General features: G+C 43.3%; 1 protein-coding gene across 1 annotated transcript; it reads left to right on the top strand.

The window, feature by feature from the left end:
* Positions 1 to 75,649: 75,649 nt before the first annotated feature.
* LOC124595806 lies at positions 75,650 to 135,716 on the top strand. The gene is made up of 8 exons (XM_047134701.1): positions 75,650 to 75,786; positions 87,841 to 87,966; positions 93,078 to 93,216; positions 105,143 to 105,267; positions 116,076 to 116,204; positions 124,244 to 124,375; positions 124,619 to 124,672; positions 135,435 to 135,716. The coding sequence occupies exons 1-8, from the start codon at positions 75,705 to 75,707 to the stop codon at positions 135,584 to 135,586; spliced, it is 939 nt and encodes a 312-aa protein (XP_046990657.1). The 5' UTR covers positions 75,650 to 75,704; the 3' UTR covers positions 135,587 to 135,716.
* The last annotated feature ends 8,463 nt before the right edge of the window (positions 135,717 to 144,179 follow it).

The raw sequence follows: 144,179 nt of genomic DNA, 5'->3' as shown, positions 1-144,179 counted from the left end.
CATACTCTGAAAGGAATTTGACTAGTGCACAATCTGGAACGGAGGCCTTATCTTTATTAAGTGATTTAAGCTTCTTCACTACGCCGAGGACATCTGCTTCTAAATTACTCATGTTGGCCGTTGTTTTATATTCTGGTTCTGGAATATTTACTTCGTCTTCGTCAGCGAAGGAGTTTCGTAAAAAACGTGTTTAGTAACTCTGCTTTAGTGGCAGTGCCACCAGTGATATCACCATTGTTATTGCGCAGTGAGGGTACTGATTGCATCTTTTCGCTGCATTTCCTACCAGATTTAGAGACAGATTTTCATTGTGGAAAGTATTAAAAGGATCTCCCATTGGAATTCGTACTACATTTCGAGCTAATGTAAAACTTCGCCAGTCTTGCGTTCTTTTAAATTTGCCATGCTTTTTTCGTTGCTTCTGGAACAGTTTTCTGACCTGTTTTGTGTACAATGGGAATCAGAACTATCTCTTATTATTTGGTGTATGTCTCTCAACGCAACGCGTAGTGGCCACGAGCTTAGAGGCACCATGTCACGGAATGTGCGGCCCCTCCCGCCGGAGGTTCGAGTCCTCCCTCGGGCATGGGTGTGTGTGTTGTCCTTAGCGTAAGTTAGTTTAAGTAGTGTGTAAGTGCAGGGACCGATGACCTCTGCAGTTTGGTCCCTTAGGAATTCACACACATTTGAACATTTGTCTCTGTATACGTCGATACCATTCCTTTGAATTTAAACCACATCTGGTCTTCGCTTGCATATTTATGTTGGAAGGAGTGGAGACTGTCTCTGAGGAAAGCTCCAAACGAATTTTTGTCTGCTTTTTTAAATAGATGTACTTTGCGTTTATTTTTGGTGTATTTGGATATTACGGTATTCAGTCTCGCTACAACAGCCTTGTGGTCACTAATACCTGTATCCGTCATGATGCTCCCTATTTTCTCAGGATAATTTGTTGCTGAAAGGTCAAGCGTATTTCGCAACCATTTACACTTGTGGTTGGTTCCTGAACTAAGTGTCCAAACTAACTTTCTGAGAAAGCATTCAGTACAATTACGGACACTATCTTATGCCTACCACCTGCTTTAAACACGTACCAAGGGCCATTTCTATGTCGGCCGGTGCACGTGGTTATCTGTAGGGGTCTTCTTGGTGGCGATGGCTCACGCGTGGTCTAGAGGACAGTACGACTTTAGCAGAGCGGACATGCTGTGTGCTTGCGCCAGCAATAGGGGCCCGTTCACCTTGCTTACATCTTTAGGGGCTTAGTCCTACTAGATCATGGTGAATCAATACCGAAAATCAACTCTGAGATTCGCTTTTAGAAACGACTTTTCTAGACCAAAAGCACACGACGTCGAACCAAGATCTCGGCTGCCGACATCGTCAGGATCCACTTTTCGATCGCAAGTAACACGCTGTATGTGAAACATACTAGCGGCACTACATGCGACAGAGTTCTTCGAGACATGAAACAACGACGACGCTTCTCCCGCGCGAACGGAAATGTCGGCAATGTCGTGGTTGCTCATGCTGGACTGGAGCTGCGGACTGTTCGGATATTCGAACTACTCTTCGAACGTCCCGCGGCAGATGTCATGGCGGGACTCCGCCCCCACGTGCGACCAGATTTAAGATGTATCCAGTCCTCAACTGAGTACGCCAGGTGCGCATTGAACTCCGATGGCACATACTATCATACCGTCAAATAGGGGGCCTCCTGTCAACAGTTATTTACGACAGCCAACCTAAACCGTGTTTGGGATGCGGCAAGGTAGGTCACTTCCGTTCCGAGTGCCTCCAACCTCAGATCACACAACTTCCACCGCTGGACGTGATACTTCCTCCAGCGCAGACAATGCTGCCAGTAACCTGTACGCGGCGGCGCTCACGCCATCTCTGTCCGTCCAGAAGCAACAGGCCGACGCTGCAGTACCGGAGCCGCCCTCCGCAGAAGGACACCGGGCCAATTAGTCGGACTGGCCAGTGGCAGAACTCCGTCCACCGGACACTGCAGGCACCGCCGACAGCAGGATGGCAATCGATGCACTTACCGCACCAACGGAAGCCTTTGTGCCAACAGGTGTGAGACAATGCCATCGTCCGACACGGATGGCCACACACGAAAACAACGTTCTCTGAAATGCCTGAAATGCCAAATTGACCCGTACGAACACGTCGGATCACTGCAGCTCCTACTCGCAGAAGAACTGATCCTGCAGGATGCCGACCGTGAGGCTGACACAATTGCCACTTAGTCCACACTTGCAGAATGGACGGCGGGGCAGCCGGAGTCCGTCCGCCAGTCCTCTGCGGCGAACAGTGGTCATCCGAAAGCTACTAATGCAGGCTGCGATCTCTCCCTATCAACCACCACCGCCTTCTGTAACACGAACAGACTTCCGCCCCCACATCGCAAGACCTCGATCTGGGGCCCACTGAGATCTGAACAACACCGGAAGGGCCGTGTTCGGCCGGGTGTGACGTCACTAGCGACGTCAGATAATCTCCACAAATACACTGGATAACTGTCCAATCACCTTACCGCCTGTCCAAGATGAATATCAACATGATTAGCTGTCCTAACAAGATCCAACTTCTGAGAGAAACAATACGAGCAACAGGAGTCGGCTTTGCATTCCTGCAAGAAGTGCGAACGACCGCATTCCCGAACTTTAATGGCTACGCAATGTATGTGACGCCTGGTGCTCCCACAGACACCGGCGAGGGGATTTTAGTGCGTGCCAGTATCGAAGTCACCGACATCACTTATCTCCCCGTTACACGAGGAATAGCCGGCACAGCACTAAACACACGATTCATTAATTGAAATAAATAGTTTTAATTGAATCAACTGTGGATTCTTGGTGAAACATTGTAAATTAACTAAACAAGCACTATTTTCGGCCTTGTTTCTCAATTAAATAATAAAATTGTGAAACATGGGCAAAACCAGTGTTTGTTTAGTTGAAATAAATGGTTGTAACTCTATCATAAGTTGAATTAAGAAGCATCTGTTTTATTTGTTGATGGTGATTAGTTTCGGACACCTAAGTTCCTTTTCTAACCATCCGTGCTGTAAATGTGATAAATAAAGGCGATAGCCCATGTACGAAACTGTCCCAGTAGTTATCAAAGCGGTATATGGCCGAATTATCAACAACAAAACACAGCACACAGAACGAACATGTTAATGGCTGTGCACCGTCGGCCGCCACCAAACGTCGTGACCGGCCCACGTTCTACTCCGCTGACACTGCCCCCCTTTTCCTAGGGCGGTACCGACACTACGTTTTCGCTGGCGACATTAATTGGACCTTAATCCCAAGAATCAAATCGCCCATTACACACTTTGTCCGGTACTAGGTACGGTGATTCATGATCTTCAGTTGTGCGACACATCGGGAAAAATACACGGCAACAACTCTGGACAAGCGCATCTTATCAGTCATTCGGCGAGCCGACTGGATCAGATATATCTGTCACAAGGTCTTACACAGGGAGTGGTGGCCGCCGGACGATGGCATCTCGCATTTTTTGACCACAGTGGCTACATCTTCACACTGCATCTCAGCAAGTCTAGCACAGTAACAACCTTTGGAAGACGAATGTAATACCTCCTGGACCAGCACTGCCATCGGCAAGTCGCCGCAACATGGGCCAAATATGAACGACGTCACTGCCGATACCACTCGACTTTTCTGTGGTGGCTCTTCTGCGCCATAGTGGCAATTCGAAAGACACTACGCAGTTTGGTAACGACTCGGGTGCGTGGTTTCTAGGGACCTTGGAATTTTACTGTGCGACGCTCAGGGACCTCTACGCTCTACCCCGTCGCCGGGCAGAGAACGATACCGACTCACTTATTATAGTTGACGAAGCTCCGCTTAGAATGCGGCGTAATCCCCTCGCGACGACACGACCGAACACCAGGAGAGATCCTAACCACGCACCACATTTTGGCGGACATGAGTCGGCACCGCCAACAGATGATCACACGCGTTACGACACAAGAAGGTCGTTTCTGTGCGACCCAAGCAACCATAGTGAAAGCTGCGGAGGATCATTTTCGTCATCTTTAAAGGGAAAGGGCCGTAGACAACGACGACACTGCGGAAGCGTTACAGCAGGGAACACGCACTATCGACAGGGCGCACTATCGACGGCATTAATGGAGGAAATCTCATCTCATAAGGTGGGGGATACCTTTGATAAAGGTGTCATAAATACGTCTCGCCGGTGCGGTGGATCACGAGTTTTATCGGACCTTCCGTGACGTCATGATGCCCCGCAGGGTTATAATGTTCCGGAAACTCATGTCCCCGGACTTCGTAGAAGGACTTCTCATACCAGTACACAAGCCAGCAGGAGGGCAATCGGTCAATGACGACCACTTACAATGTTGAAAGCTGATTACAAGATCTTTGCCAAGCTTTTCGCAGGCCGCATTAAGAAGACTTTGCCAGAAATTGCCGCCCCAGAACAGACGTTGCAGGGTGTTATGCCGGAACCAAGGTAGCCCCTGAGGGCCGGCAACCCATATTACACCACAGAGGACGAGGTTGTCTATATCCAAGGCGTACCAAAACCACCATGGTAAACACCGGCTATTTACATACAAGATAATGGAAACAGACATTCCGAGCACTACTTCCTGCAATGGGAGCTCGAGCCACGGCCTGCAGGAAGTACCACTACACCAAAACCTGAATGGCTGGAGACAGCTATTTAGGAGCTAGAATCAGGCCGGAAGTTCAGTTCACTCCGGATGCCGACCTCGTGTACTTCGACCGCTGGAGATTTCGTCTTCGTCTCTGAACTGGACTTTTACTAATGTGTGTGTGTGTGTGTTGCCAGGAACCTTTGTGGAAAGTTATATGTGAACTTTTGTTTGCCTCAATTAGGAGACTTTTACTGGCATCGTTATTATTACCTTTCGTTCAAATGGTTCAAATGGCTCTGAGCACTATGGGACTTAACATCTATGGTCATCAGTCCCCTAGAACTTAGAACTACTTAAACCTAACTAACCTAAGGACAGCACACAACACCCAGCCGTCACGAGGCAGAGAAAATCCCTGACCCCGCCGGGAATCGAACCCGGGAACCCGGGCGTGGGAAGCTAGAACGCTACCGCACGACCACGAGATGCGGGCTACCTTTCGTTCGTTGTGCAGTCATCAACCTTGCGAATTTCCATCATTAAAAGTTGTGTTTGTGAAAAACTGCGAATTGTCAGTCACAGCACGAGAGGGAGGGGGGGGGGGGGGGGGGACGTCAACATGCTGAAGGGCACCGCGAGTGCAGCGACTAATTGTGGTCTCCTCAACATAGCGCCTGAGACCATCATCGATTTCAATCCTCCTGTACTTGACGGACTGTACAGAATTTCCTCTCAGGCTTATCGATACCCTGTGGCGCACTTTATGCAATCGTGTTGGAGCCATTCCTTGGGTGTCTCATCGAGAGGCTATCTGCCATCACACAGAGTTACGTCACGTTCTGCTATAGGGCGTACGCCAACGACCTGCAACTGCAGGTTCGTTCCACCGATGAAGCGCACAGTGTATTAAACTGAATGGAGCACTATAGACAGGCTGCAGGCAGTCTTCTGAACGTCAGCAAATGGGCGGCTCTGGATATCGGGCGCGGTATCGAGCCGGAGCTGTCGTCCCCCTCTCGTCAGTTACTGAAGTGAGATATTTAGGAGTCATGTTTACGAAAGATGTGCGCGGGACGGCCGCGGCGAGCTACTGACGCTGACTGCAGATTGTACGCGTAATGGTGCGCCAGAACCTTGCACGAGGACTTGAACCCGAACCTCTACGTGACATTAAAACTCAATCACGTGTCATGGGTCCTCCCCCTGCAAGCTGGTATATACCTCATACCATCATGCGGCCTTCGGTTATTTCCTGTCTACAGAACACGGATTTAAAGTACATGATGACACTGTTATCCTCCTCCTAAGCGGTGGAGTGCTAGGAATGTTAAAATCCGAGCCCAGGCAGGTCCTTCAAATCAGCAGTACGTGGAAATGGTGGACCAGTCAACACGCCTCCCTGATGGGTCGTCTATTGGAGATCATGACGCCAGTTTCTCACGTCCTGTCAGCATCGGTGGCGCACGTCGCGACGCATCTCTCTCATGCATCGACGTTCATTCTGGAATACAGCCATGTGGCCTAGGTTCTCCCCAAAATGCGCCCGCCGAAGGGGAAAGATTTTTACACCACCCTTCTGCGATCAGTTGCGTCAAAGTGGTGGAAACTAAGTACCCAGCTGTCAACTGGCCACGATTGTGGAAAACGAAACACCACCGTTTTCTGCTAACAACTTTATAACGGATGTGGTATTAAGTAGCCAAAAAAAATAAATAAATAAATAAATAAATGAGACGAGACAGTGGCTCCATACTATCGGATTTTAAGACTTTTCCCCCACTGTCGCCTCCTGAATACCGACGAATATCGCTTCACGTGCTTGTCGTCGTCCAGCATTTGGAGACTGACGCAAAAGATCTTAGCGTGTTACCTCAGTGTCACACATGACGTGACTGATTCTCGCTCCCTTCTATGTCCGGATGACCTATACTGTCTACTCCAAATATCATGCGCTTGCATGGGTCAAGGGAATGACAAACCAGCACATCTGCGAATGGAAGAAAGTGGACCTAGATTACTGGTGGTACCTGCGAAACTCTCACAACGCTGTAGAAAGCTCACCGAGGTAAAGTACGCTCTTTGAAAACTATTTATGCAGTGTTTTCGTAATCCCCCTCTCCGCATGTTGGGGAGTGGCAGGCTCAGTGTAATGTACCGGGCAGCATCACATTGAAGACAGAATGACTTGAATTGCAAGCAGTGCGGAAGGAAAGCCACTGGAGTGCTCCATTCATTGAGGCATTAGCAACCCAGCATCAGTACTTTGTAGATATTTTGGACAAAATTATTGGAAACAGAAAACTCCAGTGGCAGTAGACAAGAAATCTCCAGTTCCACCATATCTTATAGAAAGATTCTTTTAGCTGAAATAGCGCAAGCAGTATACAAAGCTATTTTAGTTCATACTTGGAATAACATTTTTATTGTAACATTCTGTTTTATAGCACTTTCATTGGTACCCCTCTATTAATTATAATCGTGTAACTAAAGAATAAATAAAAGTATTTTTAAAAAATTACACAGCCGTGGAGCCTGTGCCTTCGGAGAATTTTTGGGAATAGCTAGGGCCAACACCTGAAGAGGGGTACCTCATTCTTTATTATGGTAGGGTTAAAAGGCAGTTCCAAGTAGGAGTAGATTTCATTTTCGTTTCTTTTATTTTTGGAGATACGTCCACGAACCTTCAAAAAGAAAGAAAAAAGGGGGGGGGGGGTTCTCGTTTCGGGTGCGAGAGGTCCCAAGTTCAAATCCTCGACGAGCCCAAATGCTTTTGTTACTTTTCAATGATTGATACACTCCGTGAGATAGAAAAATGAAGAGGTAGCGTCTTTGCTTCGTAATCAAAATGTCCTCCGTGCCGGATTCGAACCCCGCCACTGTTTAAATTTTGAATAAAAATCGTCAGCAATTGTGGCCGAAGATTTCCGCCATAAGAAGTCACCCAACGGCATTGTCAAAGAGGGTAGAGGAGCGGACAGTGCTTCAGACACACTCTTGTCGTTGTGGTGGGCAACCGCCCCTAAAACGTTGAGGATCAGCAACAAACAAAGGCATGAGAATGCATACACATAATTTGTATAATTACATACACAGAATTTGTATCCACAGGATGTCCGACCTGTAATTGAAAAATATGATTATCTTTCAATCGGCAAAGGGTTCCGGAATCGTTCCCCATTAGGATCTCCGGTCGGAGATTGCCAGAGGGAGGTCACCATGAGAAAAAGACTGAACAATCAACAAAAGGATAACGTTCTACGAGTCGAGGCGTGGAATGTAAGGAATCTGAAAGTGCTGGAAACCTAGAAAATCTGAAAACCGAAATACAAATGCTCAGCCTAGATGTATTGAAGATCAGTGAAGTGAAATGGAAAGAAGAGAAGGATTTCGGGTCAGATGAGTATAGGGTAATAGCAACAACAGCAGACAATGGTATAACGGGAGTAGGATTCGTTATGAAAAGGAAGGCAGGGCAGAGTGCAAGCTACTGCTAACAGTTTAGTGACAAGGTTGACCTCATCAGAATCGGCAGCAAACAACACCGACAACAACAATTCAGGCATACAGGGTGAACATTAATTAAAACGACAAACTGCAATGACGGATTCCTGACGAGAAATGGAGGAAAAATGGTCCTATAAACATGTCCAGAAATGGACAGTCTGTGTATAAAGACTACAAGTCGTCCCAGAACACAGTACAGAGCTGCATCGCATTCAACGTGACCTCCATGGGATTGCAAGTGACAGGGTAGTAGCAGTTGCCAAGCAGCATTCACGCAATCGTAGTTTGGCTTACACAATGTTGGAGGGTCATTTTCCTGGTTCGTCTCAATATCCTGTAGGACCATGTCCTCCAAACTGTTGTACGCACAGTCCACAGCCCACCTGTCCATTCGTCTTCTTGAAAGTATTCATGATCACACTGAGAAGTGTGGGGCTCGCGTTCTTGCCGGTCATAACTTGGCGTCTTGCAATAGCGTTAGTGAGGTCTCGCTTTCTTCTTGTGTTAATTGCGCCACTGAATTTGCTAGTTTTGTTTGTCCGCGAGTGGCAGCAGCAGCGGTTATCGATAGCCAGTACTGTGGTACTATCTTTGGTGCTATGGCTAGTATTTCCGGGTCGTTGTGTTACGCAGGCCGGCTTCGGACGGATCAGCGAGGTGGTCTGCAACTCGAAGCAGGCTGGGACAGCTGGCGGCTGGGAGGCACTGTCGGATCGAGGGCTGCAGCCAACGACCGAACCCAGGACGTTTGAAGTTGAGTGAACCCTATCCAGTAGTGAAACCTCCACTGTTTGATATCTCGCTGTTGTTTGCGTGTTGCTGCTCCCAGGGTCGGTGAGACCAACCGCAACTGGTGGAGTCTGTCAGGTTGTCGGAAGCTCTTAGCCGCCTTCTACTTCGTGATGTTAGTCTGGATTTAGTGTTATTATCGCTGAAGTGCAACCAGCGGTATCTTACTGCCTAGTGGCCGCTAACGCCCCCGTTACCTGCCGTGGAGGTTAGTGTATTTTGCAGCAGTGTACTTTTCCTGCTGTCCGCTTGGAGTGTAATTTGACAGCTTCCTTGATTGGGGAATGGATAATTGTTTTCTTGTCTACCTGGGTTATAATGATTCCTTCTGCCTTTTGGTGATTTAAACACCGGATTCTGGAGATGCAGTGCTGTCTGTCACCACTTCGCTCTCGCCTGAATTATTCCATCGTTGTACTGGCTATCTGGCGTTAGGTGTATTTCCTAAGAAGGTTGGTCGGCGTTTAAACCGTCTCTAGTTTGAGTTGCCTTCCTTAGGTGAACATTACTCTTGGCTGCCTGTCTCACCACTTACACAGCTGTAGTTACCTTTCTTAGGTCGATCCAGGGAGCACTGTCTGTGGATCACTCCGTCTTACTTGGACAAGTTGTCATAATTGTTTAAAATTTACCCTAATGTTATAAAGTGTAATTGCCTTCCCCACTTGTAATTAAGGCCTTCAGCCATTAATTGTGGCTTTCAGCAAACAAATAATTTTCAATTCTGTCTCAATAAGGTTTTAGTATTTTAACGTGTAATTGCCGTCCTCACTTGTAATTCAGGCCTTTAGCCATTGAGTATTCTGAAATTGCTTGTGGCCTTTCAGGTGACGAATAATTTTGAATTTCTTTTTTAATCAGGCCTTCAGCCGTTGATTGTTTGTAACATTGCTTGTGGCCTCCAGTCGACAATAATTTGCAATTATTTCTTAATGAGGCCTTCAACTGTTACTATAGCTTGTTACAAAAAAAAAAAAGTTCAAATGGCTCTGAGCGCTTTGGGACTTAACTTCTGAGGTCATCAGTCCCCTAGAACTTAGAACTACTTAACCTAACTAACCTAAGGACACCACACACATCCGTGGCCGAGGCAGGATTCGAACCTGCGACCGTAGAGGTCGCTCGCTTCCAGACTGTAGCGCCTAGAACCGCTCGGACACTCCGGCCGGCTAGCTTGTTACAGTTCTTGATTGTTTAAGAAGAAAATGGCTTAGTATTTGTTAATGTGTAACTGCCTTCCTCACTTGTAATTCAGGCCTTCAGCTGTTGAGTATTCTGAAGTTGCTTGTGGCCGTCAGCCGAAAGAAAAAAAAATCTTTCTTAGTAAGACCTTCAACCGTTAGTGTAGTAAAATCTTTTAAAATGGTTGTTGAGAGTTATTTCTTCAAATAAAGTGTATGTTTTTACTGTAGCCAATGGTAGCTAATTACGGCCCCATCCTCAATCGTTACCTTATCCTGCCTCTCCCTGACTACCAGATTACACATACAAACTTCCAAAATGGGCTTGAAAAGTTATGTGATGTGGTGGGTGTCCGTATGTGTTTCAGTATAGCAGTACGGCCACTCGTCATTCGTCAGAGCCATCTACCGCGACATCGATGGTTTTTCGACAGAAGATCGTAGGACCTTTTTTCCTCAATTTCCAGCCAGGAATCCGTTCCTCCAGTGTGTCGGTTTTATTAATGTCCACCCTGTACATGGCGACGTCACAATCAGGAGACGAACACACAGAGAAAGTATATGAAGAAACTGTACGGGTATTGGAATAAATCCAGCAAATAATTGAGGACGTAGGATGCAAGTGTTACTCTGACATGAAGAGACTGGCAGAGGAGCGGAATCTGTGTTGGACTGCATGAAACCAGTCAGAAGACTGATGACTCAAGCTATTAATAGCGAACACTCTGTTAAAGAATCACAAGAGGAGAAGGCATACTTGCAAAGGGCTAGGGCACAAGGGAAGATTTCAAATAGATTACGTCAAGATCAGGCTGAGATTCGGAAATCATGGACTCCGCAAGGCATACCAAGGCAGATATAGACTCAGATCGCAATTTAGTGGTGGTGAGGAGTAGGCTGAAGTTCAAGATACCAGTCAGGAAATATCGATGTGCAAAGAGGTGGGATACCCGAAGCATTAAGGAATGAAGAGAGACGCTTGAACTTCTCTGAGGCTATACACGCTGCGATAATGGTAGCTCAGTAGGCAGTTCAGGTGAACAGGATTAGGCAGTTCTAAAAAGGGCAGTCACAGAATTTGTAGAGAAAAACATGGGTACAAAGAAGGTAACTGCAAAGAAAGAAGAACGAAATACAAAAATACTCAGGGAAATTCAAGTATAAACAAATTCAAGGTACTTAGAAGTGAAACATATGTGCAGGGAAGCTAAGGCGAAGCAGTTGAATTAAAAATGCGAAGATATCAAGAAAGAAATGATTGTTGGAAGGACTGACTCAGCATATAGAAAAGTCCAAACAACATTCGGTGAAATTAAAAGCAAGGGCGTTAATATTGAGAGTGCAATGTGAATTCCACTGTTTAATGCAGAGGAAGCGCAAATAGGTTGAAGGAGTACATGGAAGGGCTCTGTGATAGCGAGGACTTGTCTGAAGGTGTGATAGAAGAACAAACAGGAGTCGATCGAGAAGAGATAGAGGACCCAGTATTCGAATCAGAATGTAGAAGAGCTTTGGAAGACTTAAGGTCATATAAGGCATGAAGGATGGATAGTATTGCATCGGAATTTCTAAAATCATTGGAGGAAGTGGCAGCGAAACGACCATTCACGTTGGTGTGTAGAATGGATGAATCAGGCGACATACCATCTGACTTTCGTAAAAACATCATCCATACAGTCCTGAAGATTGCAAGAGCCGACAAGAATGAGAATTACCGCACAATCTGCTTAACAGCTCGGACATCCAAGTTGCTGACAAAAATAATATACAGAGGAATGCAAATGAAAATTTACGATGCGTTAGATATCGATCAGTTTGCCTTTAGGAAATTCAAAGACGCCAGATAGGCAATTCTGACTTTGCGGTTGATAATGGTAGCAAGACTAAGGAAAAATCAAGAACGTTCATAGGATTTGACGGCCAGGAAAAAAGTTTGTAAAATGTGGCATGATGTTCGAAATTCTGAGAAAAATAGGGGTAAGCTATAGGGAAAGACTTGTAATACACAATACGGACAAGAACTAAGAGTGAGTAATAAGAGTGGAAGACCAAGTTTGCATTAAAAAGGACGTAAAACAAAGATGTAGTCTTTCGCTGCTACTGTTCAGTCTATACATCCAAGAAGTAATGACGGAAGTAAAAGAAAGGTTCAAGAGTGGGATTACAATTCAAGGCGAAAGGGTATGAATGACAAGATTCATTGCTTTCCTCAATGAAAGTGGGGAAGAATTTCAGAATCTGTTGAATGGAACAAAATATCGAATGACAGTAAATCGAAGAAAGATGAAAGTGAGGAGTAGCAGAAATGGAAACAGCGAGAAACTTAACATCAGAATTGATGATCACGAAGTAGATGACATTAAGGAATTCTGCTACCTAGGCAGCGAAATAACCCGAGTTAGATGGAGAAAAGAGGACATAAAAACCAGACCAGAACCGGCAAAAGGACATTCCTGACCAAGAGAAGTCTGCTGGTATCAAACATAGGCCTTAATTTGAGGAAGAAATTTCTAAGAATGTACGTTTGGAGCACAGCATCGTGTAGTAGTGAAACGTGGTCTGTGAGAAAACCGTAACGGAAGAGAATCGAAGCTTAGGGGATGTGGAGCTACAGAAGAATGTTGAAACTTAGGTGAACTGATCAGATAAGGAATGAGGAGGTTCTCCGCGGAATTGGAGAGGAAAGGAATATATGGAAAATACTGACAAGAAGCTGTGACAGAATGATAGGACATGTGTTAAGACGTCACAGAATAACTTTCTTGATAATAGAGTGAGCTGTAGAGGGTAAAAACTGTAGAGGAAGGCAGGACAGAACCATCCAGCAGATAATTGAGGACGTAGGTTGCAAGTGGAGAGGAATTTGAGACGGACCGCTTCAAAACCGTCAGAAGACTGATGACAAAAAAAAATATAAATATAAAATATAAACACAATGAAATCGCTCGTTCTTTTTCCAGTTCGGAGGGAAAGAACTCAGCAACAAAGGGCGTTTTCCGCTCTTTGTTTCTACAGGTGCAATTCAGTTAGAAGTGTGCGTCGTGATTTTTGTGAAGAGTATGGCACTGTTTCAGTTGCAGCGCAAAGTATTCGACAATGTCACCAGCTGTTTTGAGACACTGGTCGTCTACGTAAAAGGGATAAAAAAAGAGGTGATGTGCAGAGGCGTCTTTCGGAACTGGCCGCACGACCGGACCATCTCATTATGCCTGTCTATAAAAAGATGCTTAGTTTTGAAGGTGCATGGAATCAGATTAATGTTCCTAAGGTCCATCACTGTTTTATTGACATTTGGTACTGTATAGATTAAACGTACATAAATCTGTACAGTGGAATTAGAAGCTGTATTCATGTGATGTTTATTAATAATCTTAACGTAATTATTTAGTACCATTATTTCTTCGTATTATAATGTGGAAAAATATTGAAGAACGTTACTTTAGTGTAAAAGTGTTTAACTCCACAACAACGAACCCAGTTCGCACTTCCAAACATAATGGATTTTACTAACAGTGTTCCCACCATTTACAACCTCTGATGCTTAATTTCACAAACGCTTATTAAAATTAATGACCTAATTTTTCAAGAAAGCCGTTTCCTGGAATTCCTTATTTTACGGCTATAAGTCACTTTGGAAATAAACTCTATCATTGATACCACAGGAGACTTCTCCTACAATATAAAGCATCTCGTCTCAAAAGAGTGGAAAGCACTGAACATTTGTTTTCGTCTACATTTTCACAATTTATTGATAAAAGTGGTTACGTACATTTGCGTTATGAAAGCCCTGGGAGCACTATATCGCAAAAAACACCTCAAATACCTTCATAGGAGGACTGTCGGTAGCTGTTCTTCCGTTTTATTGCATGAAATAAACTTGATCTCTTCATTGTTCTATCCTTGTATAGATGTTATTTGCATTGTCGATATGCTTACCGTACTTTATTGTTTCGTGAAAGAAGGTCGTAAAAATAATTCGTGGAGTACTAACTGCACACCAGGTGCTCCTGTTTTCATATTGTGCAGAAGCTGTCGATGTAACGGATGCTGTCGTCGTTGGGTTGTAACACCGAAAATGCAGTATGCATAGCATCTACTACCAATAGATAACTTTTTTTCATTGTATGTAAATATTTGTAATTTAAATGCTTTCTTTTAATAAGTAAGGACATTGCTTCATTGTATGTGTACATTTAGGTAGAAGTCTGTTGACGTTTCATTGTATTTATCTGTGTTTTACTGTGAAATTTATAAGCTCTGGGAAAACGCCAAAAGGAATTGTTATTTCCATCGACTAGCAACGATAATAGCAGTGCTTGTTCGTTGCAAGATCTTTGGGTAGGGAGTTGTTGTGCAGAGCGCGCGCAGAGAGGGGAGCCGTGTTCCAGCGCTTGTAGTGTGCGGAAGTGTGGTGTTAACGCTCTCGCAGTAGATGGTACCATTTTCGGCGGCATCACGTACGCGCGCTGGCCAGATGTCTACAGCAAGAGTACGGACAGTGGACGGACTCAAGAGGCTATATTAATTACGTTTGCCCGTTCCTATATTTAGCCATGGATCCACAATGTGCTGCCGGCCGGTGTGGCCGAGCGGTTCTAGGCGCGTCAGTCTGGAGCCGCGAGGCCGCTACGGTCACAGGTTCGAATCCTGCCTCGGGCATGGATGTGTGTGATGTCCTTAGGTTAGTTAGGTTTAAGTAGTTCTAAGTTCTAGGGGACTTACGACCACAGCAGTTGAGTCCCATAGTGCTCAGAACCATTTGAACCACAATGTGCTACCGTCTTCAACAACAACAGCAGTTCCAGAAACACAGTTTCGTCGTCGGCTCCGAGTTTCGTCGTATGCACAGCACTGAAGTAAGACTGTTCATTGGTAGACAGTATTAACGAATAACCCAGCAGCACAACTGAATGTGATTTGATTGATAAGATTTATTTAAATAATAACCAGTTAAACTCAGGGCGATTGTGTCCTCATTGCCCCCAGACGTTGTTACCAAGCAGGATCCTTGTTCCTTTTTTTCCTAATATGCTAACTGAGTGTCATAAGAAACAAATTGGAAATTTACAGCCAGTTTATTAATAAATAATTTCTCTTTTAAGAATTTTAGCCTCAGTCTACTTTCAATTAACTGTTGTATATCAGAGGCTTCAGTATATGACTAAAGTGAAGCAATTTCATTTTTCCAGTTTGAGAATCAATCACTGAAAAAAATCTAAATCTAAAGAAATGCACAAATTAAGAGTGTGGAAGCATTATTTATTTTACATATATTTTGGAGCACATGGCTGTTTGGTTTGGTACGTATTCTAGTATTTAATTCTGTTCAAATCAGTAAAAAAGGATTAGTTGTTCAGACAATAATATGAAATCCAATTTGCAAAATAAGTAAAAAGTGCTTGCTTTTTTTCTGAATGTCTTTGATGACGTTATGCTGAGGTCACTGAAAGTCATTGTTCACGTAACAAAGTTCAGTACTAACATACAGTTTAATTGCATATTTTCAAATCATTACTCGATTGCCTTTTTCAAAATGTGGTGTCAAATATTACATAAGAGTGAGTTCTCAGTTTTCTTTATCATTACATACTCACTTGAAAATTATTGTCAAAAAAAAAAAAAAAACGTGGGAACCTTTAGTTGCGACGTCAGTGTTTAATAATACATTTTTTTCTTTCCCGTCATCTTGTACAGGATTTCGGATGTAAATTTCCGTAGTGGGCTGGCGACCGTTAATTACTTCCTTTTCGTTCATTAGTTTAACTTTTGGATTCATGATCAGTGGTACCCCTTTCTGTCCAGTGTTATCCGTGAGTTAATGCACAAAATAACTTTCATTTCCCAAATTATAGCCTTGTTCGGTTTAATAACTTTTATTTTTAGTAAACTTCCCATCAGAAGGGTCGGTTGTACACTTTCCTCCCACTTCTCGGTATCACGTCTTCGGGAAAGATAGCCTTTTACAATTAGAAAAAATCCATTAGGCATACACGCGATCCACGCTCATATTTTATATCGCAAGCAGGATAGGCCAATTAGTAATAGGGAGGTTACAGGGTGACTGTAGGAAGATACAAGATGACTTAGACAAAATTTCTAGTAGGTGTGATGAATGGCAGCTACCTTTAAATGTAGGGAAATGTGAGTTAATGCGGATGAGTAGGAAAAACAATGTTGGGAGACAGCATTACTAGTGTGCTGCTTGACACAGCCATATCGTTTAAATATCTGAGCGTTAAGTTGCAGATCAGTATGAAATGGAAAGTGGATGTTAGGATTTTAAGGGGGGGGGGGGGGGGGGCGGGGACCAATGGTCGAGTCCGGTATTGGGAGAATTTTAGGAAAATGTAGTTCATCTGTGAAGGAGACCGCATATACAAAGCTAATGAGATCTATTTTTGAGTGCTGCTCGAATGTTTGGCATCATCACCATGTCGGATTAAAGGAAGACATCAGACTAATTCAGAGGCGGGCTGGTAAACTTGTTACCGGTACGTTCGAACAACACACAAGTAATACGTAGATGCTTCGGGAATTCAAACGGGAATCCTTGTAGGGAAGAAGCCGTTCTTTTCGAGGAACGATGCCGAGAAAATAAAGAGGACTGGCGCTGCTGACCGCAGAACGATTCTGTTGCCGCCAACGTACATTTCGAGTAAGATTCACGAAATCAGGTATGAGAAATTAGGGCTCATACGGATTCATACAGACAGTCGTTTTTGCCGTGCTCCATCTGCGAGTGGAGGAGGAAGGGAAATGTAAATATCGTGTGACTATGGCCTCCCGTCGGGTAGACCGTTCGCTGGGTGCAAGTCTTTCGATTTGACGCCACTTCGGTGACTTGCGCGTCGATGAAGATGAAGTGGTGATTAGGACAACACAACACCCAGTCCCCGAGCGGAGAAAATCTGCGACCCTGCTGGGATTCGAACCCGGGGCCTTAGGATTGACATTCTGTTGTGCTGCCACTCAGCTACCGGGGGCGGGCAGGAAGAGAAATGACAAGTAGCGAAGTACGGTGGATTCCGGGGTATGTATGTTCCTGTAGGCGTAGAATATAGTTTGCAGAATGTAAATTTAGATATAGAAGCAGAAGTAGCTTATCCAAATATATGGCGTGTAATCTATAACTGTCTTTTTAATCAAATAGACGATGTAATTTAACCAGTTCTTTTGCCATAGGCGGACATTTCTGCGTGGCATGGTCGTTCGTTACTGTGAAATGTAGTTGCGAAATACCATTTAAAGTAACGAGTAATACCTAACCTACGTTAAACATAATGAAATATTTTTTGAACAAGTATTTCAGCTACGAAGAACAATTTGAAAACTCGTGCGTAGTCTGTGAAACAAAAGAGCAACAAAGGGCGCAGAGGACGTCAGGAACCGAACTCGGATATACGAGCGGCGCGAGACCAGCAACAGTTCACAGTCTGGTGTCAGTCCAAGAACCGAGCACAGGTAACACCAAAACTCGCAGCACTTGAAGAAGTCAGCTGGGTGGGTCGTCGAAACATAGCGCAAGAAATTGAAACAACTACTCGGCTGAACAACTGCCAGCTCACATCAATCAACCACGCCGAGAAAACCTGACAGATCGCAACTCCCATTATGTTGTGGTGGGTGTTGACGAGAAAAAGTTCCGAAACGCTTTGAAATTATGTGTAAAATTTGATGGAAGTTACAAAGTGCTCTCATTATAAAATACCGGATGCACGCCGTGTGTAACATTGCCTCAACAGATATACATAATTTCCTACTTTAACACTTGACTTACTGTGTTAAAGCAATAACGTGAGATTGTACCTCTTAATCGGTAAATGATGATAGCTTTTTAAATTGTTGAATTCGCTCAATACCTATATGAAATACGGAAAATCAAACTTTTGTCGCCCCTGGAAGCCGTCAAATAGGCAACCTGCAACGCAGAGTGAGTAACGATGTAACCATTTTAGCTGTTTAGTAATATGGATGGACATTTTTGCCCAACAGCTCCAGACTGGAGAAAATACGGCAAGACAGCTTAATGCTCTCACATATCGTTGGGATACAGACCATAGGAAAATACATTTACTTATTCATAACAGTGGCATTAAAAGGGTCAAGATGTTCGCTGACAGTGCTAGATGTGTCGTCCACTCGCTTCAGACAGTTGTAGCTCAGACATTGAACGTCCAGCCTGAAGTAGCAGGAACGATCGCTATTGGAAGACGACGATTCAAAAGCTGTTGAATATATCGGAATACCAATTGGTGCAAGACATCAGCACGAGATGGAGTTTCATCTTTCATACGGTAGAGTTATTTGCTGTACGTAGCTGAAGACTATGCGCTTATTAATTTGACGTCTCATCAGTGGTGTTTGATAGAGCGTTGCGTTAAGCTTTTCGAAGCTCTTTGATGCAATGACAAAAGCAAGTTGATCTCTCGTGCATATCGTAAGTAATACCACATAATGCGGGATTTAAGCATTTAGATGAGGATAAGACACCTCAAAGAACGTCTCGCTTGCCACACATGAAAGCCTCTTTGAAAACTGAATACTAGACGTCCTTTCAGATTCTTAAATGATACAAATTACTTGATTCACTCTTTCTAGGCGCAAAATTCAAGACAGGCTGAAGCTGAAAGAGCTCGACAAGGATCCCAGTGCAACATGGCAAAGTTTCTTCTCCCAGCAGCAGTTCATCTCCAATGCCTACTGAAGGGTGTGCGGGAAACAAAACTGAATAACTGAATAAACTACGTTTCCCGAAGATCTCCACACGTTTCAGTATAGCTTTCACTAGGGTGCAAATGAAAATATTAATTGTCAGTGTGACGGTCAAGAAGCAAACGCGACTGCAAGTGAGACCGACTTACATTTTTAGACAGTTTGAAACTAATCCGACGCAGTACCAGAATTTGACAAAGGTTGCCATAATTTATCTATCAGCGCCTTGCAGCAATGCATCACGAAACATTTTTTTCTAAAGCCGGCATTAGTTACGAAGTCAAGGCAAATCGCTTGTTACCTCTTAATGCAGACGAATTGGGACTCATTTACCATAATTTTCCCCTATTTAAGAACGAATACAAATTTACTTATTTCCTGTTAAAATGAATAATAAACGGTGTATTGATTTAATGATGTTGAGGTTTTATTTGTGTTTAGTGAATCTTACATGCAATTAAGTAACGATGACTTTGTGATAGTGTGTTGAAAATGCGGTATATAATGGACATGGACTTACGACCCGTTTCATTACTAGCTTGTACCTGATGGAAGGGTAATCCGATGGACTCGAATAACTGGATTTTTTCGTGAGTACTACAACTTTCCTGGCTACCAATCGGAAGGAACCGATATTCCATTGAGTAAACAACAACAGCAGCAGCCACACACAACACACACACACGCACACACGCACACACACACACACACACACACACACACACACACACACACACACACACACATGCGCGCGCGCGGTTGGGCGAGACAGTTTAAGAGGAGGGAGGAGTGAAGAGAGAAAGAGGTGAAGCAGAGGAATTCATATGATACGGAAACCAAATTCCATAACAAAATGAGCAGACGCTTCGCATTATATTGCAGACATTTTTCCTCGGAGGCATTTCTCTGACACAATATTTTGCGTCTTCTGGGAAGCCATAACGGTTGATACTCGTTCTAAATGCAAAACGAGAAAAAATAATTTGCGTCCGCTTTAGGGATCCGCCAGTTTGTAGCACCTCTTCAGTCCATGGGTACACATATGTGTACTTTGAGAATTCAAGCTGTAAAATTACTAAAAAGTTACAACCAAGACCTGTCACACGTTTGTATAAGTTGTGTAGTTTCAGTTTCTGCTGCTATATCAGACCACACACTGCTTGTAATGCCACGTGCGATGTACTGAATATGTGATTCAGCCGAACGACCAAGAATGCCTCTAACTGCAGCTATGAAAACATGCACAACAACCATGTGCGAGAAGTGAGGTGTATATTTATGTGTGCTTAAAAAGTTACTGGTTAAAATTTCATGAACAAAAATCTTAATATGCGTTATAAAATATCGCTTGTTGTACTGGTAATGATTTGAAGAACGCGTATGTATCCTTTTAATACTAAAGAAAATGAGACTGAAACAATGTAATTTAGATTGTAACTATGTACAGGGTAAAAGTATTTAAACCTACAAACTCTGGGAGGTTGTAGGGGACATCAAAACAAATATTTTTCCCTAATGTCATTTTTTCCTATGAGGAGTATTTAAACCAGTAGAGGAAAATTTCTCTGGCGGCAAATCAATTAAACCAAACAAACACTTTTCCCTTTTTTTTATGACCAAGAGACAACAGATTAACTCAACCCAATTTTAATTACAGTAGATTTTCAAAAATGTCTCCATTGACACGTAAACGAAGGTTACATCTTGGGTCATGTTCTGTCTGACACGGGCAAAAACTCCAGGAGTATCCTGAATTGTTCCTGCTGCTGCTACTATCCGGGCAAACAGATCCTCTTCTGATGCAACAGGAGTTGCAGAAACAAGGTTGCGCATCTCTCCCCACACAAAAAAGTTCAGAGGGGACGTATCTGGGGTTCGAGCAGGCCATGGTACAGGACCACCTCTGCCAATCCAAGTTTCTGGGAACCGTCGGTCCAGGAATCGACGCACACGACGACTGAAATGGGCCGGCGCGCCGTCAAGTTGGAACCAAATGAGTTGTCTTGTAGGGAGCGGGACGTCTTCCAGAAATTCTGGCAATGCTCTGGCGAGAAAATTGTATTACTGCCTGCCATTTAATGGCCTAGGTAGCAGATACGGCCCAATTTAACAGTCCCCAGCAACACCGACCCACACGTTAACGAAGAACCGCACTTGATGAGCGCTAGTACCTGTGGCATGTCGGTTATCTCCACTCAAAACATACGAATTGTGCATGTTGAAGACTCCATCACGCCCGAACGTTGCTTCGTCGGTAAACAACACAGAGGATGGAAATGTAGGATGCATTTCGCACTGTTTCCGATACCACTGCGAAAACTGTGCTCTGGTTGGATAATCAACTGGTTCCAGGTTGTGGGCACGCTGTAAGGAAATGGACGTAACAAGTGCTCTCCAAGGACTGTTCTCACATTCGTCTCATTCGTCCCCATGTTACGTGTAATTGCACGAGTGCTGACTGAAGGATCCCGCTCCACATGTTGCAAGGCAGCTTCCTTAAATTGCAGCGTTCTTACCGTGCAACGGCGTATCTGTCCAGGTAATCTGCTAAATGACCCGGTCTCACGCAGACGTTGGTACACAGCAGCAAAGGTCGTATGATGCGGGATACGGCGATTAGGATATTGCTGTTGATAAAACCGCTGTGCAGCTCGTACGTTGTGGTGCGCTACGTAGTAAGCACCAACCATATCAGTGTACTCACTCCAGGTGTATCGCTCCACTAGTAAACAGAGACAATGCACTACTACACTGGTGGACAGCAGTTGCCTACAACTGAAGAGCGTAATGCGCCGTGCTAAGAAGGGCATGCAACAGAATATGTGGCACAGTTCAAGAATAGAATAAGTACTTATTCTGTACCACTTTTGCCAGCATCTGCTACGCCCATTTTTGAGTTAATCAAACACTCAGTTCCCTGATCCTTAGCTCATTGCTCGATTCATACTGTTCTGTAACAGCTCAGTCCATAGTGTGTATAGTAATGACTTTCATATGTCGACATTTAAAGGACATTTAAACATTACCAAACAACAGAGGGGGCTAAGTTTCATAACAATAGTGCACATAGAACTACGAAAAAAAAATCACGGCATATTATTAATATAGAGGAATCAAAATTCCGGATTAAATTTATCTGGGTAACATATTTAAATGATTAATGTTGCAAGAGCACAGATTAATGTAAGCACAAAGCGGGCATTATATCAAAATGTTAGAAGTAGTCACAATCATGCTACAGTAGCCCATTAGAAACAGTACTGTAAGGTGCTTAAAAATGTTATCAGGAAGGCAAAGAGTATGTGGTATGCAAATAGAATAGCTAATTCACATGATAAAATTAAAACCATATGGTCTGTTGTGAAGGAAGTGTCTGGTCAGCAGCACAAGGTCGACGACATAAAGTCAATTCGCACTAAAAATATTTCTGTTACTGATATATCAGGTATACGTACAGTATTTAACAATCATTTTCTGAGCACTGCTGGTGAATTAAATAAAAATTTAGTTTCTGTAGGAAATCATATAACTTTCTTGGCAAATGCCTTTCCTACATCTACATCTACATTTATACTCCGCAAGCCACCCAACGGTGTGTGGCGGAGGGCACTTTACGTGCCACTGTCATTACCTCCCTTTTCTGTTCCAGTCGCGTATGGTTCGCGGGAAGAACGACTGTCTGAAACCCTCCGTGCGCGCTCGAATCTCTCTAATTTTCCATTCGTGATCTCCTCGGGAGGTATAAGTAGGGGGAAGCAATATATTCGATACCTCATCCAGAAACGCACCCTCTCGAAACCTGGCGAGCAACCTACACCGCGATGCAGAGCGCCTCTCTTGCAGAGTCTGCCACTTGAGTTTATTAAACATCTCCGTAACGCTATCACGGTTACCAAATGACCCTGTGACGAAACGCCCCGCCCTTCTTTGGATCTTCTCTATCTCCTCCGTCAACCGGATCTGGTACGGATCCCACACTGATGAGCAATACTCAAGTATAGGTCGAACGAGTGTCGTGTAAGCCACCTCCTTTGTTGATGGACTACATTTTCTAAGGACTCTCCCAATGAATCTCAACCGGGTAAGCGCCTTATCAACAATTAATTTTATATGATCATTCCACTTCAAATCGTTCCGCACGCATACTCCCAGATATTTTACAGAAGTAACTGCTACCAGTGTTTGTTCCGCTATCATACTAAAATCATACAATGAAGGATCTTTCTTTCTATGTATTCGCAATACATTACATTTGTCTACGTTAAGGGTCAGTTGCCACTCCCTGCATCAAGTGCCTATCCGCTGCAGATCTTCCTGCATTTCGCTACAATTTTCTAATGCTGCAACTTCTCTGTATACTACAGCATCATCCGCGAAAAGCCGCATGGAACTTCCGACACTATCTACTAGGTCATTTATATATATTGTGAAAAGCAATGGTCCCATAACACTCCCCTGTGGCACGCCAGAGGTTACTTTAATGTCTGTAGACGTCTCTCCATTGAGAACAACATGCTGTGTTCTGTTTGCTAGAAACTCTTCAATCCAGCCACACAGCTGGTCTGATATTCCGTAGGCACTTCCTTTGTTTATCAGGCGACAGTGCGGAACTGTATCGAACGCCTTCCGGAAGTCAAGAAAAATAGCATCTACCTGGGAGCCTGTATCTAATATTTTCTGGGTCTCATGAACAAATAAAGCGAGTTGGGTCTCACACGATCGCTGTTTCCGGAATCCATGTTGATTCCTACATAGTAGATTCTGGGTTTCCAAAAACGACATGATACTCGAGCAAAAAACCTAAAATTCTACAACAGATCGACGTCAGAGATATAGGTCTGTAGTTTTGCGCATCTGCTCGACGACCCTTCTTGAAGACTGGGACTACCTGTGCTCTTTTCCAATCATTTGGAACCTTCCGTTCCTCTAGAGACTTGCGGTACACGGCTTTTAGAAGGGCGGTAAGTTCTTTCGCGTACTCTGTGTAGAATCGAATTGGTATCCCGTCAGGTCCAATGGACTTTCCTCTGTTGAGTGATTCCAGTTGCTTTTCTATTCCTTGGACACTTATTTCGATGTCAGACATTTTTCGTTTGTGCGAGGATTTAGAGAAGGAACTGCAGTGCGGTCTTCCTCAGTGAAACAGCTTTGGAAAAAGGTGTTTAGTATTTCAGCTTTACGCGTGTCATCCCCTGTTTCAATGCCATCATCATCCCGAAGTGTCTGGATACGCTGTTTCGAGCCACTTACTGATTTAACGTAAGACCAGAACTTCCTAGGATTTTCTGTCAAGTCGGTGCATAGAATTTTACTTTCGAATTCTCTGAACGCTTCACGCATAGCCCTCCTTACGCTAACTTTGACATCGTTTAGCTTCTGTTTGTCTGAGAGGTTTTGGCTGCGTTTAAACTTAGAGTGAAGCTCTCTTTGCTTTCGCAGTAGTTTCCTAACTTTGTTGTTGTACCACGGTGGGTTTTTCCCGTCCCTCACAGTTTTACTCGGCACGTACCTGTCTAAAACGCATTTTACGATTGCCTTGAACTTTTTCCATAAACACTCAACATTGTCAGTGTCGGAACAGAAATTTTCGTTTTGATCTGTTAGGTAGTCTGAAATCTGCCTTCTATTACTCTTGCTAAACAGATAAACCTTCCTCCCTTTTTTTATATTCCTACTAACTTCCATATTCAGGGATGCTGCAACGGCCTTATGATCACTGATTCCCTGTTCTGTACATACAGAGTCGAAAAGTTCGGGTCTGTTTGTTATCAGTAGGTCCAAGAATTGCTCGAGGTAATTTTCGGATAGTGCACTCAGTATAATGTCACTCGATGCTCTGTCCCTACCACCCGTCCTAAACATCTGAGTGTCCCAGTCTATATCTGGTAAACTGAAATCTCCACCTAAGACTATAACATGCTGAGAAAATTTATGTGAAATGTATTCCAAATTTTCTCTCAGTTGTTCTGCCACTAATGCTGCTGAGTCGGGAGGTCGGTAAAAGGAGCCAATTATTAACCTAGCTCGGTTGTTGAGTGTAACCTCCACCCATAATAATTCACAGGAACTATACACTTCTATTTCACTACAGGATAAACTACTACTAACAGCGACGAACACTCCACCACCGGTTGCATGCAATCTATCCTCTCTAAACACCGTCTGTACCTTTGTAAAAATTTCGGCAGAATTTATCTCTGGCTTCAACCAGCTTTCTGTACCTATAACGATTTCGATTTCGGTGCTTTCTATCAGCGCTTGAAGTTCCGGTACTTTACCAATGCAGCTTCGACAGTTTACAATTACAATATCGATTGCTGCTTGGTCCCCGCATGTCCTGCCTTTGCCCTGCACCCGTTGAGGCTGTTGCCCTTTCTGTACTTGCCGAAGGCCATCTAACCTAAAAAACCGCCCAGCCCACGCCACACAACCCCTACTACCCGTGTAGCCGCTTGTTGCGTGTAGTGGACTCCTGACCTATCCAGCGGAACCCAAAACCCCCCACCCTAAGGCGCAAGTCGAAGAATCTGCAGCCCACACGGTCGCAGAACCGTCTCAGCCTCTGATTCAGACCCTCTACTCGGCTCTGTAACAAAGGTCCGCAGTCAGTCCTGTCGACGATGCTGCAGATGGTGAGCTCTGCTTTCATCCCGCTAGCGAGACTGGCAGTCTTCACCAAATCAGATAGCCGCCGGAAGCCAGAGAGGATTTCCTCGGATCCATAGCGACACACATCATTGGTGCCGACATGAGCGACCACCTGCAGATGGGTACACCCTGTACCCTTCATGGCATCCGGAAGGACCCTTTCCACATCTGGAATGACCCCCCGGTATGCACACGGAGTGCACATTGGTTTTCTTCCCCTCTCTTGCTGCCATATCCCTAAGGGGCCCCATTACGCGCCTGACGTTGGAGCTCCCAACTACCAGTAAGCCCACCCTCTGCGACCGCCCGGATCTTGCAGACTGAGGGGCAACCTCTGGAACAGAACAAGCAGCCATGTCAGGCCGAAGATCAGTATCAGCCTGAGACAGAGCCTGAAACCGGTTCGTCAGACAAACTGGAGAGGCCTTCCGTTCAGCCCTCTGGAATGTCTTTCGCCCCCTGCCACATCTTGAGACGACCTCCCACTCTACCACAGGTGAGGGATCAGCCTCAATGCGGGCAGTATCCCGGGCAACCACAGTCGTAGTCCGATCGGGGGATGCGTGGGACGAGCTGGCCGTCCCCGACAAACCCCCATCCGCAACCCCACAGTGATGCCCATTGGCAACAGCCTCAAGCTGTGTGACCGAAGCCAACACTGCCTGAAGCCGGGAGCGAAGGGATGCCAACTCAGCCTGCATCCGAACACAGCAGTTGCAGTCCCTATCCATGCTAAAAACTGTTGTGCAAAGAACGTCTGAAATAATCTACAAAGAGCGCAGACAAATCGACACAAAATTTAAACGGTTATTAAAATACAAGATTGCCTAGTAAATGCAGTAATGCTGCTACTTGCGCACTGCTGACACACTGCTCGGCGGCGGAAGGAGACTACGCGATTTTACACTATTCAGGTACTAAAACGCGATGCTACAACTCTCAAATACTATAATACGCCAGAAATGTATGAATTAAACAATGCAAGTACCAAAAACACGCAAAGAAATTAAGAATTAAACTATGTAACAAATGGGTGAGCTAGGAGTATACGACTTGCTGCTGCAGCTGCAGCTGCTTATCCAACGGCGGCAGGGAGCACACTGACTGACCAACCGACACTGGCCGTTCAAAACAAGAACAGAAGACAAACGACTACGCGAATTTACACTAGTCAGGTACTAAAACGCGATGCTACAACTCTCAAATACTATAATACGCCAGAAATTTATGAATTAAACAATGCAAGTACCAAAAACACGCAAAGAAATTAAGAACTAAACTATGTAGCAAATGAGTGAGCTAGGAGTGTACGACTTGCTGATGCAGCTGCTTATCCAACGACGGCAGGGAGAGATTGATGTCTGAAATACTCCTCTGTGATATAGACAAGAGGGAGATCGAGTCAATAATTCAATCACTGAAGACTAAGGACTCTCATGGTTATGATGGAGTGTCTAGTAGAATATTAAAGTACTGTGCTGCACATGTTAGCCCTGTATTTAGCCATATTTGTAATTTTTCCTTTAGGAATGGTCAGTTTCCTGAGCGATTAAAGTACTCAGTAGTAGAGCCGCTTTATAAAAAGGGAGGAAGGGATAATGTAGATACTTTTAGACCTATTTCTATGCCATCAGTGTTTGCAAAAGTTATTGAAAAGGCTAGGTATGTAAAGTTAATTGATCATTTTATATCACACGATTTGCTATCAAATGTACAGTTCGGCTTTAGAATGTCGTTTAACAACTGAAGATGCTATGTTCTCTTTTCTCCGTGAGGTACATGATGAGTTAAACAAAAGGTTTCGAGCGCTTGGCATATTTTTGGATTTAACTAAGGCATTTGATTGTGTTGATCACAAAATATTGCTCCAGAAGTTGGACCATTACGGAATACAGGGAGTAGCTCACAATTGGTTCACCTCTTAGTTTAGCAACAGGCGGTAAAAGGGCATTATTCACAATGTTGATAACGTCTGTGATGTGTGGTCTGAGTGGGGTAATGTCAAGTGGGGGGTGCCCCAGGGATCAGTGTTGGGGCCACTCCTGTTCCTTATTTATATAAATGATGTGCCCTCTAGTATTACTGGTAACTATACAACATTTCTGTTTGCTGATGACACTAGCTTGGTAGTGAAGGATGTTGTGTGCAACATTAGCTCAGTTTCAAATAGTGCAGTACATAACCTCAGTCCAGGGCTTGTAGAAAATAAACTAACGCTAAATCACAGTAAGACTCAGTTTTTACAGTTTCTAACACACAGTTCAACAAAACCTGACATTTTTATTTCACAGAATGGGCATATGATTAGTGAAACTCAACAGTTCAAATTTCAGATTGCAAGCTGTCGTGGAAAGCCACGTTCAGGATCTTGATCAGAGACTTAATGCTGCCATTTTTGCTATTCGAACGGTATCAGAAGTGAGTGATCGTTGGACACGAAAATTAGTCTACTTTGCTTATTTTAATTCGCTACTGTCGTATGGTATTACATTTTGGGTAACTCTTCCCATTCCAAAAGGATATTTTTGGCTCAGAAACGGGCGGTTTGGGCAATAAGCGGTGTTAGTTCACGAACCTCTTGTCGACCTCTGTTCACGAGTCTGGGTATTTTGACAGTGGCCTCTCAATACGTACATTCCTTATTGTCGTTTCTTGTTACCAATATTAGTTTATTCCCAAGAATAAGCAACTTTCACTCGGTTAATACTAGGCAGAAATCAAACCTGCATTTGGATCGGATTTCCTTAAATCTTGTGAAAAAAGGTGTGCGGTATACTCCTGCATCCATTTTCAATAAGCTGCCACTCGAATTCAAAAATCTTTGCAGTAATCCACGCGCGTTCAAATCGAAAACGAAGAGTTTCCTCATGGGTCACTCCTATTCTGTCGAGGAGTTCCTTGAAAAATTAAGCTGATTTTTATTGTATTGCTGATAGCGTTTACTTAAACTTATGGACTGACTTTTTTTAGGTTCATGAACATTTATTTTTATCTGTTATTACGTTTATGTTGTAATTTCATGTAATGACACGTTCCATGACCTTGGAGATTTGCTCCTCAATTTGGTCCTACGGAGCTTGGCGAGTAAATAAAAATAAAATAAATAAAGGTAATCCGTTGCAAATGTGAAATTCTGAACATTAATAACCGGTGTAAACTGCCAGTATGTTGAATGCAAGTATGCAAACGTGCATGCATTGCGTTGTACAGGTGCCGAATGTCAGTTTGTGGGACGGACTTCCGTGTCTGTTGCCCTTGGTCAGTCAATACAGAGATGGTTAGTGCTGTTTTTGGATGACACTGGAGATGTCGTCCTATGGGGTCCCATAACTGCTCGACAGGAGACAGATCTCGTGAGCGAGCAGGCCGAGGCACCATGTTGATACTCTGTGGAGCATGATAGGTTCCAACAGTGGTATGCAGACGAGCGTTATCCAGTTGGAAAACACCATCTGGAATGATAGCACGACAGGTCGAATCTACAGACTGACGTAAAATCTGCAGTGAGTGAGTGTGGGATGAACAGGAGAGTGTGTCTGGCACGCATACAGATTGGTTGCAGGCCCTCAGCTGGCCTCCCTCTAACAAATTCACGGTCATGACTGGCACCGAGGCAGAACTTGCTTTCATCAGAAAACACAACAGACCTCCAACCTAACCTTCTGTGAGCTCTCGCTTGACGCTACTAAAGTCGCAAATGGCGGAGATTTTGGGTCAGTGGAGTGCCCGCTGCAGGGCGTCTGGCTCGGAGCTGTCTTTGAAGTAAACGATTTATAAAACTTCTGTGTGTCTCTGTTGCCATCAGCTACTCAAACTGCTGCTGCAGATACAGTACTATGCTCCAGAGCCCCACTCGAACACGATGGTCGTCTTTCACGTTAATGCCACGTAGCTGTCCGAAGCCTGGCCTTCTTGCGACCGTACGTTCTCGTGACCACCGGTGACAACAGTCATGTACAGTGGCAACATTCCTGCCGAGTCTTTCTGCAGTATCGAAAATTGAACATCTGGATTCTCGTAGCCCTATTACACGACTCACTCAAGCTCAGTATTGTGTTGATAATTGCGTCTTTGTCCCCTTAAAGGCACCTCACTACGTCCAGTGTCGAAGGTAACCAATGCTCACGACAATTGCAGAATTTATTTAAAGGTAACCTTACTTGCATCCTCCTCGTAGAAGAGCTACTAGCGTCAGTCTTACGCAATTGACACGAAATGTTAATGGATATCACCTTTCAGGTGCAGAAACACGCCTATCAACTTTCGTTTATGTCTCACAACTCCTGCTTGCTGTTGCAATTTGTTCCGTAAATGTATTTTTTCTATTCTACACATGCTACTCTACACATACTACCACTCGATATTTACAAATTCGTCTATAGAATAGAACTATTAGCCCAGAAGTGAAGTTTCCTAATTACATTACAAATTTAATTTTCTACCCTACACACACATATGTCTTCGTGCCAACCATTTACCGATTTGCAATTATCTGATTATTTCTATTCAAGAGTTCCTACATGGTATAGAAGGAACTCTTAGGGAGAAACAACTTCAGTCTACATTTGAATAATAATATCTCTATTTTCCTTAAACTGCAACGGATAGTTGGCAATAAACGTCCTGCGTGAATCTATGCTCTGCGAGGCTGGGGGTAATGTTCCCAGTTGTTTAAATACAGGCTTGCGAGATATATGCTTGTCAGCTTCACACATATAATAGTAAACACTTTCTGATATGCAATAAATACTTCTTACCTAAGTGAAGACTTAGCCTAGAATATTATATCTTAAGGTATCGGTGAATCAAAATGTCCAAAATATATTAACTTAGCGAATTCTTTGTCCTCAAAGTAGCAAATATTCTCGCAGAAAAGTGAGATATCTTAAACGTATCAGCAAGTCTATTATACAGTTTCTCCTCTTTGATGTTTTTATCAGTTTGCACACCCAGTTACATAGAACTCTATACTGTCTTCATTATTTTTCTTTGGAAACTCACAGCAGGTGAAGTATATTTGAAAGTATAATACTGGTTGAATTATGTTTCTTCAAAGTTTAAATCTATTCGATTTGTGAAAAACCAGTTAATAACTTCATTTACTATTTTCCCTGGAGATTCCCCTTTGATTGACTTGACAATAATGCTTGTATATTCAGCAAAAAGGACTGATTTTCCGTTCTGATACAAATAACACGATAGATAGAATAACAGCAGTAAGGACCCATTATCGAACCCTCTGGAATACCTATTGTGATTCCTACCCAGGAATATAATACGACATTGTTGTTTGAACTACACAAATATCCCAGTGTAACTTTCTGCATCCCGTGTCTCAAATAGGAACTAAACGACCTGTGTACTCAAGCATGCCACGGAAGATTACAGGTAATGATCCTTTGTCATTAAAATATTTTATGAGTTCAGTGAAATTATAAACAACATCTTGAGTAAAGTAGCCACTTTTTTAAATACAAAATGGGATTGACTGCTTCATTATTACACAGGTGAATGACAACCTTCGAGTACAGTACCTTCACAGAAATTTTGAAAAATGGTGTAAGAAATGTGACTGGGTGGTAGCTAGTGATATTTGTAGAATAACCTTTACTATAAAGAGGCCTAAAAGTAGGATATTTTCATCTGTTTGGGATATATTCTGAAATAATTATGTGTTTCACATGCGACTGAAAATTATAGGGCCACGATATTAAAGTTTCTTATTGGGGATTTCATCATCTCAATATGAACGTTTACTTTTGAGTTCCATATTAATCTTCCCTTGACGACGAAAACACTATGATATAGTTTATAGTTGCTGTAATATAGCTTTAAATGTAGGCCCTTCTGTGAGTAAGGCTTTAGCTGTCAATATGTCTGGGTTTTCGTCAGTGATGCCTAGAATATCAATGTTAATAACATGCTGGAAGACACGTAAGGTGTCGATGGTGAAGGACAGATTCTATACGAAACCGAAAGTAGTGGCTGAAGTCATTCCGAACAGAAGCTGTAAAGGTGTACTCGGCGATAAGAATGGAAGGTGGGAAGAGAAGATCTATTCAACATCTGCAGGACACAGTTTGCATCAACTCAGCAACGACAAAAGCATCAGATTCATCGCCTTTGCATCATAGAAAGAGACGATGTAGCAGATATTTCTAATCGAAATACTTCTAAACGAACTTCGGAATTAATTAATGAAATAGAGTAAAGAACGAGGTGGTGCTTGCAGAGACAGTACTGGGTGCATAGTGCTAGAGTGGCCATTTGATAGTAAAAAGCTGTCTAGAAGAATAACCCGAAGCCAAAGGCAGAAACAATGTTAAGTAACTAGTGCGTTACCCCGCCGATACCCCCTATGTCACCACAAGAAAAGACGATTATCAGCTTCATCTCAGCAACAACTTTTTAATTCTGCAGGAAAACGATGCACAAAAGAAAGCAGAAGACGTGTGGAAAGAGGAAAATGAGGTGGCAATGCTGTCACTAAAAAGGAGACCACGGACAAGAAGATCTGATCTGCGGACGATTGTGTTATGGCCCTAGCCAAGTGAAGAGAAGCCAAGGAGAGCTGGCTGCGAGGCTTTGCACAACGCAAAGTACAATTCGCAGAAGTGCAGAGTACTACACAAGTAACCCTGAGGAGAACATAGAGAATATACGTCGAAGAAATGATAGAGGAGACTCGACAAGATGAGGCTTGAAAGATTTATCGTAAACTTTTTTCGCCGAAAGCTCTTCAAGCGTAATAATGAGACCATACACACCAACGGGTTAAACAGCGCTGTGAGATGCATACTATACTTCATGGAGCTCCCCAACTGATATTTACCTAAAAATCTGTTAGAATTCCAATATCCTGCCACTTAAGATTTAGACTATCAACCATCTATACTGGAGGATCACATAATGTATCTGAAGAAGGACGGAAGTCCAGGACATAATGCAATACGGGTGCAAGTTATTGAAGCTGAAGGTGAGAGACATTAGAAGAAAATCCACCAAATATTAATGATGATCTGGATTACAGAGAGTGGATCCCAAAAGACTGCACATGATACAGTATGAAGTACCGGGCTAGTGAAAGACCGGTGGCAGATATACGTAGCACGCTAGTCTACCGACTTCTAAGTTCATTGCACTGCGAGCTGAGCAGAAGATTCAGTCATGTGGAAGGATTTTAAAACCACGCTCCTCACGACCACATCAGACTGACTTGTGGGTTTCTGTGCATCGTCTTTGCACGCTTGACCTGGGCGCCTTTTATTTAATTTGCCAAGCTTCATTCGTTCTCCAATCGTCTTTGCAGTGCTATTTAGCTCTGGTTATGTTTTCCATTACAATAGTTATAGCTCTCCTAGTAGAATGTTAAAATGTTTATGTGTAAATTGTGACGTATTATGAGGATTACGTGTACAAGTTTTCATAACCTGTGTTCTGTTTTTTTTTTTTTTTTTTTTTTTTTACTGGCGTTGGTTTTACGAAGCGTTTTATATATACCGATAAACTGTATGTGTATACTAGCTAGATAATGCGCTGTTCTGTTTCTATTATGGTATCAACATTAATAGCTATAAAGGGCTGTTCAGTTATACTTAATGTAAAGTTATTCCCTGTTGTAACTACAGTCTTCACCTTGCATGTCCTTATTTAACATTATTAAATTCATGCATCTACAACTCTTCATTTAAAAATCTGAATGGTTTTCTTGTATGGCTAAGTTACGGTAAGTTATATTAAGGATGGTCATGTGTTATCCCGAAATTACCTGTTTTCGTGTTTTTATTACGAATGTTTTATCAGTTTCAATGCTTTGAAAAGTTTTTCAAATGTTTTAGTTAAATTCCCTGGAAAAACTGCAAAACTGCATCATTTTACCAGGGGATGTGCACGTCAAGACTGTTGGTGACAGTAGGTTGTTGCTTACTGTAAATACGCAGATTAATGGACGCTTTATAAATTCTTTTGATGCTTATCGAGTACGTGATGCTAATTCTTATGTACTTCTGTTAATCCTAACTGTAATAAACGTGAGTAAATTTTGTTGTTTTTTCGTAAGGAGCTGCATTGACTGAGACTTTTTGGGTAGATGGGTTTCTACTGGCACTTTCCACTACTAGCTCCTTTCGTTCTACCTTTCCAACCTTCAAGTACTCCTCATACATTTGAAGAAGGAATATGACTGCATTCATTGGGAGAGCCTGATGAAATGATTAATCGAGTTTGGAGTATTTAAGAAACTACTCAGACTATTTAGAATTTCTCTCACTGATTCGAAAGGGAAAGTGAGGCTCAGGAGCTAAGCTACGGAAGCTTTAACAGAGTCAGTAAGCTGAGACAAGGAGACGGCGTGCAGCCGCTATTTTTCATGCTGCCTCTCGAAAATCTGATGAGGGAAGCCTTCCACCAGCATTTTGATGTGATCGAGGCCGTAGGTGGAAAAATGGCACATCTTATATGATGATCGACAACGTGAAGGTCACAGCGAGTAAGATCTGTCGCCTGGTGAGTGAATCGAAGATAGGGTATGTGTTGATGAGCGGGACGCATGCTCATGCAAGGCACCCACTGTGTCAAACCAGATCCTATAAAAAGGTTCATCACATTCAATACCTGGTAGTAGCTTTTACAGAGGATTCATCATGTGAGGCAGACATCATAACGATAATCCTAACGGGAACTGATCGTACTTCAGGCTCGCAGCTTGTGAAGACATTTCAGACTCCAGCTGTACAAAGTTCGCGCCAATCACGAGGTCTGCATGGTTCCATAGTTGTGCAACATTGAGTGCCTGGAAAAAGGAGTTAAATTGTTTCGTTTCCCAGTGGAAAGTCTTAAGGAAGATCTGGGTCGCGGTGCAAGACTAGATCAATGGAGAATAGAGGATGCGGCATAATTCTGAGCTGGATGAGATCTTCGATACCACAAATATTTTAGGTGTAATCGGAGCCAAACGACTAGTATGGACACGTAATTTCCCTTTGGTGGGTGAACACTGAAGGCATTTGAAAGCTGTGGACGTAAGTCACTGCGAAAGAAGAGCACTAGGTAGACCAAAGAAAAGGTGGATAGGCGGAATCTATGAAGAACTCTCAATCATATTTCGATAATAATCTTAATATAAGGCCAGAACATTCCAGTATGAACTAATAGTTCCATTATGCCATGTTACTATGTAACTGCTATATACGGTATGTTATGGAATCTTTGTATTGCAGTTAGATTAGAAAATTTTGTAAGCTTTGTAGCGCAGAATTATAACCCTACTTTAATTTATTTTGCTACTTAACAGATCTGAAGCGAGGTGCCATTGCCAGCAACCAGTAATTTTGAAATAAGAAACAGGGATTGATTGACGGAAAATGAACCTATTCTCAGAACATTCTTCTTCACGACACTTTCAAATACAGATATCGTCAAGTCAGAATTGATTCCCTAAAATGTCATTCCACAGGTCCTAAGAAGAAAGAACAAACGTATCAAACAGAACTGAACGACACCCTGTTAGAGAAATTACTCCTTTCAGTTTAATTAAAGGGTTATGTATGTGTAAAAGAAAACTGTAATGTAAGAGCTCGAACTCTAAAAACGCAAACTGGAGTATTTGGCGAAACGAACTACCATGGAGGAAAAATCTAATCTAGTGCTGGAACAAGAGCAGACCATTGCAGATGTGCCATTAATGCTTACAAATTACTTCAAACACAATACATAGAAATAATAGGTTTACGACTGGGAGGGATATACCATATCAGCATTTACTGTAAATACTAATGGAAAGTGGTCTTATGTTGGAGCAGTCACAGAAAATGATGGATCCAAGTACCTTTATTATATAAGAGGATACACAAAAGGGTCTGTTTATAATCTTTTATCGCCGAGGGGGTCACTATAATGTTTGCCTGACTTCTAAAATTAGTCGAAAGTGGATAGCTCTGTGTGGATCCTTGTCCAAAGACCTTACTGCTCCGGAAGCTCGTGGCAGCACAATAAGCGTTTTAAACCTAATGAGCAAGCGCCATCTTCACTTAAATGCTGACAAAGCTAGCCTGTCGTATTTAGAGATTTTAGTGGTTACACTTGCGTGTTACGAAAGTATGCAGTTTAATTGATACATTAAGACTTTAGCATGATTTGTTGTGCTAAACTGTCCAAAAATGTGACATCGTATGCTAAACATGCTATAGATCTTGGTATTATTTAATAATTGACTATAATAACGAAATGAGATACAGTCTGTAAACATTTTTGACATCGATGGTACCACAACTACGACCGGTAAATGTCACCTCCTTCTCGTCTCTGTAACACCCATGTAACGCAAACTCAGTTTGACTTGTTTGAAAGTAATAAAAAGAGCTTTATTAGCCTGGCAATAACATCAGCGAAACATGATGTATTTTCTTCTTCCCCTCTAAAATGGTGCTAGATAAGGCGAAGCATTACCGGAAAACTTTATTGAAACTAAAAGCGGATGCAGAAACCGACCAACAGATGGCGCTAAAAGCGCAAGGTGCTACTTTTCAAACTGTCAGCGTATCGGAAGTGAGGTAACCATCATCCTTATCAAGGATGATGAATACCTGCTAGAAGGTACGACTTTTACGCAATATGGGACTCCACCCCATACTGCTACACATGAGAAAGATCTCTTACGCACATCGTTTGGTCAGGATCGCATGCTGAGTCGCCACTTCCGTCATGCCTGGCCTCCCAGGCCCCCAGACCTCAAGCCGTGTGATTACTGATTGTGGGGTTACCTGAAGTCCCAAGTCTACCGTGACCATCCGACCTACTTAGGCATGCTAAAAGACAACACCCGGTGACAATTTCTCACCTTATCTTCTGATATGCTGTACAGTGCTGTTCACGACATTGTCCCTCGACTACAAGTATTGTTGATGAACGACGGCTGACATATTGAACATACGTTACAAAGAACAAGTTCTTTGCTAAAAATCAATTCTGATTATAATTATTGCTTTTTTATCATATGAAGTGCCATCTGTTGGTCAATTTTTTTTTCAATAAGACAACATGTCATTTCAATCACGTGTGTCAATTTTTACCTCTCTCACAACATTATTCGATGCAATATTAAATTTTCAAATGTTAAAGGCCATTTTGGTCACTATATAGTTCATCTAGCGCGGAACCTGATTCTCTACTTGTGCATAATCCACATTATTGAAGTTGTATGGGCGAACCCTACTCGCACATGGCCAGTTTTTGTAGTACCAGGGTAATCTCCAAGCCCCATGATTGTCTTTGTGTTGCGACGCAATAAACCAGAGCCGCCCAGTGGCATAAATGCTTACATTATCTGAAATTCATACAGTTAAATCAATAGATTACTTACATCTACACTGAGAATCTTTTTGGTTTCATACCGCAGTTAATTTTGTGGTCGTACAGTCACCTGTCTGTCTTCTTATGGTGCAAAAATTTTTGCTTCGTTACCATAGAGTTATGGTAGAGATATTGCGAAACGCTTTATAAAGGTGAAATATGATAAAGATAGTTGCCCATGAATGCAAGACATTTATTTACTGCAGCTGATACGAGAATATTCGTCGTTCACGGATGGTTACCAATTTTGCTCTCGTAATTTCACTGGTCCATCCTCATTTATTTATGTTAGGGAGATATCCAGTGACCTTCTGGCCAAAGCAGGATTTGAGAAGCAGGAAGACAAGCAGTAGAAACTGTCGTCGCGTATAGGCGGGCGTTATCATGCTGAACTGTAAGCCCAGGATAGCTTGCCAGGAATGGCAACGAAACGGGGGGTACAATATCCCACCGCTATCTGGGGCATCTTCAGACAAGTCTTCACCCTGGAATCTCATTGACTGGAGTAGAACTGTCTCCAGCAATGAGTCCTGCTTGGAACTGTGCCCCGATGCCCATCGAAAACGTGTCTGGAGAAGACTGAGACAGCGATTGGATACCAACCCGACAGTTACTCCCCACAGGCCAGACTACCGGGGGTAGTGGTCTGCGGTGCCATTTCATTTCACAGCATTAACCCTTTGGTTGTTACACGCAGCGCCCTTACAACACAGCGGTACGTCGACGACATTCTGGGTTCTATATTGTTGCCAGTCATGGTCGGCCATCCTGGGCTTGCATTTCAGCAAGATAATGCCCGACGCACACGGCGAGAGTTTCAACTGGTTGTCTTCGTGCTAACCAAACCCTACTTCGACCAGCAAGGTCGCCGGATATCTCCAAAACTGAGTACGTTTGGAGCGATATGGGTAGAGCCCTCCAATCAACTCGGGGTTTTGACTATCTCACGCGCAAGTTGGGCAACATTTGGCAAAATATTTTATGAGGATATCCAACAACGCTGTCAACCAATGCCAAACCGAATAATCGCTTGCTTGAAGGCCAGCGGTGGACCAACGCGTTACTGACTTGCTCAATTTGCGAAGCTCTTTCTCCTGAATAAACCATCCAATTTTAAGAAACTGTGTGTACATTACGTCTACCGATTTCTGTCCCATTCAGATAATTGTTAAAAATGATTGAACAGCCGAGATCGCATAATTTTTTTTTTTTTTATTTAAGATAATCGGTTTCAACAGATTTTCCTGTCATCTTCAGGTCTTAAAAATCTTTTAATAAAACGTGTTCATTTTACGCTGAAATTCAAGCACAAAATGTCAATTGGATAAAAATATGTATATGGACATGGCATTTGGCACAAGGTACTTTATATTTTTCAAAATTTTAGCGACGAAAAACCTTTTATAATGTGCTGACTTTTATTCACTTGACGTCTTTTGCGTGATGTTCAGGGTAAAATCAGCAAGTTTTATATAAAGCTATTTCATACTTGAAGATGACAGCTAAGTCTGTTGGAACCCGTTGTCTTGGCTGTTGAATTTGTTTTTAACAGTTAGGTCGCCCTTCAGTACTCTCACAATGGGAAAATTCAATTTAGTAATTCCTTCGCGGCAGGTCTTTCTTTCGTCTTAGAACGTAGTTTAAAATGGTCGACTTCAATTTCGGTTTGAGCACTTTGAGAGAATAGTAACTGTTGGCCCAGCCTGTTTATCAGAATTGCAGTCGAATTCTGATAGCCGAGCGAGGCGACGAGGTGATTGAGGAAGTGGGGAATTATTTGGATCGTCAATTCTGGGCCAAGCTTTGCAGCTTTTCCACCAAGTTTTCCTCACAACTTCACGCGAATCGAGAACACCGTCGATTTATTTCGTCACCCTACTCCAACTGCGTCAGTAATTGCGACCCTGTCTGAGCGGTGATAAGCTCTTACCCTTCCAAAGAACTTGTACTTCACAATTGACGTCTCGTGCGCAAAGTGAGCCTCATACATCCTGTTTCCGCAATACGCTTCCACCCGGAGAGCACGAGTGCAACATCCGCGACCGAGTCCCTATCTGCATACGTAGATCAGCAACAGCGTAATACGGTGCTCAGACCACAATAATGAGAAAATACTGGAATACGTACTTGACAGAGATGGTCTTCTCCGGCAAAACATCGTGTAAGTCGTTATGACTACGGAATTAGAGAATCAGGTAAAATTTGTAGGACTGCAGGAAAGTGCAGTGAATACACAAAGGAAATCACGTACAAGACGCTAGTGTAATCAGTACTAGAGTGTTGTTGGAGAGCTTCGAGTCTTTACCGTGTAGGCTTCACAACAGACAGTGAATCAGTTCAAAGACGCGCTGCTAGGATAGTAACAAGTCGGTGTAACTCATACGAAGATGTGAAGCGACGCTCTGGCATATGAAATGGAATGTGTGAATGGCGACCGTCGTTCTCGTGAAATTTAGATAACCTGTATTCGACGAATCCTGTGCGACTATTCTGTTGTCAGGATGATGCGGAATGTATCACAATTAATGGCGCAAACGCACACAGTTCAAAGTACGCGATTCTAGAACTGAAGAAGTCCCATTTAATGTGCGCTCTAAAACGAACGCCTTAACAGCTAAGAGCACCACTTCCTCTTCGCTACAGTGAAACACACTTCTTCTACTGAAGAAGTGCTCACAGCTCTTAAGGTAGGCGTTTTAGAGGCCATGTTTACTGCGAAATTTTCGTCTCTAGAATCGCGTACTTACAACTGTGTGCGTTTACACAGTTAATTATGACACACCTAGTACATCCTTGCGTAGCGAACATGAGAAAAAGTGAGAATAACGCACCTACAGAGGAATTCCCACAGTCACTTTTCCTTTCAATTGGCTTGGGCACAGAGTCTTTAATATTGGTCACCCACCGTCCCATCCATCCGTCCATCCACATTCACATGACTACTGTGCAATATAAACAATTAAGTGCTTGGCATGGGTATCAGAGAATCACTTTCAAACTCTTTCTCTACCGCCACTTTCTCGAATAGTACGTAGGAAAAGAGAACACCTAAATCTATCCGTATGGGCTCTCATTTCTCTCATTTTATCGTGGTGGTTATTTGTCCATAAGTATGGGGAAGCTAAAAAATTTTGCATTCGGAGCAGTAACTTCGTTATCGAAGTTTCGTGAAAATATGTCGCCGTGACGAAAAAAGACTTTGTTTTAATGACTGACACACCAAATCGTGTATCATACGCGTGGCATTTTCTCCCGTGTTATGCGACAATGCAAAACAAGCTACCCTGCTTTGAACTTTTTCGCTGCCCTCAGAGTCGGCACGGTAACTCAGCATGTTCGGTCAGAAGGTTAGCTGCCTTCGGTAATAAAAAAAACTGAGTTAACGAAATCAACGATGAACTTCTATGGGTGTTGTGGGACGTCCGCCCCGAACAAATGCAACGAAAGATTAAAAAAAAAAGCAGAAAGAGAAAAAGGGGTAGAGTCTTTGATTAGTAATCAGAACGTCATCGGTTCCGATTTCGAAACCCGCCGCCGCTTAAATTTTGGTATGGAATCAGCATTGACGGCCGAAGACTTCCCGCTTAAGAAGTCGCTCTCATTATGCCAACGACCTTGTCAAAGAGGACGGAGGAGCAGACAGAAGTTCAGGGCACTCTCTTGGCTTGGGGTGGGAAACGGCGTGAGGATGCTGCAGGCACCGCTGGATTAAAGACATATGACGTGTATCCGCAAGACTTGTGGCCTGTAATTGAAAAAGTGTCATGATGATCTCTCCATTGGCAAAAGATTCCGGAAAGGTCCTCCATTTGGATCTCCGGGAGGCGACTGCCAAGGGGGAGGTGACCATAGACCATGAGAAAAAGACTGAATAATCAACGAAAGGATAACGTTATTCGAGTCGGGGCGTGGAATGTCAGAAGCTTGAATGTGGTAGGGTTGTCAGCCAAAATATCGTGGCAAGAAGTCGACGTAATCCGGCGGCAATCACGAAATTTCATAGAGTAGTATGCTGATTTACACAGACAAGTTGCTTAAATTTCTATGTGTAACGTTTTAAGCGCTTCAGGCTGACGCCAGACTGTCTTTCCTCCTCATTATCATTAATTAATTCTCGTTCATGTGATAGATTTTTCCTTTTTTGATTAATTCGAGTTTTTACATTAAAATAAGATCCCAATTTCTAGATTTCCAGAAAGCATTCGACGAGGAGCCACACTGCAGACTGTTTCAAGAGAGCGAGCCGTCCTCTTGTAAAGTAAACCTGATTAAGTCTGAGTATTTCGTTTGCATGTAGTACAGGGCTGGGGAATTTGGCAATCTTAGGGCCTTCCGACTAGGGACAGCTTGCTAGCCATGAGCTGAAAGGGTGCCTCAAAGGGACAAGGTAATCTGAGATCTCAAGACTTTCACAACGCGGTGCAGGACGATCGCCCCTGAACAACCGGCGGCCCTCAGGGTATTGTGTAAAAGGCGTCGTGTAGCAGACAGGCATCTTGCGGACGGATGTCACCGAATGGATCTTAGGAATGAGCGCTGAAGAGAAAGATGGGACTGTGTGGGACTTGTGCGTTTCTTTACGTGTTGCTCATTCAGTTAAAATGGTCTCACACGGTTCATACGGTTCATTCTGGCCGCAGGCCAAACACTGGTCGCAAAAGAATATTGCAAAGGTTTCTGGTAAGTTATATAAGATCTCATTCCGCTCGTGAGATTACAAATCTCGTGTTTTGGAATGGAATGTCGGCCGCATCTTGTAAATAGTCGGGGTTCCGATATCCTGTTGCCAGGCAAAGGAGTTCGTTGACCTGAGCAATACAGAAAGTAGTGATAGGATTTATGATTGGACAGTATCTAAGATAAAGGAGCTGGAGTGGTGGATCGCACACTATTTTTCGAGAAAAGCAAGCACTGGTGCTGTTCGCATTGGTTAGTGCAGGAACTTCCCTCAGGAATGGGAGATGGATGTTAAATTGTTAAAATGTTGCCAATGTGGAAAAATAAGGGACTGGCTAGCATTGAAAGAAATTTTGTAGGACATAGTAGCAAAGTTCTGCTGCGAGATTTCCCATTGGGAGAACAACTGAGAAACTTTTTGACCAGCAGATGAGTGTGTTTTTGTGAGTGTTCCATGAAAAATTGGGAGCAGCGTGAATTTTGCGGACACCTACGGCACACTTAGAAACTGGAGAGGGGCTCAAAACTTGGTGGCATTCAGAAGGTCGACAGAGTCACACACTCGGAAACTGCAAGCCTCAGCCGGCCGGAGTGGCCGAGCGGTTCTAGGCGCTATAGTCTGGAACCGCGCGACAGCTACGGTCGCAGGTTCGAATCCTGCCTCGGGCATGAATGTGTGTGATGTCTTTAGGTTAGTTAGGTTTAAGTAGTTCTAAGTTCTAGGGGACTGATGACCACAGCAGTTAAGTCCCATAGTGCTCAGAGCCACCTGCAAGCCTCAGATGGTGTTCACATCCAGCACCTGGCACCAACCGTGGACGGCAAGACGTCGCGTGCAGTACATATTGCAGCGGACAGAAGTTATTGTAAGATATTTCTGCCAAGGCGAAAGCTAGATGAGGACTGTTAGAATATAGACACATTTCTAGACTGAACCTGGTGTCTGCATGCATATTCAAATACAGAGATACGTAAACAGGCAGAATAAAGCGCTGCGGTCGGCAACGCCTATTTAAGACAACAAGCGTCTGGCGCAGTTGTTACACCGCTTACTGGTGCTACAATGGAAGGTAATCAAGATTTAATTGTGTTTGAACATGGTGTTATAATCGGCGCACGACCGATGAGACACAGCATCTGTGCCGTAGCGACGAAATGGGGATTTTTTCTGTATGACTATTTCACAAGAGTACCATGAGTATCAGGAATCCGGTAAAACATCAAATCTCCGACATCGCTGCGGCCGGAAAAAGAGCTTGCAAGGACGGGACCAACGACGACTGAGTAGAATGTTTCAACGTGACATAAGTACAACATTTCTGCAATTGCTACAGATTTTAATGCTGCGTCATCAACAAGTTTCAGCGTGCGAACCATTCAACGAAACATCATCGATATTGGCTTTCGGAACCGAAGGCCCACTCGTGTACCCTTAATGACTGCACGACACAAAGCTTTACTCCTCGCCTGGGCTCGTCGACACCGATGTTGCACTGTTGATGACTGAAAACATGTTGCCTGGTCAGACGAGTCTCGTTTCAAATTTTATCGAGCGGATGGACGTGCACGAGCAAATAGAAAACCTCATGAATCCATGGACAGTGTTCAGGCTAGTGGCCGTCTGTAATGGTGCGAGGCGTGTGCAGTTGGAGTGCTATGGGACCCCTGATACGTCTAGATACGACTCTGAGAGGTGACACGTACAGAAGCATCCTGTCTGATCACCCGCATCCATTCATGTCTATTGTGCATTCCGATGTACGTGGGCAATTCCAGCAGGAGAATGCGAAACCCCACACTTCCAGAATTACTACAGAGTGGCTGGAGGAGCACTATTCTGAGTTTAAACACTTGCCCTGGCTACCAAACTCCCTAGACAAGAACATTATTGAACATATCTGGGATAGCTTGCAACGTGCTGTTCAGAAGAGATCTCAACACCCTCGTACTTTTACTGATTTATGGACAACCCTGCAGGATTCATGGTGTCATTTCCTTCCAGCACTACTTCAGACGTTAGTCGAATCCATGCCAGATGCTGTTGCGGCACTTACCCGAACTCGCTGGGGGCTCTACAAGATATTACGCGGGTGTACCAGTTTCTTTGGCTCTTTAGTGTATAACTTCATGGGATCTTGTTTCACAATTTTACTAAGAAATTGGTGCCTCGCTAAAGATTCAAGGACATTGGAGTTTTCACTTAAAACTTCCTAGCTTGTAGGCGTGGTCGATGTATAAAACTATCAGCCCGGAAGTTTTAAGTGAAGACAATACCGGCCTTGAAAGCCTACATTGTGTGACTGGAGTTTTGTCTGTAATATCTTCACCCAACGTGAGACTGAAGGAGTCGCCATATCCTCAGCGGAATGGTATATATGCATTTTTATAAGTTACGAATTGTTAATTTGATCTTTTTCTTTACCACAACCATTCGGGATTTGTCGTACTGCAGTCGTGTTTAACTAGAAATGTCTAAAGATTTTACGTTTTACTGTGCTATTATCGAATCATGTTTCTTCTTCCTTCCACTTGTGAATACAATATATGTGGATCAGCCTGGATTACTCTTTAATCTTAGTAGATAGACGAACCCTCCATTACTGTTGCTTGTAATAACTCACTTGCTAGGCCCATTAATTTTTTAACATTTCAATTGCGCGACAGCCTTTGATTTCACATCTGAGTCTGTGGAGGGACATCTGCAACTCGATAGGCTTCAGTCGATGCACATCCGGGTGTCAGCTGCTATTATGTCACAAGCTTGGTGCGAATCTTATACATTGCAAGGCGATATGAAATGAAATGAACACGCAAGGAGGTAGAAGCGAAGGCGAATGGTCGATTTCTGTTTATTGGCAGAATTTCAGGAATCTGTGATTTATCTGTAAAGGAGACCATGTGTAGAACACTAGCGCGATCCATTTTTGAGTATTGCTCGAGTGTTTCTGATTCAGACAACGTTAGACTGGAGAAAGATATCCAAGCAACTCAGAGACATGCCGCTAGATTTGTTATCGGTAGGTTCGGTTCGATCAACAAGCAAGTATTACAGAGATGCTTTATGAATTGAAATTTAAATCCCTGGAGAGAAGGAAACATTCTTTTCGCGAAACGCTGTTGAGAAAGTTTAAAGAACCGGCATTTGTAGCTGACTGTAGAGCGACACTGCTGGAAACTTACATTTCGCGTAAGATCACGAAGATAAGAGAAATTAGGGCTCTTACGGAGGCGTAGAGATGATTGTTTTTCTCTCGCGCTCTTTCCTATTGGACCATACAAGGAAATGACTATTAGCAGTACAAGATACCCTTAGCCATTGGACATACAATGATGGTGTGGTACGTAATTAGATGTAGAAATTTGTGTGATTTACGTGTAACAGAGATATAACGGATTATTTTTGGTACTTATTTGGAGGACGTCACACTTTTTATTATTGAGTCACTTGCACTTTTCACACCATAAAGATACCTTGTCTAAAGCATTTTGCAATTCTTTTTGACTTTACTGTTTGATAAACGACAATATCGTTCGAAAACAATCTAACAATTTTGCTCAGATTGTCTCCTAAATCATTTATATAGATTATTAACAGCAGAGGGCCTACAACACTTCTCTGGGAAACGCCAGACATTAGTTCTCTTTCACTCCATGACTTTCCGTCAATTACTACGAACTGATTGCGTATTACGAATCTAGTCACACAACTGCTACTATACTTAGAAGCCACTTGTGAAGACCGGTGTCAAAAGCCTTCCAGAAGTTCCGAAACAGGGAATCAATTTGAGATATCTTGTCGATAGCACTCATGCACTGAGGTGACAAAAGTCGTGGGATATCTCCTAATAACGTCTCGGATGTCCTGTTGCCCGGCGTGGTGCAGCAAGTCCACATGGCATGGACTCAACAAGAGACGTTGGATGTCCCCTGCAGAAATATTGAGCTCCATGCTGCTTCTGCAGCCGTCCATAATTGCAAAAGTGTTGCCAGTGCAGGATTTTCTGCAAGACCTGACCTGTCGATAATGTCCCATAAATGTTAGATGGATTCAGGTCAGGTCCTCCAACTGTCCAGAACGTTCTTCAAACAAATCGCAAACAATTGTGGTCGAGCGACATGGTGCATTGTCATCCATAAAAATTCCATCTTGGGCAACATGATGTCCGTCAGTGGCTGCAGATACTCTCCAGGCAGCCAAACAACAATTTCCAGTCTACGATCGGTTGAGCTGGACGAGAGAACCTAATCCACTCCGTGTAAACACAGCCCACCAGCTTGCACAGCACCTTATTGACAACTGGGATCAATAGCTTCGTGGAGTCTGTGCCACACTCGAACTCTGTCATCAGCTCTCACCAATTGAAACTGGAACTTATCTGACGAGGCTACGGTTTTCCATCGTCTAGGGTCCAATCGATATGATCTCGAGCCCAGGAGAGGCACTGCGGCGATGTCGAGATGTTAGCAAAGGCACTTGCGTCAGTCGTCTGCGGCCATAGACCATTAACGTCAAATTTCGCATCGTTGTCCTAAAGGATACGATCGTCGTACGTCCCACAATGTTTCCTATGGTTATTTCACGCAGAGCTGTTTGTCTGTTAGGAATGGCAATTCTATCACCGCTGCTCTCGCTCGTTAACCAAAGTCCGTAAGCCACTGGCTTTTCCGTGGTTGAAGGTAACGCCTGAAATTTGGTTTTCACGGCACACTGTTGACACTGTGGATCTGGGTATATTGCATTCTCTAACGATTTATGAAATGGAATGTCCCGTGCGTCTAGCTCCATCTACCACAACGCGTTCAGAATTTGTTGATTACCGTGCGAAAAGTGACAAATGGCTCTAAATAAGTGTGAAGTCATCCACACGAGTACCCAGAAGGAATCACCTGAATTCCGGTTAACACTTAGAAAATGAAACAGATCTGCTAATGAGATTGTCTACACTAAGCTTCTACGTCCTATTCTAGAATACCGCTCTGTGGTATGGGATCTATACAAAATAAGATTGATGGAGGACATCGAAAGAATTAGAGGAAGGGCAGCTCGTTTTGTATAGTCATGAAATAGGAGAGAATACCACGGCTATGGTAGGCGACTTGGGGTAGCGATCATTAAAACGAAGGCTATTTCGTTGCTACAGGAACTCTTAACTACTTTTCAATCACTAACATTCTCCTCTGAATGTGGAACTATTTTTCGGCTTCCACTTACATGGTGAGTAATGATCATCGTAATAAACCAAGCGAAATCAGAGCTCGTCCGGCAAGATTTAGGTTTCGTTTTCCCCGCGCATTGTTCGAGAGTAGAATGATAAAGAAATAGCTTGAAATGTTTATTTGACACTACAAACGGTAGCCAAGACACAGTCACTAAAACAATAAAACTTTTAAAAGGTTACATAACTGGTTTCGACGCACTGAGTCGTCATTTTCAGATGTAATCACAAACGGGAAAAATGCATTAATAATTGCAACCCCACTTCTTTCAAATATTACGAAAAATACACCAAAACCATTAAACTGAGGTAAAGGCAGTAGAAACGGGTCACAAGGCTTCATGACAATTTTTGGTTGATCAGTCATTTCATTCCTTAACGCAGTGTGTAAGTAGGCTGTTTAGGTTTCTACACTCCTGGAAATGGAAAAAAGAACACATTGACACCGGTGTGTCAGACCCACCATACTTGCTCCGGACACTGCGAGAGGGCTGTACAAGCAATGATCACACGCACGGCACAGCGGACACACCAGGAACCGCGGTGTTGGCCGTCGAATGGCGCTAGCTGCTCAGCATTTGTGCACCGTCGCCGTCGGTGTCAGCCAGTTTGCCGTGGCATACGGAGCTCCATCGCAGTCTTTAACACTGGTAGCATGCCGCGACAGCGTGGACGTGAACCGTATGTGCAGTTGACGGACTTTGAGCGAGGGCGTATAGTGGGCATGCGGGAGGCCGGGTGGACGTACCGCCGAATTGCTGAACACGTGGGGCGTGAGGTCTCCACAGTACATCGATGTTGTCGCCAGTGGTCGGCCGAAGGTGCACGTGCCCGTCGACCTGGGACCGGACCGCAGCGACGCACGGATGCACGCGATCCTACGCAGTGCCGTAGGGGACTGCACCGCCACTTCCCAGCAAATTAGGGACACTGTTGCTCCTGGGGTATCGGCGAGGACCATTCGCAACCGTCTCCATGAAGCTGGGCTACGGTCCCGCACACCGTTAGGCCGTCTTCCGCTCACGCCCCAACATCGTGCAGCCCGCCTCCAGTGGTGTCGCGACAGGCGTGAATGGAGGGACGAATGGAGACGTGTCGTCTTCAGCGATGAGAGTCGCTTCTGCCTTGGTGCCAATGATGGTCGTATGCGTGTTTGGCGCCGTGCAGGTGAGCGCCACAATCAGGACTGCGTACGACCGAGGCACACAGGGCCAACACCCGGCATCATGGTGTGGGGAGCGATCTCCTACACTGGCCGTACACCACTGGTGATCGTCGAGGGCACACTGAATAGTGCACGGTACATCCAAACCGTCATCGAACCCATCGTTCTACCATTCCTAGACCGGCAAGGGAACTTGCTGTTCCAACAGGACAATGCACGTCCGCATGTATCCCGTGCCACCCAACGTGCTCTAGAAGGTGTAAGTCAACTACCCTGGCCAGCAAGATCTCCGGATCTGTCCCCCATTGAGCATGTTTGGGACTGGATGAAGCGTCGTCTCACGCGGTCTGCACGTCCAGCACGAACGCTGGTCCGACTGAGGCGCCAGGTGGAAATGGCATGGCAAGCCGTTCCACAGGACTACATCCAGCATCTCTACGATCGTCTCCATGGGAGAATAGCAGCCTGCATTGCTGCGAAAGGTGGATATACACTGTACTAGTGCCGACATTGTGCATGCTCTGTTGCCTGTGTCTATGTGGCTGTGGTTCTGTCAGTGTGATCATGTAATGTATCTGACCCCAGGAATGTGTCAATAAAGTTTCCCCTTCCTGGGACAATGAATTCACGGTGTTCTTATTTCAATTTCCAGGAGTGTATGTTGGTAACGCCACATAGCGCTCTATATGAAAATCACTGACTGTGCTGTGTGAAGGCTGTGGTTGGATTGCATTATTGGAGTATATGCTATTGTAGTGTTGAGCAGTTGGGTGTTAACAGCGCATAGCATTGCGCAGTTGGAGGTGAGCCGCCAGCAGTGGTGGATGTGGGGAGAGAAATGGCGGAATTTTGAGAGCGGATTATCTGGACGTGTGTCCATCAGAGACAGTAAATTTGTAAGACTGGATGTCATGAACTGATATATACATTATGACTTTTGAACACTATTAAGGTAAATAAATTTTTTGTTCTTTATCAAAATCTTTCATTAGCTAACTACGCCTATCAGTAGTTAGTGCCTTCAGTAGTTTGAATCTTTTATTTAGCTGGCAGTAGTGGCGCTCGCTGTATTGCAGTAGTTTGAGTAACGAAGATTTTTGTGAGGTAAGTGATTCATGAAAGGTATGGGTTATTGTTAGTCAGGGCCATTCTTATGTAGGGATTATTGAAAGTCAGATTGCGTTGCGCTAAAAGTACTGTGTGTCAGTTTAAGCACAGTCATGTATAATTTTTCTAAGGGGATGTTTCATATGTCGACCCTTAGCCGAGGATACCTCACTGGAATCTTCTGATTTTTTCTTGTAGTTTGTGTAATTAGTGTAACTATTGTTTATTGCTAGCACGTAATTGTAGAGAGAATCTTCTTTGTAGTTGTAGCTTTTCATTGTTGTACAGTAAAACAGTTGTGGCATCAATGCAGATTTGCACCAAATAACACGCAGCTGCGCTTGCAATTAACTAGATATAATTTTCAGTGCTATGCTAATGTGTTTTCATATTTTGCTCTTCAAATTGTGCTTTTCTGTGTTATCGTGTGAAATATTGTGACAATAATGGCGTGTGAAAAACGTAACACTAGGCTCCAAAGTAATCTAAGAAATGACAGTAAAGACGAAAGCAGTGTGTTAGCGCCACCGTCTAATGAATTAAATAATGTTCAAAGTAGTAATTTGGTAATTTTGCATAGGGAAATGTAGTGGACTTCAAATCATGGCGTAGACAGTGAAACAATTAGTGAACAGGGAAGCATTATCGATCGATCGGTCGGCAACAGCTCGCCTCAGGAATCCGAAATTACAGGACACAATCTTGCAAATACTGTAGATTCAGGTTTTGCGTCCTCACCGTTTTCTCAAATAAGCCGACACACATTTTCTGCTTTTCAAAATGCGAATATTGCCGGTGCAAATTCACTTCCGAAAAGCACTGAGGAACATGTTTAAGACACCAGTGCATTGTTATTACAGTTAATGCAACAAATGGGACAAAGGCTACAAAAGTTAGACACAACGCTTGAACAAAATCGGAAACAAATGGGACAAAATCTTCAAAAGTTAGACACAATGGAACAAAATCAGAGACTAACACAGTAAAAGTTAGACACGATGGAACAAAATCAGAGACAAACACAGCAACAACTTCAAAAGTTAGACTCAATGAAACAAACGCTTGAACAAACACGTGAAGGTTTAACTGATGAGTTACTTAAAATCGAATCGAAATGTCAGAAAGTCTGTAATGACGTAAAAACAAAAATTTGTGAGCATTTTCTACCTATTTTTTCGCGTCATGAAAATGCGTTACAGAATCACGAAGCAGTCATAAAAGAACTGCAAACTATTGTTCATGAAAATCACGACACCTTGGAAGTTAAAACTGACTCAGTTGCATCTACCGATTCGGTTACGCAACTTGCAAAAACTCAGGAAAACTTAAAGGACACAGTAGATACGATTTCAACACAAATGGACACTCTGAAACTTGGTTCAGAAAAACACACTGAGGAAATCTGTTCACTATCGGAGACAGTAGCCGAACTTTCGGATCAGTTCACTAGCTTATCTACAAAGGTAGTTGACGATCTGAATGACACAAGACCCGTAGCCTTCACTGACACAGAAGAGTATGAACAAGTTAGAAAATTCAAACAAAATCAAAATCAAATCAGTACACAGTACAAAAGAGAAATCCGGGAAGTACAAGATCAGTTGCCGCAGGTAATACAAGAAAATACAATACAAAGGTAATACACCGAATTTTGAGATGGAACCGCCGAAACGAAGTAACAATGACCGGTATGCGACTTGCCGACATGATGATTTTGACTATAAGCTGTTTATTACTACACGTAAATTCAAAACTTTTAAGAATTCCGGCAACGACATTCATCCACAAGCGTGGCTTCATCAATTCTCTCATTGTTGTCCTCCCAACTGGTCATTAGAGCACAGATTAGAATTTAGCTGTGGCTATTTAGAGAATGAACCAGCTGTAAGAATGCGATCGGTCATTCACGATTGTCACAGTGAAGGAGAATTTTATCATGCCTTCCTCTCAGCATATTGGTCTCAAGCTACACAAGACCCAGTAGAACATAGCATCATAATGACGAAACATTTCGAACAATCTGAATTTCCCAGTCTTGTCAGATATTTTGAAGACATGTTGCACAAGAATCAGTATCTTTCAAACCCTTACAGCCCCTCAGAACTCATCCGCATATGCTTAATCAAATTGCCCGAACATTTACGACATATTTTTTGGCAGGACGTTGCAAAGACGACATTGAAGCTTTTCAGGGACCGTTACAAGAATTGGAAATTGACACTGACAATCACGAAACGCCAAAACAGGAGCACATCAATTACAGGTCACATCCGTCACAATTCCGCGATCAAAGAAATAATAACTGGACACGACAAGGCTATTCTTACAACGTAAATCGTGACCAAAACAGACACCACCCATATGACAACCGTTGGCAGAGTAGTAATAATTACGGGGAAAGATCACATCTCCGCGGTATCGACTATCACAGAGACAATCAGAGAAACAGACAATATGGGAACCAAAAAAATTATTATCATAGGAGACAGAATAACTTCAGACACAACGGTCCTCCGCGCAGTTACTACTCAGGGGGAAGTTCTCCACCACGTGACCGACAAGAAATTAATTACAGAAATTACCGACATGACGACAGACGATATAATCATAACGACAGACCTGAATTTCATCAGAACTGGCGAGATTCAAACAGGGCAGGGCCCCCTCGACGAGGTGAATTTGTAGATGTTAGATCTCCAAATCCTAATAACGACGCGCGCCAACAAAGAGAAAGACAATGACTCGCACCGCAGGCAGCCGCGTGCGCCGGCTGGGTCAGAGAAAAATAACATAGACGCTAACCTTGAGAAAAATTCCAGTATTCTTTAGCGACGTATACCGCATGATAATTGCGTTCAAGTTGAAACTCTGAGTACCATGAAGAGTAAAGGATTGCACCACATTTCACATGCAAAACCGTTTATTGAAAGATAATCTGCTTTTGAACTTAGTCTTTGCCATAACATTTTTCACTTCACGCTACTAGTACAATTTGTCACACTGAGAAACTGTTAACATGCAACAATGTTTTGAAGTTAACTATCCAGTCTAGAACCTAGGGAACATAGTTAGACAGTATTTATGAATGAATTGTTATAGTGAACAGACGACACAGTGTTATTGTGTGTGTGCATTCTTGTTTGTTAGTTGCACGATTACTTAACGACTATAAGGCTCACATACTTAGAACATATACCGGTACTGCTAATGAGATTTTAATGCAACATTTTGGTTTACTTGAAAATACATTCTGGATTTAAAGTACTTTCTGAGAGATACCAGATGATGCAGTGGTTTTTATTTGACAGCTACACGATTATATCACGACACTACTAATGTGTGACACAATTTACATTGTTGCTTTTGCGGTGTATCTGTTTTATCTCTGCACAGTTTTTCTGAATTCTTCTGGAAAGGAAAACATGTTTTAGTAGTGACTTTTGTGGAATAGCTACAATGAGACCGCCTCTTCCGTAGCACAACAATACATTACATTACAGTACTTTCTTGATAACGGTACTGTACGTAATAACTATGATATCTATACGCATAGCATTTCGCTTTTGTTTATTACGAGGTAAGTACATTGACTTCCACAGAACTTTGCTTACAGACGACGGTAATTACGACACTTGGCACATTTTTTTTTCCCTCAAGTAATGACAGAGATTATGTTACAACAAGACGCACAATTTAGCGCTATAGTACACGTATTTTATTGATTGATTTTGTACTTAAAACATTTACGTTCAAAGATTTTTGAATTAAAATGATACAAAGATTTTCCGTGATACATTTCATTCCATTTCTGTAATCTGTAACACCTGAGGGTATAATTACATTAATCCTCAAGGGGATACACGCTTACTCTGTGTACCATGTGTTTGGCAAGCACAAGGAGCCCCAGCTAATATGGTATTTGCTTATACAACTTTACACATCGGTACCATATTTCTGTAAGACAGAATTACGCAGCTATCTGATCATTTAACTGAGAGAAACAAACATTTTTTTTACTACGTCAGTGACACATGTTTACGCAATTACACAGTTGGATAACTTCACACTAATAAAATTATATTTTGTCTGTACTTTGTGAACTGTTCATATTTTTTCGGAACCATCGTGATACTATGAGAGCTTTGAATGATGTATTTGTTATGGGATCATGATTTTTAAAGTATGTTTGAGGTAGATAACACTATTGAAATGAGCAGAGAATCTTTTTTTAGGTTTTGAAATTATTGCAGAAAGCTATGACGTTTTTGAGATTTGGCTGAGTTTTTATGATGTTATTATTACGATGACAATGTGTATTATGCTGTTGAGGTATGTTTATGCTCAATAAGCTGATGCTATATGAGGAATCTGATTATGCTACGTATTTATTATGATGACCTATTGAAGTGTCGACGCAAGATTGACGTGTCGACAAATATGTATATGTGTAATAAGGTAAGGAATAATGAGTAGTGGTTAGGGACTCTGATTTGTGAAAAAGGATGTTGGACACCAAGGATCGTACTTTAAGAGTTATGAAATATGTGTAAATGCATTAATGTATCACAATGCCGACGAATATTTTTTGGACACTGTTATATTTATAGGATTTTGTTTCAACACATTTGTAACGCAAATTTTCGACCTGTGAAAATTTTTATATGAGACTGTCACTGTAGTGTAAGGTGCTGTCGTGAATATTTTGGTAAGAAAGATAAGTGACCTTGACATAATGCTGCACCAGCCACCTGGAGAAAAAGCCATTAGGTGGAGAGGCGATTAACTTCGCTATTGACATTCCTTTGTAGAAAGCATTGCAAAATCCGACACGCTCATTACTTGGAAACCTATGATTATACTGTGGAGCTCGTACTTGGTGCTACTTAGTGAAATGCTTCTGAATTGATGGGACACATTCTTACATCTGCACACCTGATTATGACAAGTGTCTTTCTACAAGAGTTGAGAGAACTTCTACTGACTTATGAAATGCCACATCGCTATTGAATGATGTTTTTTTGCTTTACTTTACATAGTTACTTATTTCATTTGATATCTGGTTTCCAGCTGTGTTGCAGCATTGGTTTTATAAAATAAAATTAAATGCATTTGCTAATGTGAACACTTTCTGTCAACAGATCTGGTAAATATTAATTTTATGATCCACATTATTCGAAAAAGGAGCACTTGGAAAGGAAAGAACAATAAGAAGGGATTAATAACAGTAACTGCATACATAATTTTCTTTTCAAGTTCTTGGTAACTTTTGTGGTAGAATAACTTGTGGTGCACCACTTTATTTACATAGACATTAAGATGTGACATAGGTATTAGACATGGCCATCTTTACTGTAATATTTTTTCTGCTTGAGCTTTGTCATGTTTAGATATAAGATATAGTATTTGCTGCTGCTGTTTGCCAGCCATAGTTCTACTGAATTTTACATTGTATTAAGGCCAGTTTTACTACTGATTAATTTTCTTGTTGCTGCACATTGGCTCATACTAGTTGTAATGTTGCATTTGCTCGGCTAATTTAGATATACTGCTGCTTTCTTTGGCAATTTGCATTTTTTTGTCGTTGCTGTTTGTGTTAATTTGCTGTGTGTTGCTGCATTGCCCCGTCCCTTAGTATATATATCTGAGCTCAGTAGATGTAAGTTAGCTTAAAAGGGGGAAGACTATATAAGAAACTAACTATGGAGAATAGGAATACAGAAAGCATGCTTGGATAGGATTCTTTTGCGGGACCAAATGTTAAAATAAGAGGAAGATCTATGGAATGAAGTTTTGGGTTGGACTGCAGTAGCAAAAGTCACACTGAAAACAAACCCTGTCCTGTCCTTTTGTGTTATTCCGCTATGTGTTTGTGTACCTTGTGTGTTTGTGTTTTTCCTGTCTTTATGTGTTTATCTGATAAGACTTATGTTGTATAATTTTTCTAATACTCAGCTACATTCACTATGATGAGTGATACTGTTATCCTCAAATATAATTTGCATTTCTAATATGTTATTTACTTTGTAAAGATGTTTAGACATTATTTATTCTGTTTTGTTTTAATGTTCACATGTGAAGTTGATGTTTCGAAAGTTATTCTGACGTTTTATGTATTTACTTATGTCATAATTCCTGTAACACTGAGTATATGTTATTTCGATTCTTTTTTAAAGCCTGCATTACCACAAATGTTATCTGTATTGTTATGTTCTTTAATGATGTATTTTGTACCTTTGTAATTGTATTCTTATGTTGTAAATTTATAATTGTATAGACACCAGTTCTTCAAATTAAGTTTCATTTCAGTGCAAACATTTCTGGTGGTCATAGTATATGCACAATATGCGAAAAAAAGAGGACTGTTAGCGTTTGGACGTGTGTTGATAATTCAGCAAGAGACTGGTTAGCAGCATTGCTGGTTCTAAGGTCAATTCCAAAAACAGTTTGTGAGTGCACAGGTGGTGGTTATGGACTTGCTATATTGTCCGCAAGACTATTCGATGGTGGTTGGGCACCTGCACAGTCGCAACAGATGGCTGCTGGCCATCTCTAGAAGGACTGCAGATGGTCTACACCTTTGATGACCCACCAACACCATTATTTCTACGAGGACTGCAGTGGGTCTGCACCTCTGGTGGCCCACCAATACTGTAATCTCTACCAGGACCACAGTGGGTCTGCTCTGTGATGACCTACCTACCAATATTCTTCGAAACTTCGACTGACTCTGCTATGGGTTTGCTCCATTGTGGCCCATTACCTGTCTGCATGTCAAGAGTCAGCACTGTCTTTCCGTTGAAAGGACAACACTACTTGTTAAAGACTGCATGGAAATCCGCTACTTCTGTGTGCATTTTCTTTTACTGCTCAGACTTTGAAAAAAAAAAAAAAAAAACTGCAATTTTAATGTGATGAATGACCAGGACTGGCTTTATGGACTCTGAGAAAATTTTAGCTTTTGACCAACATTGTATCAATAAGTGTGTGCAATTGATATCTTTATTATTGTAATTATGAAAATTTTTTTCAAATCTGTATTGGCCACTGCCCAAAACAATTTGTAAATTTTTTTTGTGGGGAGCATGGGGGCTGTGTAAGTAGGTTGTTTAGGTTTTGATGTTGGTAACGCCACGTAGCGCTCTATATGAAAATCATTGACTGTGCTGTGTGAAGGCTGTGGTTGGTTTGCATTTTTGGAGTAAATGCTATTGTAGTGGTGGGCAGTTGGATGTTAACAGCGTGTAGTATTGCGCAGTTGGAGGTGAGCCGCCAGCAGTGGTGGATGTGGGGAGAGAAATGGCGGAGTTTTGAGAGCAGATGATCTGGACGTGTGTCTATCAGAGACAGTAAATTTGTGAAACTGGATGTCATGAACTGATATACACATTATGACTTTTGAACACTATTAAGGTAAATACATTGTTTGTTCTTTATCAAAATCTTTCATTTGGTAACTATGCCTATCAGTAGTTAGTGCCTTCAGTAGTTTGAATCTTTTATTTAGCTGGCAGTAGTGGCGCTCGCTGTATTGCAGTAGTTTGAGTAACGAAGATTTTTGTGAGGTAAGTGATTCATGAAAGGTATGGGTTATTGTTAGTCAGGGCCATTCTTTCGTAGGGATTATTGAAAGTCAGATTGCGTTGCGCTAAAAGTACTGTGTGTCAGTTTAAGCACAGTCATGTATAATTTTTCTAAGGGGACGTTTCAAGTGTAGACGAAAACCGCATTGGTATGAAAGATATTATATACCATTACGTCTTGCAGTAATGCGACGATCATTCTGCAAAGACTCACACGACCAAAAAAATAAAAAGGAGAAAGAGAGACAACAACACCGCGACGTACTGTACTGTGCTAATGAAATCTTATAAAGACGACGCACTCCCATTTTGGGCTAACACAAGACTAACCTGCAGGGATGACATCGCTTCAGTTGCCTGGTTGTACATCAAATCACTACAGGGCATAAGTGTAGCAACCAAAAACAGAAGACGAAAGGGGATCTACATAGAGTCCAGAACGCACCACTGTCATATTTCTACGAATATGTCTCTCTCTAAAACGTAGACACTAACCAGAAGGTACTATTCATTATTTACAATCTTTAAAGACGGTTGGCAGAGCGCATGATCCTGGTATACGAACTGTACCAGATTACAGCTAGAAGTTTCCTTACTGTACAGTTATTATACCTTCGTTTCCCACCCCCTCTAATGATTGTGCTTTTGTACTGACACATTGCGCTACAGATGTAATAAATTCGTACTGACTGCTTATTCTGTGCGTAGCTAAGTAATAGAGGATAACAGCATTGGAATGGTTAACACAGTATTATCACTTTATACTGTATTTACAACAATATTTAGCTTGTCATGGTGCTGCATTATGTCACTGTGGCACTGTCATACGCTTGCTATACACTCTTCAGTTTAGTCAAAGACAAAAAAATTGAGTCTCAATCATTTGTTTACTTCCCCTACCTCTAACTCTTCCTGTCCCACTACATGTGATGGTCGTACTTTTGTATTAACATAGTACGTTACATACATATCTAATTTGAATTAATTGCTTATTTTGTACATATCTATGGGATCTTTGTAAGATTTCATTAGCAGAACAGAGTACGATTGCCTCCTGCGTTCTAGTTTTGAGCTTGCTGTTTGTTTTTAGTTTACGGTGAGACAATGATAACTACTTTATCTCATGGCAGCTTTCGCCATGATGTTAGTTAAACGCACATATTTTTTTTTAATTTTAAGACTCAATTACCCCATTCTGCATAATGACCACATCCTTCCCGACAACTTCAGCAAAGCCAACCACTTCGCTTCTCACCTTTCCGAGGTCTTCTCAGTCCTTGATGTTCCTCACTTTGATTATTTCCTTTTGCCCACCATCATGGAACGCGCCGATACCTCGGTCGCTTCACTCAGCTCCTAGTCTCCAGTACTTGGGGCAGTTACCCCCTCCAACATCAACACTCCAATCACAGCACAAGATATTAAATCAGTCAAAACACAACACAGCCTCTGCTCACAACTGTGTAACCTGCCGCCACCTCAAGGAATGCCTCTTCTCCTCCCTGCCTGATCTTGCCGATTTATACAACATCATCCTCTCCACCGGCTTCTATACCGACCTGTGGAAGACTTCCCGCATCTTCTAGTTCTTCAAACGAAACAAACCCGCTTCTGCCGCCTCTTCCTATCGTCCCATCTGCCTCACCTCCACCTTCAGTAAGGTCTTCGAATCCATCCTCTGCCGTCGTATCCATCGCCACCTTAATTAACACCACCTCCTCACCCTTACTCAGTGTGGCTTAACCTCGTCCACCTTCTCTCACTCCAAGTTAACTCCCATCACTCCACCATTGTTGTTTCCTTCAACCTTCAAAATGCTTACGGCCACGTATGGAATCCCAGTCTCCTCTTTAAACTCCAAACCTATGCCCTGCCTATCAATTTTGTCCTTCTGGTCGCTTCCTTCATCTCACACTTTCCTTCCTATGTCACCCTCCATGGTATCAACTCCCGTATCTTTCATCCCACCACTGGCGTTCCCCGAGGCTCCGTCTGCTCCCCTCTCCTTTATCTCCTGTACACTGCTCATAAACCCAAGCCATCCCCACCTGTTCACCTCCTCCAATAGGCTGATGATACCGCCTTGCTGGCTCTCTACCTTACCCTTCCACAGTCCCAATGCATCCTCCAAACCCGTCACTTGGTGCAAACAGTGCAACGATGCAACAAGTGGTTCCTTCATGTCAACCGCTCCAAGACCTAGACAATCATCGTAGGCCGCACTGCCCACTCTTTCTGTCTCCATGATTTCTACCCAACAATTTATGGTCGTCCCATCCAGCTCACCCCCACCCTGAGATACCTTGGCCTCACCCTCGACCGTCACCTCACCTGGACCCCTCATCTCCTGACATCCAGTGGAAAGCCCATTCCTGCCTCTGCCTCCTGAAACTCCTGTCTGGCCAGACAGAGGGATTGCATCCTTCCACCATCCTCCACACATACAAATCCCTCATCTGTCCTATCCACTTTTATGCCAGCGTTTCTTGGATCTCTGCCTTGCCTTCTGTATCTACCTTCCATCCCACACACAGCTTCTCATCCCCTGCCCTCACCTCCTACTTTTCCTCCAACATATCCGCATCCTTTACACTATCTACAGTCTTGATCAACCCCCACCCTTTGGTGTCCTTCTTCTCCACAACCCCCGCCACCCGTTGCCACACCTCTGTCGCTGTATCCCCCCTCTCTCCACCTCCACCTTCCATATTCTTTATCAGGGCAATTTCCATCACTTTTTCCTCCCAGGTGATGAACTTCGTCTAGACGTCTACCCCTCCTACCAAATATAGCCCAGTCTTGTTCCCTCCTCTCCCCAGAGCCCCCTTTCCCCACCCCTCCTTCCCTCAGAGGAGTTTTTCCTCCTTCCCCCACTGAGTGTTCACACTCAGTCCTCGGCTGTTTTCCTCTTCCATCCTTCCCTCCCCAACCCCCTTCGGCGCGCCACCCATCCAGTCCCCCCTTCTCCCCTGCCCCTCTAGTATGGCCCCCCTTTCTTCCCTTCTCCCTCATATCCCTACCTCTGGCAGATCCAGTTCGTTCTTCGTCATCAGTGTGCTGCATCAGTGTTGTGTTCGGTGACGTTCTACAGTGCTGTGGCTTTAATCTTGTGCTTGACTTGTATATTGTTTTGCTGTCCATGAACGTTCGGTGCTACGCCGCCCATCACATGGTAGTTTTTATCATTCTGAAACTTTTATGCTCCAGCCTTACTTCGCCTTGTGTTCTTTAAATCCTTACAGTGTATGGTTTTTTGTGTAAAATACTTTTTATCTCCATTTTTACAGGCGCCACCTTTTGTATGCTTTCTTCCATTATGTTCCCTCTTTTTATATCTATGTTCCACCATATTTTCTCCTTTTGTTTTAAATATCATTGTGTTAAATACTTAACGTCTCTTGGCTGAAGAGTAGCGCGTATGCTGCTGCCAGCTCGCCCTGGATTAGGAACTGAAATACAATAAAGAAAAACAATTAATTTTAAAGCCTGTGAGCCTTTGTTCTCAAAACGATCCTTGTATGACAGCAGAATGTAATGCAAAAGTATATAACATGTTTCATGCCAATGCAATTTTCATCTACACTGCAATAAGGTGTGAAGTGACGTCCTCTGACCTACTTTTGTTGTCTTTGTTTCAATTTATTTGTTTCAGTGTAATTTTCGTAAAATTCTAAAGAAGTTTGGTTGCAATTATTAATGCAGTTTTCCAGGTTTGTGATTACATTTGAAATGATCTAGTTATGTAACCGTTTAAAAGTTTCGTTGTTTTATTGACTGTGACTTGACGACCGTTTGTGGTGTCAAATAAACATTTTAAATTTCATTCAGACACACTACTTGACGATAATTACGTCAAAATAGCTCAGAGGGGGTTCGATGAACCCTATGTCAGGCACTTCATTGTGAATTACAGAACAGTGATGTGTGTATGGATGTATATCCTTATTTGCAAGTGTTGGCTGACTGTATGTAAAGCTGGCAGGAGTCCCAGTGTGGCGATCATGGAGGAAATGGACAGGGACTGTGGATAGGTGGCGCTCGGTGGGAATGTGGGTCGGCCGCGAGGCGTGCCGAGATACTCTGCACAGTTGCGATAACACTGTGTCCTGGCTGGTGCAGTGGTTAACGCACCTGCATGTTACGCTGGAGGTCCCGGGTTCGAATTCCACTACGCTACACATTTCCATTCGTCACCGCTGATTCCGAGTAATGTGACGATACAGCCGACGTCAATAATTCCTGCCCTTTGGTTCCTCCCCCTCCCCCTTCACTTTACATTTAATGTGTTATATGCATAAACAGAGAAATATGCCCATGTATCCAAGAACCACAGAACTTTATTGCTGCAGAGGAGGTACACAACAACGTTAGCAACTGAAACAGCATCCGATTAAAAGCAGTTGAATAATCTTTCTCATTTAATGAAGGTTTGTCACAAAAACGATAATAGTTCGTGAACACACAAGCAGAATACACTACGACTATAGAGAAACACGGACCTAGGCAGAGTCTGAATAATTGTCACTGGTGACGTCTTTCTTTTCATTGGCGAGTGCTGCATTCTGACGAGTAAACTGACGGCAGTCCAAGTCGGAAATGGAATTCGCACAGTCTAGCGAGTTCCTGGGGTGTTGTCCTTTACACACCGCCCACCGGAGGAATACCAGGATGTTGTCGATCGTCACGTGACTGGGGCTAGTGCTGGCTGTATCCTGTGTATGTGGCGCTCTCAATATTGCAGTTAATATCTTAAAGAACATAGTTCTTATTACAGGAAACAGCGATCTATAATTATTATAAATAAACTGGAAACAGTCTTGACAGCATACATTTTTAATGTGGTGACCGGTTTCGATCTTATAATAATATCATTTTCAGACCATAGATGTCTGCCGGAGGCGGTGGCACATGGCAACCCTCTTGCTTGTGGCTGGTGGTGTACTCACATCTATGTCTGAAGATGATCTTATAATAAGATTGAAACCGGTCACCACATTAAAAATTTATGCTATCAAGACTGTTACCAGTTTATTTACAATATTGCAGTGATGATGCAAGTAAGAAGAGCTTAGTCGAGCTGCAGGTGTCTTGACATGGCAGCAACCCGCAGCACTCCTTTGCATCGCGTGTGACTGGATCGTAAGGCACCAGCCTGATGCTACACGGTCAATAAAAGAACGCTTTTCTCAATGGCTGGAAATAAATGCCGGTTTGAGTGGACAAAAAGGGTGGAACCGACTGATAAAGTTAAGGTTAACATCTGAACTCTTATTCATGTATTAATAATATAACCCAAACATCAAACAAAAGTGCAGAGCCGGCCGGTGTGGCCGACCGGTTCTAGGCGCTTACAGTCTGGAACCGCGCGACCACTACGGTCGCAGGTTCGAATCCTGCCTCGGGCATGGATGTGTGTGATGTCCTTAGGTTAACTGTTTAAGTAGTTCTAAGTTCTAGGGGACTGATGACCTCAGATGTTAAGTCCCATAGTGTTCAGAGCCATCAGAACTATTTTTGAAAAGTGCAGATTTACTTGAACAAAAAAACCTGTCCTAATAAGTGCAATCAGACTGAGAACACCAAAATGTTTTAAACCCTCTGACACATTAAGATTCTACACAGTATCACGAGACATTAAGCATAATCGTTACGACAAGTGGAAAAGTACTTCCAATTTTTACTCAGATTTAAAAACGAAATATTTAGAAAAATACTCTCTGATCGAATTCCTTAAAATGACGACCACCAGTTTTCTTTAATTTCCGATTGAGTTTCTTTGTAACTGAATTTTAGGAAAACACGTGCCCTTCCCAATAAGTTACAAACAGGTCGGTACCAAAACTTGATTTACATGGGACCATGAAGACAATGGTTATCTTCCTGGCGTAGTCCACTGGAACCAGTGCTCATTTTGCAGTAACAAGTACTTCAGCTTATGAACGTCCACTAAAAGTCATACAAACATAAAGAAATGTCACACAGTACCTTAAAACAACTTAGCATTGGTAAAAGGAAACCATTTATTAATGCAGTCAGACAGCATAGCAGTACTGAATACATGTCTAACAAGCCGGCTGTGCGTCAAGACAGTGCTGTCGCTACTGAAGAACATTAAAATGCAGTGAGTACTGAGATTCATAGAAACAGCGTAAAGTAATCAAACAAATGCCTACTAACGATGTACACCGATACAAATTCAGCCTCCATGTGGGATCACGTGAAGAGGGCGTATGGCTAAATCCACGAAGGCAGTTTAAATAGAGCCTGTCGGCACACAATCGGAGAGTGGTAATTAAAAAATGGCCACACCAAATCACCTGTTTGTGGTACTTGGTGAGCCACACCATAATTACTGCTGTAAGTATCCACGGTACAGCAGACTCGCGATCGTTCAGCGTGTGTAGCTGGCTCCATAAAAAAAATCGCATTCGCAACTTATGGTAAGGCCCGTCGAGAGCAATGAGTAACTACCTTTCGTCGTGGGTCCATGTACCGACTGACTGGAGAGTGCAGACCAGAAAACAAGTGTATGCAACAGCTGACTGAGGCCAGGTACAGTCAATCTAGGTAGTAGTGCCGCACGTGGCACAGTGTATGAGCTGACAACTCTTACCTCTCCAATACGGCTTGTATTTACACTGACTAATATCGGAGACATTCCAGTTGCTAGAAGTTCATCAGTTGCTAATTCTTAATTAGCAGTCAATCATTTATGCGTGTAAGGCAGAGCATAACTGGAGCTTTATCGTTGAAACCTGATAGTCAGCCGGCCGAAGTGGCCGCGCGGTTCTGGCGCTGCAGTCTGGAACCGCGAGACCGCTACGGTCGCAGGTTCGAATCCTGCGTCGGGCATGGATGCGTGTGATGTCCTTAGGTTAGTTAGGTTTCACTAGTTCTAAGTTCTAGGGGACTAATGACCTCAGCAGTTGAGTCCCATAGTGCTCAGAGCCATTTGAACCTGATAGTCAAGTGAAGGCAGGATTCGCTTACGATTGTGGACGGGGCCGTAATCAGTTACTATTTTTTGCCTTTTACAGTTAGAAACATATATTTTTAAGACAGTAATTCCAGACTCAACAATAAATAAAAAAATACCACACGATATTAATGAAGAAATAAACAACTGTGTAAATAATAGTGTTTTCAGTGAGTTACAATTTAGCAAATCACCATAAAACACAGGTACAGACAATGTTAAAAAAAAACAAGCCACTGTGATCTCGGCTAAATGCCTTACACGCCAAGAATGACAATAAATTAAGAATGTTTAAGAACTCCCTGCAATTACAACTCACATGTATTAAAATATTAAAAGTGGCCACACACGCAGCAAAAGGTCTCAGACGCCAGGAATGGCAGTAAATAAGGTTTTAAGGCTCACTGCTAAAATACATATATCGGATTTTTTTTTTCAAAGCAAATGACCACAATCACGGCTGAAGGCCTTAGACTCCAGGAACGGCAATTATATAAAAAATTTAGAAACCTGCTGCAAAACAGCAAACACAAGAAAGGTTAATTAAAGGAAGCAAGGAACTGACCACGAAACAGGTGAAATAAGATGATGGTAACCTTGTAACACCACCCTTATACTGCTAGATTTATTCCAGAAGGTGACCAGAACTATTAACTAGACATACATAGCCTTTAATGTAGGCATTACAAGGAATGGTAATAAATAATACAATAATAGAACACAAGGACCAATGACAGACGGTGCTCCAGGAATCGACCTCTGAAAAGGCCCGGCAACAAACACTTTCGCGAGCGATGTGATAGGCACCCAAAAGTTGCATTCACTTCAGAAGATGGTAACTCAGACTAGTGGCAGTCTAACGAATGACTAATGATAATCTTGCTGAAGCTACCTGACGTCCAGTAAACCAAATACAAGAATGGAACAACACGCCAAAGCCGGAACCGGCGCACTGTACTAGGCCCCCAGAATACTGTGCTTAGAGCGCCCGGAACGACAAAGGAATCACTACCACCAGGGTCGAAGAATCACAAACGGCCTACAATCAAGAAACCTGTCAAAACTACACGCCTTACAAGACAGCAGTGGCAAGGCGTGGAAACGTACACCACCGTTACATACACTTGTCCCCAGAGCAGGTAACTGGGGCATCAGCGGCCAACAGGCAGGCAAAATACCGCTCGTTGAACTTAAATTGTTAGAAGCTTAACGCAGTAAACAGTAATAAGCAGTAGAGGAAAGCTAATCAGATCCGCCTTCCCCAAGCACTCCACTCGCTGCTCTTCACCCCAGCGACACTACGAGCAGCAACGTGAACCCAAGGCACTGGAGAATCGCAAGATATCACAATGGTGGAAGTTTCTCTACTTGAATTGAAATGCACTCAGGCCTTAGGCCTGCAGGATCCGGTTTACGACGAGGTCGTGCACCCTCGTGACCACAGCCCTTCCATCTGGCAGTCCATGCGCACCACCAGCGGTCCCAGTGTGTTTTCGCACTGCGCAGACCTGGCTCCTAAGTCCCCAACCCAACTGCCAGACTCACACGACACGGAAAAACAACGACGTCGCCCGAAAGATAGAGCAACAGTTACTGTTTATCGATACCTACCGCTGCCGTCACTAGCGGACAGGCAACGCTTGCGAAATGAGTGGCGCCAGTCGAGACGAGAAGAAGACAAACAACCGCAACCATACTACGAAACGATACGGTCTGGCCTCCAATAGAGGGCGGAAACATACAAACAGCACCTACGTGAGCCACAGCATGGCTCATTCATATGCTGCAAGAATTTTTTTGAAATAATTGAAGAGGCGTGAGCCCAAAGTTGAGTTTAACAGTGTATTGCCTTACTATGCAACGTACTACTGAAGGTGACCTTTGATTTGATTTTCCCAGTGATTTTTAGGTTAACCAATAGGTTGAAATGGGCCCTGATCCAAGGTGTAACAACATTTTCTGCATTATCAAGCCATTGTCAAAAGTGAAATCAGCAGTTAGTCATAAATATAGTCTTAGGGCCATCGGAGGTTTGAAAATCGGACCCTTCGATTTTTTTATTTTCACTCAACCACCGAGGCAGACCTGCAGAAAACTTACTTAATTTTTAAAATAATACTCATTTACGGCTATAAGTCTTATGGTTTTTGTTCCGTGCGTCGAAACCTTCCTCAAAGTTTTGCTATTTTTCGACTCTGTGCCGCCGTGGTAGAATCGCTGGTTGTGTAGAACCTCTTAAGTAGAGAGGCTTATGATGTGAATGTGGCGCGCGAGGCGGTGCGTAGCGGGCAGCGACGGCAGTCTTGAGTTAGCTAGCAGCAGCGCCAGGGAGGCGGCGAGTGGGGCCCTGTGCTGGGAGCACCCCGTGTATGTGCCGGAAAACGACTTGGCCGCAATTGGAGTGATAGCGAGGCCCAGTTGTAGTTGTTTGGAAAGCTGTAATTTGGAAAGGAGTTCGGCTTTTGCTTGCAAGAGCGCTTCGGTTGCACAATACTGGTGTTGCCCGGAGGAGATCTGCGGTTAAAGCAACGGTTGCAGCTGTGTACAGCCGTCATTATACTGTCGCTACGCCTTGGTTGCATTTACACACATCTACTGGAGAACTTCACGTGAAGCTGAGTAGCTTCATTATTGAGTGCTTGCCTACCTGTGTGTTTTAGTTGTTAGTCTTGGAAAATCGTAATTGTGTCTGCCTGGTGTGGGGCACCATTAGTCCCACGTCACTGGTCATTTGTTTGTTTTAAATGTACCTGTAACGAGGTTGTCATTCAGTTTTCCCTGGTGGGTGCCATTATTTTGTATGTATATGTGGGGCCAGCTACACCTGATTTATGTTTTAGCTCTTATCACGCCAATTTCATGATGTGTGTAATTGTACTGCCAGGAAGTTTGCGCAAGACTGACGTGTGAAATAAAATAAGATTGCAAGACTACGTGTCTGTAAGCCCACTGAGGTAGCAGCGAATTAATTCTAAGGCTGCAGATTTGTTCTTGAATTCAGTAATTACCTTTTGTAATTGAACAATTCACGTCTCTTAATTTGGCGTTCATCTGAAGAGGTTTTGCATGTAATCTTATTTTGAAATTGTTCAGTACTTCTGTACAGTAAATGAGCATATTTTAAACTGTGGCACGAGAAAAATTAGTGTGTACAAAACTTGTACTAAGAGGGTCCCGCTGCAATTTGTAGTTGTGTATTTCAAGTGCTTTTGCTAAAGTGGATTTGTCTGAATATTGTTTTTAGGTTTGAATTGCTCTCAGTTTATTATTATAAATTCGTTTAAGGGTTGCAACATGTAGTTTTAAGATAGCATTGGAGATTATAAATTATTTGTCACAACTAGTTCTCGAGCTTGAGTTGAAACCTTTAACTGATGTTATAATTGCTTTGGGCTCAAATTTGACACTGCTGTGTCACCCGTATTTTACCCTTGATATTGAATCAGTACAAGCATTGTAAGCATTGTATTGGCTACCCTTTAAAAGAAGAAAAAACAAAAGGGGTAGGACAATATGCTTTTTTATAAATGTTGAGATAGAATTGTCTGTTAATGAATTTGTTTTAAAGGATATCTGAATTGATGTTAGCCCGATACCTTACCACTCCTTCACATCTCCTATCATACCAGTTTTAATTATCATGTCAAAAAAATAAAATTAAGAAATTATCTATTTTTACTTGCTTACTGCTACACATCAGCAGTCATGGTGTATAATGAAATACCCCGCCCCAGCACAGTAGCACGCCGATAGGGGAGCAAAGCATGGTGGATTACCACAGCTGTACTTTACCAATGGTCTGCGCCATTTGGATTTCGCTCTCCTAGCGGCGTGCTGCGGTACTCCGGCACCGGGATTTCAATGTATGTCAACACTACAACCAATTATAAAATGAATTGTGATGCTTTCCTTGTGTCAGTACACAATATAGAAATCAGGTATTTGATTATAAGGGGTACCCGGTAGTAGATATAGATTTGGATCACAATTTAGTATTGATGAAGTGTAGACTGAAGTTTACGAAAATTATCCTGAAGAACGAATGTGGAAAAACTGGGGTTCTGTTGTACTGAGAACAGACGTGTTCAAAATTATCTAAGGCTGTAGACACTGTGATAATGAATACCACCGTAGTTAGTTCAGTTGACGCGGAGTGGATGTGCCTAAAAATAAGGGCAATAAAAAGATGTTGGATGGATAAACATGTATAAAAGAAAGGTAAGACCGAAGAAACTTTGGCTCATAGAAGAAATGCTTCAACTGATAGACGAAAGAGAGAGACACAAAAATAATCAAGGAATTACAAGAATACAGTCATAGAACCGGCTTGGGAATGGAAGAAGTAGAAAATTTAGGGAAGTTAAAGTGAAATGGCTGCGGGAATAATGTGAAGAAATAGAAAAACAAATGGTCGTCGGAAGGATTGAGTCAGCGTATAGAAAAGTCAAAGCCACTCTTCGTGAAATTAATAGCAAAGGTGGTAGCTTTAAGAACGCAAGGGAAATTCCACTGTGCAACGCACAGGAGAGAACAGGAAAGAAGTGTATTTTGAAGGCCTATACGAGGAGATCGTCTCACCGAGAAATGAAGTCCCTATAAAGGACACAGGATATCCAGCTTCAGAGGCAATGTTTAACAGAGGTTTGAGAGACTTGCGGTCAAATAAGGCGAAAGTAATTGATAACATTCCTTTGGAATTTCTAAGATCGTTGGGGGGCAGTACCAATCACCCTACCATTAATGTTGGCAAATAAAATGTATGAAAGTGGAGACGTAATAACAGACTCTAGGAAAAATATCATCTACGCAATGCTGAAGGCACTAAGGCCAGCTATGTACAAGAATTTACTCGCATTCAGCTTAACCTCTCACGCTTCCAAGTTGCTGATAGGAATAACACGCGGGAGAGTGGTATGAAAATCGAAGAGCTGATAGAATGCTATCAACTTGACTTTCCGAAAAGTAATAGGTAGTTGTGACGTTGCATTTGATGATGGAAGCAACACTTACGAAAAACACAACACTTTCGTTGGATTCATTGACATAGAATGGTTCAAGATGATCGAAATACAAAAATAGGAGTAAGCTTTAGAGAAAGATGGATGAGGTACAATATATACCATAACCAAGTGGGAGTTAGTTTCGTGTTTCACGGATCATATTGCACGATAAATCGTAATGATGTGGAACGAGGCATTTTACATTCACACTGAAAATTAATTAAAGGTTTTTGTTTTAAATGTGTAGATGTGACTTAGTAATTCCTACCCATCATCTTTTACACGTACAATAATACAAAGTTGTCAATGGAGCACAAGGAGTTGTCGAGGTGAAACTTTTACAGTTTGTTTCCAAATTTTACTTTGGTGCCTGTTAGACATTTTGTATCACTAGGTAAGTGATCAAAAATTTTAGTTGCAGCATTGTGTACCCCTTTTGTGTTAAAGATAACCTTCATGTTGAGTAATAACTGTCATTTTGATTTCTGGTATTGTAATTATGTACATATTGTTCCTTTTGGACTGAAGTGGATTATTTACAAAAAACGTCATGAGGGTATAAATATACAGCGAAGCAGTCGTCAGAATGCCCAACTCTATAAAGAGATGTCTACAAAATGATCGTGGGTGAGCACCACGTATTATTCTTACAGAACATTTTTGAGCAGTTAATACATTCTTTCTTAAAGATGAGTTACCCCAGATGATCATTACACATGACAATATCCAAAATACACACATCAAAAAAGTTTTGCATCACCCCGGTTCCCAGAACTCCTGAAGATAGACGTTGACTGCTGATATTGTATCACAGATATAGTCACTTTGATTGTTCAGAGATGTTACTAAACCCACCCAAAGATGTAAACAACCATGCATGAGCAGCGCTTATTAGACGGAGGGGCTCCGATAGCCGATCAGTTCCAGTCATTCCACCAAGAAAGAGGTACACGCTTCGTGTTGTTTGTAGTTCAACATGCCTAGACGGTCAATACCATGGTTCGAATGCGTCCGCATTGTTAATTTGTGCCAGGAAGGGCTCGCAAGAAGGAAAGTGTCCAGGCGTCTCGGAGTGAACGAAAGCGACGTGGAGGAGAGACAGAGAGACAAAAACTGTCGATGTCAATGACATACCTCGCTCAGCCCACCCAAAGGCTACTACTGCAGTGGATGACTACGCATTATGGTTCGGAGGAACCCTGTCAGCAACGCCACCCTGCTAAATAATGGTTTTCGTGCAGCCACTCAAGCTGTGCGTAATAGGCTGAATGATGGGCAACTTCACTCCAGACGTCCATGTCGAGGTCCATATTTGCTACCACTACACCATGCAGCGCGGCACAGATGGGTCCACCAACATGCCGAATGGACCGCTCAGAATTGGCATCACGTTCCCTTCACCGATGAGTCTCGCATATGCCTTCAAACAGACAATATTCCGAGATATGTTTGGAGGCAACCCGGTCAGGCTGAACGCCTTTGACACACTGTCCAGCGAGTGCAGCAAGGTAGAGGTACCCTGCTGTTTTTGGGGGGCATTTTGTGGGGCCGGCGTACGCCGCTGGTGGTAATGGAAGGCGCCGTATCGGCTGTACGATACATGAATACCATCCTCCAAACTATAGTGCACCCATACTGGCAGCATATTGGCGAGGCATTGGTCTTCATGACCGACAATTCGCGCCCCCATCGTGCACATCTTATGAATGATTTTCTTCAGGATAACGACATCACTCGACTAGACTGGTCAGCATGTTCTCCAAACACGAAACCTATCGAACATGCCTGGGATAGATTGAAAAGGGCTGTTTATGACCCACCAACCACTCTGAGGGATTTACGCCGAATCGCCGTTGAGGAGTGGGTCAATCTGGACCAACAGTGCCTTGATGAACTTGTGGATAGCATGACACGACGAATAAAGGCATGCATCAATGCAAGAAGAAGTGCTACTGGGTATTAGCGGTACCGCTGTGTCCAGCAATCTGGACCACCACCTCTGAAGGTCTCACTGTGTGATGGTACAACATGCCATGTGTGGTTTTCATGAGCAATAAAAATGGAGGATATCACACTTATGTTGATCTCCATTCCAGTTTTCTGTAGAGGTTTCGGAACTTTAGGAACCGAGGTGATGCAAAACTTGTTTTTGTGTGTGTATGTGAACTTAATGATTTGTCGTTCCCCAAGAATTGTATCGAGTCTATGTGCAAATGTAGCTGAACGAAGTTCTTTTAGGAGTTCCAAAATGTGTTTTTCCAGATTAAATTCCGATCGATATGGATACCGAAGAATTTCTTTGCCATGTGTGTCACACCTACCATTCGTGTAGTACTGCTGTATGTGCAGAACTGAATGTGTTGTGAGACCATTAGCAGAAACTCAATTATCCTATTAAGAAAATTGTTTACGATGTCTTCTGTTTTTATATCTCTGCTTTGACTGATTGCAATCTGCAAAAAGAACTAATTCTGCTTGTTGTGTATGACGCAAGGTGGTTTACATATATAAGGAACAAATATGGTCCTAAGATTGAGTCTTGGGGAACCCCACATGTAATTCCCCCCGGTCCGTTTGTTGAATTACTAAATACAACTTTCTGCATTATTTTGGTTGCATATGTCTTTAACCATTGGTTGGCTGTGCCATCAATCCACTAAAATTTCAATTTATCTAGGAGAATACTGTGATTCAAGCACTCATATGCCTCAGATGGGGAATAATAAGAATGGAAGACCAAGAACGGAATGCTTAGGTTTAAAAGGGTGTAATACAGGGATGCATTCCTTAACCCCATCTGTTCAGTCTAACATCTAAGAATCAGTGACGGTTATGGTAGGAAAGTTCAGTACTGGATTGAAACTTAGAATGAAGAAATATCAGTGGTGAGATTAGCTGGTGGCATTGTAATCCTGATGGCCTTGTGGAGTATTATAGGACCTGTTGAATCCGAAGAGATTATGCTGACCGAATACTGATTGAGGATAAACCGAAAAAATTACGAATGTAACGAGGAGCAACAGTAATGAGATGAACGACAAAATAAGTCAAAATTGGTGACCACGAAGCAGATGAAGTTAAGAAATTCTGCTAGCTTGGAAGCAAAATGGCAGATGACGGACGTAGCAAAGAGGACATAAAAACGCAGACTATCGCAGGCAAAGAGGGCATTCTTGGCCATAAGAAGTGTACCAGTATTAAACGTAGGACTTACTTCGAGGAAGAAATTTCTGAGAATGTATACACGGAGCACAGAATTGTATGACCGAGACAATAGAAAAAGAAGATAATTCCAGCGTCTAAAACGAGTTGCAACAAAAGTATGTTGAAAATTAGGAGGAGTGATAAGATAAGGAATGAGATTCTCCGCAGAATCGCTGAATAATGGAATATATGGAAAACACGAGATGATGGAGGGAACTAAAGGCTGGTATGTTCCCAAGTGACTTGACCCGTGCAGTGTGAGTCAGAACAATAAATCCTTGAGGAATGCCTCTACGATCTTTTAGCAGCTTTACCAGCAAATTCTACCTATGTCCACGAAGGCGAAGGGTGCGTTGTCCCTAGGCAATGCAACCCATAGAAGAACAGCAGTAGATAGGGAGCTCCGAACCGGCGTGACTTACTCCGCACGACGCCTGTACTGCGGACGGGTGGACAGTTTATCTCTGATAACACGCAGAAAAAGAATGGAATTGAAAAAAAATCATTAGAGATTTTGAATGAAGGATTAGATTCTCTTAGAAATACTACTAGAATATACAGGAATTATGCCTAACAAAATCGAATTTACTTTGAAGCAAACAGATATGGCTTAACAATGTGGACAAAAAGAAAACTAAAGGGCTCAAAAGATTTCGGAGAATACGCTACGATTTATTCAGCAACAGTATCAATTTTCAAAAAGAACAAATCGAAAAAGAAGATACACTCATACTCGTTGCTGAATGAAAGGTTCATAACAGATTTACGGCAGAAACTGGATATTTAAATCTCTTGTGTACGTTGCCGCCAGAAAATGGAAATGCGGAGGATTCAGAAATATTCTATGGACTCTTGTGAGAGACTGAGGGTACCTTCAATAAAACGACTTAGCCCTAATTGGAGGAGACGGCACTGCTCGAGTTGGAAATACACGCCGGCCGCGGTGGTCGAGCGGTTCCAGGCGCTTCAGTCTGGAACCGCGCGACTGCTACGGTGGCAGGTTCGAATCCTGCCTCGGGCATGGATGTGTGTGACGTCTTTAGGTTAGTCAGGTTTAGGTAGTTCTAAGTTCTAGGGGACTGATGGTCTCAGATGTTAAGTCCCATAGTGCTCAGGGCCATTTGAACTATTTCTGGAAATACACAAGATGACAGTATTCATATTTTGATGACTTCCGAATAGCGATTACATTTTTGCGATACAAGGAGATACGAAGATTGACCTAGACCGGAAAATGACAGCAATCGACAATCGAAAAGGACTGTAACCTTTACATATTTATGGAGGTGGCTGAACTGAATACTGATCATAATTTGTTAATGGCAGAGATACAGGCTAAAGCACGATGGACGATAAACAAGGCTTCTGAATACCATGAGAATAAGAAATAGAAAACATGTTAGAAAAAACAAAATTCCGTTAAGAAACTGTATGGGGAGAGACTGAATAAATTCTGTAATAAAGTAGAAGAACGTCAAAATCTAGAGCAGAATTAGAAAAATATCAAAACTGTAACAGAGTAGGCAACTCCATAGGCTTTATGACAACGCAAAAGAAGTAAAGAACAAAAAAACGATTGTACAGATAGACCGACAAAAAGAAAAAGAAGGAATCTGTTTATACAATGATGAAGAATTTGAATAAATGTATAAAAGATGATGTCAGAATAAATTGGTAAATAAGATGCAATGGCTGGACTACTATAACAAACTTTCGAAGCAAGAGACGACGTAAAATGCTAGATGTGCAGGAATCGACAACAGGTGATCGAATAGAAATGAAGGAATGACAAGATACACATAGATTCCGGGCAGCAGCGGAATTAAAACAGAATTGATTAAATATATATCTCCCACACTGAAACCCAAATTTCGCAGACCTATTAACCGATGCTGGACAAACAATATTCCAGAGGACTAACCTATTTACAAAAAAGGAGACAGAAGTAACAGCGAAAATTATAGGGGCGCCACTCTGCTGAATACTAGGTATAAAATATATTCGAAACTAGTAACACAGATAGACTAACTGCTGAAAATATTCGTCAGAAAAGCAAACGGCTTAAAATAAGGGAGGAATTTGTGGCGCATCCAAACAGTCAGAAGACTGATCACTTAAACAAAAAGTTATTAAGTCATGATTGATCTCTCGTACTTAGTCGTTTTCCAAGCCTCTCCTTTGAATGTATAAATTTATTTTTTCGAGGTGCTGTTAAAGCTTTTTTAACGATCTCTCAAACGTACACTACTAGCCATTAAAATTGCTACACCAAGAAGAATTGCAGATGATAAACGGGTATTCATTGGACATATATATTAGACTAGAACTGACATGTGATTACATTTTCACGCAATTTGGATGCATAGATCCTGAGAAATCAGTACCCAGAACAACCACCTCTGGCCGTAATAACGGCCTTGATACGCCTGGGCTTTGAGTCAGACAGAGCTTGGATGGCGTGTACAGGTGCAGCTGCCCATTCAGCTTCAACACGATACCACATTTCATCAAGAGTAGCGACTGGCGAATTGAGGGCGAGTCAGTTGCTCGGCCACCATTGAAAAGACGTTTTCAATTGGTGAGAGATCTGGAGAATGTGCTGGCCAGGGCACCAGTCGAACATTTTCTGTACCTAGAAAGGCCCGTACAGGACCTGCAATATGCGGTCGTGCATTATCCTGCTGAAATGTAGGGTTTCGCAGGGATCGAATGAAGGGTAGAGCCACGGGTCGTAACACATCTGAAATGTAACGTCCACTGTTCAAAGCGCCGTCGGTGTGAACAAGAGGTGACCGAGACGTGTAACCAATGGCACCCTGTACCATCATGCCGGGTGATACGCCAGTATGGTGGTGACGAATACGCGCTTCCAATGTGCGTTCACCGCGATGTCACCAAAGACGTATGCGACCGTCATAATGATGTAAACAGAACCTGGATTCACCCGCAAAAATGACGTTTTGCCACTCGTGCACCCAGGTTCGTCGTTGAGCACACCATCGCAGGCGCTCCTGTCTGTGATGCAGCGTCGAAGGTAACCGCAGCCATGGTCTCCGAGCTGGTAGTCCATGCTGCTGCAAACGTCGTCGAACTGTTCGTGCAGATGGTTGTTGTCTTGCAAACGACCCCATCTAGTGACTCAGGGATCGAGACGTGGCCACACGATCCGTTACAGCCAAGCGGATAGGATGCCTGTCATCTCGACTGCTAGTGATACGAGGCCGCTGGGATCCAGCACGGCGTTCCGTATTACCCTCCTGAACCCACCGATTCCATATTCTGCTAACAGTCATTGGACCTCGACCAACGAGAGCAGCAATGTCGCGATACGACAAACCGCAGTCGCGATAGGCTACAATCCGACCTTTATCAAAGTCGGAAACGTGATGGTACGCATTTCTCCTCCTTACACGAGGCATCACAACAACGTTTCACCAGGCAACGCCGGTCAACTGCTGTTTGTGCATGAGAAATCGGTTGGAAACTTTCCTCATGTCACCACGTTGTAGGTGTCTTCACCGGCGCCAACCTTGGGTGAATGCTCTGAAAAGCTAATCATTTGCATATCACAGAATCTTCTTCCTGTCGGTTAAATTTCGCGTCTGTAGCACGTCATCTTCGTGGTGTAGCAATTTTAATAGCCAGTAGTGTATGATTTCAGTAATAAGTATCACCCATTATGTCCTTGAGGTCTGTTTATGGAAAAATAATGCTAATTATCTGTATCCAGAGACAATTATAGTCGAAAGCTGAGATCAGTTCCAGGAATGAGGGGTTCGCAGAAGGTCGGAACCATAAGGTTGTGAGTGACGCTAGGAGATGAGAGGCCGCGAGCTCGTGTAACCGCCGACCTTGAGCGCCGGTTCTCCTCTGGCAGCTGTGCCGTAAATAGCGAGCGCTGCCGGTTAATGCCGCAGTGCGAACCCGACTTCCACCATGGACGACCGCTGGGTGATCGACGTGTCTGCCGCCTCGCTGCCTCTGCTGCTGTTTCTGCTGGTCGCCACGGGCCCTGCCAGTGAGTACACACACACACACACACACACACAATCACATATGCACGCACACGCACATATCAGCATTCCTGGCCTTTTGGCTGCTACAGCCGATATTGTCGTTCTTTGTGTCAATGTAATAGTGAAGTCTCACACCATTGCATGCTACAAGAACCAGTGGATTGGAAATACTGTTTTAGAGGTCAGCCTTCTAACGGATTGTAACAACGAGCAACTAAGCAAATCGCACGCGAGTTACATGAGCAACACATCTACAGAATCTGGAGGAAAGTAGCGAGAAAGACTGAATATATTCACATGGCTGAATGTGGTACGTGTGGAGACTAAGGTTTCGCTAATTCAGTCGATGTGCAACACTTCTTCCATGAAGAACCTTAACTGAAGGTTGTGTATACAGAATGTGTTAGCGTTCTGACTGCACATACTGTGATCGTTGTATCTTAATAAGTACCCACTACAGTGTGTTACTTGTTTTTCCTTTGCATCTAACAGTGTTCCCGCAAACTCGTCACTTTCTTTACTACCTGATGTTTTCTGCACTGTCGTAACTGCACCACTAAGTGGACTACGGCTGTCAATATAGACTAATTGTTTTGCGTCCCTGTGTCCGCACTTGAACACCTGACCTGCCGCCCAGGGAAACTAATGGGTTGCTCTGTCACACGTACTTAAAGATACTAACCAACCTAAAAACATATGACAGGTAACAGCTACAATTATTAGTCTGCAAATGACATAAATACTGATGTAATATTATTCGATATACCGTGCTCAGTCACCAGTAGATATATCTGCACTTACACGTGTATATAACCACACTGAACAAAATGTTAGTTACTTGTTAACAGAGCGCACAGATATGTTTGAAACACGATAGATGGTGCGTAACTCCTACCAGACAATCAAGTGACCACCGACACCAGGCCTAAATGACGGCAGTGAGTGGCGTGTGCGACAATCGGTTGGATAGAATCAGAAGGATCGAAGCTGAGACGTGACAGAATGGAAGAAATGGATCATTATGTTTAGGCGTACTCGTAATTATATCGTTCTCTGATCTGTTGGGCTGTCGATGTCCAATGTGTCAACCAGGAACGGTGTAGTATACAAAGGCGTGTAAAGAAAGTAAGGTGCAATCAGTCGATCGCGGAATGGAAATAACAGTGAAATATCCGATAAACTTTGCGAAATGTATTGGACAGTGTGTCTAGTATGCCCGTCGATCGCATCACGTCACTCTTTCTCAGTTCTGAGCGCATAAAGATGCCTGGGAAATAATGCCTCCGGCCAAGGATGAGTGCCTGCTGTGAGATTTCCCCTGATTTTTGTCAGCCCAAACAACGTAACTACCATGCATTTCCTTGTTGACACTTAAAGTTCACGAACTTCTGAACACATTGTGCATATTACCAAATTTCTGTCATCGACAGACAGCCATAACTTAGTCTTTCACCAGTTTTGAAATCGTGGTAAAGGAACACAATTTCCAACTATAATGTCAAGCCTTCTATTACTCCCAATCCTGTCTTGAGACTTCTTACAGTTTTGAGTCCTCAAAGAGTCAACATCTTTGTCTTTGTTAGTACCATCGTTAACGTTATTTTTTTAATTCTCTGACTATTCTAACTGTTTTACCACGGCTGCTAGTATCCTGACCACCAACGTTTGCAAATATATCCGGTAACGCACCGCTGTTAAGGAACGAGAAATTCTGCCTTGCTTGGAAGATATGCTACTATGCCGTAGATCTCGGAGGCACTCAACTCACCAATAATGCTACTTACCACGGTAACTCGCAAGTAACGGATGTCGGAGCTTAGATTAATGCAACAATGGCAACACGAGAATGACGATTTAGTTTGAAACGTTTAAACGTATAACGCTTCTTCCAGAATTAATAATCAAACGTATTAACGTTAAAACAGTGATAGTGTATTAATACATTCTCAGTATGACTCCATAAATTTAAATTAAATGTTAAGTTTTACATACCCAGTGAACATGAAGTAAATACCACTGGTTCAAAATGGTTCAAATGGCTCTGAGCCTATGGGACATAACATCTGAGTTCATCAGTCCCCTAGAACTTAGAAGTACTTAAACCTAACTAACCTAAGGACATCACGCACATCCATGCCGGAGGCAGGATTCGAACCTGCGACGCAGCGGTCGCGCGGTTCCAGACTGAAGGGCCTAGAACCGCCTGGCTGGTATGGCTGATTTGAAATAAGAGGATGGGATGGTCTAATGGTTTGATACGGGAAGGGGGGAAGCCGTCCCCCCCCTTTGCTAATCGCACAATGGTGGGGGTAGTAGCGCAGCCGCCCTCCCGTGTCCCCCGCAGGGTCCTCGTTCGGCCACTACTATGAAGGCTGAAGAAGACCCGATGGATTAGTCCGGTCTCAGTTAGAATTTTCTAGTTCCAGGGGCGAAACTTGTGACTAATCCTAGTGAATCAAAAGCATTAAAGTTTTGTGATTATTAGATACTTCTGAGAGGCGACACCACAGTATTCACGATTCACCACCAGGTCAAGCCTCACATTAAGCAGCGAAGTATAAGCAAGTCTTCGGGATTTCCAGTCAAATGTTAACTCAGACGCTTCGTGACTCACAAATTCACATTGGTGTGCTGTTATGACGCAGTCTACACTTGCCAGGTAGCGCCAGGCATAGATTCTGGGGACGTCGCTACGACTTTCATGATTTTTGTAGACAGAAAAGACAGTTCCGCACTGAATAGTTATCACAAAAGCAAGATAGCTAACTAAAATTGTCTCGAATTTATAGTCGCACCAAGTGGTTAATATAACCACCAACCGCTTCAAGTGGTTACGTATCCACTAGCCAGTCACTACTTGGCTATGACCGAGATTACTCAGCCGAAAGTTCGTGTATGTATTACCACTTTACGCGCGTGCTAGGCTGAGAAGCTTTTATTAAGCCATATCACCCTGAGACCAAGCATTAATTCAAGTCACTAAGCTGTACCTCGAAGTCTACATCAGATGATAAACTATAAAATGCGCCTCTCAACGGTTAGGCGATCTCTGTTTGTCCTATTCATGGCTGTCCATCTGCACCTGGAACTCCGCATCTGCATCTACATTTATACTCTGCAAACCGTCGTGAGGTATATGGCAGAGGGTAGGTCCCACTGTAACAGTTATTGAGGACCACGTATGGAGCGCGGAAAGAATGGTTGTTTGAATGCCTTTGTGCTCGCAGTAATTATTCTAAGCCGGCCGAAGTGGCCGCGCGGTTCTGGCGCTGCAGTCTGGAACCGCGAGACCGCTACGGTCGCAGGTTCGAATCCTGCCTCGAGCATGGATGTGTGTGATGTCCTTAGGTTAGTTAGGTTTAACTAGTTCTAAGTTCTAGGAGACTAATGACCTCAGCAGTTGAGTCCCATAGTGCTCAGAGCCATTTTTGAATTATTCTAATCTTATCCCATCTCTATGTGCATGATACGTAGGATATTGTAGTGTCTTCCTAGAACAATCATTTAAAGCCGGTTTTTGAAACCTTAACAGATTTTCTTTACGTCTGTCTTCAAGAGTTTTCCAGTTCAGTTCCTTCAGTATCGCTGTGACACTCTCTCACAGATCAAATAAACCTGTGACCATTCGTGCTGCCCTTCTCTGTATACGTCCAATACCCTCTGTCAGCCCCATGTGGTACTTTAGAGCAATATTCTAGAACAGGCCGCATGAGTGATTTGTAAGCAATCTTTTTTGTAGACTGACTGTACTTCCCCAGTATTCTACCAACAAACCGAAATCTAGTACCTGCTTTACCCATGACTGAGCCTACGTGATTATCCCGCCTATGTGACCATTCCACTTCATATCCCCTCAAAATGTTACACGGAGGTATTTGTATGAGTTGGCCGGTTCCAGCAATGACTGACATTATAGTCAGAGGCTAATACGATTCTTTTGTGACATGCACAATTTTACATCTCTGAACATGTAAAGCAAGTTGCCAGTCTTAACACCACTTTGAAATTTTATCGAGATCTGGCAATATTTATGCAGTTTCCTTCTTCCGCTAGTACTTGATTACAGATAACGATATCATCTACAAAACGGTTGAGAGTACTGTTAATATTGTCTGTAAGGTCATTAATATATAACATGAACAGCAAGGGAGCCAATACACTTCCCTGGAGCACACCTCAAGTTGGTTCTACACTGACAATGTATCTCCATCCAAGACAACATGTTGTGTCCTCCCTACCAAAAAGTCATCAATACAGTCACAAATTTCACTTGATACCCCATACATTGGCAATAAGCGTACGTGTGATACTGTTGCTTTTCGGAAATCGAGAAATACAGCACCTACATGATTGCCTTGATCCAAAGCTTTCAGTATATTACGTGAGTTTGGTTTCGCATGATCGATGTTTTCGAAATCCTTATTGGCTGGCATTGAGGAGGACATTCTGTTCAAGATACTTCATTATGATTGAGCTCCAAATGTGTTCTAAGATTCTACAACGAATCGATGTATATTGGAAGGTAGTTATGTGGGTGACTTTTACTACCCTTCTTGTAGTCGGGTGTGGCCAGTGTTTTTTTCCAAGAACAGGTCACGGTTTTTTGTTCGATGGATCTACGACAGATTATAGGTAGAAGAAGGGCTAACTCAGCCAAAAATTCAGTATAGAATCTGACAGTAATTCCATCGGGCCCTGGAGCTTAGTGTTACAATAGCGATTTCAGTGGTTTCTGAACACCACTGATGCTAATATTTATTTTATTCATGTTTACTGCGGTACAGAGATTAAATTGGGGCAATTATCCTGAGTTTACCTTTGTAAAGGAACATTTGAGAGCTAAGCATTTGCTTTCCTATCCTCCGTTTCAGTTCCTGTCTCGTTCGCTAGAGACTTTGTGGCGAAGTGGTACGTTGGAAAATTTCCACTCACCTCGTGGAAAATCTCTTCTCACGAGCATGCGTCCTTGAAGTCACTGAAATGCAGTTCTCAGCCGGAATAAGCTACAGAAAAAACAGCTGGCCACCTCGTAGCCCCAAGTCGCATTAAAAATTGTGTTGTCGGTCGAAGGAATAGTTAAATTAAAGCATTTATGTGCGTAAAATTTCGCTCTGTTGCGGTAAGCTTGCATACACCAGTTACGACCAAGTCTTACTCCACACGCACACCTCATTCATAACCGTAGCCAGTTTATGGTAATTATTAACTATCTTTTCACCGAAAGTTTACAAACGGATAGTTTCTTTCAGAATAGCTCACTCAAACGTTAGTATAATCAGCCTCACTTAACAAAATGTTCACGTTCGCGAGTAAGCAACACGCCACGCGGAACTTAAGCTGTTCCAGCACCAAAAGCTCTGAAATTTACACCGTGCATTAAATCGAACTCTCTCCAACACTTTACGGCACTTCTCAAAGATTTTGGTAGCGAAATATTACAATATTAATCATTTCCCCGGTACGGATGATTAACACACACGTTATCCTCGCACGTTCCTTCATTGTATAGTATAAAAACTTCACATAAAACATTATGTCACATTCACACCTTCATTTAGTCTCATAACTATGCACAATTATAGTAGTAATTAATAAATAGAAAATAAAACAAACAGACCTCCAGTATTTTGACTGCAGCTCAAAGATTGTGCGCCAGCTAGTGAGCTCTACCAGATCGCATAGAAACTGCACACTCTCGGTGTCGAGCATATTTGCATGCATGTTATCTGCCTGTAATGTCCCATCTAAGTAGGCACGATGTCAGGCGCTACACCTCAACTAGACACTAACTTTGGTGGTACAAACAACAGTTACATATGACCAGTTGAATTGTTCAACTGGGTACATACAGCGTGACAATTATTGAGCTACATGAAATAAACTCGTCATAACTTCTAAACTGTTTGCGTCAGGACGCTCAAACTGCTCGATTTGATGCGGGGCATGATGGTAATTACTACGTGCCTTGTTGTCGGCAATTTGCACGTGAAAATGTCACGTGGGCCTGAGAGTATAACGTTTGTGAAGGGCTACTATGAGAGCAATAACAGCCCAATTGCTGCTTAAAAGAAGTTTGCGACCAAGTTCAAGCTGAAGACAACCGGTCCAAGTGTGCTAACAATCATGAATTTGATTGGAAGTTTGCGAAAACGGGTAGTGTTCGTGATGACAGTGTTGGCGTTGTCTCTCGTCCAAAAAGGGTGAAAACGCCTGAAAACATCAAAAACACACGCGCTGTGTTTCAAACCAGACCCAGGAAATCGAGCAGACGAGGTGCACAACACGTGGAAATCAACCCAGAGACACTGCGATAAATTGTTGAAGACCTCCATCTCTCCTCATAACAAAATTCAAACCCATCAGCCAATAATTCCCAGGGCTATGGAACACTGGTTGTGTTTCGCAACACTATTGTCCACAGAATTGACGAATAGGACTTTGATGTGAATATGGTTTGGTTTAGCGACCAAGCCCATTTTTATTTGGATTGGTTCATCAATAAGCAAAACTAGAGCATTTTGGGGACTGAGAATCCGCATTTCGCGATCGAGAAGTCTCTTCACCCTCAACAGGTGACAGTGTGGTGTGCAATGTACAGTCATGGAATAACCAGTGCGATATTCCTTGATGGCACGGGGACTACCTAACGGTATGTGAAGGCTTTGGAAGAGGATTTCATCCCCATTATCCAATGTGACCCTCATTACTACAAGAAGTGGTTAACGCAAGACGGAGCTCGACTCCACCGAAGCAGAAGCGTGTTTTATGTTCTGGAAGAGCATTTTAGGGACCGTTTGTACACAGAAGCTACTGGTATTGGCCTCGATTGGCCGCCATATTCTCCGGATCTGAACACACTCGACTCCTTTTGTAGGGATGTGTTAAAGACAAGGTGTACAGCAATAACCCCAAAACCATTACTGAGCTGAAAACAGCCATTCAGGAGGTCACCGACAGCATCGATGTTCCGACACTTCAACGGGTCATGCAGAATTTCGCTATTCGACTGCGCCACATCAACGCCAATGATAACAGGCATATTGAACATGTCATAACCTAAATCCGAACAACTGACTTTCGAAGTCAGTAACCGAATCACACATAGGTGAGTGGTGTATACTTTCTTCATCATGCGAATAAACCTGATGTAAAGAAACACAAACGCGATAATTGGTCAGCACCAGTGGCACACGTACACCGGCGTTGTTGCGCTCTTGTAAGTAGGCCCTACTTGTATGTTAGATATCATGGTACTAAGTTACGGTAAATGAAGCTTTAAGAATTTCTAATGTATTAACAGTCATCAACGTTTTTCTTAATCATGCTTTAGCTATGTAGTTTTTATTTCAACAATTGTGTACAGTCGCAATCTCTGTACTGTTGGGCTCCGATGTCGCGCTGTTAATACGCAGTGTGAAAAAGTCTGAGGCTGCTTCCTATTCTGTAATGAAAAAAGTGCGTGGGAAATCGTTAAATAGAGCGAGAGGCAAGTTGTTCTTAATCTTTTTCACAAGTCTAATGTTAAAAAAGCCCTGAAGGTGTACTAGAAGCTGTATTTTTTATAGTTAAAGCATTTTATAAAACGGCATACATAGCGTTGCAGAGTGGTAATCTAATACAGTTCACGGAGTGATCGTTTAAATCTCGTTATGATCTTCCTTTTTTTTCATTTTATTTTGAGCACTTACACCTGTAAAATTCATCAAATTTATGCTAATTAACACATATCTAATCAACATATGAAAAATACACATCGTCTTCTTTTTAGTTTCAAATTGAATGCAATTTTCCTGTTTCCATTGCAAATATAAATTCTGAATTATTCGATATTTTGTAAAAGATTATTAATAAATGTTGTTTATGTTAATAAAACATAGCAAATTAAATTTTAGGACAAAAATGAAAGATCAAAATTATTCTTTATTTGCGCTACGCCCATTCTTTTGCACCACAGACGTTGTCTCATGCGAGCCAGAGCGATAAGCGTCGTAGAAACACAAAAGCAACAAGTTTCGCAGCATCGACCACGCCATACAAATACTGATTTTTTACCGTACCACTGCATTATTAATCCAACAGAACTGATCTGGTGCCAAGGTAAATTCTGTCGCGAGAAATAACAAGGCATTTAAATTGTCAGACGTACTGGAACTAACGCACGAAGCTTTGTCTCACGTCACTGCCCAATGCTAGTAGGATACAGAACGGCACGTCGTAAGAGAAGACGAGAAAACGTGGCACTTGGCGGCTTCGTGGGCTGTGCTGTTGATAGACTCTTTATAAACGCAGCAGATGACAGGTCCAGTACCGAAATGTATTTCTCGGACTCGGATGTGGAAGGAGTTCAGAGAGTATCCCAGACGACTATCTGTGAGTAATACCTTCAGTGGCGTCAATGGTTAACTACACGGTGGAATCCCTGCAATTCAATTTTGCATCACATAGCTCACTCAAAGGAATTACTCATCTACATCTACATCTATATGATTACTCTGCAATTCATATTTAAGTGCTTGGCAGAGGGTTCATCGAACCACAATCATACTATCTCCCTACCATTCCACTCTCGAACAGCGCGCGGGAAAAACGAACACCTAAACCTTTCTGTTCGAGCTCTGATTTCTCTTATTTTATTTTCATGATCATTCCTACCTATGTAGGTTGGGCTCAACAAAATATTTTCGCTTTCGGAAGAGAAAATTGGTGACTGAAATTTCGTAAATAGATCTCGCCGCGACAAAAAACGTCTTTGCTTTAATGACTTCCATCCCAACTCGCGTATCATATCTGCTACACTCTCTCCCATATTACGTGATAATACAAAACGAGCTGCACTTTTTTGAACCCTTTTGATGTCCTCCGTCAATCCCACCTGGTAAGGATCCCACACCGCGCAGCAATATTCTAACAGAGAACGAACGAGTGTAGCGTAAGCTGTCTCTTTAGTGGACTTGTTGCATCTTCTAAGTGTCCTGCCAATGAAACGCAACCTTTGGCTCGCCTTCCCCATAATATTATCTATGTGGTCTTTCCAACTGAAGTTGTTCGTAATTTTTACACCCAGGTACTTGGTTGAATTGACAGCCTTGAGAATTGTACTATTTATCGAGTAATCGAATTCCAACGGATTTCTTTTGGAACTCGTGGGTATCACCTCACACTTTTCGTTATTTAGCGTCAACTGCCACCTGCCGCACCATACAGCAATCTTTTCTAAATCGCTTTGCAACTGATACTGGTCTTCGGATGACCTTACTAGACGGTAAATTACAGCATCATCTGCGAACAACCTAAGAGAACTGCTCAGATTGTCACCCAGGTCATTTATATAGATCACGAACAGCAGAGGCCCCAGGACGCTTCCCTGGGGAATACCTGATATCACTTCAGTTTTACTCGATGATTTGCCGTCTATTACTACGAACTGCGACCTTCCTGACAGGAAATCACGAATCCAGTCGCACAACTGAGACGATACCCCATAGGCCCGCATCTTGATTAGAAGTCGCTTGTGAGGAACGGTGTCAAAAGCTTTCCGGAAATCTAGAAATACGGAATCAACGTGAGATCCCCTGTCGATAGCGGCCATTACTTCGTGCGAATAAAGAGCTAGCTGCGTTGCACAAGAACGATGTTTTCTGAACTCATGCTGATTACGTATCAATAGATTGTTCCCTTCGAGGTGATTCATAATTTTTGAATACAGTATATGCTCCAAAACCCTACTGCAAACCGACGTCAATGATATAGGTCTGTAGTTCGATGAATTACTCCTACTACCCTTCTTAAACACTGGTGCGACCTGCGCAATTTTCCAATCTGTAGGTACAGATCTATCGGTGAGCGAGCGGTTGTATATGATTGCTAAGTAGGGAGCTATTGTATCAGCGTAATCTGAAAGGAACCTAATCGGTATACAATCTGGACCTGAAGACTTGTCCGTATCAAGCGATTTGAGTTGCTTCGCAACCCCTAAGGTATCTACTTCTAAGAAACTCGTGCTAGCAGCTGTTCGTGCTTCAAATTCTGGAATATTCCATTCGTCTTCCCTGGTGAAGGAATTTCGGAAAACTGCGTTCAATAACTCTGCTTTAGCGGCACAGTCGTCGGTAACAGTACCATCGGCACTGCGCAGCGAAGGTATTGGCTGCGTCTTGCCGCTTGTGTACTTTACATACGACCAGAATTTCTTCGGATTTTTACTCCGTGCTTACGTTACGAATTTCCATTGCTCTCTTTTTAATAGCAGTACTATGTTAGCTGAGGACGAGAATATTTTATGCTTTTGTCCCCTCCGAATCACACAGTATTGCTGGAGTTTTGCAAAATATTGTTTTATTCTCTTTAAAAAGTAAATGATATTCGAATCTATATTGTTTCTTTGCTCGTCTCTTTTTACGTCTTATCTGCAACCACTCGCGTCACTGCAGGTTATCTGGACCAGCTGGCTGGCCTGTGATGTTCGGGATAAATGCGCTGGTAAAGCTGTTGTCCCGTATTATATCGCTCAGTGTGCGGGTGTGGAGAGCATAAAACATATCCCTGTTATCTTACTTCATCGTACACGAGACAGCTTGGCAACAACCTAATCCACCTACAAAATAATTCACTTTTTTTATCAGTCACACTGGAACCTCCATAATTGATCATATTATTTGCACAGAGCAAATTGCTAGTCATTAAAATATGGTACACCATCTCCAGTGACCATCTCCCCATCATTATAAAAACAACGGCTATTACCCACACCAAAAACGACATCCACAATGGAAGACTAAAGTTTCATCCACTACAAAAATCTTAATACACAAGACTTCAGAACAGAAATTTTAAGCAAAAAGCCTAACAGATATTAATACTACTGAAGGCATTGACAAATATTGCCAAGCAATCGTCCAAACGACACCATCTGATATCAGTAAGAACGCATCAAAAAAACCATAATAGAACACAAAGGCAGACTTCCTACACGTATTCTTAACTTAATCAAAGGAAAAAAGAAAAATATGTAGATAAATTAAACGACAACCTAATCAAAGAACTAAAACGGAATGAAACTATCTTAACAATAAAGTTAGATCAGGTATCCGCTAACTCAGAGCAAGTTTATAGGAACTTGAGTCACAAGGACTTGACCTACGTAATCCCGCTCTCTTTTGGAATAAATGAGAGAACCATGGACAAAACTGTCACCGAAGAGCCGACTTTACAAATTGATAACCACATGACGGTGGAAGAACGGGAGAAAGCTGAAATATTCTGCCGTTTTTTCGAAAAAATACACGCTCATCTACAGGACCCCCGATTTGACGACAACCACGATGAAATTACTACTAGGGAAAATCATTCACTTCTATACAAAAATACCACACCAGCCATCAACCACTATTGAAAGAAATAACCGAATATCGGATAGCCTCTCTCACACTGAGCGGCAAAAATACAGCTCCTGGAAATGGCGGCGTTCGTCGATTTCACCACTTCGGTGTAACGTTAGAGAGGCTTTAGGCACACAGTTGTCTTTTCGCTCCGAGTTGAAGTTAATCTGGAACACTTTTGTGACACTGCAATCGCGAATTTTGAATATACAGTTCGCGATTATGGCGCCATATCACGGTATGTAAATTACACAACATTCCCTCGCGACAACTTCTGATATCTTCAAGTGGTTGCAGCTGACACGTAGTACTTTGTAATTGCTGTTGTCCTAATCTCAGTGATGTCGAAACTGTGGAACTGACACAATACAAATAGACGACAAATCGGGTTCGATTCCCGGCGGGGTTAGGGATTTTCTCTGCCTCGTGATGGCTGGGTGTTGTGTGATGTCCTTAGGTTAGTTAGGTTTACGTAGTTCTAAGTTCTAGGGGACTGATGACCATAAATGTTAAGTCCCATAGTGCTCAGAGCCATTTGAACCATAGACGACAAACCCGAAAAACCGTATGTTCAATACGACCGCCATAGAACCTGTAGCACCGAACAATATGTCTCTTATACGGAGGCGAACAACAAGTTAAGCACTTTAACAGAGGTTTCTTACATTTCTGTTTCAGGTTCCCAGACGTCATTATGCAGAGTACAGGACTGCCCCAACTACAAAACCATACGATACTACGAGGAGGTGGGCTGCGTTCCCAGTGCTACCGCCGGCAACTGCTGTCCAACGCACTTCGACTGCAGTGAGTACCATATAATGAACTGGGAGCACCCAATAAATGCAGTTGCAGGATATCAACACATGACACGGGCGAAGGCTGCAGTATATCGGCCAGCCGCGGCTGAACACTAGATAGCTAACAGCTTGATTTATAAGCAGCTTACAGACGGTATAGTCACATTAATTAACCACTGCCTACGTTCGACGTCAACATGCAGTAACCACTCACAGACGCCAGTTGGCAGCACTAGCAGTAGAGGACATACACTGAAGCGCCAAATATACAGTCATCTAAACAGGCAGAATACGGTGCTGCAGTCGACAACGCCTAAATAAAACAGTTGTCTGGCGCAATTGTTAGATCGGTTGCTGCTGCTACAATGGCACACTATCAAGATTTAAGTGAGTTTCAACGTGGTGTTATCTTTGGCGCACGAGCGATGGGAGACAGCATCTCCGAGGTGGCGGTGAAATGGGGATTTTTCCGTATGAACATTTCACGAGTGTACCGTAAATATCAGGACCCACGTAAAGAATCAAATCTGCGGCATCGCTGTGGCCGGAAATAGAACGGGACCAACGAAGACTGAAGAGAAGCGCAACCCTTCCGAAAATTGCTGCAGATTTCAATGCTGGGTCGTCAACAAGTGTCAGCATGCGAACCATTCAACGAAACATCATCAGTATGGGGCTTCGGAGCGAAGCCCACTCGTGTACCCTTTATAACTGCAGGACACAAAGCTTTACGCCTCGCCTGGGGCCATCAACATTTACATTGGACTGTTGATGACTGGAAACATGTTGCCTGGTCGGACGAGTCTCGTTTCAAATTGTATCGAGCGGATGGACGTGTACAGGTATGGAGACAACCTCATGAATCCATGGACCCTGTATGTCAGCAGAGGACTGCTCAAGCTGGTGGAGCTCTGTAATGGTGTGGAGCTTGTGCAGTTGGAGTGATGTGGTACTCCTGCTACTCCAAGATACGACTCTGACAGCGTCACGTACGTAAGCGTCCTGTCTGATAACATGCATCCATTCACGTCCATTGTGCATTCCGACGGACTTGGGCAATTCGAAAAGGAGAATGCGACATCCCACGCGTCCAGAATTGCTGCAGAGTGGTTCCAGGAACACTCTTCTGAGTTTAAACACTTCCGGTGGCCACCAAACTCCCCAGACACGAACATTATTGAGCATATATGGGATGCCTTGCAACGTGCTGTTCTGAAGAGATCTCCAGCCCCTCGTACTCCTGCGGATTTATGGACAGTCCCGTGTGAAAATTAGTTTGCTAACAGTGATGTTTATTGAACAAAACGCGGTCGTGACATAAGTGTACCTTGTAGAGGAAATTTCCCATCGCACCCCCTCCGATTTAGTGGTAAAATGGCCCGGTGGATAGCCCGTCAACAACTATAAACAGATCAAGCATAAAAACAGGAAGAAATTGTACTGAACTTTACGTTGGTTATAGAACATGAGCCAATCAGTAAATATATATTACCGTCACAGGAAAATGTGGTGAATTGTGAGGGCAGGTGAGATGCCGGATAGACCTCTCAAAAAAAAAAAAAAACGAAAAAAAAAACGGGCGTGAACTATGTTGCAGCAAAGGAATTCAAGATTCAAAACTTCCCAAACAGAACGCAGGAATCATAACATGTGGTACTTTTGAACGTCTGGAGGTCCCTTCCTTACACTTCACTGGCGCAAACGAACGTTACATCACGAAACAGACACAAATTACATCACGAAACAGACACAAATTTGAATACAGCGCACAGACACGTCAATTACAGGACGGTCAGCTCGTAATTTTGTGAAAAAAAAGGTGTACAATGAAGGCTTTCACGACCGGATGTTTCACCTGCTGAGAATCCTTAAGGGTTGTATGGCCGTGGTCCATGGAATTCTTCTATCCCTGAGTGTCGTCCAAAGCTACGTTGGACATCTTCGGAGGTGCTCTTGGTTGTGCTGAGTCTTGCCGACTGACGAGTGGAAAGTGGGCGTGGTCTGGATTTAACGTGATAGAGATAAACCTTGTCAAGGATAAAATATAACTATCGATCATAGTACGTCAAAGATAAAAACTTCTCATCGACTCTGTAGCGCCACTGTCCATATATCACTGAGTTTCATGGCTCCTTCCTTTCTGTTAAGATTATCTCTCTGTTTATATATTTCGATGGCTTCTCTATATAGCCGTGGATAATAGTTCGTCATAGTACATAAAACTTGAGTTTCCGAAAATTTCACTACGTGAGCACCCGACTAAATAGCATGTTCCGCCACGGCTCACTTGGCCGTTTTCCCTAGTGGGCAAAGACTTTAATGTTCCTTCAACCGTGCGTTCATCCTTCTCTTTGTAGTTCCAATGTAGACCCTACCACATGTACACGGAATCTTGCATACACCACTTGCAGCAGAGGGGGTCGTTTGTAGTTAACGGAACGACGTGCTTGGCCTATTTTCTTTGTTGGTCTGAAAATCAGTCGAACCTTATGTTTCCTTAAAATCTTGCCTATTTGATCCGTTATTTCTTTGATGAAGGGTAAAGAAACCGTGTTCTTCCATCGCTGCGTCCTATCGTTGTCCTTATGCCTCCTGTTATTCGGTCGCAAAAAAATTGTAGGTCACGAGGGAGTTCCGAACACGAATCTGCTCCTTCACCGTTCAACACGGTGACTACACAACCAAGACGCGATGGTTCTTGTAGTGCACTAGATGTTGAAAATCCTTAGCTTCAACTGTTCCTGTTTCTATTTTGTTCCTTTTTTCACAGTTCAGTATACTTTCTTCCTGTTTTCATGCTTGATGTGCGTTCAGTTTTTGACGGGCTATCCACTGGGCCATCTTACCTCGAAGTCTGAGGGGATTGCGATGAGGAGTTTCCCTTGTTAATACGGCTGTGATGTTTCTTATTAATATTAGCATGAACTAGTTATCGCAAGATGACCATCCTCTCTCTCCAGGAGCGCTAGTGAAGTAAGGTCTTCCATCGATAGCTCAGGTTCTGTGTTCGAATCCTAGTCCGTCACACAGTTTAGCCCTGTCAATACGTTTAATATGCCGAAGTTGGATGTGCCGTCTGGCTTCCTTCTGACTCGAATGCTCTGTGTCAGCTGTACATAGTACTCAATGGGGAAAAAATGCACGCCTGATCCCTGCCCACACAAACTGCAGCAGCCACACTGATCAGTCTTGTTATGCCGTACCATTTGAAGTGTTCTCGTGTTATACTGCACAGGTTAGTTTATAAATGTTGCACCTCTACCCTGAACATCAAGCAGCTTGTAAGAAATTAAAGAATTGTGTTCACGTTTAGTTACACGGTTGAGTTAAATGTTTCCCTATTGAGCCGTTAACCGATTTACTCTAAGATTAAAATTGATAATGTTAATTTTCTTTGTTAATTCTTAGCTAATTTAATTGTAAATAAAGTACTATAGAGTCCTAATAATTATGAAATAAATATATAGAAAAGAAAGACAAAATCAAAACATGGCCGTTGCAAAGAAGATGGAAAATAAAAGTAAATCGTTGCTATAATTAAACTTTTGGTGCGTGAGGCACTGTAGATGGAAAACTGTTAACCGTATGGGTACAAAACTTCCTAGTAATGACATTCGGACTGTGTGGTGCAGGACTTGCGCTGTTAGTGAAGTTAGTGTTTGGCTAGGCGTTAGGCGCCAGTACTGGTACGGCGACATAGGGTTGAAGCACAAGCATGAGTGTGCATTACTGTTGCAGACAGTCAACATGGGTCTGGACAAGGTGAGCAGAGCCTTATTCGGTAAATCTGTTCTATCAAAGCAACAGCAATAGTGGTGTTGCTCTTTGCAAGTATCGACACATTAAAGGAACACGGAGAGGTCCTCTTCCCGCTCCGGGATTGAAAAACATGACTCGGAAATTCGAATTAAGTAGCGACTTGGGAGTTACTCCTGGGAGAGCACACATATCGTTGAAAAAGTTACTGTTGTCATGACTGAGAATTCTGGACGCAATGTGCGATCTTCAAGCGGTGCACGAGCTGTGTCACGACAAGTGAACATGCCATGGTCCACCGTTCGCAAATTGCTACGAACAGTTGTGAAATGGAATCTCTAGTGTGTTTCCAGGCGGGCATCGGCGTAGATGGTCGTCACACTGAGCAACGGTTGTAACCTGAAACGTCAACATGCTGCGGAGTAACAAATGTTACCCTCTCACGTGAAAATTAAAAAGTGTTTCCTTTAATGGTTCATTCGTTATTGCCCATACAAATACTTCCACAAATTTCGTTGTCCTACGATCACTCCTTTTTTTATGGGGTCCTCTCAAGTAGCGAAAGTTTAGTAATTATCACCATGTAACTGTTTCCGCTTTTCTAATGAACACCTTACCTCTAGAATGTGTGTTGTCTACCGAAAGTACTGCATGGCCTAGAAAGCGTGTCTGGTTTCTCCTGCATTCTCTTTCGATCACTCACGGGCCTACAACAGTTGTAATTAGTACACGAAATGCAGTCGCGGTTGCGAATATGGACAACCATCAGCTGTGTAACGGAATGACAACAATGAAAATTTGTGCTAGACCGGGACTCGAAACCGGGTTTCCCGGTTACAGCAAGCTGTCGCCTATCAAATGTCTGCCCTGAACGGAATATACGTAATTGATGTACGATTGCAGGTTGTAGGCACATGGCTGACGACATATGGAAGTTTGGGTCTCGTTCTGAAGTGTGCTCGGATAGCCAAATGGTAAGGCGACCCTCGCGATAAACGGGAAATCAGGGTTCGAGTACTGGTCCGGCTCAAATTTTCATTGTCGTCATTCCATTATACAGCTGACGGTTGTCCACATTCGCAGCTGTGAATACATTTCATGATTTCATAACGGCTGAATTCGCTGCAGTGCCTGTCGTTTCGTACATGAACGAACCTCCGAAAGAACATTGCATCTTACTTCTGAACAACACGGACACTGCAGTATCGAATTACAATTTGTTGTTTAAGTATTTCAGCAAATGAGTTGTATATTACGTTGCCGTAATATTGCAAAACGTATTACTGTATTAGTACTAAACTAGCCAGATATATCATACAAGCAACTGATGCTTCACATTTAACTGTTGTTGTTTCCTTTCAGGTTTCCTTCTGTCGCTGGACAGGACAAAATGCCACTACGAGGGGAAGGCGTACGAACCTGGCGCAGATATCTCGGGCGTAATCAAGTCTGTGTGCATCCCAGTGTGTAGCTGCTTCGGTGTCACCGAAGGACCCTCAAGGTTAGTAAAGGCATTCAGAATACACGTTTTAGCAATGTAGTCACTCTAAGCAGTAACTGCGTCAGCACTTGCAGCAGAGCAGAACAGACGTTTGGTACAAACGTCCTAATTCCTTTGACAACGGAAACTCAAAAGGAAAAGAGAAAATCAAGTATATCATTGTCACTGCTCCACGAAAACAATGAATACTAACTGAGACGCAATTATGTCTGGGAGAATCAAATACCACGTAGTACATTCGATGGTAAATAAAGGCATAAAATGTTTTTCTGTGCTTCGATGACGGAAGGCATTAGGCGGCAAACGATCAATTACCTGAATATTAATTTTCGAATGGAATTGAAGTCCAGAGAGACGAAATAAGATTTTTAAGCTTTTCCGATCACACTGTACGTTTTGACAGACACAATGAAGGCCTTAGTAGACCAATCTAATGGAGCGTATCTTGATTTGAAAACACGTTGACCTTTTTTTTTTTTTTAAATAAGCCTGTGGTGATGGAATGTAATCGACCTTAAGTACTAGTCATGCTGGGAGAATTAGATTAGGAAAGAAGACACTAAGGGTAATAATCGAGTTTCGCTATTTGGGCTGCAAAATAACTGACGACGCAGTAACGGGGTTTCAATTACAGACTGGAGGTAGCAAGAAAAACTATACTCAAAGACAAAAATATTCTAACGACGGTTATAAATTTAAATACTGGGAAATCTTTTCTTGTCTGGAATACAGCCTTATATGGAATGAAACATGGCCGATAAACAGTACAGACAATTTGACCATAGAAGCATTTGGAACGTTGTATTACAGATGAATGCTGAAGTTTAATTGCGTTAATATGATAACCAATGTAAAGGTCCCGAATCGTGTCAAGGAATAGTTAACTTGTCTGAGGGAGGGAGTAAGAATTGTACAGGAAAACCAAGGCTGGACTGTCTGTAGTCAGCAGGTTCCAACTGCTGTAGGATGCAGTAGTCATACAGATAGTGGGACTGGTACGGACAGACTAGCATTGAGAACTTCATGAACCAATCTGAGGGCTGAACACCACAATAACATTAACGTTTTGAGTTTCCTGTTGGTATTGCTGTTTTTAATAAAGTGATGCTTGAGCTCCGAACCATACGTATATTGACTTGAAAAATTACAATAACAAGTGGCACCTTATTCATGCGAAGACACATTCTAGGAATTAACCCATCTTCAGGTGGACAAATATAGTTACGTAACTGTCACTACGTTTTGAATTCTTCGGCTCCCTTGTGCAATATAGTTTTGTTCCGCCACAACTTTTCTTTCACTCATATACATATGGACCAGCAACGGTCAAGTAGACGTAGCTACCACACTTTACCGAATACACTGACCAGCCAGAACATTTTGACCACCGACCTGCTATCGATATAAGATATAAACCCGTTAAGGCGATAGCAGCATCACATGGCGAGGAATAACTGCCAGTCAGACAAACGCACGGTGCATGTAGCATCGTAAGCGTACTGTCCGTGTGTGGAATGGATAAGGTGCGCGATCTATCTGAGTTTGACCGAGGGCAGATTGTGATGGCCTGGAGGCTCGGCACGAGCCTTTCGGAAACTGCATGGCTTGCCGGGTGTTCGAGGAGTTCTTTTGCGAGTGTCTTCAATACGTGGCGAAACCAAGGTGAAACAACGTCCAGGCGACATGGGGTTGGCGGCCACCCCTAATTACTGATGTCGGACGTCTTAGGTTGGGCAAACAGGTAAGACAGGACAAGGGGCAAATTGTGGCGGATCTAACAACAGACTTTAATTCAGGGCAGAGTCTGAAAATACAGTGCGCCGGACACTCCTAACGACGACCCATGCATGTACCACTGCACTACTACATCGGCAACTATAACTGAAATGGGCACGACATCATGAGCACTAGACGCTGGCGCATTGGCAGAGCCTTGCATGGCCTGATGAATCCCGATACCTCCATCATGCCGACTGGAGGCAGCGAATCCGTCGTCTTCCATTGGCATTTTTAACAAGACAATGTGCCATGTCAGAAGGGCAGGAGGGTGATGGAATGGTTTAAGGAACACAGTGGCGATATCCAGCTGATGTTCTGGACACTCAACTGCTCAGATCTGAACCCGGTCGAACACATCTGGGATCTGATTGAACATAGGGTCAGAGCTCATTGTACCCCTCCCCGGAATTTACGGGAATTAGGTGATTTGCGTGTGCAGATGTGGTGCCACCTCGCTGCAGCGACCTACCAAGTCCTCACTGCTTCCATGCCACGACGGTTCGCCACTCTTATCCGTGACACAGGTGGATATACCGGCTGTTAGGAAGGCGGCCTTATTCTTCTGTGTGATCAGTGTATATGTATATCTAACTGTAAATATAGATACTAGTGTGCGAACCCACAAAAAAAATTCTCCACTAGTCTCGGAAATCGTCTTTTAGCGATGTCGCGTCTGTACCTACGACAATAATGTGCACACCACTGGGATGTGCATGACAGAGGGTACGTCTCCTGTACCAGTCATCAGGGCTTCTTCCCTCTCCATACACGAATCAAGCGCGGGAGTAATGATTGTTTAGATGCCTCCGTGAGTGCTGGTATTAATCTAATCTTGTGCTCAGGATCCCTATAAAAGCGATACCTAGGGGGTTGTAATATTTTCATAGGTTCATGGTTCATAGCTGGTTCTTGAAATTTTTTGTGATGGCTTTCTCGGAAAAGTTTACGTCTGTCTTCAAGTGTCTGCCAGTTCAGTTCTTTCAACGTCTCTGTGAAACACTCCTAAGGATCGAACAAACATGTGACCATGCGTGTTGCCCTTCTCTGTACACGTTTAGTATCGCCTGTTAGTTCTATTTCGTGGACTCCACAAACCTGACCAATATTCCAGCATGACTAGTACTTAAGGTAGATCGATTACATTTCCTTAGTACTCTAAGAGTTACCCGAAGTCTGCTACCCGCTTTACCAACCACCGAGCCTCTGTGATCACTCCATTTCATGCGCCTACAAAGTGCTACACCCAGATAATTGTATGAGTTGACCGATACCAATTATAACTCGTAATCACGTACATACCGTTCTTTCGTTCTGTGAAGTACACAGTTTCACATTTTTTGACATTTAAGGCAATTTGACAATCTTTGCACCGCACTTAAATCTTAACGAGACAGAGTTCGTTATAGATAATTGAACCATCTGTGAAAAATCCAAAGTTGTTATTACTATATTATCTTCATGTTCGCTAATGTGAAACATATTCTAAATAATTACGCGCTCTTTCTGTTAACTGTGAGTGTTGAACTAGACACTCCCACGCTGCGAGTGACTTCCCCTTCTCTTTCTGCTACTTAGTCTGGTTCATCCGCCGTTTACAAAGGACCCCAAATGTGCATTGCATTGGAGACTGAAAGGTGTTACAGCCTTTGAACCTAGGAATTATCTTTGGAAACTGACACGTACTAGTGCGGCAGCCAAACAGCCATATTCTACTTACCAGAGAAACTAAATAGTTTGTTAAATTTACAGAGTTCATATTTAGGGAAACTTCGTAACCTATTCAAGGAATATGTCTTATCCATAGCTAAGGAGGTCCGCCTGTTATGCTTTGTCTTGATTCTGTCCTGCAGTCTGTTATTTCGGGCTTACAGTTATTCTGTTGTTTTTAAATCTTTTCTTTGTGCTTAATATTATCTACTTCGTTTCGTGGGTAAATAACACCTTTGTAAACACCCTTCCGTAATGAAAAATACAACAGTATCACGGATCGCATTCAGTGCTACCAGGCTATCAATATGCGCACACTGAGAGGTTGCAGTGTTAGTGTTGTTGTAATGTTGTTAGTATTGTTATTGTTGTGGTTCGCAGGAGAGCCAACACCTTGTTACTAGAGGAGGCCGAAGGGCATGCGTTTTAGCTCACGCAGGCTGGCGTGAGGTCTGGAACCGGACAAGGAAATTAGAATTTTGAAAAACGGACGTAGCTGGTGGAATACTTAACTTTAATCCATTAATGATGAACGTCGCTCTTGACTGTACGTGATTCACAATATCAATAGTAACTGAATATGGCGCCTTGCTAGGTCGTAGCAAATGACGTAGCTGAAGGCTATGCTAACTATCATCTCGGCAAATGAGAGCGTATTTTGTCAGTGAACCATCGCTAGCAAAGTCGGCTGTACAACTGGGGCGAGTGCTAGGAAGTCTCTCTAGACCTGCCATGTGGCGGCGCTCGGTCTGCAATCACTGATAGTAGCGACACGCGGGTCCGACGTATACAAACGGACCGCGGCCGATTTAAAGGCTACCACCTAGCAAGTGTGGTGTCTGGCGGTGACACCACATTCCTCCCCCGCAAATCGGCGTACGGTTGTGGCACAAGGCTTCCGCCCGCCGTGGGGAGGACCCCATGTTGACGTATGCGACGAGGTGGGGAGCCTAACAACAGGCGAGGCTGTGCCACCCGCACCCTGCCATTTGGACCGCGGGGAGCTAGGAAAAGCCTGAAAACCTGCTCCAGGGTGCACGCCAACATGCGGTGAATGCGCCCGCAGAGAGACAGGAGGGGCCGAAGGGTCGACCTCCATCGGGCCGGGGCACCCGACGGGCGAAGACGGAAGACGACATATGGTCCGGAGCGGGCAAGAGTTCCATGTCGGAGGACAACTGGTCACGGGAAGCGATCGGCGGCGCGTGACCCAGGGAGGCGCCCGGCGGTTGCAGCGACGCGTCCACTGCGAACGTCGCCGGCGGAAGAACAGGCGGCGGCGGCGGCGGCGCGTCGCCATGGGGCAAAATGGAAGGCAGCGTCTGTAACACCTGGGGATGAGGCGAGCCAGTAGATGGATCCCCAGGGCGCTGACCGGACGACACCGTCGCTGAAAGCAGACGGGGAGCGGCAGATCCCGTGCGACGACAGAGGCGCAGCTGATTAAGATGCCGACGCACCTCACCAGAGGCCCCCAAAACCAGATACATAGCGCGGCCGAGGCAGCGAAGAATGCGCCCTTCGAGCCAACGCCGTGAACCTCGATAGTTGCGGTAGTAGACAACGGCGCCTGGGGCAAAAGCAGATGTCTGCCGTATGCACAGGAAGCTGATGCGGCGGATGTAGCAAAGACATCAAGGTTCGATGAGGGCGACCAAGGAGCAACTCAGCCGGCGAGCGACCATCTCGGGGCTGAGAGCGATACGAGGACAAAAAGAGCAATAACGCTTCCTCCCGAGAATGCGACTCTTTCAACTTCAACATCTGTGACTTGAAAGTCCTGACCAATCGTTCAGTGGCACCGTTTGACTGTGGCGAAAACGGCGCGGGCGTCAGATGTTGAATACCATTGGCCTTGCAGAATGACTGAAATTCTGCGGACATGAATTGTGGGCCATTGTCGGAAACAATAGTCTGTGGAAGACCTTCAATGCAAAAGATAGCAGATAACGCTTGGATGGTGGCAGATGACGTTGTGGAAGACATCCGGACAACAAAAGGGGAAGCGGCTTTTGGCCATGCAAAGAATTTCCGCGGTGGTGCTGATTGTTGTTCGGCACACACCATGCAAGAAGAGCACATATGCGTAATCGCGGCATCGATTCCGAACCAAGTACAGTGCTGACGAGCAAGTTGTTTCGTTGTCACTATACCCCAATGTCCTTGGTGGAGAAGCTGTAAGACAGAAGCCTGTAACGAACGTGGGACCACGACCCTGGACTGATCATTATCAGAACGCAACAGCAAAACACCACGTCGTACAAAAAGTCTCTCCTGGTGAGCAAAAAATCGGCGAACCAACGGATCCCTGATCCGTGACTTTGTCAAGGGCCATTGCGTAGCAACAAAAGGCAGAACGGTAGCAAGGACAGGGTCGGCAGCTGTGGCTGTAGCTACACGACGAAAATCAATCGGAAACGATTCGACCACGTCATCGGTTTCCGAATCAATGAACATGCAAGCAAGTTTGGAGGAATCGAATGCTCTATCCTCAGCAACAGGCAAACGGGACAACGCATCGGCGTTTCCGTGCTTAGCAGTGGACCAATACAAGATATCGTAGCGGTACTGCGAGAGGAAAATAGACCAGCGAATGAATTTCTGCACTGTACGTGGAGGTACAGGCTTGGTCGGATGAAAAAGCGATGTCAAAGGTTTGTGGTCTGTGATGATGGTAAAGTGACGACCAAACAAGATAGCATGAAACTTTGTAACACCAATTACGAGAGCCAATGCTTCTTTCTCGATCTGTGAATAATTTATTTGCACAGACGAGAGCAATTTGGACGCAAAGGCAATGGGGCGATCGTGCGATCCATCTTTGTGCGCAAGCACAGCACCGATCCCGAAATCCGATGCACCCACCATCAACAAAAGGGGCTTCCGGGGATCGAATTGCGTAAGGCAAGTATTGGAAAGCAATGCCGATTTCAACTGGCGAAAGGCGCGTTCGCATTCCGTTGTCCAGACTAACGGAACACCGTTACGGCGTAAGCGATGAAGCGGAGCTGAAATGGAAGAGGCATGTGGAACATAGCGGTTATAATACGTAATTTTTCCCAGCACACTCTGTAGCTGCTTCAAATTCTGCGGCGAAGGCAAGTCTTGCATGGCACGGAGGTGCTCGGGACTGGGATGTATGCCTTGGGCATTGAATACATGTCCCAGGTAAGGCAAGTCACGAGCAAAAAACACACATTTGTCCTTTCGCAAGCGAAGACCATTTTGTCGCAAGACCTGAAATAATGCTCTGAGACTGGCTAAATGTTCTTCTTCCGTCTTTCCGGAGATCACAATATCGTCCAGGTAGTTTGCTGCAGTAGGGACTGACGCACAAACAGTTTGTAGATATTGCTGAAACAATGCAGGGGCGGATGCACACCCGAATGGCAGTCGTTTGAATCGATAAAAACCAAGATACGTGTTAACCACCAAAACGCGCTGGGATTCTTCATCCACCGGTATTTGCAAGTACGCATCTGCTAGGTCCAACTTTGAAAAATATTTAACCGGTCACAGTTTGTCAAAAATATCTTCCGGGCGGGGTAAAGGAAAAGTTGCAATCACTAGTTGTGGATTCACTGTTGCCTTGAAGTCCACACAAAGTCTCAATTTTCCCGAAGGTTTTGCCAAAATTACTAAGGGTGATGCCCAGAGAGAAGCCTGCACACGTTCAATTACGCCTTGTGATTCCAAATCGTGTAATGTTTTTGCGACCTCATCACGCAATGCGTGGGGAACATTGCGCGCTCTGAAAAATTTCGGTTGCATGTCTATTTTCTAGTTCCAAACGTGCTTTATAGTTCTTAGCACAACTGAGGCCCGGTGCAAAAATGTCTGCAAATTCTTCACATAGATGAGAAACACTGTTGGAAGGCACAGTCTGGTTCACTGATAAGACCTAATTTACTATAGACAAGTGAAACAACTGAAATAAATCGAAAGCAAACAAGTTCACTGCAGAAGAAGAATGAAGGACGTAAAATGACACAAGTTTTGTTTGTCCTTTGTATGTTGCAAGAAGGCTGCACTGTCCTAACACAGGGATATCTTGACCTGAATAACTAGTTAACTTAACATTTACGGTATGCAGCGGAGGTGTGCCCAGCTGTTTGTACGTGTCTTGATTGATCAGTGAAACTGCAGCTCTGGTATCGAGCTGGAATGGTATCACTTTGCCTTTAATGTCCAAGTCTACAAAGAGTTTATTGTCCTGCTGACGACAAGAGCGACTGTCTCGTGCAACGTGAACTGACACTGGTACAAAATCACTTGCGACTTGACGGGAGTTCCGGCAATGTCGACGCACACTATTTGTGGGACGAACACAGTCACTGTTAGAGAGAGTGGCACTGGGCGGAGTGGAATGAACTATATGAATTACCATGGGCGAAGTTTCGCGAGCCTGAGTATCCTTGGTTCGATTCCAATTCCAGCGCGAAGCAAAGGGCCTGGAATGATGTTGAGTTTCTGGTCTGAGCATTTTCTGGCAGACACTTTGAACATGTCCTTTTTTATTACAGTAAAAGCAAATAGCTTGGCGTGATGGGCAATTCTCACACGAATGTCTAGTAGCACACCACAGGCATGATTTTAGCACTGCATTTGCCTTCCGGCGTGGTACACGTGGCTGAGAGCCTGGCGGCAGCGGCGCGGCCGGGCGCGAGGGCTATTTACTGTTCCGTGCAGCTCGCCCGGCGGGCCGGTTAACCTGACACACGGGCGGCGAAGTTTCAAATGATTCCTGAGCAAAGTCAAGTGTGTCCTGCCGATCCAATATGTCCATCACTTGTTGAAGGGAGGGATTGACTAGTTTCAAAATCTGTTCCCGTATATGAACATCAGAAACGTTCTGTGCAATTGCATCACGCACCATAGTATCTGAATAAGGGAGTCCACATTGACACTCAAAAGCACAATCCCTAGTAAGGCCTTGCAAGGTTTCAACCCACTCCCGATTAGTCTGACATGCTGTACGTTTTATACGAAAGAAGGTATACCGTTTCGCAACTACATTGACTGATTCTTTGAAAAACGCATCTAATGCAGACAAAATTTCTTCATAGGACAGAGTTGCTACGTCGCGTCGGGGAAATAATTTGACTATCACACGGTACGTTTGTACGCTGACCGAAGACAACAAAAATGGCTGCCGCTCGTTACCTTGAATTCTGTAGGCGGCGAGATGGAATCCAAATTGGCGTGACCACTCTGTCCAGCTTTCCAGTGCAGCATCAAAAGGACGAAAAGTTGGTGCAACTGCGTGTTGTGGCTGCGTTAGCGGTGGAGCGGCGGCTGCCGCATCGTTTGCCATCTCACGTTGACCCTGGACGAGGTGTCCAAGGGCATCCAGTAAGGCCTGCGTCTGCTGATTCTGTAAGCGATAAAATTTGGACAGTACATCTGGAGATGGTGGCGAAGCCATTACACAAGTAAATCAGGGCAGTATAGCTAAGAACGCAGTGTTGCCTCGTCGCCAATGTTGTGGTTGGCAGGAGAGCCAACACCGTGTTACTAGAGGAGGCCGAAAGGCACGCGTTTTAGCACACGCAGGCTGGCGTGAGGTCTGGAACAGGACAAGGAAATTAGAATTTTGAAAAACGGACGTAGCTGGTGGAATACTTAACTTTAATCCATTAATGATGAACGTCGCTCTTGGCTGTACATGATTCACAATATCAATAGTAACGGAATATGGCGCCTTGCTAGGTCGTAGCAAATGACGTAGCTGAAGGCTATGCTATCATCTCGGCAAATGAGAGTGTATTTTGTCAGTGAACCATCGCTAGCAAAGTCGGTTGTACAACTGGGGCGAGTGCTAGGAAGTCTCTCTAGACCTGCCGTGTGGCGGCGCTCGGTCTGCAATCACTGACAGTGGCGACACGCGGGTCCGACGTATACTAACGGACCGCGGCCATTTAAAGGCTACCACCGAGCAAGTGTGGTGTCTGGCGGTGACACCACAGTTATCGGCCATCAGATGGTGCCCAGGATGCCTGTCTGTGTGCCCTCTGCTTTGACTCAACAGGCAGTAACTGTGCTCATCAAAATTCGTTTCGAGTCTTCAGGCCAATCAAACTGTCACCTCTACACAACATTTTCGAGGTCCACCTGGTCGCCATCATCAGGTGAGAACAGCTAAGCCGCTCTCGTCGATAAATGATTCAAACCGTGAACGACGCAACCTTTATATCCAGTGAAAATACGAAAGCCGATGCGGTAAGGTAAATGCGCAAGTGCTTGCCTAATCACCTGCTGCCCCTGGCGCAAGTAGCGTTGCATTGCCTCCAATCGTAAATACTGTAGAGAAACAATATACAGCTAAAAATTATTACTCATAACCGGCCGATTCACATGTCGTTGTTTCTTCATATCTGACAAAACAGGATTTAAAGTTTTACTTAGCGAATATCAGTTATCACGGTTAATGACGTTATCTGTCAGTCTGATTTCGACAGATTCTTTTAAAACACAATTGCAGAAACGCGAGGCGTTTGCAACCACTTGTGTCTCATTGTACAATCTCCTATGTCCTTCTGTAAGACAGTGCTCAGCCACCGCAGATTTGTCAGATTGTAATAATCGCGTATGGCGATTATGTTCAAGTCATCTGTCATTGACGGCACGAATAATTTTAACAATATATCGTTTTTCGAAAATATTCACCACTGGAGGCGCTGCAGCTGTTCGTACGCCAGGGGGCAACAGCTACGATTGAGCGCTTGCGCATCATCTTATCGCATGCGCTTTTTTATTTTCGCCGCATATAAGGGTTCCGTCGTTCACGGTTTGAACTTCCACCGTCGGAGGGCAGTGTGAGATTTCTTCAACGTGCACTCCGATGATGTCATTGGAATGACATTATTGTGGGATAGAACAAATTTACCTTTACACCAAGACAGTAAGACCGAGATCCAAGGGTGACATTGTACCTCAACACACCACAAAATTTAAAAAAAAAAGGGTTTGAATAAGTTATCGGCGAGAGCGACCTAGCTTTCCTCGCCTGTTTATGGTGGGCAGGTGGACTGTGGAAATATTGTGTGCAGATTACAGCTTGATCTGGCTGAAGACCCGACAAGAATCTAATCTGTCAATACGCCGGGAAAGTATACATAGTCACAGTAACTGTGCTCAGTTCATGGGTGAACAGTGTTTGAAAAATTCATTCTGGGGCACAAATATGACCAGGCGACGAGTACGTACTCTTGTTGAACAACATCAGCCATTTGAATGAGGTCGTTTTGAGAGGCTGCGGGAAGCTGGGTGGGTATATCAACGGATTGCTTCAAATATTGACGACAGAGTATCGGTACTGCGGCGCTGCTTTCGGCAGTGGTGTGTAGAACATTTTCGGCAGCCAAAGACCAGGTTCTGGACGTCGGCGTAGTACAGACGCACGTCAAGGTTGATGGATTGTGGGAGCAGCGATGGCTAACGGAACATCAGCCAAAGAAGAAATCTGGGCACTGTTGCTTCTGCTGTGTCATCAAGGTCCACTGGCAACCGTCCGCTTGCAGGAATAAGATCACGTGCGCCTCTGTCCAGGATACCACTGGCGCCACGACTCCGCCAACCGCGGCTACACTGGCGTCGTTAAGGAGTCGACTGGAACGGGGAAGTGGAATGACGCTCTGGTGTCTTCAGTCATGAGAGTAGGGTCTGTCTGTCTGCGACTGATTGACCTACACGAGTACGGCGTAGAGCTGGCGAGCATTCTGTTCCGGAGTTCGTTCGCTCACGACACATCGGTAACACGCCAGGCTGTACGGAGCCTAAGATACGTTTAGCGACCACATTTGGTGTTCCTGCAGTGTAAATTAACCAGAGGCGGCAACATTGTACAGGTTATTATCCTCGTGCAACTGTCATTTCTTCGACAGGAAGTTGATGTGATTTATAAACTGGACAATACATACCTACATACGGATGCGGCGACGCCACGTACTCTTTGTGGTATACAGCAACTGCTCTGAGCAGGAGATCACTAGATGTCTCGCCTCTTTAACACGTGTAGACGAGATGAAACGGTAACTTACTTGTTCGATAGAGCCTGCAAGAACCATTGTTGAATTGCGACAAAAGATGCAAGTTGCTTGGGACAATCTCTCAGGATGTCATTTGGCACTTTTAAGATCGTTTACGTGTGGGAATACACTCTGCGTTGCCGATAGTGTGCAGTTTACAGCGTATTGATGCGACTGTTTGGGATATCTTTGCTGTGACATGTGTATTTCATTTGGTATTAATTTGTTATCATACATCCCTATGATGATACACTGCTTTCACTTTCCAATAAAATGACATTGCGTCTGAGCGTGTTGCGTTTTATTTCCGTCGGTATAGATAATATGTGTTAACACTGTGCGGAATAACCCAGTTTATTCGAAACTGAAGCTGTAAACAAAGATTGCCTATATGTTTACTTTCCTTTCCGCAGAGGAGAGGCGAGGTTCTCCTGCGCATCTAGCGGTTGTGCTGGGTATCGGATACCAGAAGGAAAGGAGTCTTTCTGTTATCCCACCTACAAAGTTGATCAGTGCTGTGGAACTGGTATTAAGTGTGGTAAGTAGGAACAATTAGTATGAACGGTTCGATAGACGTCGCTTTTCCTCAAGTCTACCTCTCTTAATATCAAAAGGGTTACGCCTGACTAAAAATGTATAATTAGTCTTAAAAATAAAATTTTTACAGTACCATTTACTAACTGTTTAATGTTGCGTAATGTATGCTGGATTAAATGAGAGGTATTTCATTACCTGCAGAACACCCATCAAGGATCATTGAATCTAAACAGAGGGGAAAGATCTAAAACAGATTCAAAGAATCATAAAGTGGCTATCGCCGAGAGAGAGGCACCCAAGATCATTTCTTTTAAGAATGGCATCAAAAACTTCTAGAGAAGAGACTGCTCACATATTCGTTGTGCACCATTCCGTGGGACTAACCACCGTTCAAAACGGAATATACTAAAGCCATGCTATGTTATTCCGCACTTACCTACAGTACTAAATTATTGATCCCTTGCTGCTTCAGAACATGTCCTACCAACCGGTCCCTTCTTCTAGTCAAGTTGTCCTCAAATTCCTCTTCTCCCCAATTCTATTCACTACCTCCTCATCAGTGACGTGATCTACCTATCTAATGTTCAGCATTCTTCTGTAGCACCACTTTTCGAAACCTTCTAATCTCTTCTTGTCTGAACTATTTATTGTCCATGTTTCACTTCCATACATAGCTACATTCCATACAAATACTTTCAGAAAAGCCATCCTGACCCTTAAATCTATACACGATGTTAACAAATTTCTCATCTTCAGAAGCGCTTTCCTTGCCACTGCCGGTCTACATTTTGTATCCTCCCTACTTCTACCATCATCAGTTATTTTGCTCCCCGCCGGCCGCGGTGGCCGTGCGGTTCTAGGCACTTCAGTCCGGAACCGCGGGACTGCTACGGTCGCAGGTTCGAATCCTGCCTCGGGCATGGATGTGTGTGATGTCCTTAGGTTAGTTAGGTTTAAGTAGTTCTAAGTTCTACGGGACTGATGACCTAAGTTGTTAAGTCCCATAGTGCTCAGAGCCATTTGAACCATTTGATTTTGCTCCCCAATTAGCAAAACTCATCTACTACCATTTCCTAATCTAATTCCCTCAGCATCACCCGACATAATTCGACTACATTCCATTATCCTCGTTTTGCTTTTGTTGATGTTCATCTTACAGCCTACTTTCAAGACACTGTCCATTCCGTTCAACTGCTCTTCCAGGTCCTTTGCTGAATCTGACAGAATTACAATGTCATCAGTGAACCTCGATTTTTTTATTTATTCTGTATGGATTTTAATTCCTACTCCGAATTTTTCTTTTTTTTTCCTTTACTACTTGCTCAATATACAGATTGAACAACATTGGGGAGAGGCTACAACCCTGCCTCACTCCCTTCCCAACCACTGCTTCCCTTTCATGTCCCTCGACTCTTATACGTGCCATCTGGTTTCTGTACAAATTGTAAATAGCCTTTCCCTCCCTGTATTTCAGCCCTGTCATCTTCAGAATTTGAAAGAGAGTATTCCAGTCAATATTGTCAAAAGCTTTCTATAAGTCTACAAATGCTAGAAACGTAGTTTTGCCTTTCCTTAATCTATCTTCTAAAATAAGTCGTAGGGTCAGCATTGCCTCATGCGTTCCAACATTTCTATGGAATCGAAACTGATCTTCCTCGATGTCGGCTTTTTCCATTCGTCCGTAAAGAAAGCTGCCATTGGCAATAAACTGCTCGGTGAAACAGCGCATTTCAGAGCAATATGGGACAGTTTTGATTTTTCTGGGATTCAATCACAGATTTTGATTCATAAATGATAGGAACCTTTCAATTTCGTAGTTGTAGGAAAATAACGAATAAATGGTACACTGATTATTCCCCTAAGGCATCCCTATAGTGAGATTATTTCTTTAAAGCACCAATAATGCCACAACATCTGTTCTAATGCCCACAGTTCGTGGTATCCACCTTCTCCTGCAGATTAAAACAGAAGCCGAAATTTCCTGCAATGTGTGGATGCGCCACACTTCTTCTACGGCCTACTGTAAGCGACCTCGGGTTCCTGTCGTAACCTTGCGGCTCCCGTGCTGATATCGTTGTTGAAGTTTCACGGTTTGTTTTCGTTTTTTCCTCAGATCTTTCTTGTCACGGGAAGTCTCACTCGTGGCCATAACCAGAAACCGAGCACTCTTGGCGAAATACGGCGCTAGAGACAATTATGAGATCTACTGCTCTGAAAATTAGCTAGGAAACGTTTATTAGCGAACCAGAATCATTTCCCTGCACTACTACATCATTAAAACTAGTCTACGTCAAAGTCGTCAATTTCTGTTTCAACCACAATCAATTATTAATGCCCTGTTGTAATCTAACTGCATTTAACAAAATACCGAGATCTAATAATTGAACTGGGACAGCTAATAAATTATTTCCAGATTATTTCGTGAAATTTACGCCCCTAACCCTCAGAAAAACTAAACTGTACAGAAAACTTAATATCAATAGGTCAGCAAGCAACACACCTGAAGTTTCCATGGAGTCAAATGTAATTTATGGTCCTCAATTAGACCATCTCTTTGACTAGCCAGCACATTCAGATAAACACTCCATTTTATGGTGCCGAAACAGCTTCAGCTACTCCCGTGCGTAATGACTATGCCAAACTCACTGATACACGTGTGTAGATAAACGAGTTATTGAAATTTCGGAAAAATTTGATGATTTACTCAGATGAAAGAGCTTCACAAATTGAGAAAGTCAATAACGTGTTGGTCCACCTCTGGCCCTTATGGAAGCAGTTATTCTGCTTGGCACTGACAACAGAGTCGACATATGTCCTCCTGAGGGACATCGTGCCAAATACTATCTAACTGGCGTGTTTGATCGTAAGGTCCCGAACTGTTGGAAGGCCCTGCCCATAATGCTCCAAATGTTCTCAAATGGGGAGCGATCCAGCGACCTTACAGGTCAAGCTACGGTTTGACAAGCACGAGGAGAAGCAGTAGAAATTTTCGCCATGTCAGGCGTGCGTTATCTTGCTGAAATGTACGCCCAGGATGGCTTGACATGAAGGGTAGCAAAACGAGACGTAGAATATCGTCGACGTACCACTGTTCTGTAAGGGTGCCTTGGATGACAACCAGAGCGGTCCTGCTATGAGAAGAAATGACACCCCAGACCATCACTCCTGGTTGCTGAACAGTATGACGGACGGAAGTTAGGTCTGTGTCCAATCCACCCGGGGTGCCTCCAGAACCGCCTTTGGCCTGGAATCTCTTTGACTGGAGTGAAATTGTCTTCAGTGATGACGTCGTTTCGAACTGAGCTCCAATGACCAGTGAACTTGAGAGAATTTGGCACGATATCCCTCTAGAGGACATCCAACAACTCTGTCAATCAATGCCAAGCCAAATAACTGCTTGCATAAGGGCCAGAGGTAAACCAACGCGGTATTCAGTTGCTCAATTTGGAAGCTCTTTCTCTTAAATAAATCATCCAATTTTCCAGAATTTTTAATCATTTGGTCGTTTGTACACGTACACCACGTCACAATGAGATTTCCGTCCCATTCGGACAACCCTTAGTGGTGCGTCGTTTTCTTTGTCTTCGATAGTATTCACCAATAGGTTTGGAATGACTAATAGCACCTTCATAGAATAAACAATGTCGCTAACATGAAAGAACTGATATATAACGGCTACTGCAAAGTACTACTGTCCAAATATATACATATATACACTCCTGGAAATGGAAAAAAGAACACATTGACACCGGTGTGTCAGACCCACCATACTTGCTCCGGACACTGCGAGAGGGCTGTGCAAGCAATGATCACACGCACGGCACAGCGGACACACCAGGAACCGCGGTGTTGGCCGTCGAATGGGGCTAGCTGCGCAGCATTTGTGCACCGCCGCCGTCAGTGTCAGCCAGTTTGCCGTGGCATATGGAGCTCCATGGCAGTCTTTAACACTGGTAGCATACCGCGACAGCGTGGACGTGAACCGTATGCGCAGTTGACGGACTTTGAGCGTGGGCGTAATGTGGGCATGCGGGAGGCCGGGTGGACGTACCGCCGAATTGCTCAACACGTGGGGCGTGAGGTCTCCACAGTACATCGATGTTGTCGCCAGTGGTCGGCGGAAGGTGCACGTGCCCGTCGACCTGGGACCGGACCGCAGCGACGCACGGATGCACGCCGAGACCGTAGGATCCTACGCAGTGCCGTAGGGGACCGCACCGCCACTTCCCAGCAAATTAGGACACTGTTGCTCCTGGGGTATCGGCGAGGACCATTCGCAACCGTCTCCATGAAGCTGGGCTACGGTCCCGCACACCGTTAGGCCGTCTTCCGCTCACGCCCCAACATCGTGCAGCCCGCCTCCAGTGGTGTCGCGACAGGCGTGAATGGAGGGACGAATGGAGACGTGTCGTCTTCAGCGATGAGAGTCGCTTCTGCCTTGGTGCCAATGATGGTTGTATGCGTGTTTGGCGCCGTGCAGGTGAGCGCCACAATCAGGACTGCATACGACCGAGGCACACAGGGCCAACACCCGGCATCATGGTGTGGCGAGCGATCTCCTACACTGGCCGTACACCACTGGTGATCGTCGAGGGGACACTGAATAGTGCACGGTACATCCAAACCGTCATCGAACCCATCGTTCTACCATTCCTAGACCGGCAAGGGAACTTGCTGTTCCAACAGGACAATGCACGTCCGCATGTATCCCGTGCCACCCAACGTGCTCTAGAAGGTGTAAGTCAACTACCCTGGCCAGCAAGATCTCCGGATCTGTCCCCCATTGAGCATGTTTGGGACAGGATGAAGCGTCGTCTCACGCGGTCTGCACGTCCAGCACGAACGCTGGTCCAACTGAGGCGCCAGGTGGAAATGGCATGGCAAGCCGTTCCACAGGACTACATCCAGCATCTCTACGATCGTCTCCATGGGAGAATAGCAGCCTGCATTGCTGCGAAAGGTGGATATACACTGTACTAGTGCCGACATTGTGCATGCTCTGTTGCCTGTGCCTATGTGCCTGTGGTTCTGTCAGTGTGATCATGTGATGTATCTGACCCCAAGAGTGTGTCAATAAAGTTTCCCCTTCCTGGGACAATGAATTCACGGTGTTCTTATTTCAATTTCCAGGAGTGTATTTTGTGGGCAACACAGTCAAAAGCATTCGTTAAATCAAAGAAAAACACCTAGCGTTCGCAACCTTTTATTTAATCCGTCCAAAACCTTAGTGAGAAAAGAGAATATAGCATTTTCAGTTGTTAAACCATTTCTAAAACCAAACTGTACATTTGACAGCAAATTATGTGAATTTAAATGCTGTAGTAACTTTTTATGTACAACCCTCTCGATAACTTTACCAAACACTGATGGCATAGGAATAGGTCTATAATTGTCAACATTATCCCTGTCTTCCTTTTTATAAAGTGGTTTCACTCCGAGTACTTTAATCGATCAGGAAACCGACCACTCCTAAAGGAAAAGTTAGATAGCGCTAGGTACTGGGCTAACATACATGGAACAATATTTCAGTATTCTGCTAGATACCCCATCATATCCATGAAAGTTCTTGGTCTCTAGTGATTTAATTATTAACCCAATCTCCCTCTTGCCAGTATCATGGAGGAGCATTTCAGGTAACAGTCTCGGAATACTTTTTTCTACGAGCGCTATATGATTCCCTGTTGGGACTAGGATTCTATTTAGTTCACCTGCTATATTCAGAAAGTGATTATTAAATACTGTACATATATGCGACTTATCAGTAACACGGACAATCCCACTACGCACTGATTCTATATCCTCGACCTGTCTCTGCAGACCAGCCACTTCCTTTACGACTGACCATATGGTTTTAATTTTATCCTGAGACTTAGCTATTCTATCTACAATTCTATCTACATACCACATACTTTTTGCCTTCCTAATAACTTTTTAAGCACCTTACAATACTGTTTGTAATAGGCTGCTGCATTTAGATTTTGACTGTTTCTAACGTTTTGATATAATTGCCACTTTGTTCTACAGGATATTCTTATCCCTCTAGTCAGCCACCCAGGCTGCCTGTTGTGCTAGTACCCTGTTTTGAACGTTCTAACGGAAAGCAACATTCAAAGAGCACGAGAAAAGTCTTGAGGAAAGCATTATATTTATTGTCTACTGTATCAGCACTATAAACATCTTGCCACTCTTGTTCCTTGATAAGGTTTACAAAGGTCTCTACAGCAGCTGGATCAGCTTTCCTAAAAAGTTGATAACTATATTTAACATGTGTTCCAGCACAAAAATCTTTTAGAGTTAAAATTTGTACATCACCTTTTTGCTAACAGAATGCCCTTCTAGTAATGAGGAATGAACAAAAATGTTGTCTATGGTTGTTCTACTGTTCCCTTGCACTCTCGTTGGAAAGAATACGGTTTGCATAAGATTATATGAATTAAGTAGGTCTACCAGCATCCTTTTCCTTGCACAATCACTTATACAATTAATATTAAAGTCACCACAAATAACTAACTTTTGGTATTTCCTATAAAGTGAACCAAGAACCTCCTCTCGCTTTAGCAAAAATGTTGTGAAATCGGATTCTGAGGATCTATAAATAACAACAGTTAGAAGCTTAGCTCCACTACATTTAACCACACCTGCACAACATTCAAACACCTTTTCAGTGCAGTACTTTGAAACATCAATTGACTCAAATAGGATCCCGTTTTTCACATACATGGCTACTCCCCCACACCGCAAAGAGTTCCTAGAAAAGCTGCCAGCCAACCTGTATCCTGGTAAAGGAAGCCTCTGAATTATCTCCTTATTTAAGAAGTGTTCAGATACACCAATAATTTCAGAGTCAACATCTATAAGCAGTTCACTAACTTTAGTACCTTGTATACTTTGATGAAATATACTAATTCCCTCATTAATCGGATACCTAAGCTTTGTCGAAAGTGGTTTCTTTGTTAGAGGGACTTCCCTTTAAGCAGGAATATCTATCAGCTAACTTCAGTCTAAAAAAGGTGCAGCTCTAACACCCACTGCTAGAGGAATTTTCCCATGAGTGATCCCCCCCCCCCTATGCTGCCACCTACAAGCTTTGCCAACCTCCCCTTTCCATATCTGTTGAGGTGCAGGCCATGTCTAGTGAAACCCGTCCTGCTGATAGACTCCAGCGACACCACCGAAATGTGACTCATGCCTTCTGTTATCAGCGCACCCCCAAGTCTCATGTTATTATGCCTGACGGCTGTATTAAGATGAAGCCGATCGTGACGCTGAAACAGTTCCACGAAATGCACATTCGTGTTGCCAGTCTGAAACAGATGTCTGTGATTTTTGAATGATTTACGCATGCGAAATTTTTGAGTTCATTATTATTGCAACTATTCTATCCAAATAAGCATACTATTTCTGGAACGGACGTGTCAAAATGTCCAAATAATTTTAGTTGCTCATCTTTAGTACTTTTAGTAATCTGCCGTTTCAGTCTCTTGTAGGATTCATTTCGGTTTCTCCTTCCTCCCCCGCTCGTCTTCGTGAGGAGTATGCTTAGGTAGCCTTACTTACCTTTACTCTCACAGATATGTTCCTTCTCTTAGTGAAGTTGCAATTGTCATTCTCTATTTCCAGCTTTTGTGAACAAATACAGCTTGTCCATATGTCATGTGCAGTACCACTACATAATCATCGAGCTTTTTCGTACTTTTATGTTCCTCCTTTGTTTCTGTGATGACCGAAATTGGTATATTTCCTTTTTTCAGCATTTTTTTCTAGATTTCTTCCTTTAGAACCAACCCTACCCCATTCCAGGAGGCCACATTGTGTCTTTCTGCACTTCTATTTCTCTTGTCCTTTCCATACTTTACTCGTCATATTTTCCCATTCAGCTTGTGCACTTTGAAGGCTGTTAATTTTTAAAACTCCCCTAGAAGAACGTATCCACACTACGTTAGGGAAACCCAGCTGTTGGTGCTGCCACCTTAAAGCCTACTGCCGATCCTGATTTTCGGACACATTCAACTTTCTGAACTACCTACAAAGGACCAACAGACCGTTTCCAACTTTCAGGAGCGCTGCCAGCTGACTCCCTTACCTTGTGAGCTCCAAGCAGCTCCAAAACCTTGTTTTAACATTCAGTTATTTCATACTATTAGTGTTAGGAACTGAGTGTAAGCACTTCTACCGGTCATTTTCTGCTCTCAGCAATAACATTAGTCTGCAAAGTGCCACTTCTTGCCACTAATTTTCTTAAGTTTATTTTCAGCAGGTGCCATAAATACCTACCTTCATAGGAAACCTTTAGCCCTTAAGTCATCATGGTACACTTTGCCCACGTAGCACTCAGACCAGTTACAGACAAATCAATTCCTCCTCTCCGGTCTGAACAAAGTTTGCTTCCACTGAATACCGGATGCCGAAATGGCGCCCCTGATCATCAGAATGATGGCTGCATGATGAGGCCAGGCATGGGATGATTTTTTTTATGGAAGGTAGTGGTGAGTGTGAGACTAACACTTAACGAGGTAAATCTATCGGCTATCTGCACTATATTGAGGCGACAAAAGTCGTGGCATACCTCCTTTTGACCGGCATCAGTGGGGCAAAGTGACGTGGCACTGACTCAACAAGTCGTTGGAAGTCCCCCGCAGATATACTGAGCTATGCTACCGCTATTGCAATCCACAATTGCGAAAGCGTTGCCGATGCAGGATTTTGTGCACGAACTGACCTCTCGATTATGTTCCATCAATGTTCGATGCGATGCATGTTGGGCGATCCAGGTGGCCAAATCATTTGTTCGAACTGTCCAGAATGTTCTTCAATCACGAACAATTATGGCCCAGTGACACGGCGGATTCTCATCCATAAAAATCCAATTTTTGTTTAGGAACACGAAGTCCATGAATGGCTGCAAAAGGTTACCGGGTAGCCGAACATAAGCATTTAAAGTAAACTGTACTTTTGACCAGAGGACCCAGCCCATTTCATGTAACCACAGCCCACAGTATACTGAAGCCACCAACACCTTGCACAGTGCCTTGTTGATCCATGGTTTTGTGAGGTCTGTGGCAGACTCGAACCCTACAATCAGCTCTTATTAAGAGGTCCTGTAGTACAGTGATCAATCGATTTGATGGAGTTGAGGTCGTGCTGTTAGTAAAGGCACTCGTGACAGCCGTCTTCTGCCATAGCCCATTAATTCGGAAATTCTGCCGCTCTGTGCTAACGAATATGTTCGTCATACGTCCCACATCGATTTCTGCCGTTATTTCTGGCCGCTGCTCTCGGTCGTTAAGTGACGGCCGTGTGCCACTCCGTTGTCCGTGGTGAGAGATAATGCCTGAAATACGGTATTCTCAGCGCACTCTCGACACTTTCGATACCGTAATGTTAAATTACCTATCGATTTCCGAAATGGTATGTTCCATGCATCTAACTTCAATTACCACTCCGCTTCAAAGTTTGCAAATTCCCGCTGAGCGGCCATAATCACGTCCGACACTTTTTCGCATGAGTCATCGGAGTACAAATGACAGCTCCGTCAATGCACTGCTCTTTTATACATTGCGTATGCGATACTACCACCATCCGCAAACGTGCATATCGCCAATCCTTAAATTTTGTCACGTCAGGGTTGGCGAATATTAAGCAATAGTTCGCCTTAGTTGACCACAATATTTTACTTTTTTCTGTTGACGTCCAAAGCGTTTCGGAACCACAACTGCAATGTCGAAGACAGCGGTAACGTTTGTAGTTGGTACACCTGCTTCAACACTAATTACCTTTATTTGGCCACAATACGTTTGTATTCTGAAACATTCACAATTACTATTTCGTTGTGTTTCTCAGAGAGTTTAACCGATATGAGCCTTATTTGGTAGCACAAAGAAGAATTGCGTGTGACAATGTAGTGTGCAGAATGAGCTGGTGTGTTGTCGTGGAGTACAAACATGCCTTTATACAGCTTCCAACGGCGTTTAGTATTGGGAGCCTCCTTTAAGCTCGTCTACATATTTCGGCAGTATCCTCCTATGGCATTTTGCACCTTACTTGTATAATCTGTTAGTACCACACCACAGCAGTCCACAAAAAGCACTCTGCGTTACCCTGCCTGACGATAGTTGTGTCTTGGCCCATTTCGGCGGTGGTGAATCCTCGTGTTTCCACTGCATCCTTTGCTCCTTTATCTCAGCCCTATAGTGGTGCAACCAGCACCCGTCAGTGGTGATAAGGTGGCAAAAGCATACAGCTGCAACATCGCGACTGCTGCTGCGTGCAGTTGGGTTTTTGGATTGATGTGAGCACACGCGAAAACCAGCGGGTGGCGAACTTTGTAATTTTCAAATTGTCATTCAAGACGCTTATAACCAATTCGTTATTAATTTCTTACTTTTTCCACTATTTCCTAGATTTTTCCAAGAATAACCACTATCATTACCATTGAATAATTGATTTCTAAGAGCTACTGCAAAATACTGCCATCCAAAGGCACTACTAGAATTCTGTACAGAGAATATGCAAGTTTAGGCTTTTATGTATCTGTATATATGCAGACTGAAGCGACGAATGAAAATTTTTGCCAGGGCCAGGATTCGAACCCGTGTCTCCTGCTCACTAGGCACGTGCACTAATCGCTACGCTTAATGAGCAGGATACTCAGGTTCGAATCCCGGCCTTCGTACAAATTTCCATTCTTCTCCTCAGTCTGCATATATACGTTCTCGATGTTTGAGACTCGAAAAGGTCTCTGGAAACATAATTTTATTTGATTATATTTATCTCACTGTCTTGATACATTAGATATACTTATTTTTTCAGCGAATGACACCAAGAGCCCACGAAACGTGGCCGAATGTCCTTATAAAGGGAAGACGTACCTGGAGGGCCAGTTCATTGAAGGAACACAGTCTAAGTGCATGAGGTGTGTGTGCCAGAAGGGATATGACGGTAAGTTAACGTTTTATCGTCTATAAACATGATACTTATAGTCAAAATAAGTTGGTTCACTTAATGTAATATTTCCTAAATATGAATAAGGGCACAGAGCCTAACAAAGATCCAGATTTACAGCATTTGTAGATTTAGATAAAGCCTTTATCGCCATAGGAGGAAAGCGTTATTTGAATTTCTGAATCAAACTGGGATCAAATACATGAAGCGGAGAGTCATCTACAACTTTTGCAGACACTCTGCTGCACATATAAGTCAAACGACGCGAAGCCAAGGTGTAGTTGAGATGAGAGTGAAAAAGGTTTATTGTCGATCCCCGATGTTATTCAGCCTGTACATAGAGCTTGCTGTAAAAGAATCCAGGGAGAGATTTTGAGTGGGAATTAGAAGTTCAGGGTGAATAAAAAAATGTGGGGAGTGTTAATGACATAGAACTTCTGTGAGTTATGGCAAAGGACCAGAAAGATCAGTAGAATGGAACTGATAGAGTGTTGTGTAAAATGGTATAAGAGGTACATTGATAAAAGAACACGGCTAATGGAGCATAGTGTAAGTCAGGCTATGCCGAGGGAATTTGAATGAGAAATGAGATCCTAAAGCATTAATGAGTTTTCCTAGTTAGTTAGTTACACGTTCCACAGACCATCTGAACGACTGTTTCATCGAAGCTATGGGGAACGAGCCAGTTTACAGGACATGTACCCATGATTAGCGTTAACATTAATGATCACATTATCACTTTATTCCTACTACTTGCTCATCTACCTGTCAGGCATTTTATATTATTGGGCAAATGATCAAAAAATTTTATTGCTGCATATTGAACTCCTCTCCGAGCCACTGACAGCTTTAACAATCGGTAATAAAGGTCTTTCTCACTCTAGTGTTGCACGTATGTACATAACAGTTCTTCTCAAATAGTGATGGATTATTTATGACGAAATTCACTAGCGAAAATATCTTTCGTGATTGCGCAATTAAAACGCCTAGCTCCTTCAAGAGGTTCCTCCATGACATCTGTGAGTGAACACCACATACACTCCTGGAAATTGAAATAAGAACACCGTGAATTCATTGTCCCAGGAAGGGGAAACTTTATTGACACATTTCTGGGGTCAGATACATCACATGATCACACTAACAGAACCACAGGCACATAGACACAGGCAACAGAGCATGCACAATGTCGGCACTAGTACAGTGTATATCCACCTTTCGCAGCAATGCAGGCTGCTATTCTCCCATGGAGACGATCGTAGAGATGCTGGATGTAGTCCTGTGGAACGGCTTGCCATGCCATTTCCACCTGGCGCCTCAGTTGGACCAGCGTTCGTGCTGGACGTGCAGACCGCGTGAGACGACGCTTCATCCAGTCCCAAACATGCTCAATAGGGGACAGATCCGGAGATCTTGCTGGCCAGGGTAGTTGACTTACACCTTCTAGAGCACGTTGGGTGGCACGGGATACATGCGGACGTGCATTGTCCTGTTGGAACAGCAAGTTCCCTTGCCGGTCTAGGAATGGTAGAACGATGGGTTCGATGACGGTTTGGATGTACCGTGCACTATTCAGTGTCCCCTCGACGATCACCAGTGGTGTACGGCCAGTGTAGGAGATCGCTCGCCACACCATGATGCCGGGTGTTGGCCCTGTGTGCCTCGGTCGTATGCAGTCCTGATTGTGACGCTCACCTGCACGGCGCCAAACACGCATACGACCATCATTGGCACCAAGGCAGAAGCGACTCTCATCGCTGAAGACGACACGTCTCCATTCGTCCCTCCATTCACGCCTGTCGCGACACCACTGGAGGCGGGCTGCACGATGTTGGGGCGTGAGCGGAAGACGGCCTAACGGTGTGCGGGACCGTAGCCCAGCTTCATGGAGACGGTTGCGAATGGTCTTCGCCGATACCCCAGGAGCAACAGTGTCCCTAATTTGCTGGGAAGTGGCGGTGCGGTCCCCTACGGCACTGCGTAGGATCCTACGGTCTTGGCGTGCATCCGTGCGTCGCTGCGGTCCGGTCCCAGGTCGACGGGCACGTGCACCTTCCGCCAACCACTGGCGACAACATCGATGTACTGTGGAGACCTCACGCCCCACGTGTTGAGCAATTCGGCGGTACGTCCACCCGGCCTCCCGCATGCCCACTATACGCCCTCGCTCAAAGTCCGTCAACTGCACATACGGTTCACGTCCACGCTGTCGCGGCATGCTACCAGTGTTAAAGACTGCGATGGAGCTCCGTATGCCACGGCAAACTGGCTGACACTGACGGCGGCGGTGCACAAATGCTGCGCAGCTAGCGCCATTCGACGGCCAACACCGCGGTTCCTGGTGTGTCCGCTGTGCCGTGCGTGTGATCATTGCTTGTACAGCCCTCTCGCAGTGTCCGGAGCAAGTATGGTGGGTCTGACACACCGGTGTCAATGTGTTCTTTTTTCCATTTCCAGGAGTGTATTATTCGCAGAGCTATCGTTTTTGAAATCAATACTTTCATTCCACATACTGAGTTGCCACAAAAATATAATTCCTTAAGACATTATTGAGTGGAAATATGCAAAATGCGTCAGGAAGTTGATACGTTTGTTTTCAAGACCAGCAATTGTACGAAGACCAGAAGTATTTGAACGAAATTTTTTGAGAAGCTCAGTAATATGTTTCCTCTAATTAACGTTTTCATCGATACGTACACCCATAAATTTGGAACTTTCTACCCTATTTATTGGTACATCATTTTGTGGGTATGAGTATTTGTTGCAAGTACATGCCATATTTGGTCAGTAGAAGAGCTGCCGATGGATGAAGTAGTGACGATATAAAATTTTAAGAAGAGCAACATAGTATTTAAATGATAATTAATTGAAACCATCAGCTGCCGACAGGTGTTGTTGATACACCTAGCTGCATACAGGCGTTGATATAAGTCAACGGGGACAGTTGAAAATGTGTGCCCCGACCGGGACTCGAACCCGGAATTTCGTGCTTAGATGGCAAATGCTCTATCCATCCGTTTTTTTTTTTTTTATCTCATTGTGTTCGTTTTCGTTCGTTGTATCTGCTCGGGGCGGACGCCGCAAGACACCCGTTTCAGTTCGTCGTTGATTCATTAACTCAGTTTTTTTTTTAATTACAGAGGGCAGCTACCCCTCGGAGCGAACACGCTGAGTTACTGTGCCGGCTGCATCTGAGCCACCGAGGACACAGATGAACAGCGCGCCTGCAGGGACTTATCCCTTGCAGGCTCCCCGTGAGGTATATCCCCATCGAGGTATATCAACAACACATGTCGACAGCTGAGGGTTTTAATTAATTATCATTTATTCTAGAGAAGCTGCACGTTCATCAGTGGTATCTGTTCTTTCGAGAACAGTTACTATCTTCAAACATAGTATTTGTTGAAAAAGTGCAATGCGTTAACATCGAGTATATTGTTACAACTAGCTGATATTTTTGTTGTGTTCTGACTGTAGAAAGGCGAGTTCGGAAAGCTGTGGGTTCGTTTCACCAGTACCACGAACACAGATCCAGTCAGCTGAGCACAAAGCCCTGAGGATGGCCACTTGGAATAGTAGCCGAAACGTCGGACAGTTTTATATATTAACAATGCTGTCAAGAGTCCAGAAGAATTTTATTGACAGAGCTAAGAAGGTTTACCAAATAGTCTGCTTATCTTCTTTTTTTTAATGCTTTCCATACCCTGACGGAAGCAGGTCAGGAGCCAGTCGCAGCTAGTAAGCAGGAGGAGGAGGAGATTTGTGTTTAACGTCTCGTCGACAGTGAGGTGATTAGAGACGGAGCACAAGCTGGAATTAGGGAAGAATGGAGAAGAAAATTGGCCGTCCCTTTCTTTAAAAGGAACCATTCCGTCATTTGCCATAACTGACTTAGGGAAATCACAGAAAACCCGAATCAAGATGGCTGGACACGGGTTTGAACCGTCTTCCTCCCGAATGCGAGACCAGTGTGCTAACCACTATGCCATCTCGCTCGGTGCAGCTAGTAACCAGCAAGTGAGGTATGTTGAGGCAGCGAAATGCTTCGACAGACAGTGAATTTGCTGACGTAAGTCAGGTGTCAGCTCGGTTGTGCAGCGAGTTTTAACAGCTGGACTGGTGAACATTGCTGAGGAGGCTGGCAGAAACGTGTAGGTGTCCAGAATTTAATTCAGGACTCTCGGAGACTGATCTGAGTATCAGGCGATGGCACAGTGGGGGTGACCTTTCCTCGAAGGGTCCTGTTCGAAGACCGGAACTATCTGGGCTAGATGATGACTCGTAGATTAGCGGATTCATCTATTTAGTGAAGCTGGTCGATGAGGCTGCAATAGCTTCACCTATGGTTCGATTGGGGACTGGTGCAGAGACCGGGTTGCTCGCAGGCACGGCACTGAAGGAATGTTGTTACTGGCTGAGCTGGGAGTATTTATATTAGGCATGGTGGTTATCACTGAGACAACATGTTTTCGGTTATATTGAGTTTCTCCAGTGCCAGATTAACCTGAGTCTTAAAACTGCTCAAAATAACAGGTTTCTGAAATAGCCGATTTTCGATTTTTTATTCCTTTTACTTCCTATAATAAATATAGAAATGTCCTGCAAACAAATAAAATGACACTTAGTCCGACCACCGTTCGCAGATTTTCCAGAAGAGTGATAAGCGACTGAATACTACAACCAGCTCCGGTATTCTCCTATAGATTCTAACTTTTTGAAAATGTGCTCAAAAATCGTACTGTAATCGAAGACCATACAGAAAAGACAGTAAGTGTAAACATGCATCTCAATAACATAGAAGATAAGACAAAGCTGAATATCTGCATGAATAACCAAACCATTAAACGTGAAGATAAACCTCGGTACCTTGGAGTAAAGCTGGACCGGTCCCTGACGTACAGAGCTCCTCTAGAGGATACAAAACAAAAACTGAAATCTAGAAATGCCATTCTTGCCAGAATCACCGGGAACACTTGGGGATGTGGTGCAACTACCTTGAGAATTTCAGCCTTGGCACTGTTATACAGTGTGGCCGAGTATTGTACACCTGTATGGGCCAGAAGTGTATATATCCAGCTAAGAGAAACAATGAGAATAATATTGGGGGCACTTAGACCTACACCTATAGATTGGCTACCCGTACTGTCTAACATAGCACCACATGTAATCAGCTACTGCGCCGGCCGGTGTGGCCGTGCGGTTCTAGGCGCTTCAGTCTGGAGCCGCGTGACCGCTACGGTCGCAGGTTCGAATCCTGCCTCGGGCATGGATGTGTGTGATGTCCTTAGGTTAGTTATGTTTAGGTAGTTCTAAGATCTAGGGGACTGATGACCACAGATGTTGAGTCCCATAGTGGTCAGAGCCATTTGAACCAAACCAGCTACTATCAAGAAAACACTGGCAAACTCAAATCTTCCTATAAACCAGGAACTTGATACCAAAATCGCCTGAGATCAAGGTCATCTCTATGGTCAACAGGGGAAAAGGTGTTTCCCTTCGACCCAGAAAATGAATGGAAAAGTTTATGAGGTAGAAGCACAGTAAAGAACTGAAAACTTGTTACTGACCCAAGCATACCAATAGAGGGCTTTAGGATTTCCAGAAGAGCGTGGACTGCGTTGAATCGTGTGAGGACGGGTGTCGGAAGATGCAGGGAGATGATGACAACATGGGGCCTCGCGAACGACCCTCAGTGCGAATGTGGATTCCACCAATCAATGGACCACTTGATCGAGTGTACTGTGCATGGTTTTAATGGCGAACTGGAGGATACACATAATCTCACGTACAATGCCATTGAAATGCCGGAAAAAATAAGTCATATTGTAATAAATTCTGTATTTTGTATTACGTAATTAAATAATGCTGAATGTGTCGTTTTAATTCTGTAATGTCCTGGTTTAATATTTCGCCTTGTAAATACCGATCGAGTAAATAAATAATCCACATCTTTGCGTCCCGAATAGTCAGAGCTAATCGGTAAATGTAAATGTCGTGTGACTAGGGCCTCCCGTCGGGTAGACCGTTCGCCGGGTGCAAGTCTTTCGATTTGAAGCCACTTCGGCGACTTGCGCGTCGATGGGGATGAAATGATGATGACTGGGACAACACAACACCCAGTCCCGGAGCGGAGAAAATCTTCGACTCAGCCGGGAATCGAACCCGGTCCGTTAGGACTGACATTCTGCCGCGCTGACCACTCAGTTACCGGGGGCGGACAGCTAAACGGTGAGAACTGAAGATGGAAAACTCTGTTTTTTTGTGTCAATTTGTCCGTTTGTATGGGACTGAACATCTGTGGTCATCATTCCCCTAGAACTTAGAACTACTTAAACCTAACTACCCTAAGGACATCACACACATCCAAGCCCGAGGCAGGATTCGAACCTGCGACCGTAGCGGTCACGCGGTTCCAGACTGAAGCACCTAGAACCGCACGGCCACACCGGCCGGCTATAGAACTGTAGTATTGAAATTATTACGACTGTCATTAATTATTGCTAATTTGTTTATTAATGTGAATGATGGTGTGAATGGAAAGTAAAATGTTAAATGAAGATTTTTATGTCTGTTAACTGAGTACACAGTAGCGTGATAACTATGACTGTACACCGAGAAAGTGAATTATACTCTCAGGGGAGTTTTGTAATGTACAACTAGCCGATTTATGGTATTGGGAAAACAAGAAAAATTTTACGATAATTCTTTTTTTAAAGAGAGAGTTATTTTGATTTTTGTGGAGTTTCTAAATTTGTCCATTTGGTAAACTGTTCATAAAAGTTGTGATCATTAAATGTAAAAGACGCGCCATTGACCCGTTTAATACTAATATCGGATTGGCTAAGATGTGTATCAGCCAATCAGAAGACAGTAAGTCCGTGTGTATTTTGTGCGCTAACGAATTGCTTTGTGAAGACGAAAGAGTCAGTTCAGACCTCATCCATCACATCATCACCATGTTCGGATGCAGGTTTAAGGAGCTCTGAATAGATGTGATAATTTTACAGAATAATGATTAAAACATGATCGTGGAATGCCGCAAAGTGGATTCAAACGTGCGAGATAAAGGAACACATGAAATTCCGATTTTAATATGTAAACTGTGGTCTTTTTTTAGAAACCAAAATCTGAGTGGCGTGTTGTACAAGGCGTGACTGCACACAGAACACTAGTAGGGTTCAAGTTGTGTAATATTTGAGCGAGCATTCTGTCACAGATAATCCGTTTCTTAATCATTTTGGTAACGGGTTTTGTTGGTTACCGTACTGTGGCTATTAGAGTTATTGTGATTTGCAAGTGAGTGTTCAGACTAGAACTTCAGATTATTATGGGCTTGGCAGTGTCTTTTGTTTCAAACAAGTGCCAATATATCTAAGTTTTCACTCACAAACTACTTTCAATCAATCGCTCTGTTAACCTGATGCTGAAAACATTTGTTGCACCCATTACATTCGTATACTGCTACTGGTTCTACTTTTTCAGCAGAAGAACCTCATTCATTTTTAACAGGGAAGGTATGTGGATCGGACTGCAGAAGGAGAAATCAGTGCAAGATGAGTGAACATTATCTCTGTAGAATGAGCTCTGAGTAGTCAAGAGTTGTAAAGGTTTTGAAATGGGTGCTGCAGATGAATGGGTAAGCAACGGAGAGGAACTGGATCCAACCAGGAGGAAATGAACTTTGTAGCACAATGTGACTAAAAGAAGGGATCAGTTTGGGGCACCAATACCAACAATTGTTAATTGTTAATGGAAGAGGTGGCAGAGAGAGGGGCTGGAGGGGGGCGTGTTGTAGACAGAGGCTAAGCAGCACGCAGGTTGAAGCAGAGGTATGTCGAGTACTTATGTGGAGATCAAGAGACTTTCACTACTTACACCAGCTTGGAGAACATCGGTGCATTCTGTGGACTGAAGACTGCAATAGAAACACACGGAAACAGGCCCACAAAGTGACTGCAGCGCTTACATGTTGTTTACGAAGGTTATTAATTTATTCACTTCTCAGCAGTTATTAAATATTTTTCAAATTGATGTTACAGGGAGTCTAAAAGAGCCCTGGTGTCGCCGACAAAGCTGCGACTACAGTCTGTGGTGGACAGTTTCTCAACTACAAAAATGTGCGCCAATTTTCGACGAAGACGACGCATGCTGTGCTCATGACTACCACTGTCGTAAGTAGCTGCAAATTAACTTGTGGTAGTTTTCAGTTGTAAGTTATGATTTATAAAACCAAATAAAAAAAACACAAAAAGTCCAGATTCAAGTGCCATCAGTACAGTTTTAGTTGTGTGAACAACATAAGGTATTTAGTTCACTCAGATTACAAATCTCTTTATATATTAAACAGTTTCTAATATATTGTGTTTTCTACGTTATAGCAAATGATTCATTTATATGTTTTATTCTTTTCGCAGCTTCCACTGATCCTATTGCAGTGCAGCATTCTGAGTCTTCAACACCGAATGAAGGTCAGTCTCTAAAATATTTCAGTTTAAGCATTTAGAAAAACAGAAATAATGGTGTTTCGCTCTTTGCCACTACAGAATACAATAACTACCTTTTCGTGCAGCAGCAAATGTAATGAGTTTATATTGATCAGGATCCGAAGTCGACAAATCATTATGAAACTCTGAAGTTCAGGTATTTTCCTTAGTATCCAATATCAACATTCTACAAAGATCACAGCCTACCTTAAAACAAAAAGAAGGAGGGGAGAGTCAGATAAGATAACTAATTTGATAATTTACCCAGATTATGCTGGATGAAAGACTTGCACTTACATCATAACAGACCTCTGTATGTGCCAAGTCCGACATTTTACAAGCTATTCGTAACGTGGATCATGAGCAAACGTATGTTTCTAAGTCCATTGCATATAAATTTTTCATGTCACTTCGTATCGACGTTTGTGCAGTAAGTGTCCTTCATTTATTCACATTCTTGTTTTCCGATGAGCTATTTATCTCGAATGTTGTTTGAATTAAAAATACCGATGTTTGTTAAGATGCCGTATTGGACAGAGGCTAAGATAACGAAAGTAAGATTAATTAAAGCAAAGTAGGAAGAAGAAGAAAAAGAAGGCAAATGAGGCCATCAACGGTAGGAAAAACAAAAGTTACCAAAACTAGAAGAACCAAACTCTTAATTCTTATTCAAAAGAAACAGCCGTCGAGCCATTAGTTAAACTTTGAACATTTATCTTCCATTGATGTCACATAGGATCAAACAGATATCGATATGGATCTGGAAAACATTGATTATGGAGCAACCTGAATTATTTGTGGTGAACGAAGAAAAACCAACTCATGGTTCCATTTTATATACCAGCAATGGGTCCACGCCACACATATTTACATTGATTAAATTCAAGCCAATATCATTCGTGGAAATGCGGTTATTCCGATTGGTTTTCTGATTAAATACGAAGAGTCCTTTGATGGCCAGCATTTTGTGACATTAGCATCGGACTACAAAAACGGTATCTAACAGTGCAACATTGTTCGTAAATTACCAACTTTTTACTCCTTCTGAACAGTTATTGCGTTTCGTTCACTAAGTCACCATGTCTTTTGTCATTCGCTTTCTCTCACCAAAATTTAGCATATATGAAAAATACTGCCTAGTATCCTCCTGTATATAATATTGAAACGTAGGTAGTGACGAAGAGACAGAGCAAAGGTGGACCTCTTGAGAGGATCTAATGGAAGTTGGATGGATAGGGTGAAAAATGAGTGGGTACTGAGAGAAGTGGAACAACAGACTTTCAATGAGACTAATGAAGAGAGGGAAAAAGTTTGATAGAACATATGTGAAGACAGGAGGAAGGACTTTTAAGATACAGTGTATGATCAAAAGTATTAATACATTCATTAGCGAGTAATAATATAGGATGTATCTACCCTACATCTTTATGACGTCTTGAACTATGTTCGGGACACTTTCAGTGCGCAGTCAGAATGTCTGTGAAGGAATGGCAGCTCATTTTCGTTCATGATCTGAAATCAGAGAAGCTACTGATGATGGTTGCTGTTGTGTGGAGCAAAGTCGACGTTCTAAGTCATCCCAAAGTTGTCCACTGGTTTCATATCGGCAGTCTGAGCACTTCAGGACTTATACAATGAAGGCTTTCACGACCGAATGACATAGCTGCTGGTAAACCTCTCGGTATGTAAGGACGTGGTCCAAGAAACTCTTCTGCTCCTGACGATTCGTCAAAGACTGCGCTGGACATCCTCAAAGGGGCCCCTCCAATGAGTCTTGCCGACTGACTGGTCGGACGTCCGAAAGCGACATAAATACTGTAGGAATGGGGGCGTGGTCAAAGTAACATGTGATGATCAGAGATAATCCTTGTCAAAGGTTAAACTTAACTATCGATTGTCGTCTTGACAAAGATAACAATTAACTATCGATCGTCATCTTGTCAGAAATAAAACTGTCTAGCAATTCTGCAGAGCTACCGTCCATATGTCGCTAAGTTTCATTGCCTCCTCTTTCCTATTAAAATCATCCTGATGCTTATAAATTTCAATGGCTACTCTACATAGTCGTTGAAAATAATTTGACGTTGTAGATAAAACTTCTGTTTCAGAAAACTTCACTTCGTGGTTTCCTGACTGAAGAGCATGCTCTCTTACGGCTGATTTGTCTATTTTTCCTAGTCTGCGAAGATTTTATGCTCTTTTAGCCCTGTATTTACGCTCCTCTTGGTGGCTCCAATATAAACTTTACCACACGTACATGGAATTTTGTATACACCACTTGTCGACAGAAGAGGGCGTTTATCCTTCACAGAACGGAGTGCTTGACGTATTTTCTTTGTTGGTCTAAAAACCGGTCTGATGTCATGTTTCTGTAAAATCTTACCGATCTGATCCGTTACTTATTTAATAAAAGGGAGAGAAACTATATTTTTCCGTCGTTGTGGTTCATACTTGTCTTGTGGCGTATACAAAATATCGTGTACGTGTGGTAAATTTTATATTGGAACCACCAAGAAGAGCGTAAATACGCGGCTAAAAGAGCATAGAAGTCTTTGCCGACTAGGAAAAATAGAGAAATCGGCTGTAGCTTCAATCAGGAAACAACGGAGTGAACTTTTGTGAAAGAGAAATTTTATGTACAACATCAAATTATTATCTACGACTGTGTAGATAATCTATTGAAATTTGTAAGCATCAGGATAATTTTAATAGGAAAGAGGGGGCAATGAAACTTAGCGACATATGGACGGTAGAATTCCTAAACAGTTTTATCTTTGACAAGAGGACAATCGATAGTTAATTTTTATTTCACACAAGGATTATCTCTGCTCATCACGTGTTACTTCGACCACCCCCCTTTCGTACAGTATTTATGTCGCTCTCGGACGCTCGACCGGACAGTCGTCAAGACAGCAGAGGAGCGCCTCTGAGGATGTCCAGCGCAGTCCTGGACGAATTGGCACGTACAGAAGACTTTCTTGGACCACGACCTTACATCCCGAAAGGTTTACGAGCAGCTATTACAGGACTTGCTGTTGTCCACAGACCAACGTCTCACAGTTGCTGCTTAGGACACGGTGCACTGATTGATACAACCATCGTATCCGAACTACTCCTCTACTGCACGCAGTACACAATGCCATAAAATGTGGTCATATCCCTCCGCATTTAATGTTTTCCTAAGCACAATAACCACGAAACACATTCCCGTGCTCCCTCTGTATATCATTGCTGGGCTACACAAGATGTCAGATAACGTTCTTCAAGAAATCGGAAAACTCAAGTCCTTCCAACGGATTGCCACAGGATATAGTGTGGTTCATCACTCCAAATCACTCGTTTCCAGTCAGCCACTCTCCAGATTCTGCAAGCTTCACTTAGCACTGTCTACAGACATGTGTGGCTTACGAGAACCTGTTCGACTGTTGTACCTCATTCTTCTCAACTCCCTCCAGTCAGTCACTGTGCTAGCTGTTCTGCGGCCAGCACTTCGGAACTCACGAGTGATTCCTTTCACTTAATGTCATACGATTTTTCACAGTCACCGTCGGGAATGCTCGACAGTCACTGTCCGTCAGTAGAAGAGGACTGCCTGGTCATGGTTTAGCTGCGGTTGTTATCACTCCACAATGACGTCACCATCAATCGCCTTGTGCAGCTTCTAAATGGTTCAAATGGCTCTGAGCACCATGGGACTTAACATCTACATCTACATTTATACTACACAAGCCACCCAACGGTGTGTGGCGGAGGGCACTTTACGTGCCGCTGTCATACCTCCCTTTCCTGTTCCCGTCGCGTATGGTTCGCGGGAAGAACGACTGCCGGAAAGCCTCCGTGCGCGCTCGAACCTCTCTAATTTTACATTCGTGATCTCCTCGGGAGGTATAAGTAGGGGGAAGCAATTTATTCGATACCTCATCCAGAAACCTGGACAGCAAGCTACACCGCGATGCAGAACGCCTCTCTTGCAGAATCTGCCACTTGAGTTTGCTAAACATCTCCGTAATGCTATCACGCTTACTAAATAACCCTGTGACGAAACGCGCCGCTCTTCTTTGGATCGTCTCCAACTCCTCTGCCAACCCGACCTGGTACGGATCCCACACTGATGAGCAATACTCAAATATAGGCCGAACGAGTGTTTTGTAAACCACCTCCTTTGTTGATGGACTACATTTTCTAAGGACTCTCCCAATGAATCTCAACCTGGCACCCGCCTTACCAACAATTAATTTTATATGATCATTCCACTTCAAATCGTTCCGCACGCATACTCCCAGATATTTTACAGAAGTAACTGCTACCAGTGTTTGTTCCGCTATCATATAATCATACAATAAAGGATCCTTCTTTCTATGTATTCGCAATACATTACATTTGTCTATGTTGAGAGTCAGTTACCACTCCCTGCACCAAGTGCCTATCCGCTGCAGATCTTCCTGCACTTCGCTGCAATTTTCTAATGCTGCAACTTCTCTGTATACTACAGTATACTACAGCACCATCCGCGAAAAGCCGCATGGAACTTCCAACACTATCTACTAGGTCATTTATATATATATTCTGAAAAGCAATGGTCCCATAACACACCAGAGGTTACTTTAACGTCTGTAGACGTCTCTCTATTGAGAACAACATGCTGTGTTCTGTTTGCTAGCCGGCCGCGGTGGTCTAGCGGTTCTAGGCGCTCAGTCCGGAACCGCGCGACTGCTACGGTCGCAGGTTCGAATCCTGCCTCGGGCATGGATGTGTGTGATGTCCTTAGGTTAGTTAGGTTTAAGTAGTTCTAAGTTCTAGGGGACTGATGACCACAGATGTTAAGTCCCATAGTGCTCAGAGCAATTTGAACCATTTGAACCATCTGTTTGCTAAAAACTCTTCAATCCAGCCACACAGCTGGTCTGGTATTCCGTAGGCTCTTACTTTGTTTATCAGGCGACAGTGCGGAACGCCCTCCGAGAGTCAAGGAAAATGGCATCTACCTGGGAGCCTGTATCTAATATCCTCTGGGTCTCATGAACAAATAAAGCGAGTTGGATCTCACACGATCGCCGTTTCCGGAATCCATGTTGATTCTTACAGAGTAGGTTCTGGGTTTCCAGAAATGACATGATACGCGACCAAAAAAACATGTTCTAAAATTCTACAACATCGATGTCAGAGATATAGGTCTACAGTTTTGCACATCTGCTCGACGACCCTTCTTGAGGACTGGGACTACCTGTGCTCTTTTCCAATCATTTGGAACCTTCCGTTCCTCTAGAGACTTGCGGTACACGGCTGTTAGAAGGTGGGCAAGTTCTTTCGCGTACTCTGTGTACTCATCTGAGGTCATCAGTCCCATCCTTAGAAGTACTTAAACCTAACTAACCTAAGGACATCACACACATCCATGCCCGAGGCAGGATTCGAACCTGCGACCGTAGCAGTTCCGGACTAAAGCTCCTACAACGGCTTGGCCACCGTGGCCGGCATGGAGTTTCAGCAGGGTTGAAATGCCCCTGATGGGTTTGTTACTTAGGCGACATGAAATGATTAGTCAACGTTCGAAGTCAGTGAGCAGTCCTGCCAGACTCATTCCGCTTTCTCTGATACGTTATTGGAAACACAATATTACACGTCTCTAACACTGGCTCGCCCGTTCTCGCGACATGTAATGGTCATCTACGCACTAGATAGGAACGTCTAGATAATTTTCATCAGTTAGTGTTGGTGAAAGGTAAGAGGACACACTGTAGCGTATTGCGTTAATTAACAATAACAAATACCTTATGGATACTATTTGTGCTTCAGCTTTCCAGTAACGTAAGTTGTGAACTACTGGTTCATTTGCAACTCATCCAAAGAGTAGAAACAAACATTACCCAATTGCTGTTACTCAATATCTCTTCCGTAACATGCAAATATTTAAGGACGTCTGGGGAATTCGCGTCTCCAAAGATTATTTTACGCACCGGATGAGCTCCAAACATAGAATCATAAATCTCTGTCGAAGCGGACCAGTTATTCCTGTATCATGTACATACTGTGAAGAGACAATAATTCTATGTAAACACATTGGCTACATAAATGGAAAATGAGTAATCCAACGTTGACTGTTCTGAGTGCTTGCCACAATTACTGTCAACAATAAGGATAGAGTGACACAAATGTCTCATTCGTACTAATGACAGAACCGTAATTACTTCCTTCACATACAAAGGAATTATTATTTTCAATTTTACAAAATGCACCGAAAAATAAAGCTCACGTTATTAGAGCAGTTCCCTTATTTCTGTACATTTATCAGTCCAATGCCTTTATCCTCCTACTCAAAGACTTGCCAACAGATTTCAGCTTTAGTCAATTTTAGCACGTGTTGCAGTTCTAATTCCTAGTTTCATTTTGTAGGGGCTGAAGGAATGTAAGGTGCCATGAGTGGCCTTAACTGTCACCGCGACTACTGCGACAGAGAATAAAACGGACGATTCAGTGCTAATACTGTCGGTGGTCTGCGTTTACCTAACACAATATTTCGACGTCGTACCTCGGCGTCTTCATCAGGTGCTTCGTGTGACTGAACGACAGGCTGACCGTGTCCCGTATTTATGCCTGGACTGTGTCTGGTGTTCCCTACGCCGTCCGGTCCCGCTGCGACCGTCTCGGTTGGTCGCCAGATGTTCCGTCTTGCGTCCGCGCCCGCTTCCGCTGTTTTCCCCGGTGGCGGCCGTTTCATGGCGTTTCCTACTAGGTCCGCGCCCGCCAGGCGCGTTTCTCGCACTGTCGACAGGCTGCGTTTGCTGTTGGTGACCGTTCCGACTTTCTCCAGCGCCCCTGTCATTCTCCTGGTCTTCCGTTTTCTTCCGTTGTTTTTGTAATATGTCCAAAGCCGAGTTCCACGCAGTGCTGAGTTGGTATCCAGCTTCCCGGTTTATCAAGTTCTCTGTCATCTTGATTTCAATCGATTCAACGATGACCCTGTCGCAAAATTTGGGGGTATAAGATCCTGGTTTACTCATAATTCATGGTGTGCTGAAGTTCCAAGCAATGTTCTGCTATTAGCGATTTAGTGGCTTGTCGTAGCCTGGTATGCCTTTGGTGTTCTTTACACCTTCTATCAACGGTCCTGGTGGTCTGGCCAATGTAAGACATACCACATTCACTTGGTATATGGTAGATACCAGGTTTTCTCAATCCCAGATCATCCTTCACCGTTCCAAGAAGCGCCCTGATCTTGTTTGGTGGGCAGAACACACTCTTGATATTGTGCTTTTTCAGTATTCTGCTGATATAGGTCCTGCATATTGTGTTAGATAAACTCATACCACCGGCAGTACACCCGATTCCACGAGATGTCACAAAATCGCCAGGAAAGTCTAAGATATTACGGTGCTAATACTGTTTCCCTGTCGGGCAAAGAGGATTACTCACATGCTGATCTTGCTGCTGGTGGATGTGAAGACTATCTCGTCATCTACTGCAGGCGTTTCTCCCAGAAGCAATAAAATAATCAATGACAAAGGGCTATGGGTCAAATGTGCACTCAATGAAAGACAGTGAGTAAAGTTAATTAAAATACATTAAAACTAAAAAAAAACACAAATATGAGGTAGCGCTGTTACATGTTTTCCCGGGCGCGATTTTGAGTGGCTTAAGGAGATGCCGGCCTGATGTAGGACAGGAAATTCAACGAGAAGAAGTACATTAAATGCACAGTGAAAGCTAACAATAATGTAGCCCAGTCCCGAGAGAGTGCGAGAACCGATTGTAATGAGGTGACCTTCTAATATCGTGACGTATCTCCTTTCGCCCGGTGTAGTGCGCCATGGATTCAAGCCACTGCTCTTCCTACCAATAGCGAACAGTTGTGGCCCTGCCACGTGGCACAGTGTCATCGTTGTCTGGGAACATGAAGTCCATGAACGGCTGCAAATGGCCTCCAAGCAGCCAAACATAACCATATCCAGTCAATGATCGGTCGAATCCGCAGAGGACGCAGCCAATTCCATGTAAACACAGCCCACAGCATTATGGAGCCACTACGTCTGTTCACTGCCTTGTTGACAACTTGGGTCCATGGCTTCGAGTGGTCTGTGCCACACCTTACTAACTGAAATCGGAACTCATCTGACCAGGCCACGGTTTTTCAGTAGTCTAGAACCGATATGGTTACGAATCCAGGAGGGTCACTGTAGACGATGTCGTACTGACAGCAAAGACACTCGCGTCGTCTGATACCATAGCCCATTAAGGCCAAATTTCGCCGTCTGTCCTAACGGACACGTTCGTTGTACACCCCACATTGATTTCTGCGGTTATTTGACGTAGTGTTGCTTGTCTGTTAGCATTTACAAATGCCACTGCTCTCGGTCATTAAGTGAAGGCCGTCGGCCACTGTGTTGTCCGTGGCGAGGGGTAATGCCTGAAATCTGGTGTTCTCGGCACACTCTTGATACTTTGTATCACGGAATACTGAATTCCCTATCGATTACAGATATGGAGTGTCGCATGCGTATAGCTCCAACTACCCTTCCGCATTCAAAGTCTGTCAATTCTCGTCGTGCGTCCATGACCACATTGGACACCTTTTCACACGCAGCACCTGAGTACAAAAAAGATAGTTCCGCCAATGCACTGACCTTTTATACCTTGCTTACACGCGACTACCGCCATCCGTATATGTTCATATCGCTATCCAATTACTTTTGTCACCTCATTCTATAAGATATAAATGGCGAAATCTAGAGTTGCAAGACATGAGTTTTGAAACGACTGCATGACCAGCAGCAGTACCAGAATCTTATCACATGACTGACGTCGGAGTCACACTAACGAAAGCATTCGATACAGCCTGCGTGACTGCATGCTAGCAACCACTGTAGTTGCTACTGGCTTCCTGCCACGAACCGTGTTGTATAATACTAGCCGGTCTTCGTACCAGGTTTCTCCCAACTATGAAAGCAAGAGAAGTATTATGAAGTGGTGGCAGCTTCCGAGCGTCTGCTGTCAGCAAAGAGATGTGTGAAAAATACAACTGACAGCACTCGAATCGCGGACGGAGGGCGGCTCTTTGTTATTTGTCGCACATTCGATAGTGTGCTTCCATGTGTGATGAAAAGGTTCCCACAGCCAACTTAACCATGAGTGGCGGAAGTAATGGTCGCTGTGTCCCCAGAAAGGCGGGATGGTATGGCCATTTGAAATTCAAGTTGGGAGATCTTCATGGGCACCCGTTCTCCGAATACTGTTGATGTTCCCGCACTTCAGCATGGCTGCTGCTCACATTCTAATGTAAAAGCTCTAAACGTTGAGAATATCCGCCATCTTGCCTACTTATTAGATTAACTGAAGAATGGAAAAATTATTGTGTCCCCTCCAACCGATAGTCCTCTAAGCAGGGAAGTCATCGGGTGGATCTGTTGGTCAGAGATGATTAGTCTTGGTACATAAAACGATCAATTTAATTTTATAGCTTTTTAATTAATTAACTGACAGGTTTGTACTTAGTAGCAGTCAACTCAAAATTTAGTAAGCAACACTTTTATGTTACTGAAATAACAGAATTAATTTTATCTCTCCCTCTCTCTCTCTCTCTCTCTCTCTCTCTCTCTCTCTATCTCTCTCTTTGTGTTTAGAACTGGGCATGGCATCCGTTGTGCCTTCACGATGTGCAGCGTATGCCTATGAAAATTCAGTTTCATATCAGCGCACACTCCGTTGCAGAGTGAAAATCTCATTCTGGAAACATCCCCCAGGCTGTGGCTAAGCCATGTCTCCGCAATATCCTTTCTTTCAGGAGTGCTAGTTCTGCAAGGTTCGCAGGAGAGCTTCTGTAAAGTTTGGAAGGTAGGCGACGAGGTACTGGCAGAAGTAAAGCTGTCAGTACCGGGCGTGAGTCGTGCTTCGGTAGCTCAGTTGGTAGAGCACTTGCCCACGAAAGGCAAAGGTCCCGAGTTCGAGTCTCGGTCGGGCACACAGTTTTAATCTGTTTCATATCAGCGCACACTCCGCTGCAGAGTGAAAATCTCATTCTGGAAACATCGCCCCGGCTGTGGCTAAGCCATGTCTCCGCAATATCCTTTCTTTCAGGAGTGCTAGTTCTGCAAGGTTTGCAGGAGAGCTTCTGTAAAGTTTGGAAGGTAGGAGACGAGGTACTGGCAGAAGTAAAGCTGTGAGTACCGGGCATGAGTCGTGCTTCGGTAGCTCAGTTGGTAGAGCACTTGCCCGCGAAAGGCAAAGGTCGCGAGTTCGAGTCTCGGTCGGGCACACAGTTTTAATCTGCCAGGAAGTTTCATATCAGCGCACACTCCGCTGCAGAGTGAAAATCTCATTCTGGAAACATCCCACAGGCTGTGGCTAAGCCATGTCTCCGCAGTATCCTTTCTTTCAGGAGTGCTAGTTCTGCAAGGTTCGCAGGAGAGCTTCTGTAAAGTTTGGAAGGTAGGAGACGAGGTACTGGCAGAAGTAAAGCTGTGAGTCCCGGCCGTGAGTCGTGCTTCGGTAGCTCAGTTGGTAGAGCACTTGCCCGCGTAGGGCAAAGGTCCCGAGTTCGAGTCTCGGTGGGGCACACAGTTTTAATCTGCCAGGAAGTTTCATATCAGCGCACACTCCGCTGCAGAGTGAAAATCTCATTCTGGAAAAATTCAGTGAGTTACAGTTTTCAGCTTAATATTTTTTCTGCTCGAGTATACCTATGCTTAGACTACATATTTGTTTATCTATAATCAAGAAATAATGATGCACTTACAACTTTGAAACATTGCAGGTGGGCAGTGTGCGTTTGGAGACCACAAGCTGAAGATTGGCGACTATTTTCTATCATCTGGGAGAGACTGTATCAAATGCAAATGCGATACACCACCATTTATAACCTGTGTGAAGCTTCCTGTTGGCTATTGTCCTGTAGCCAAGAAATGAGACAAATACATGTGGCAAATCTATTGGATATTTATTACAAGCGACAAGGCCTATACATCGTTGGAGAAAAAATGTGACAACAGCTTGTAATTAATATCACATGGAAAATAAAGTTTCAAAAATCTGCACCCAAATGTTATGGATTTTATTAGCTACCCCCAAACCATATCATGTATTCAAAAATTTAACATGAAAATCAGTACAAAGGTATCGTAAAAAGGATTACAGCAATAATCTGTACTGTACGCATTATAGTACATTTTAAAGTGAAATGGCAACTTGTATTTTTATTATCTGTAGATAATATTTTAGAAATGAAATGGTTAAATTAATACAGATATTTTTAACGTGTAATAAATAAGAAAATGTCCTATTTCTACAACCACAACTTATCATATGGCATTAACACACACCAATCTACAGCATACCTCATAAATAGAGGTGTAGACAGCATAATCAAAAATGTAAAAATGTCTCAGTGCTGCTAGTTAGTTACATTTATACAGGGTAATACAGCATGGAATGGACACCCATAATATATATAACATACATGGAACGGGTAAATATACTGAAGTGTGATTTTTATCTAATTTTCTAATGTATGCAAGTTATTTTTATTGCTTACAAGAGCCGAATCATGGTACCAATTTTTTTTAACTGTGCTCTATTCCTTTGGCACTGAAAAGAAGTGTTTGGAATGTGATCAAATTATGATGAGATATCAATTCCAGAAACTAGTATACCACTGTTAGGTGATGGGCTTCCACAAGTTGTCCGACTTTATCAAACGTAGGCAAAACGTAACTTTGTCAATTACTATGACTGTCACCTCAAGTGATCATAATGTTGCCTTGAGCACTAATGCATGCTACAAAACACGACGAATTTCGTACAGAGTTTGCAAGCTGACCTGTTCTCCCTTAGCAGAGAAATTCCTCATGACGTGTTGTATTAATGATTTCATATTGGTTATAGGATTTATTGGGGACTGAGCTAATGCTCGAACCTGAAGACAAATTGTGGATTTACAGACTGTGCATCTGCACTAATAATAGCCTCAGATGTCTAGAACAGATTTTTTCATGCAAGTACTAATTACACTTACCAAGTACGGAAAATATTGCGATGACTAATGAATAACCAAATCATTTTAATTAAAACTATGAAAATTCAGTGGAAATAAAATAATAAGAATACAGTCAATACATTGGCAAGATTAAGTTCAATACTGTATATTTTTCTTTCAATTTACACAAGATGAAGTATGTGGTTTCCAACCTCAAGGGTGAACTGCAATTCTCTGAGCGGTAAAAACAAAGGGGATGAATTGTATTTCAGTCACGAAACTACATTATTTTTAAAAGACCAATAGTATTATCACTATTTTGTAAGACTATAATACTAATTAAACAAGTTCTCAATAATTACATTATGGAATACTAGCGTGATATGCCACATAATTTGGTGTAGATTGCAGCTTGTGAAACATTTTGTGTTTGAACATCATCATCTTATTATGCACCAACTACACCTATAGTTTGTACCATGCATCTATGACACTAAAATTAAGACATATTCATCACATATACAACGATATCTATAAAAATACCTTCTATGAATTGTAAGTAGATCCCGCAATGGACCAGAAACTGCCTCGTTATTCATTTCACAATAATAAACAAACTAATTGACATCTCAAAAGTAACAATGTTACGGCTACTACATAGCTGTATGGTCTTCACAGTATTATTATCATTATTATTAATGACACTGTTCAGACAAAAGCACTGGCATTGTGAGGTGTTCAAATTTCTGCCAATTATGAATTAAGTAATCCAGCAGTCAAGTGAATTACGAACACTACATTCGGCTGAAAGCAAGGGGAAACTACAGCCGTAATTTTTCCCGAAGGCATGCAGCTTTACTGTACGGTTAAATAATGATGGCGTCCTGTTGGGTAAAATATTCCGGAGGTAAAATAGTCCCCCATTCGGATCTCTGGGCGGGGACTACTCAAGACGACGTCGTTATCAGGAAAAAGAAAACTGGCATTCTACAGATCGGAGCGTGGAATGTCAGATCCCTTAATCGTGCAGGTAGGTTAGAAAATTTAAAAAGGGAAATGTATAGGTTAAAGTTAGATGTAGTGGGAAATAGTCAAGTTCGGTGGCAGGAGGAACAAGACTTTTGGTCAGGTGAATACAGGGTTATAAACACAAAATCAAATAGGGGTAATGCAGAAGACGGTTTAATAATCAATAAAAAATAGGAGTGCGGGTAAGCTACTACAAACACCATAGTGAACGCATTATTGAGGCCAAGACAGACACGAAGCCCATAGCTACTACAGTAGTACAAATTTATATGCCAATTAGCTCTGCAGATGATGAGATAAAAGAAATTATTCAGGTAGTGAATGGAGACGAAAATTTAATAGTCATGGGTGACTGGAATTCGAGAGTAGGAAAAGGGAGAGAAGGAAACATAGTAGGTGAATATGGATTGGGGGTAAGAAATGAAAGAGGAAGCTGTCTGGTAGAATTTTTCACAGAGCATAACTTAATCATAGCTAACACTTGGTTCAAGAATCATAAAAGAAGGATGTATACATGGAAGAAGACTGGAGATACTGACAGGTTTCAGATAGATTATATAATGGTAAGACAGAGATTTAGGAACCAGGTTTTAAATTGTAGGACATTTCCAGGGGCAGATGTGGACTCTGACCACAATCTATTGGTTATGAACTGTAGATTAAAACTGAAGAAACTGCAAAAAGGTGGGAATTTAAGGAGATGGGACCTGGATAAACTGACTAAACCAGAGGTTGTACAGAGTTTTAGGGAGAGCATAAGTGAACAATTGACAAGAATGGTGGAAAGAAGTACAGTAGAAGAAGAATGGGTAGCTTTGAGGGATGAAGTAGTAAAGGCAGCAGAGGATCAAATAGGTAAAAAGACGAGGGCTAATAGAAATCCTTGGGTGACAGAAGAAATACTAAATTTAATTGATGAAAGGAGAAAATTAAAAAATGCAGTAAATGAAGCAGGCAAAAAGGAATACAAACGTCTCAAAAATGAGATCGACAGGAAGTGCAAAATGGCTAAGCAGGCATGGCTAGAGGACAAATGTAAGGATATAGAGGCCTATCTGACTAGGGGTAAGATAGATACTGCCTACAGGAAAATTAAAGAGACCTTTGGAGAAAAGACAACCACTTGTATGAATATCAAGAGCTCAGATGAAAACCCAGTTCTTAGCAAAGAAGAGAAAGCAGAAAGATGGAAGGAGTATATAGAGGGACTATACAAGGGCGATGTACTGGAGGGCAATGTTATAGAAAGGGAAGAGAATGTAGATGAAATGGGAGATACAATACTGCGTGAAGAGTTTTACAGAGCACTAAAAGACCTACGTCGAAACAAGGCCCCAGGAAGAGACAACATTTCATTAGAACTACTGACAGCCTTGGGAGAGCGAGTCCTAAGAAGACTCTACCATCTGGTGAGCAAAATGTATGAGACAGGCTAAATACCCTCAGACTTCAAGAAGAATATTATAATTCCAATCCCAAAGAAAGCAGGTGTTCACAGATGTGAAAATTACCGAACTATCAGTTTAATAAATCACGGCTGCAAAATACTAACGCGAATTCTTTACAGACGAATGGAAAAACTGGTAGAAGCCGACCTCGGGGAAGATCAGTTTGGATTCCGTAGAAATATGGGAACACGTGAGGCAATACTGACCCTACGACTTATCTTAGAAGCTAGACTAAGAAAAGGCAAACCTACGTTCCTAGCATTTGTAGACTTGGAGAAAGCTTTTGACAATGTTGACTGGAATACTCTCTTTCACATTCCAAAGGTGGCAGGGGTAAAATACAGGGAGCGAAAGGCTATTTACAATTTGTACAGAAACCAGATGGCAGTTATAAGAGTCGAGGGGTATGAAAGGGAAGCAGTGGTTGGGAAGGGAGTGTGACAGGATTGTAGCCTCTCCCCAATGTTATTCAATCTGTATATTGAGCAAGCAGTAAAGGAAACAAAAGAAGAATTCGGAGTAAGTATTAAAATCCATGGAGAGGAGATAAAAACTTTGAGGTTCACCGAGGCGTTGTAATTCTGTCAGAGACAGCAAAGAACTTGGAAGAGCAGTTGAACGGAATGGACAGTGTCTTGCAAGGAGGATATAAAATGAACGTCAACAAGAGCAAAACGAGGATAATAGAATGTAGTCGATTTAAGTAGGGGGATGCTGAGGGAATTAGATTGGAAAACGAGACACTTAAAGCAGTAAAGGAATTTTGCTATTTGGGGAGCAAAATAATTGATGATGGTCGAAGTAGAGAAGATATAAAATGTAGACTGGCAATGGCAAGGAAAGCGTTACTGAAGAAGAGAAATTTGTTAACATCGAGTATAGATTTAAGTGTCAGAGAGTCGTTTCTGAAAGTATTTGTATGGAACTGAAACATGGACGATAAATAGTTTAGACAAGAAGAGAATAGAAGCTTTCGAAATGTGGTGCTACAGAAGAATGCTGAAGATTAGATGGGTAGATCACATAATTAATGAGGAGGTATTGAATAGAATTGGGGAGAAGAGGAGTTTGTGACACAACTTGACAAGAAGAAGGGACCGGTTGCTGGGACATGTTCTGAGACATCAAGGGATCACAAATTTAGCATTGGAGGGCAGTGTGGAGGGTAAAAATCGTAGAGGGAGACCAAGAGAAGAATACACTAAGCAGATTCAGAAGGATGTAGGTTGCAGTAGGTACTGGGAGATGAAGAATCTTGCACAGGATATGGTAGCTTGGAGAGCTGCATCAAACCAGTCTCTGGGCTGAAGACTACAGCAACAAGTATAGTCCACACATTTTAAATTGGTTGAATTTAATTTAGGGTCCAGTGTGCAGGCAAAGAAAATGTTGCTAACGAGGAGTGTTGCTGAGGACAACAAATGTAGAGAGCTAGCTTTCTTGTAGGCAGCATTTGTGATGCACTTAGAATTGCTTGATCATTCTATAAACAAATGATTGTTACAAATAAGCACGACAAATTTTCTCATTGACTCTTTAGTTCATGGTTTAATAAAACGCATGCAGAAACCAAATAAGAAATGTTCAAAGAAAGTGCTTTCTAAAGTTTAGTTTGATGCAAATGTTGATAAATTATGTGATCAAAAGTATCCGGACATCTGGCTGAAAATGAGTTGCAAGTTCGTGGCCCCATCCATTGGTAATGCTGGAATTCAATATGGTGTTGGCACACCCTTAGTCTTGATGACAGCTTCCATTCTCACAGGCATGCGTTCAATCAGGTGCTGAAATGTTTCTTGGGTAATGGCAGCCCATTCTTTCCTGCACTGAGGAGAGGTATCGGGGTCTGTCGGTGAAACCTTGCACAAAATCGGCGTTCCAAAACATCCCAAAGGTGTTCTATACGGTTCAGGTCAGGACTCTGTGCATGTCAGTCCATTACAGGGAAGTTATTGCTGTGTAACAACTCCGCCGCAGGCCGCGCATTATAAACAGATGCTCTATCGTGCTGAAAAATGCAATCGCCATCCCAGAATTGCTCTTCAACACTGAGAAGCAAGTAGGTGTTTAAAACAGCAATGTAGGCCTGTGCTGTGATAGTGCCACGCAAAACAACAAGGGGTGCAAGCCCCCTCCATGGAAAACACAGCCACACGCTGATGCCACCGCCTCCGGATTTTACTGTGGGCACTACACACGCTGGCAAATGACGTTCACTGGGCATTCACCATACCCACACCCTGACATTGGATCGCAACATCGTGTACCGTGATTCGTCACTCCACACATCGTTTTTCCACTGCTCAGTCGTCCTATGTTTACGCACCTTATTCCAAGAGAGGTGTCGTTCGGCATTGACCGGCGTGATGTGTGGCTTATGAGCAGCCGCTCGACCATGAAATCCAAGTTTTCTCACCTCCCGCCGAACTGTCATAGTACTTTCAGTTGATCCTGATGCAGTTTGGAATTCCTGTGTAATGGTTTGGATAGATGTCTGCCTATTACACATTACGACCCTCTTCAACTGTCGCTGGTCTCTGTCAGTCAACAGACGAGGTCGGCCTGTACTCTTTTGTGCTGTACGTGTCCCTTCAAGTTTCCACTTCACTATCTCATCGGAAACAGTGGACCTAGGGATGTTGAGGACTGTGGAAATCTCGAGTACAGACGTATGGCACAAATGACACCCAGTCACCTGACATGTCTGAAGTCCATGAGTCCCGCAGAGTGCCCCCTTCTGCTCTCTCACGACATCTAATGACTACTGAGGTCGCTGATGTAGCGTACCTGGCACCAGGTGGCAGAAAAATGCACCTAATATGAAAAACTAATGTTTTTCGGAGTGTCCAGATATTTTTGATTACATAGTGTAGCAGTGAGAGGGGGTGGTGGTAAGTAGCTAATGCCTGATTTCACTCAGAGTTAGTGATCTCAGGAAGGTGGAAAATCACTGTACAAAATCCTAGTATATTTGCACATCAAATAAAGAAATAATGTAGTGGCAAGGGGGAGATAACTCTGTGTGACTAGCAAATTAGTTGGGCAAATTCCCTAGTTTTGCAATCGCTGCCTTGGGGCAAATACTTATCAAAGTGCCACTTTCTTTTAATACCTCTTTCTGTCAAGTTAATGAGCGCCTGCATAATTTTTTCTTGCTGTGTGTCCACTTTGTGACCCTATGGAGAAACAGCTTCAGCCGCTAGTTTGTCTCATTGCTACTAAACAGAAGCTCATTCTGTAACAGTCCTGTAGAGCTACAGTTTAGCACATTCATCATTATCCGACAATGTTGTGAGTTCTCACATCACATTATTTTCTTCCTAGAACAATAGGTTCACAAAAACATATTTAGCTCCTTTAAGATTTTGCAGCAGTGTTGGCTCTTGCCATCATACTTACAATCAAACAACACTCCATCAGTTAGGCAGGAATGGGTATTGAGAGCAGTAGTTGCACCTTCCTTCAATTTTTCTTTAACATCATACAACCTACCACCATTGCCTTCCAATTTTCGGATATTTTGAGCTATATCGCTCGGAACCGAGGTGATATAAAACTTTTTTTTATGTGTGTATTTCTCCTGTCATGATTGTTAACACAACAGTTCCCAATAAGCCTTACTGAAGATCGAACTTGTGATCTCGCACTCAAGGAGTTCCTTGTAAGTGGCCTAAGCCTGTCAGTGTAACCTAACTGCTGTGCATCCACGCATCCACACACTTCAACACCTGACCTGCTGCCCAGGAGAAAATAACTATTAACAGCTTGCTCTTGCCACATGTACTTGGAGTACTAACCAACATAATTGTAACAATTATTATTCTACAAATAAAGTAAATATCGATGTAATGTTGGTCAGTGCCCTGTTCTCAGCCACCATCAAAAATATCTGCACCTTAACACTCCTACATCCCACTAATTACTGTTGGGAAGTGCCACATAAGGATACGTAATGTTGGCGAGCATTCGCAGAAAAATAACAGAAGGAAAACGGAAAATGTAAAGAAGTATACTTAGCCTATACCGTAGTGCTATTAAAATAATAATGCATTCTACTGTTTGAAATAAATTGTAAGTACTCGCTAAGAATTATCGCAGAAAATTTTAAAATTCGAAATTTGGAAACTTTGCTTCACCTGTGAGCAACAGTACATATGCTACGTAGCGAAATATAATGTTAATCGCTACGTAAATTTAGCGTCCACAATGCCTGATAGAGTAAATACAAAAGGTTATTTCCAAGATTCGTAGAAATTTTACAAGCGTAGGGGGAATATTACAGTTAAATATTTGTTTTATTTAAAGTCTCAGCTATGAAATGCTACAAGTGCGGAAGGAAAGAATAAAAAATGACAACAATAACTTCAGTGCACGCTACTGAAAATGTCAGTTACACCGCTTTACGTTAATTGTTACTTGATATCAGTTTCGATGTTACGTGCCAGTATGAGGGCCTAAAGTTTTCTAACACTTTGTTCAAGAATCATGAAAGAAGGTTGGGTACATGAAAGAGGCATTGAGACACTGGAGGGTAAGACAGAGATTCAGGAACCAGGTTTTAAATTGTAAGACATTTCCAGGGGCAGATGTGGCCTCTGACCACAATCTACTGGTTATGAACTGTAGATTAAAACTGAAGACACTACAAAAAGGTGGGAATTTAAGATGGGACCTGGATAAACTGACTAAACCAGAGTTTGTACAGAGTTTCAGGGAGAGCATTAGGGAACGACTGACAAGAACAGGAGAAAGACATACAGTAGAAAAAGAATGGGTAGTTTTGAGAGGTGAAATAGTGAAGGCAGCAGAGGATCAAGTAGGTAAAAATACGAGGGCTAGTAGAAATCCTTAGGTAACAGAAGAAATATTGAATTCAATTGATTGAAGGAGAAAATATAAAAGTGCAGTAAATGAAGCAGGCGAAAAAGAATACAAACGTCTCAAAAATGAGATCGACAGGGAGAGCAGAACGACTAAGCAGGCATGGCTAGAGGACAAATGTAAGGATGTAGAGGCTTGTCTCACTAGGGGTAAGATAGATACTGCCTAC

Source organism: Schistocerca americana, chromosome 2, assembly GCF_021461395.2.
Source record: "Schistocerca americana isolate TAMUIC-IGC-003095 chromosome 2, iqSchAmer2.1, whole genome shotgun sequence".
Lineage (NCBI taxonomy): Eukaryota > Metazoa > Arthropoda > Insecta > Orthoptera > Acrididae > Schistocerca > Schistocerca americana.
The sequence above is the reverse complement of the archived record's forward strand: the minus strand, read 5'-3'. Positions and strand labels throughout refer to the sequence as shown.

Bases quoted from the DNA above. Each gene is read 5' to 3' on its own strand.
- LOC124595806 (XM_047134701.1), top strand. From the start codon at position 75,705: ATGGACGACCGCTGGGTGATCGACGTGTCTGCCGCCTCGCTGCCTCTG. The intron at 87,967-93,077 runs GTGAGTACCATA...GTTTCCTTTCAG, and splicing joins TCCAACGCACTTCGACTGCA to GTTTCCTTCTGTCGCTGGAC. The intron at 105,268-116,075 runs GTAAGTAGGAAC...TTATTTTTTCAG, and splicing joins TGGAACTGGTATTAAGTGTG to CGAATGACACCAAGAGCCCA.